This window comes from Phacochoerus africanus, chromosome 4 (assembly GCF_016906955.1).
Source record: "Phacochoerus africanus isolate WHEZ1 chromosome 4, ROS_Pafr_v1, whole genome shotgun sequence".
NCBI classification, from domain to species: Eukaryota; Metazoa; Chordata; class Mammalia; order Artiodactyla; family Suidae; genus Phacochoerus; species Phacochoerus africanus.
The window spans coordinates 67,054,129-67,157,789 of record NC_062547.1 but is presented as its reverse complement, the minus strand read 5'-3'; the positions used below and the strand labels follow the sequence as shown (position 1 = coordinate 67,157,789).

General features: G+C 41.7%; 3 protein-coding genes across 6 annotated transcripts in view; all 3 read left to right on the top strand.

Moving 5' to 3' along the window:
* Positions 1-6,369: 6,369 nt before the first annotated feature.
* LOC125125652 (zinc finger protein 791-like) lies at positions 6,370-67,294 on the top strand. 4 transcript variants are annotated; one of them, XM_047776956.1, is made up of 6 exons: positions 6,370-6,552; positions 19,436-19,567; positions 41,766-41,980; positions 64,593-64,719; positions 64,926-64,986; positions 65,326-67,294. In XM_047776956.1, the coding sequence occupies exons 4-6, from the start codon at positions 64,686-64,688 to the stop codon at positions 66,650-66,652; spliced, it is 1,422 nt and encodes a 473-aa protein (XP_047632912.1). In that variant the 5' UTR covers positions 6,370-6,552; positions 19,436-19,567; positions 41,766-41,980; positions 64,593-64,685; the 3' UTR covers positions 66,653-67,294. The 4 variants fall into 4 exon arrangements, with proteins under 4 accessions (XP_047632912.1, XP_047632913.1, XP_047632914.1 ...); XM_047776957.1 differs by lacking the exon at positions 41,766-41,980 and adding an exon at positions 22,105-22,430; XM_047776958.1 differs by lacking the exon at positions 41,766-41,980.
* A 10,972-nt stretch (positions 67,295-78,266) lies between these two features.
* Positions 78,267-89,054, top strand: LOC125125650 (zinc finger protein 709-like). The gene is made up of 4 exons (XM_047776953.1): positions 78,267-78,419; positions 86,325-86,451; positions 86,653-86,713; positions 87,268-89,054. Exons 1-4 carry the CDS (start codon positions 78,417-78,419, stop codon positions 88,616-88,618), a joined length of 1,542 nt encoding a protein of 513 aa, XP_047632909.1. The 5' UTR covers positions 78,267-78,416; the 3' UTR covers positions 88,619-89,054.
* Positions 89,055-100,027: 10,973 nt separating this feature from the next.
* The window catches only part of LOC125125651 (zinc finger protein 709-like), a 26,000-nt gene continuing 22,366 nt past the window's right edge, over positions 100,028-103,661 (top strand). Inside the window, exon 1 of the mRNA XM_047776954.1 lies at positions 100,028-100,398. Within this exon, the coding sequence (XP_047632910.1) occupies positions 100,396-100,398 (3 nt within the window). The 5' untranslated portion in view covers positions 100,028-100,395. The remainder of the gene's footprint in view (positions 100,399-103,661) is intronic.

The window sequence follows — 103,661 nt, the reverse complement described above, 5'->3', positions numbered from 1 at the left end:
AGCTGTACATTTTATGCTAGAAGGAAATTTATTCTTGATCAGTGTTCCCTGTGTGCCTAGAAAACCTTGAAACGCCAAGAGCTGTAATATCTCTAAGGCAATCATGCTATTATTTCTACTGATAGAAGAAAATAATTGTTTTGTAAAATTGGAATGCACCTGAACTCTTCCCACCCCATGTTCCCAACTGTAATGTAGTATAACTGACAAAATTGCGTTTAAAGATTAACAGATGATAATCTGATACACTTACACTGTATCATATAATTGAACTTTTCTAAGAGACTGAATCTTAGGCATTCTGACCCTACAAACAAAAATAAACTGAGCGAAGACTGGGTGTATTAAGTAACGTGGAAACTCTTATATCCCCAGGAGACTGCATTGCAAAACTCTTTTACGTTGAAAACACTTCATGCATTTTTTATAACAGCTTTATTGAGATATATTACACATATTGTGGAGGGCACCCTTTAAGTGTACATTTGAAAGATTTCAGTATATTTGTAGATATGTGCAATCATCATCACAGTCAATTTTTGAAGATTTTTGTCAATTCAAAGTAACTCCTCTGGGAGTTCCCGTTGTGGCCCAGCAGAAATGAATCTGACTAGCATCCATGAGGACACAGGTTCCATCCCAGGCCTCACTCAGCAGGTTAAGGATCCAGCATTGAGGTGAGCTGTGGCATAGGCCCATAACCTGGGAACCTCTATATGCCTCAGGTGAGGCCCTAAAAAGACCAAAAAAAAAAAAAAAAAAGTAACTCCTCTGCTCTTTAGCTATGACAGTTAATCTTCCCATCCTCCCCCTCCAATCTTTAGCCTTAGAAAACCACTAATCCACTTTCTAGTTCCCTATTCTGATCTTTTGTGTGAAAAGAATTATGTATGGAAGTTCCCTTGTGGCTCAGTGGTTTGAGGATCCAGCATTGCCGCAGCTTCGGCACAACTGTGGCACGGTTTCAGTCCCTGGCCCAGGAACTTCCATATGCCACAGGTGCAGCCAAAAAATAAATAATTATATGCTGTGTGTTTTTTTTTTTTTTTTAATGGTCTGTACCCGTGGCATATGTAAGTTCCCTGGCCAGAGATTGAATCCCAGTGGAATTTGAGACCTCTGCGGCAGCGCTGGATCCTTACCCACTCTGCTGGGCAGGAGATTGAACCTGCGTCCCAGCACTCCACAGAGGCTGCTCATCCCATTGTGCCACAGTGAGATCTCTTACATTTTTACCATTTTAAGTGTATAGTTCAGTACTATGAAATATATTGCTATTGGGAAAGCAATCTGCAGAACTATTTGCATCTTTCAAAACCAAAACTCTATACCCATGTTGACCTGAACAAATGGACTGTCAGTTGTTTCTCCAGCAAAATATGGGTTTATCCAGGATTAGCAAAGAATTGCACATCAAGGTCTGTAATCTTGGCAAGCCAATGCAAGTTCCCCTGCAGCAAGAAGAGGAGGATTCTTTTTTTTAAAAAATTTTATTCAGGTATAGTTGATTTTCAAAGTTGTGTTAATTTTTGCTGTACAGCAAAGTGATTCGGTTATACATATATATTCTTTTTCATATTCTTTTCCATGATGGTTTATCACAGGATTTTTTTTTTCTTTTTGGTTGCACCCACAGCATATGGAAGTTCCCAGGTCAGGGGTCAAATCGGAGCTACAGCTGCAGGCCTATACCAAAGCCACAGCAACAGCAACTCAGGATCTGAACCATGTCTGCGACCTATACCGCAGCTCACGGCAGCACAGGATCCTTAACCCACTGATAGAGGCCAGGGGTGGAACCCTCATTCTCCTGGCTATCCAGGTTCGTAACCCGCTGAGCTACAACAGGAACTCCCTAACACAGGATATTGAATATGCAAGACCTTGTTGGGAAAGGAGAATTCTTTTAAAGAAGGGAAAGAATGTTGGGAGGACTATAGTAATCAAAGAGTGATCTGAGGAATTGAGAGTTCAAAGTATAGTGGATTGGAGTTCCCATCTTGGCATAGTGGTTAATGAATCTGACTAGGAACCATGAGGTTGCAGGTTCAATCCCTGGCCTCGCCCAGTGGGTTAAGGATCTGGCATTGCTGTGAGCTGTGGTGTAGGTCGCAGACATGGCTTGGATCCCACGTTGCTGTTGCTCTGGCATAGGCTGGCGGCTACAGCTCCGATTCAATCCCTAGCCTGGGAACCTCCGTATGCCACAGGTGCGGCCCTAGAAAAGACAAAAAAATAAAAATAAAATAATAATAATAATAATAAAGCAAACAAACAAACAAAAAAACAAAGTACAGTGGATTTTCACTGGTGGAGTTATGACAGTTTCTCTTTGGCCAAGGTCTTGAAACCAGAGAAAAAGAGTCTTCTTCCCTTTGGGTGCAGCTATTTTTCTAGGCTGTGAGCACTCCCTCTTCTGGTCTCTCAACTCTATTTAATTGAGGTTTCTGGGTTTTTTTGGTTTTTTTTTAGAACCATTATACAAGTCGTCTTTCTCCCAATGCCCAGCCCCTGGCAAAAACCATTCTACTTCTTGTCTATAGGAATTTAACTACTGTAGGTGCCTAATACCGATGGAATCATATGATGTTTGACAGGCTGATTTCACTTAACATAATGTCCTAAGGTTCATCCATGTTGTGCCACGTGTTAGATTTTCTTCTTTTTTTATGGCTAAGTAATACAATGTATGTACCATGTTTTTGATCCAGTCAACTGTAGGTGAACTTTTGAGTTACTCTCATCTTTTGGTTACTATAAATAATGCAAATATGAACACATATATCTGTTTAGATATGTGTATGTTTGAGTCACTGCTTGCTTGCTTGCTTTTTTGGCTTGGCCTTTTACCCACCGCACCAGGCTAGGGGTCAAATCTATGTCCTGAAGCTGCAGAGACAACACTGATCCCCTTGGGCCACAATGGGAACTCCCTGAGTCACTGCTTTCGTTGTACTTCAATTGACATAAGTAGAATTGCTAAATCAACTGGTAAACTCATTTTGCAATTTTTTGAGGAATTGCCATTTTTTTATACCATCAACATGATTTGGTTTTATTTTATATTTCAGATTCTTATTCCTTTTATGATTTTAATTTTATTGAATTACAGTTGATTTACAATGTTGTTTCAACATGGTTTTATATTCCAAGCAATAGCAAACAAGGATTCCAAAGGATGTTTCCACTTTCTTGATAGTTTCCTTTGAAGTACGAAAGTCATTAAATGTCCAAATTACTTTTTTTTCAGCTTCTGTTTTTGGTGTATTATCTAACAATTCTTTCCTAAATCCAAGATCAGTATTTTTTTTAGGCTGCACCCACAGCATGTGGAAGTTCCCACACCAGGGATCAAACCTGTGCCGAAGTAGTGACTTGAGCCACAGGAGTGACAATGCCGAATCCTTAATTGCTAGGCCACCAGGGAACTCCAAAACAGACTATTTTAATTAGCATAAAATTCAAATTAACTCATGTTTAAGCCAGAATGACTTTCCCATATCTCAATATGTGAAAATTTCTTTTATTACCATTAACGGATGAATAGATAAACACAACATGTTTTATTCAATCGATGGAATATTATTCCACCAAAAAATGAAGGAAATATTTAGTCATAAATGACCCTTGAAAAAATTATTTGAGTCATTCAAAAGACCATATATTTATTATTCTTTTCATTTGGAAGACAAGGATAGGGAAATAGAAAGTAAATCAGCCCAGCAATCTCACTCCTGGGCATATATCTGGACAAAATTTTCATTGAAAAAGATACATGCATCCCTATGTTCATGCAGCACTATTCACAATCGTCAAGACATGGAAACAACCTAAATGTCCATCAACAGATGAATGGATTAACAAGATGTGGTATATATACACAATAGATTACTACTCACCCATAAAAAAATAACAAAATAATGCCATTTGCAGCAACATGGACGGAACTAGAGACTCTAATACTAAGTGAAGCAAGTCAGAATGAGAAAGACAAAAGAAAAATACCATATGATATCACTCATATCTGGAATCTAATATATGGCACAAATGAACCTATCTACAGAAAAGAAACAAACTCATGGACATGGAGAACAGACTTGTGGCTGCCAAGGGGGAGGGAAAGGGAGTGGGATGGACTGGGACTTTGGGGTTAGCAGATATGAGCTATTGCATTTGGAGTGGATAAGCAATGAGATCCTGCTGTATAGCACAGGGAACTATATCTAGTCACTTGTGATGGAACATGATGGAGGATAATGTGAGAAAAAGAATGTATATATATATATAACTGGGTCACTTTGCTGTACATCAGAAATTGACAGAACGTTATAAATCAACTATAATAGAAAACATACAAATCTTTTTTAAAAAAGAAAGTAGACCAGTGGTTTATTAAGGCCAGGGTTTAGAGGAAGAGGTCAGGAAGATTAGAGTGACAGCTAAAGGGTAGAGGGATTTTTTTTTTTTTTGTCTTTTTGCCTTTTCTAGGGCCGCACCTGTGGCATATGGAGATTCCCAGGTTAGGGGTCTAATTCCAGCTGTAGCTGCCGGCCACTGCCACAGCCACAGCCACAGCAACACAGGATCCAAGCCACATCTGCAACCTACACCACAGCCCACATCAATGCTGGATCCTTAACCCACTGAGCAAGGCCAGGGATTGAACCTGCAACCTCATGGTTCCTAGTTGGATTCATTAACCACTGAGCCAAGATGGGAATTTCAGGAATTTTATTTTGAAGTGACCAAAAACTTCAAAAATTGCATGTGGTGATGATTGCATGTATCCACAATTATACTGAGACCATGAAAATGTACATATAATGGATGCTGTCATGTGCAATACAGCTTAACAAAGCTGTTCGAATATATCAATGCGTAAAAGAGTTGCAATGTAATCTCCTGGGAGTACAACATTCCAGGTTAATTCACATCCATCACCTCACTTAGTATCCTACATATTTATGCGTGTGTGTGTGTGTGTGTGTGTGTGTGTGTGTGTCTCTCTCTCTCTCTCTCTCTATATATATATATATACACATACATATATTTATTTATTTTATTTTATTTGTCTTTTTAGGGCCGCACTTATGGCATATGGAGGTTCCCAGGCCAGGGATCGAATCACAGCTATAGCCGCCAGTCTTCACCACAGCTACAGCAATGCAGGATCCTTAACCCACTGAGCAAGACCAGGGATCAAACCTGCGTCCTCATGGATACTAGCCAGATTCGTTTCTGCTGAACCAAGAAAGGAACTCCAGTATCCTATATTTTTGTTTGTGAGATCAGAACGCTTTTGATCCACTCTCTTAGCAAATTTCAATTGAACAATACAGTATCTGTGTATCAGATTATCATCCATTAATCTTTAAATGAAATTGTATTGTCTGTTACATTTCATTAAAGCTGAGGGAGGCAGGAAGAATTTCTAGGTGCATTCCAATTTTACATTCTAATTATTGTTTTTCTTCTATCAGTATAAATCGTAATATGGTTGCCTTAGATATAGCTGTTGACATTGCAAGGCCACAGGAAATTTAGATAAACTTCCTTCCAGTGTAAAATATACACTTGAGAAGTTAATGAACACCTCACAGGAGTTTCTGTTGTAGCTCAGTGGGTTAAGCACCCATCAGTATCCATGAATATGTGGGTTCCATACCTGGCCTCACTTAGTGGGTTAAGGATCTGCCCTTGCGGTGAACTGTGGTGTAGGTCACAGATGCCACTCAGATCCTGTGTTGCGGTGGCTGTGGCGCTGGCCAGCAGCTGCAGCTCCGATTTGACCCCTAACCCTGGAATGCTGCAGATGAAGCCCTGAAAAGAAAACAAAAACAAAAAAAAAACCGCGTCAGAGTTGGGGTTTGGCACCCAGCTAAGGCTGACTGATGTAGACTTCATACCAGAGCCACTTGCTCTGAGATTAAGTACCCCGTGAGTGGGGATAGCGCAGGGTGGAAGCCTCAGCGCTGTCTAGGACCAACTTTGAAAATGGAGCCAACCTCTTTATTAGAGACGGTGAGTTCACATTTAAGTGCCTTTCTTAACAAGAAGCCCAGTTCCATGAGTGGCACAGAGCCTTACACCAAGCCCTTTACCCTTGAAGGATATCAGGCCCTCTCGGTCCAGGCAGGTCTGGCCTGGGCCATCCTCTTAATCATCTGTATCTTCTCCATCTTGAAACCCAATCAGGAATCCTAGTGCAGGAGGAGCTGCGGAAGACAGCGGAGGCAATCCCAAGTCTAGAAAAAGTTCTGCAAATCGAAAGTGCCTGGTGGGGAAAGTCCCATTCGAACTCCCACAGGTTGTCACTCAGGCACGAGAGGGCGGGATATTGGAAACTACTCAACCAGGAGGCGGCTGAGGCAGGTGGGCGGGGCGGCCGCCGCGCACGGAGTGGACGCGCCCTTTTTCCATCCCACCGCTCAGGTGCGCGTTGCTTATCCTTAATGGTCTCTGGTTGCTTGTTAGCCTCTTTTGTCCTGCCTTGACCTGCCCTGGTCGTTGGAGTAGAGGGAAGAACGCAGAACCCGAGGAAACCTCGCGATGGTGAGTATGCTGCGGCCGGGGTGCCGAGAGGCAGCGGAGGGACCGAACGGATCCCCGCGGAATCCGGCCTTTTGGGACCTGGCCTCCTAGTTAGTGCCGGAGTCTGCGGATAAGCGTGGGTCTGGGGCGCGGTGAGGACCTTGGTCCCCTCTGGCCAGCGGCGTTGGGGTTGGCCCGGCAGCCAGGACCCCAAGCATCCTGTTGCGTCACTCGCGCAAGAACTTTGGGCCCTGGAGTCTCTGGGCAGCTCTGTGCCTGCGGCCCCTCTTCTCCCCTGTATTGATGGTCTTTATCTTAAAGACAGTTGTGACTGGTTCTCTAAGGTTCAGGCATGGAATTAGCTGTAGCCTGAGGGGTCCCAGCCCATCCTTTCTGCCCAGGGGCCACCATTTTTTCCTCTAAGTTTGTCAGATGCTTGGGAAGCAGAGTCTCAAATCCAAGACCCTGGCCCCCCAAAGCAGCGCTTTGTAGGGCTGGCAATAAATCATTAAATTTCCAGATCATTCCCCGCATTCCCAGTCAGCTTCCCCACTCTGAGTCACATTATCTGTCATTCATGGTGCATTTCAAACAAACCAAATCAATATTTTAATTGTTTATCCTCTTTGCATAAGAGTTATAGATGGCTTTTTTTTTTTTTTTTTTTTGAGGGAGGTGAGTCTGTGGATATTTACCTGAATAACCACTGAGACCCTTGAATAACCACTGAGAAAGGTTGCATGAAGTCCTTTCTCCTCCTGATTTTTCTTTCTGGAAACAGACATTCTATAGGAAGTCCTTTTGTGACAGTTTTTTGGGGAAACTTTCATGGACAGTCTGCCCTTGACCACTGCCCTTCCCTGGTTAATCCTATTAAAAAGATTTATTCGCTTAACTTTCTTTTTTCAATACTGTAAAATGTATTTAATTAATAAAGCTTGGGAGACCATATAGATACATTCAGAAGACGTATGAGATGTAAATTTAAGGGGGAGTAATTCCAGTATTAAATTATGTTTGTTAAGATTTTTTTAATTTAGTTTTTATTTTATATTAGAGTATACTTGACTTAATGTGTTGTGCTAGTTTCAAGTGTACAGCAGAGTGATCAGTTATACATACACATATATCCATTCCTTACCAGATTATTTTTCCATGTAGGTTATTACAGAATATTAAGTAGATTTTCCTGTGCTTATACAGTGGCTCCTTGTTACTTATCTATTTTATATATAATAGTGTGTATGTTAATCCCATCTTCTTCATTTATGGCTCTCCCCTACCTTTGCACTTTGGTAACCATAAGTTTGTTTACAAAGCCTGTGAGTCTGTTTCTGTTTTGTAAATAATTCATTTATATATTTTTTTTCTTTTTAAGATTCTGCATATAAGTGATACATTATGTTTGTTTTTCTCTGGTTTACTTAGTATAATCTCTAGGTCCATCCATGTTGCTGCAAATGACATTATTTCAGGTTTTTTGTGTTTTTTTTAATGTCTAGTGGCCCATTGTGTATATGTACCACATCTTCTTTGTTCATTCCTTTGTCTTGGACATTTAGGTTGCTTCCACATCTTGGCTATGTTAAATAGTGCTTCATTGAACATTGGGGTGCATTATCTTTTTGAATTAAAGTTTTCTCTGGGTATATGCCCAGGACATTTGTTAAGAATTTTCGTTTCACATTTTGTCATTCCCTGAGTTAGTGTGGTAAATTTTTGCAGATGCTCCTTCACTTTTGGTTGCTTTCAAATGAAATTCCAAGATTTAGATTTGCAAAGAGTATGAAAGAACAATTAATTATGTGATAAATAACCTTGCCTGGGAAATAATAATTGACTGACATTTTTCTCTGAAAAGAATAGATACTTGGGATTTTCCGGGTAAACTGGTAAAGTGGTTTATAATTTCATTCTTTAATTTCCATATAAACACTGGGTTTGAGTGATTTTTGCTCAGTTGTTTAAGCAAGATTTGTGTATTTAAAATATCAGTGTTGGTCAAGAGTGACTATAATGGGGAGCAGAGTCTGAGGTCAGTGTCTTCAAGCTAAGACCCCTTTTGACCTGCAAAGGGAGGTACTCGAAGGCCCAGTTGGTTCTTCCTGGACAGCCTCCCCCTGCCTGCTTCTACCTGTTCACACCCACCTCAAGTTGTCTTTATACTGCAAGAAGCTGCAGAGCCCTGAAATCTGGGGGTGCAAGGGCACAGGGGTGTGGGGTGATGCGCTTTCTGGGTTGTAATCATGATTTCCTTTGGCCTAGACATTTTATTTTATTAAAAAAAATTTTTTTAAGAGTTCCTGTTGTGGTGCAGCAGTTAACAAATCCGACTAGGAACCAGGAGGTTGAGGGTTCAGTCCCTGGCCTCACCCAGTGGGTTAAGGATCTGGCGTTGCCGTGAGCTGTGGTGTAAGTTGCAGACAAGGCTCAGATCCCGAGTTGCTGTGGCTCTGGCGTAGGCCAGTGGCTACAGCTCCGATTAAACCCCTAGCCTGGGAACCTCCATATGCCGTGGGAGGGGCCCTAGAAAAGGCAAAAAGACAAAAAAAAAATTCTTTTTAGGGCTGAACATGCAGCCTAGTTCCCAGGCTAGGGGCCTAAGCTACAGCCACAGCAATGCCAGATCTGAGCCGCACCTGTGACCTACACCAAAGCTCACAGCAACACCAGAGTCTCCTGACTGTGATAATGGAAGCCTGGGAGAGGGAGAGTTCCTTGCTTACAGGATGGGGGAGGGTATGGGAAGCTCTCAGAGATTATTCCTGTGGCTGCTTGGGTGGCCCTGCCCTCATTTAGGGACTGACCCTTCACAGGGTCATTCATTTTTTTGTGGTTTGCAATTTTACATCCATTACTGTTTAAAGAATCAAATCTTGCTGTGATTTCCTATGCAGAAAAGCTAAAATTCAACTCCTAAGAAAGGAAAAGTAACTTAAGAAGACTGCCAACGTATCTTGCTCCACTCCTCTGCTCTGAACTCCAGCCATCCTCGGATACTCAGTTTAGATCAAGCCTTCATCATCCTCATAGTGTTTCTTTGTGTACAGACAACTCCATGCAGATGCCTCTTTCGCTTACAGTTTATATTGTTGTAATGATTATTTGGGATCCACCTATTTGATGTTTGACTACTGAAAGTTCATCCATACCCCTCCCTTTTGCCCTGGTGCTTCTTTCCTGGACAGGCTGGTGAGAAAGCCTAGAGGCTCCTGTTCTGTGAGCTGCTGTTTGCTGGGGAGCTTTCCCTGTGCCCTGTGCTGTGCTGCCCTGTGTGGCAGTGGTGACCCCACCATGCCTGCATTCTATGTACAGAGTAGGCAGTTTGTTAATTCCTGGTACTTTGGGAGCAGGAGTATAAGAAGGGGGCCCTCTTAACAGTGGTCCTGGGTTGATGTCTGATCAGGAACCTACCTGAGTTTAGAATGAAGGTGTGACTGAGGCCGGCTTTGCCCAGACATTGTTAGATGTGGGGGGATTGGTGACTAGAAGGATGATTCTAGTCACCAATGAATGACTAGAATGAGGTCAACCCAAAAGATAGTCACTACTTCTCTTTTGGCTATGCCTGTGGCATTCAGAAGTTCCCAAGGCAGGGATCAAACCTGAGCCCCAGCAGTGACAATGCTGGATCCTTCAACTCCAGCCACTACTTTTTTTTGGTTTTTTTTTAGGGCCACACCCACACCATATGGACATTCCCAGGCTAGGAGTCAAATCAGAACTCTAGCCGCTGGCTTACCCCGCAGCCACAGCAGTGCCACCAGATCCCAGCCTCGTCTGCAACCTACACCACAGCTCACAGCAATGCCAGATCCTTAACCCACTGAGCGAGGCCAGGGATCAAACCTGCTTCCTCGTGGTTGCTAGTTGGGTTTGTTACCAATGAGCCACAACAGAACTCCCTCCAGTCATTACTTTAAAGAGAGCAGTTATTTCAGAGAAAGTTAAAGAAAAGACAAGGAATGTCAGCTAGTAGGTGGTGAGATTGCGGAAGGCTCACCAAAACTTTTCAGTAGTTCTGGAGCTGTTGGTCCTGCATCTTTTGCAACAAAGATCCTTCCCTGCTGGGTTATGAGGTACAACACCCACAGTCTCAGTTTGGCACAGCAGGGGATTCAAAGCCAACTTAAGCTGAGATTCCTTAAGATCTCTAAAGCAATCAGTGTTCCGAGGAGGCCTTTAACCCTGCTGGCAGTGATTGCAGGCTCTGTGGAAGAGGGTCTTGAGTTGTCCATGGGCTTCTGATGCAACGCACTGCCCTTGGTCCCACATTGATATACCTTTAAAGCTGCAACTATGCCCACATACTGGGATCTCTTGACAAGAGAGGCTTCCACAGAGGTGCCTGTTATGACATTGGTCCTGGAAATAGCACCTCAGCAGCTCAGTTCAGCTACTGACACCTGCTTATGATATGAGGAGCCAAACCTTGGCCCTTGGGTTATTTCTCCCAGTGGAGAGATGGTATTTCTTTTTTCAGTCCTTTGAAAGATGCTCTGGTGCTAGAGGAGCCACCCTTCTACACCTTGGTTCCCTGGGTAGTTGCTTGGAATTAAGTGAAGGCACAGGTGTGGGAAGAACAGAGACTAAGGATGACAGTTCAGCCTGGTGCGTGATGGGCTCAGTGGAGAGTTGCTGCCTTTCATCCCTTGACTGGGACATCCTTGATGAGGAACCCAACCCAATGGTCATCACATGTAGTGAAGCATCAGGAAGTCATCAGGGTGGATTGTAACAAGTGATTCTTTTTCTTTTTCTTTTTTTTTTTTTTTTTTTTGTCTTTTTAGGGCCATACACAGCATGTGGAAGTTCCCAGGCTAGGGTTCGAATCGGAGCTCATTTGCCAACCTATACCGCAGCCACAGCAACACCAGATCCAAGCTGCATCCTCGACCTACTCCACAGCTCATAGCAATGCTGGATACTTAACCTACTGAGCAAGACCAAGGATCAAACCTGCATCTTCATGGATGCTAGTCGGGTTTGTTATCACTGAGCCACAGTGGGAACTCCTTTTTTTTTTTTTTTAAACAGACTTCAGCTTTTTTGGAGCAGTTTTAAGTTTACAGAGAAACTGACCAGCAATTATAGAGTTCCCACATAACACCTCTGCATCCACACAGTAATCACTACTTTTTAAATCTTTTGCACGACCAGTCTGTTTGTTACAATTGCTGCACCAATACCGATGCATTCAGTTGCACAGATTACATTCTGTTGACTTTTTGTGGTACAAAAGGTATGGATTTGGCAAATGTATAATAACATGTGTTCATCATTTCTGCACATGTAGTGTAATTTTACTTCCCTAAACTTTCTCAGTTCTCCACCTGTTGATTCATCTCCTCCTTAAATCCTTTAATTCCTCTAATCCCCAAGTCTTTCAGAACCAAAAGATCATTTTCCAGAACCTCACTTAACTTGGAATCATACAGGATATGGCTTTGTCACATTGCCTTCTTTCTTTGCCATATACTTTTAAGCTTCCACCGTGTGTTTTCATAGCTTGATACCTCATTTCTTTTTATCGGTAAACAGTATTTCATCCTATGGATATACCTCTGATTATTTGACTCCTAAAGGGTATCTTGCTTACCTGTAACTCATGCCAGTTATGACTAAAGCCTGTACAGATATTTGTGTATGAGTTTTGTGTGAACTTAAGCGTTGAGCTTGTTTGGACAAATAACCAGGAGTAATATTGCTGGATCTTATCATACACAGTAAAAAGATATTTTATTTTGAAAGAAAGTTCCTGTCTTCCATGTAGAGGCACCAAATTCCATTCCCCCAGCAATGAATGAGGATTATCTTCACATCTCTACCAATATTTGGTGTTCTGAGTGTTTTGCGTTTTAGGCATTAAGGCAGTGTGTAGTAAGTGCTAGCTCATTGTTTTATTTGCAGTTTCTCATTAATGTTTGATGTTGAGTCTGTTTTCATATTTCTTCTTTCCCTTCTTTATATCTTCTTTGGGAAACTGTCCAAATCTTTTCCCATTTTTAATTAGGCTATCTTCTTACTGTTGAGGTTTTTTTTGTTTGTTTTTTTTTTTCCTTTTTAAGGCCACACCTGAAGCATGTGGAATTTCCCTGTTCTCTAGGTGTTTTGAATATCAGTCATTTACCACAAAACTGTTTTGCAAAGATTTTCTCGTTTTTATTCTCTTAACATAGTCTTTCTTAGAAGAGGCATTTTTCATTTTAATAAAATAAAATTATACTTTTTTCTTTTATAAACCTTGCATTTATTGTTATATTTGAAAATTCATCACCAACCTGAATGTGACCTATATTTCCTCCTATGAGATTTTCTAGGAGTTTACTACTTTTGCATTTTACATTTAAATCTGTGATGTGTTTTGAGATTTTTTTGGGAGGGGTAAAATGTGTAAGTCCCATGTCTACATTTGTTTTGTTTGTGTCTGACTTTGTATGTGAATATCCATTATATTCAGCACTGTTTGTTTAAAAATTTTCCTTTTCATTTGAATTGCCTTTCCTTCTTTGTCCAAGTTCTGTGTGAGTCTATAGAAAAGTAATCGATTATCTTTCAGTCTTGGTATGTGTCTTATTAACTCCAAGGGCTATCTGTTGTTGGAGAATCTTTCAGATGTTTCACAGAGATAATTATGTCCTAGACAGCAAAGGTCTGGATTTACCTAGAGGATTCATGAATATGTATGTTCTTTGTCAGGAAGTAGAAGTCCCCTCTGTTACTTGTTTGTGATCATAAGTGGAAGTTAGATTTTATCAAATCCTTTTCTATTTTCATATTCCATCTATTCCTTTCTGGTATTGGTAATGTCTGTCTTCCCTTCTAATAATTTTGACTAGATGTTTTTCAATGTTATTCGTCTTGTCAAAGAACTAGCTTAAAAATGTTTTCTCGGGAGTTCCCGTCGTGGCGCAGTGGTTAACGAATCCGACTAGGAACCATGAGGTTGCGGGTTCGGTCCCTGCCCTTGCTCAGTGGGTTAAGGATCTGGCGTTGCCGTGAGCTGTGGTGTAGGTTGCAGACGCGGCTCGGATCCCATGTTGCTGTGGCTCTGGTGTAGGCCGGTGGCTACAGCTCCAATTCAACCCCTAGCCTGGGAACCTCCATATGCCTCGGGAGCGGCCCAAGAAATAGCAACAACAACAACAACAACAACAAAAAATGTTTTCTCCTTCATTTTCCCACAATTTATATTAATTTATTTTCTGATTGTCATAATTTTATTCTCCTTACTTTGTAATTACATATTTTTTAAAAAAATTGTTTCCTAAGATAGACGCTTGTATTATTGTTTACAGCTCTTTGTTTTTTCCCCAGTGTGTTTGCTTGATGGTATAAATTCTGTAGGTACTGCTTTTGCTGCATCCCGCTCTTTAGCTCAAAATTAGTTTTAATTTCTTTCCGAAACTACTTTGATCCCATGTATTATTTAGAAATGTGTGTGGAGGAGTTCCCATTGTAGCGCAGCGGGAACAAATCCAAGTAGGAACCATGAGGTTGTGGGTTCGATCCCTGGCCTCGCTCAGTGGGTTAAGGATCCAGTGTTGCCATGAGCTGTGATGTAGGTCACAGACAAGGCTTGGATCTGGTGTTGCTGTGGCTGTGGTGTAGGCTGCTGTAGCTCCAATTAGACCCCTAGCCTGGGAAATTCCATATGCCGCAGGTGCAGCCCTAAAAAGAAAAAAAAAAAAAAAAAAGAGAGAGAGAGAAAGAAAGAAAAAGAAATGTGTGTGGAATCTCTGCATATTTGGGACTTTTCCAACTCCCTTGCTTTATTGATGGCTAGGTTAATGCTTTTGAGATTTAAGAGCATTGTTTGTGTGATTTTTGTTCTTTCAGTTTTTTTCTTTTTTGGCTTTTTGCCATTTCTAGGGCCACTCCTGTGGCATATGGAATTTTCCAGGCTAGGTATATAATTGGAGCTGTAGCCGCCGGCCTACACCAGAGCCACAGCAACTTGGGATCCGAGCCACGTCTGCAACCTACACCACACCTCACAGCAACACCAGATCCTCAACCCACTGAGCAAGGCCAGGGATCAAAGCCGCAACCTCATGGTTCCTAGTCGGATTCGTTAAATACTGTACCATGACAGGAACTCCTGTTCTTTCAGATTAAGGTGTGTTTTATGTCCCTGAAAGTTTTCTGTCTCCTTGAATGTTCCAAGTAAACTTGGGAAGAATGTGTATTCTACCCTTGTTTCATGAAGTATTCCATGGATTACAATCAAATCGAATTGTTTCAGTGCTGTTCAGTTCAAATTTTTCTTGATATTTGGCCTGCTGTCATGTATAGCTTTTGATAAGGAGGTGTTGAGGAGTTCCTGTTATGGCTCAACCTGTTAAGAACCCATGCGTTAGCAACATTGATGGACCTAGAAACTATCACGCTAAGTGAAGTCAGCCATACAATGAGACACCAACATCAAATGCTTTCACCGACATGTGGAATCTGAAAACAGGATGGACTGAACTTCTTTGCAGAACAGATGCTGACTCACAGACATTGAAAAACTTATGGTCTCCGGAGGAGATAGTTGGGGGGGTGGGGGGATGTGCTTGGGCTGTGGGATGGTAATCCTGTGAAATCAGATTGTTATGATCGTTATACAACTACAGATGTGATAAATTCATTTGAGTAATTTAAAAAATAAAGATAAAAATAAAAAAGAACCCATGAGGATGCAGGTTTGATCCTTGACCTTGCTCAGTGGGTTAAGGATCCAGCGTTGCCGTGAACTGTGGTGTAGGTTGCAGATGCAGCTTGGATCCCATGTTGCTGTGGCTGTGGTGTGAGCTGGCAGCTATAGCTCCAATTGGACCCCTAGACTGGGAACCTCCATGTACAGCGGGTGCAGCCCTGAAAAGACAATAAATAAATAAATAAATACTGACATGAACAAACAAAACCTGTACAAAAAAAAATCCCTAATCACATTATCACTTTGAAACAGTAATCTTGAGAGACATTATTGCCTAGGACCCCCTCTTTCTCTTCCTCGTCCTCAGCCTCTTCCTGCAATAATTTCTCTTTCTTAGATTTCACCTTCGGTTCAATATCCACGAGCAGTGTATCCAGAGGTAAACTGTCTGGCAGAGTAAAATATGGAATGTTATTTCCTGGAATACTCAGTGTTTGCAGCTGCACAGATTCCCTGTTCTTCAGGGTCATTTTCACACCTTTAAGATATGTATTCTTATTTATTTATTTATTTATTTATTTATTTTTTGTCTTTTGTATATATATATATTTTTTTTTGGTCTTTTTGCCATTTCTTGGGCCGCTCCCACGGCATATGGAGGTTCCCAGGCTAGGGGTCGAATCGGACCTGTAGCCACCGGCCTACGCCAGAGCCACAGCAACGCGGGATCCGAGCTGCGTCTGCGACCTACACCACAGCTCACGGCAATGCCAGATCGTTAACCCACTGAGCAAGGGCAGGGACCGAACCCGCAACCTCATGGTTCCTAGTCGGATTTGTTAACCACTGCGCCACGACGGGAACTCCGTCTTTTGTATTTTTTAGGGCCACACCTGCGGCATATGGACGTTCCCAGGCTAGGGGTCAAATAGGAGCTGTAGCTGCCAGCCTACACCACAGCCACAGCAGCATAGGACCCGAGCCCCATCTGTGACCTACACCACAACTCATGGCAATGCCGAATCCTTAACCCATGGAGCGAGGCCAGGGATAGAACCCGAGTCCTTATGGATACTAGTCGGGTTCATTAACCACTGCACCACAATGGAACTCCAAGATGTGTATTCATGTTGACATCTACACCTGTGATATTTCCGTGGACTTGTGTTCCATTCTTTAATTCAGTGGTTACAGTTTCATGCCTCAATTTCATGTAAAATCTCACCAGCTTCATCCCAATGGTACAGTCACCCTCCTGGTGCAGTAGTGCTCAAAACCAGACAATGGAGGCCAGCCTGCAGATGGTATGAATGGTGGAAACCAACTGTATCTTGATTCCAACAAAATGGCTTAGTTTTTCCAAATTCTGCCTTTTATGTGATGAATCCTTCATTGTGCCTTTCTTAGTGCCTGTCTGCATTTGCTCAACATTACGTTTTTCCGAGTCTTCATATTTAAATCGAGTTTTTTGTAGCCAATATATAATTACAATTTTAAAATATGATATTACTCAGCTGTGGTGTGGATTCAATCCCTGGTCCTGGAATTTTTCACATGCCACAAAAAAAAAAATGATATTACTGTATTTGTCTTTCAGATATTGTATTGGATTGTATTGAGACCACTGATGATTAAAGTGGTGATGAATGGTGATGAATATAGTTGGATTAATATTTACCACACCTTGTACTGTTTCTGTTTGTTACCTTTGTTCTAGGAAAGTAGTTTTTTAATTTCGAAACTTTTTCTTTCTTTTTAGGGCCACACCCACGGCACATGGAAGTTCCCAGGCTGGGAGTCAAATCAGAGCTGCAGCTGCTGGCCTATGTCACAACTACAGCAATGCCAGGTCCTTAACCCACTGAGCAAGGCCAGGGCTTGACCCCCATCCTCATGGATACTGGCAGGGTTCATTACCACTGAGCCATGATGGAAACTCCCTTAATTTAAAAACTTTCAGTCCGCTCAGTTCTTGCTTCTTCTCTCTCTCTCTCTCTTTTTTTTTTTTTGTTTCTGTTTCTGAAAAGAATCCAATTTGATTCTAATCTATGTTTCTCTATACCTAAAGTGTATTTTCCCCTTCTGTCTTCTTACAGTGTATTCTCTTTACCTTTGTTTTTTTTCTTTAGATTGAATGTGATATACCTTGGTCTCCATTTTAGGAGTTTTCTTATTTAGTATTTGCTGAGCTTCATGGATCTACAGTTGTCTAGAAAAATCTCAGTGATTGTTAACATATATCTTCTTTTCTGTCTTTTTCCTTCAGTTATTTTTATTATATGTATTTTATTTTATTATTATTATTTTTTGCTTTTTAGGGCCACACCTGTGGCATGTGGAAGTTCCCAGGCTAGGAGTCTAATCAGAGCTACAGCTGCCGGCCTACACCACAGCCACAGCTACGTGAGATACGAGCTGCACCTGCAGCCTACACCATAGCGCATGGCAATGGCAGATCCTTAACCCACTGAGCGAGGCCAGGGATCAAATCTTCATCCTTATGGATGCTAGTCAGATTCATTAACTGCTGAGCCACAACGGGAACTCTGAAACAGATTTTTTTGAGTACAGGCTTTAAGAAAAGATAGTTTGGGGAATATTTGTAAAACATGTTTATTTTTCTTTCCTAGTTTCAGAGACATCAGTTTGCCCTTTGAAGCCTGTGTTCTTATGGCTCTGGGAATACTTATTTGTTTCAGACTTCTTCATTTTCTTCTTGTGAGATTAAAAGTCACAGCTTCTAAATTCATAAACTACATACTAGATTTTGTGCTGAAGCAGCTATAGTGGCTGCTTGGGAAACACTTGTTCTGGAAACTGCAGGAGACTTGATATTAGTTTGCAGAAGACCACTGATAAAAACTTCATATATTTCATAATCATGGGAAAATTCACCATCACACCATTGTGGACTTCTTTGAACTCACTTCCAAACCATAGCTCTTAACCTGTTCCTCCAGTATAGTAAGCCCAGGGTATACTGTTAAGTTTTGATGAAAAAAGAGTTTCTTGCACCGTGTGTCTAAAACTTGGCTGAAAGCAGCCCTGAGGCACATGGGCACAGTGATTTTGTGGTCCAAGTTATTCTTCCCATGTTAGAGCTCTAAGTTTCAAATAACTCTCTGGTTGCATCAAATTACGTATATAGAGAAAAGAAAAACAGAGTCTGATTAATTGTTACCAATCTTGAAGGCAATGTTTCCCCTCCAAATTTTTATATTTGGGTAGCTGCATCCAAACTCTTTTAAAGGCCTGGATGACTTTGGACAATGTTGCCACCTAGGCTTTGTGAAACGTGTGATTTCTACAGGCCTCCTGGACTCTCACATTAGGTGGTGGGACTAGGAAAAAAAAAAAAACTTCCAGGAGTTCCCTTTGTGGCTGAGTGGTTAGCAAACCCAACTAGTATCCATGAGGACTAGGGTTCGATCCCTGGCCCTGCTCAGTGGGTTAAAGATCTAGCATTGCTGTGGCTGTGGTGTAGGCTGGCAGCTATAGCTCCAATTCAGTCCCTAGCCTGGGAATCTCCTTATGCTATGGGTGCAGCCCTAAGAAGACAAAAATGAAGGAGTTCCCGTCGTGGCACAGTGGTTAACAAATCCGATTAGGAACCATGAGGTTGCGGGTTCGGTCCCTGCCCTTGTTCAGTGGGTTAACGATCCGGCGTTGCCGTGAACTGTGGTGTAGTTTGCGGACACAGCTCGGATCCTAGGCCAGTGGCTACAGCTCTGATTCAACCCCTAGCCTGGGAACCTCCATATGCCACGGGAGTGGCCCAAAGAAATAGCAAAGACAAAAAACAAACAAACAAAAAAAAAACAAAAAAACAAAAACGAAAAACAAAAAAAAACCCCAAAACTTTTAGTTCTTCACTGTGTTTTTATTCATTTATTTCTCATAGAGTCCTGAACCTCTACCTCATGGAGTCCTGTAAATGTTGCATCATAAGGAAGAAAATAAAGGAATTTTTTCATAAGAATATGTTCTTAAAACATATGTTTCATTGGTATAGCATTTCTGTCGTTTTCCAAAGTTCTGTGGGCCCTGCCAATAATAAGATATAACCTATAATGTGATCAGAACAATTTTCATTTGTTCATGATGCTCTTAAATTATTAAGGAAGTATGGAAAGTAAGTTTCTCATGATCAAGTCATAGAATAACTCTTTGTAAAGAACAGAATCACATGTAACCATCCTATAAAGGGAGCGTGAATATTAGTTCTGTAAGTCTTATGATACATCATACTTTACATGTTTCCAGTGTTTAGGACTCAGTGACCATTGAAGATGTGGTCATGAACTTCACCCTGGAGGAATGGGCTTTACTGCATCTTTCACAGAGGAAACTACAGAGATGTGCTGCAGGAAACCTTCAGGAACCTGGCCTCAATAGGTAAGAATGAGATATCAGTTAGAAAACAAGTGTTTCTTAGCTATTAATATTGTTCCAAAATATGGAATACAGGGAAGGATAGACATTGGTAAATAAGCTAGGTGTGGTCAGAGCTCAATATGGACCTAGAATCTAAAATTTTTTTATAATTTCTAATTTTTCTGGGTCTGAATTTCTTTTCTTTTTCTTTCTTTTTTTTCTTTTTTTTGTCTTTTTCTTTTTCTTTCTTTCTTTTTTTTTCTTTTACTTTTTTTTTGTCTTTTGTCTTTTGTCTTTTTAGGGCCACACCTGCAGCATATGGAAGTTCCCAGGCTAGGGGCCCAATTGGAGCTGTTGCTGCCGGCCTACACCAGAGCCACAGCAATGCCAGATCCAAGCCTTGTCTGCAACCTACACCACAGCCCATGGCAACGCTGGATCCTTAACCCACTGAGCAAGGCCAGGGATCGAACTGGCAACCTCATGGTTCCTAGTCAGATTGGTTTCTGCTGTGCCATAGTGGGAACTCCTGGATCTGCATTTCAGAAACACAACAGAAAGATCATAGCATTGAAGATCAGGACAAAAACCAGGGGAGAGAATTAAAGTGAGGCACACTTACAAGACAAAGCATTTGTCTCATGAGAATTGTGGTATATTATGAAAATGTTAAAAGAAGCAAACAAAACAAACAGCCTCATTTTCCAATTTAGTTATTCTTAGAAAATGTCTACCAACAATATTTTCTTAAATGTGATATAAATGTTCACTGTCTGCAAAATAGTTCAACTTGCAATCATTATTAAACTCTATATTTTAATACCAGTTTTTAAGAAAAGTGTGAAGTCAGTATATTAAATTTCTAACAATTCACACAGATAGAAAACCATACTATTCCTATGAATCATAATAAATACAATTCATTTATAATGATTAATAAAGAAATCATTAATAATATTTCTCACTCTCTCTTTTTTATTTTATTTTATTTTTTGTCTTTTTAGGGCTGTACCTTTGGCAAATGGAGGTTCCCAGGCTAGGGGTCTAGTCAGAGCTACAACTGCCAGCCTACACCACAGCCACAGCAACGTGGGATCCTAGCCACATCTTCGACCTACACCACAACTCACGGCAACACTGGATCTTTAACCCACTGAGTGAGGCCAGGGAGTGAACCTTCATTCTCATGGATACTAGTCGGGTTCATTAACCACTGAACCACAACAGGAACTCCCTCTTCTGATTGTTTACAGAAGTGCTATGGTAGAGAGATTCTCTGAAAGTAAAAACAATAGTTCATGTGGAGAAAAGTTCAGCATTTTTTCCAACTCTCAATCCAAACAAGAAAACTACTGGATTAAAATCATGAGGATGCAGTGCATGTGGAACAGTCTTTATGGGTCATTCATCCTTCATAAACATATGAGATGTCACATTGAACACAAACCATGAGACTATCAAAAATATAGTGAGAAGCTATATAAAGGCAAGAAATGTGGGAAAGCCCTCAGTTCTCCAACTTCTCTTCAAATACATACTGGAGATAAAAAAAGAATTCATACTGGAGAGAAATCCCGTGGAAATAAGAAATGTGGGAAGGCCTACAGATATTCCGATTCCTTATAAACATATTAAAGAATTCACACAGGAGAGAAACCCTATGAATTTGAAAAATGTGGTAAGAGATGCAGTTCACAAACAGATTTCCAAATCTGAAAAAATCCACCCTAGAGAAAAACTCTTTGAATGTAAGGAAGGTAGGAAAGCTTTCACATGGCTCCCACCTTTTTGAAAACACATGATAACACACACCTGAGATGTACCTTATAAATGTAAAGATTGTGGGGAAACATTCATTTATCCCAGTTCTCTTCAAACACATCAAGTGAGTCGCACTGGAAAGAAACTCTATGAATGTAAACAGTGTGGGAAAGCCTTTCTATATCAAGAAACCTTCTGAACACACAGAAGAAATCACATAGGAGAGAAATCCTATCAGTGAAAGCAATGTGGTAAAAGATTCAGTTCTCAAAACTGTTTCCAAATACATGAAAGAAATCACACTGGGGAAAACTCCTATGAATATAGGGAATGTGGGAAAGGTTTCATGTGGCGCACAAGCTTTCAAAAACACACAGAAACACACATTGGAGATGGACTTTATAGATGTAAGAAACGTAAGAAATGTGAGGAAGCATTTCTTGTTCTCTTCCAATACCGGAAACAAGTAACAATGGAAAGAAACTATCAATGTAAACAATGTGAAAAAGTCTTTAAATGTCCAAAAACTATTCAAATACATCAATCCACAGAGGAGAGAAACTATGAATGTAAGCAGGGTGGTAAAGACTTCAGTTATTTCGATTCCTTCTGGGTACACAGGAGAGAAACCGTATGAATGTAAAACATGTTCTAACGCATTGAGTACTCTCGGTTCTCTTCAAAGTCATGAAAGAATCCACACTGGAGAAAAACCCTATGCTGTAAGGAATGTGGCATACACATGGCAAAGAAAAAAAAACCTTTTTAAAATTATTTTTTCATTTTTTGCTCTTTAGGGTTGCATATCTTATATGTGGGGAAACCTTCACTTCCACTTATGTTCAAGTGCACGAAAGAAACTCACACTGGAAAGCCCTATGGATGTTAGGAATATGGGAAAGCCTACATTTGTCTCTCAAGCATTCAAAGACACATGAGACCACACACTGGAGGGAAACCATAAAAATGTGAAGAATGCGGGGAAAGGCTTCTCTTATCATAGTAATTTAAGAAGGCATGAAAATATACACTAAATAAAACCTCCTGTTTGTAGAGAGCTTGGGAAAGACTTCAATTGGCCCACATCCTTAGATGTGAAAACTCACATCAAAGACATAGAAATGTAAGTAACATGAGATTACTTGATGGAAAGTAATCTATGCAAATATTCCAGAAAGTCTTTGATTTGAAAGAACTGTTTTTAAAATGTTGTGTTTACTAAGGATCTTAAAGTATATTCTTGCATCTTGGAGTTCTACTGTTTTCAGAAATGAATATTAATTTGAGTTAGTTCTATAAGTTGTCTTTCACAACATAAAAGGTGGTGATTTTTCATTTAATCAAATAATGATTTTTACTTTTTTCATTTTGAAGTTTCTTGGATCCATGGTTAAATTTTATTTCTAACATACGATTAGGCTTAAATTTTTATGATATGCTATTCATTCTTCTTTAAAGTGCCATTGAAAATAGCAGTTTGGGGAGTTCCCATTGTGGATCAGCAGGTTAAGAATCTGACACAGTGTCTGTGAGGATGTGGGTTTGATCCCTGGCCTCCCTCAGTGGTTAAGGATCCAGCAACTGTCACTGCAGTGTCTTGGGTCTCTGCTTTGGTGTAGGTTTGACCCCGCCCCAGGAACTTCCATGTGCTGTGGGCATGACCAAAAAACAAAAACACAGTGGTGCAGCCAAAAAGAAAGACACAACAATTTGTTTCTCTGCCTCATTAGGCAGTAGCATCCTTGAACCATTGCTTTCATATGAGAATAAACGCCATCCTTCTGTTAGGAAATCTGTGGGTGTTTCCTGTTACATGTAGGTAACAAAATATATAATCTCTCATTATGTTTTATATCATAGTTGGTTGCATGTAGTTAAAACTATGAATTTTTTGTGAAACAATAGTTTATCACTTCAGAGCAATATTTTACCAACTCTTTTTGAAGCTTTTATTTTTTTATTTATTACTCAATGAATTTTATTACATTTATAGTTGTACAACCATCATCACAACCCAATTTTATAGCATTTCTATCCCAAACCCCCAGCACATTCCCCCACCCCCCAACCTGTCTCATTTGAAACCATAAGTTTTTCAAAGTCTGTGAGTCAGTGTCTTCTGTAAAGAAGTTCATCGTGTCCTTTTTTTAGATTCCACATGTAAGTGATTGCATATGATGTTGGTGTCTTACTGTCTAACTTCACTCAGCATAATTTCTAGGTCCATCCATGTTGCTGTAAATGCTGTTATTTCTTCCCTTTTAATGGCTGATATTCCATTGTGCATATGTACCAGATCTTCCTTATCCACTCCTCTACTGATGGACATTTAGGTTGTTTCCATGTCTTGGCTATTAAAAATAGTGCTGCAATGAACATTGGAATACATGTGTCTTTTTGAGTCATGGTTTTCTCTCAATAGATGACCAGGAATGGATTGCTGGATTAAATGGTAGTTCTATTTTTAGTTTTCTGAGGAATCTCCATATTGTTTTCCACAGTGGTTGCACCAATTTACATTCCCATCAGCAGTGTAATAGGGTTCCTTTTTCTCCACACTCTCTCCAGTACTTATTGTTTGTAGACTTTTTGATGATGGACATTCTGGGCAGTATAAGGTGGTATCCCATAGTGTCCTGTTCCACTGATCTATATTTCTGTCTTTGTGCAAATACCGTATGGTTTTGATGACTGTAGCTTTGTAGTATAGCCTGAAATCAGGGACCCTGATTCCTCCAACTCCATTTTTCATTCTCAGGATGGCTTTGGCTATTCTGGGTCTTTTGTTCTTCCAAAAAAACTTTAAGATATTTTGCTCCAGTTATGTGAAAAATGTCTTTGGTAATTTGATAGGGATTACATTGAATCTGTAGATTGTCTTGGGTAGTATAGTCATTTTGATAATATTGATTCTTCCAATTCAACAGTATGGTATGTCTTTCCATCTGTTTGTGTCATCTTTTGTTTCTTTCGTCAGTGTCTTATAGTTTTCAGAGTACAGGTCTTTTGTCTCCTTAGGTAGGTTTATTCCTAAGTATTTTATTCTTTTTGAGATGGTAAATGGGATTGTTTCCCTAATTTCTCTTTCTGATCTTTTGTTGTTAGTATATAGAAATGCAGTTGATTTCTGTGTATTACTTTTGTAATCCTGTAATATTGCCAAATTCATGGATGATCTCTTAACAGTTTTCTGGTAGTGTCTTTAGGATTTTCTAGGTATAGTATCATGTCATCTGCAAATAGTTTTAGTTTTACTAATAGTGATAGTTTTACTTCTCCCTTTCCAATTTGGATTCCTTTTATTTCTTTTTCTTCTGTGATTGCCATGGCTAGGACTTCCAAAACTATGTTGAATAGTAGTGGCGAGAGTGGACATCCTTGTCTTTTTCCTGATCTCAGCGGGAATTCTTTCAGCTTTGCACCATTGAGAATGATGTTAGCTGTGGGTTTGTCATATATGGCCTTTATTATATTGAGGTAGGTTCCTTCTATGCCCACTTTCTGAAGGGTTTTTATCAGAAGTGGGTGTTGGATTTTGTCAAAGGCTTTTTCTGCATCTACTGAGAGGATCATATGGTTTTTATTCTTCAGTTTATTAATGTGATGTATCTGATTGATTTGCGGATATTGGAGAATCCTTTCATCCCTGGGATAAATCCCACTTGATCATGATGTATAATCCTTTTAATGTATTCTTGGATGCTGTTTGCTAGTATTTTGTTGAGGATTTTTGCATTTATGTTCATCAATGAAATTGGCCTGTAGTTTTCTTTTTTGTGGTATCTTTGTCTGGTTTTGGTATCAGGGTGATCGTGGCCTCATAGAATGAGTTTGGGTGTGTTCCTTCCTCTGCAATTTTTTGGAATAATTTCAGAGGGATAGGTGTTAGGTCTTCTCTGAATGTTTGATAGAATTCGCCTGGGAAGCCATCTGGTCCTGGACTTTTGTTTGTTGGAAGTTTTTTATTTTATTATTATTTTTTAAATTTTAATTTAATTTAATTTTGTCTTTCTGCCTTTTCTAGGGCCGCTCCCATGGCATATGGAGGTTCCCAGGCTAGGGGTCTAATCAGAAATGTAGCCCCCGGCCTATTCCAGAGCCACAGCAATGCAGGATCCGAGCCACATCTGCGACCTACACCACAGCTCACGGCAATGCCAGATCCTTAACCCAATGAGCAAGGCCAGGGATCGAACCCGAAAACCTCATGGCTCCTAGTTGGATTCGTTAACCACTGAGCCACAACGGGAACTCCTGTTGGAAGTTTTTAAATGAGTTTCAATTTCAGTTCTTGTGATTGGTCCGTTCATCTTTTCTATTTCATCTTGGTTTAGTCTTGGAAGATTGTACTTTTCAAATAATTTATCCATTTTTTCTAGGTTTTCCATTTTATTGGCATATATTTGCATGTAGTAGTCTCTTATGGTCCTTTGTATTTCTGTGATGTCCGTTGTAATTTCCCTTTTTTCATTTCTAATTTTATTGATTTGAGTCCTCGATCTTTTTTTCTTGATAAGTCTGGCTAAGGGTTTCTCAATTTTGTTGATCTTTTCAAAGAACCAGCTTTTCCTTTCATTGATCTTTTCTATGGTTTTCTTCATTCTATTTCATTGATTTCTGCTCTGATCTTTATGATATCTTTCCTTCTACTAACTTTAGGTCTTGTCTGTTCTTCTCTCTCTAGTTGCTTTAGATGTAAAGTTAGCTTGTTTATTTGAGCATTTTCTTGTTTCCTGAGGTGGGCTCGTATTGCTATAAACTTTCCTCTTAGAATGGCTTTTGCTGCATCCCATAGGTTTTGGAGTGTCGTATCTTCCTTGTCATTTGCATCTAGGTATTTTTTAATTTCCTCTTTGATTTCTTCAGTGATCCATTGGTTGTTTAGTAGCATGTTGTTCAGTCTCTATGTGCTTGTGTTTTTTGCAGTTTTTTTCTTGTTATTGATTTCCAGTCATATAGCCTTGTGGTAGAAAAGACACTTGATATGATTTCAGTTTTCTTAAAGTTACTGAGGCTTGATTTGTGGCCCAGAATATGATCAGTCCTAAAGAATGTTCCATGTGCACTTGAGAAGAATGTGTATTCTGTTGCTTTTTGTGAAATGTCATATAAATATCTATTAAGTCCATCTGGTCTAATGCTTCATTCAGGGCCTGTGTTTCCTTATTGATTTTCTGTCTGGATGATCTGTCCATTGCTGTAAGTGGAGTGTTAAAGTCTCCTGCTATTATTGTGTTATTGTTAATTTCTCCTTTTAACGTTGTTAGCAGTTTCCTTATATATTGAGGTGATCCTATGTTGGGTGCATATATATTTACAATTGTTATATCTTCTTCTTGGATTGACCATTATGCAATGTCCTTCTTTGTTTCTTATAATATTCTTTATTTTAAGGTCTATTTTGTCTGACATGAATATTGCTACTCCTGCTTTCTTTTGATTCCTGTTTGCATGGAATATTTTCTTCCATTCTCTCACTTTCATGTAGGTGTCCCTAGAAGTGAATTGGGTCTCCTGAAGACAGCATATATATGGGTCTTATTTTTGTATCCATTCAGCCAGCCTATGTCTTTTGGTTGGGGCATTTAGTTCATTTACATTTAAGGTAATTATTGATGTGTGTGTTCTTATTGCCATTTTATTAACTATTTGGGGTTTGTTTTCATTGCTCTTATTTCTTCCCTTCTTCTCTTGTTCTTGCCTCTTACGGTTTGATGACTATCTTTAGTGTTGTATTTGAGTTGATTTTTCTTATTTGTATGTGTATCTATTGTAGATTTTTGGCTTGTAATTACCCTGAAGTTTTGATATAGGAGTCTCTATATATACAAGATTGTTTTAAGTCGTTGGTCTCTTAATTGCAAATGCATCCTCAGTGTCCTGAATTTGCATCCTCCTCTTATGATTTCTGATTTTGTTAACATATTTGTGCATGGATGATTTCCTTCCTTTACTGAAAATATGCCTTTACTGGTGAGCCTTGCCATTTGTAATATTTTTGTTTCTACCTGTGGCCTTTTCTTTTCTGCCTAGAGAAGTTCCTTTAGTATTTGTTGTAAAGCTGGTTTAGTGTTGCTGAATTCTCTCAGCTTTTGCTTATCTGTAAAGCTTTTGATTTCTCCTTCAGTTCTGAATGAGAGCCTTGCTGGGCAGAGCAATCTTGGTGGGAGTTTTTTTCCTTTCATCACTTTAAGTATATTGTGCCATTCCCTTCTGGCCTGTAGAGTTTCTGCTGGAAAATCTGCTGATAACCTTTTGGGGTTCCCTTGTATGTTATTTGTTTCTTCGCCCTAGCTGCTTTCAATATTTACTCTGTCTTTAATTCTGGTCAGTTTGATTAATATGTATCTTTGGTTGTTCCTCCTTTGATTTATTTTATATGGTACTTGTGCTTCCTGGATTTGAATGAGTGGTTCCTTTCCCATGTTAGGGAATTTTTTGGCTATTATCTCTTCAAATATTTTTTCTGTCTCTTTCTCTCTCTCTTCTCCTTCTGGCACCTCTATAATACGGATATTGGTGCATTTAATGTTGTCCCAGAGTTCTCTTACACTGTCTTCATTTCTTTTCAGTCTTTTTTTCTCTTTTCTGTTCTGCATCAGCGATTTCCACTAGTCTGTCCTCCACCTCACTTATTTGTTCTTCTTCCTCCTGTATTCTGCTGTTGGTTGCTTCTAGTGAATTTTTTATTTCAGTTGTTGTATTTTACATCTCTGCTTGCTTAAGTTTTAAATCTTATATTTCTTTGCTCAATGTTTGCTGTAAATGATCAATCTTTGCCTCAGTTCATTTCCAAAGTCTTGAATCATCTTTGCTATCATCCCCAGTCTAAAGTCTTTTTCCTAGAGGCTGATAATCTCCAAAGCACTTAGTTGTTTTTCTGGGGATTTTTCTTACTCCCTTATCTGAGTTATAGTTCTCTGCCTTTTCATTTTGTATAGATTTTTGGTGTGATCTCCTTTTTGCAGATAATACAGTTTGTAGCCTCTCTTGCTTCTGATGTCTTACCCCTTGTGTCTGAATTTGGGTACAGGAGATTGCTGAAGCCTTCCTGATGGGAGGGACTGGTGCCTGCCCACTGGTAGGTGGAGCTGATTCTTATTCCTCTGGTGGGTGGGGCTTTGTCTCTGGGTGAGATTAGAGGTTGTACCTGGGGGGTCTTTAGGCAGACTCTTTACTGCTGGGTGGGGCTGTGATCTCACCTGGATTATTGTTTGACCTGGGGCTTCTCAGCACTGGTGGGTGGGGCTGGATTTTCCCAAAATAGCCACCTCTAGAGGAATACATGCTGATGAATATTCCTGAGACCTTTGCCTCCAATGTCCTTCCCCTAAAACGAGCCACAGTCACCCCCTGATTTCCCAAGAGATCCTCCAAGAACTGCAGTCAGGTCTGACCCAGGTTCCTATGAGGTTTCTGCTTTGCCCTGAGATCCAGTGCACATGAAAACCTGTGTGCCCCTTTTAAGAATGGGGTCTCTGTTTCCTCCAGTCTTGTGGAGCTCCTGCACACAAGCCCCACTGGCCTTCAATGCCAGATGCTCCAGGGGCTCTTTCTACCAATGCCAGATTCCCAGGCATGGGGACCTGACGTGGGGCTCAGAACTCTCACTCCCGTAGGTGAGTCTCAGTGATATAGTTATTTTCCAGTCTGGGGGCTGCCTACCCAGTAGGTATGGATTTATTTATATCATGTAATTGCCCCTCCTACCATCTTGATGTGGCCTCCTCTTTGTCTTCTAGAGTAGGATATCTTTTTTGAAAGTTTCCTGTCCATTTGTTTGAAGGTTGTTCAGCATTTGTTTGTAATTTTGTTGTTTTCATGAGAAAAGGTGAGCTCCAATCCTTCTATTCTGCCATCTTAATCCCATCTCTTGAAGCTTTTGTGTGCTACCAAGTATTAGGGCTTTCATTTCCTCAGAGAATATTTTAAAATTTCCATTATACTTATGAATATTCAGATAAACCTTACAGTTTTCTTCATTTAATTATTATAAAATATTAGTCAGTTTTATCTTGTGCATAAAAATTAGTCTATTTTTTACTCAGCCATTTTCTTAAGTTCTAATTTTTGTCATGAAACTAATTCCTTACAAATTCTTAACTGCAAAAGGTTAAACTGGAGTTCCCATCGTGGCACATTGGTTAACGAATCCGACTAGGAACCATGAGGTTGAGGGTTCGGTCCCTGGCCTTGCTCAGTGGGTTAAGGATCTGGTGTTGCCGTGAGCTATGGTGTAGGTCACAGACGTGGCTTGGATCCTGCATTGCTGTGGCTCTGGCGTAGGCCGGTAGCTACAGCTCTGATTAGACCCGTAGCCTGGGAACCTCCATATGCCACAGGAGTGGCCCAAGAAATGGAAAAAAAAAAAGACAAAAAAAAGGGTTAAACTGATTTTTTCAGTGCCATCATGCCAGTGACCCTCAGGATCACACCTCTAGTCAAATACTGGGGTGTAAAGAATTCAATTAATACAGAGTGCCCATTGTGGCTCTGTAGGTTAATAACCTGACTTAGTGTCCATGAGGATGCAGGTTTGATCCGTGGCCTCATTCAGTGGCTTAAGTATCTGGTGTTGCCACAGACAGTGACATATGTAGCAGATGCAGCTCAGATCTGGCATTGCTATGGCTGTGTGCAGCCTCGCAGCTGTAGCTCCAATTTAACCCCTAGCCTGGGAACTTCCATATGTCTCAGGTGTGGCCCTAAAAAGAAAAAGTTAAGAAGGGAAAAAAAAGAGAGAATTCTATTAATAATGATTACTAAGCATGAAAGACTGGTGTATAGGAGTAACAGGGTGCTGAAAATGGGTTCTTACGGGATTTTCACTTGTGTTAGAGAATTTGCTGTTCAGGGTAGCAAGATGTTTTTCTTTATTGGATGATCTCAGGCAATAAACTTTATTCTCTCATTGGCGATCATAATCATTTTCTTGAGGGCAAAAACAATGTCATGAAGCTAAACTTAATTACTAAGAAGCTTCATTCAATTATATTAGTAAGAAGAGAGAACTATTGTTTATTTTTACAATTTCAAATTTTATCTTTTACCATTGTTATCGATGGAGTTATAAAATACATAAATTTACTTTTTAGCGTGCTAGGTAATGTTTTGAAAATCTCCTTTATGACCTAACTTAGGCCTATAAAATTTGGTTAATTGTGGTTCAATACAAATCTAGCACAAGAGAAAGATAGGACTACTTTGCTGGTGAACCCCTCTGAATGACTGTTCTTGATGTTAGTGTTTCAACATCTGTTCTTGTCATATGCTTTAGATCAGTGTACCCAATTTAGCACAAAGAAGGCACTGTAGGATTTGGATGTACTGGTGTGAAATAGGTTTTTATGGTGATAGTGTTTGTATTTTCGTGGGAAAAAGAAGTGGTTAACAGAGTTCCTGTTGTGGCTCAGTTAAGGCCTGATGTTATCTCTGTGAGGATGTGGGTTTGGTCCCTGGCCTCGCTCAGTGGGCTAGGGATCTGGTGTTGCCACAACCTGTGGCACAGGTCGTAATGCAGCTTGGATCTGGTACTGCTGTGGCTGTGGTTTAGACCCGAAGCTGCAGCTCCGATTGGACCCCTGGCCCAGGAACTTCCATATGCCACAGGAGTGGCCATTTAAAAAAAAAAGAGTCCCCTCCTGGCTCAGTGGTAACAAACCAGACTAGTATCTATGAGAACGCAGGTTTGATCCCTGGCCTCGCTTAGAGGGTTAAGGATCTGATTTTTCTGTGATCTAGCTTGCAAACAAGGCTCAGATCCTGTGTTGCCATGGCTGTGGTGTAGGCTGGCAGCTGCAGCTCCAATTCAACCCCTAGCCTTGGTACCTCCATGTGGCACAGGTGTGGCACTAAAAATAAAAATAAAATAAAAATAAATTTAAAAAAGAAATGGTTAAGAAATCATATACCTTTGGTTTATGTGATGGACTTTTTTTTCTTTCTTTCTTTCTTTCTTTTTTTTTTTTTTTTTTGGACCATGCTCATGGCATGTGGAAGTTCCTGGGCCAGGGATCAAACCTGTGCCACAGCAGTGAACCAAGTCACAGCAGTGACAGTGCCATATGCTTTAACTGTTAGGCCACCAGGGAACTCCAATAAGGACTTTCAAGGAAAGTAGAAGAAATGTTAGATATATAGGGAAGCTGGGGGTGTGTGTGTGTGTATTTTCTATGAAGGCAGGAGCTTCAGTGAGTGAGGGTGTCATTTTTATTTTTTCACCTGAGAATTGAGATATCTTGTTGATTTTGGCCAGATACGTGTGGTTTCTGTTTGTGTTTATGGTCACAGGGGAGGATATACGACAGGATTTGACATTTTCATCTTGCTGCTGAGTGTACAGTATGTACATTGAAAACTTCATTCCTCCCATTTAGAGAAACAGGAGTGTCATCTGCATCACTCCAGCCCATTTAGATTCTGTCTCTGCAGCACTGTGATTTCCCAATAGAAAACCAAAGATTTTCTTTGGATGTTTAGAGGCAGTCATGCAGAACTGCAGAAAGAGGGCATCATTTTGAATAATATCCTAAATGAGAATAAAGGGAGAAATGGCAAATTTTCAATTGCTTTTCATCAAGGATGGCTGGAAGTCCCCCCCCCCCTTAGGTCCACATCTGCAGCATATGGAAGTTCCCAGGCTAGGGGTTGAATCACAGCTGCAGCTGCTGGGCACAGCCACAGCCACAGCAATGTCAGATCTGATCTGTTTCTGCAACCTACATCACAGCCCTAGGCAACGCCAGATCTTTAACCCACTGAGCGAAGCCAGAGATTGAACCTGCATCCTCATGGACATTAGTCAGGTTCTTAACCTGGTGAGCCACAGTGAGAACTCACTGGCTGGAAGTCTTTTGTTTCACTGATTTACAAGGCCCTATACCCTATTTTGCTGTTCCCAATTTCATGTCCATATGCTTAGAGTTGCAGACATGGTGTGGAGAAGTGGGAAGCAACAGTAACAGCATGGAGAATTTTCTTGTTTTGTTTTTTTGTTGCACCCAAGGCATGTAGAAGTTCCATGGCCAGGGATCAAACCCACGTTATAGCAGTGACTCTCTACCTTCAGGATTCCTCTTTGACAAATCAGGAGGAATCAATGATAAGAAACTTATGGTGTTTCTTGTCCCAAATTTCTGTCCCACCAAAACAGAACAGGTTTAATCATAAAAGAACATTTTTTTCTTTCTTTTCTTTCTTTCTTTCTTTCTTCTTTCTTTCTTTCTTTCTTTCTTTCTTTCTTTCTTTCTTTCTTTCTTTCTTTCTTCCTTCCTTCCTTCCTTCCTTCCTTCCTTCCTTCCTTCCTTCCTTCCTTCCTTTCTTTTGTCTTTTTAGTTCCCAGGCTAGGGGTTGAATCAGAGCTGCAGCTGCTGGCCTACACCACAACCACAGCAATGCCAGATCCAAGCTGCATTGGCGACCTACACTACAGCTCACAGCAACACCAGATCCTTAACCCACTGAGCAAGGCCAGGGATCGAACCTGTGTCCTCATGGATGCTAGTCAGATTCGCTTCCACTGAGCCACAACGGGGACTCCAGAGAGAACATTTTCAACAAAAACACCTTTGTACCATAGCAGCAGGGCTCCAATATTAAAATATATATTAAAAAGACTGTACTTCAGGTAGAGTTTCTATGGATAACGACCACAAATGGTAAGTAATTGTAAGAAAATAGATAGGAGGGTTATATTATAAATTGATATAATCTGCATAACACATAAAAAATGGCAAAAGAGAATAGAGCTTAATATAAGTAATGTTTCCATGTATCACTGGAATTAAGCTAGTATGAATCTGAGTCTCATTTTAATAAAATAGTGTATATATATATATATTTTTTGGCTTTTTGCCATTTCTAGGGCCACTCCCTCGGCATATGGAGGTTCACAGGCTGGGGTCTAATCAGAGCTGTAGTCACCTACGCCAGAGCCACAGCAATGCGGGATCCAAGCCGCGTCTGCAACCTACACCACAGCTCATGGCAACGCCGGATCCTTAACCCACTGAGCAAGGCCAGGGATAGAACCCACAATTTCATGGTTCCTAGTTAGATTTGCTAACCACTGAGCCACGACGGGAGCTCCGTGAGTATATGGTTAAAGAGCAGCCTCTAAAATTTTTTTTAAATGTATAATACAGAAATCTTTTAAAAATGGAAGTATTACACTTGGAAATATTCAGGTAATGCAAAAGAAAGTTATAATGGAGGACTAAGAACTAAAAACAACATAAGAATTGTAGAAAACAAAAAGCAAAATGGTAAGTGTAATTGTAACTACATCAATAATACTAAATGTGAATGGATTACATGATCCAAAAAGGAGAAATAGATTATCACCCCAGACTAAACAAAGATTGGAATTCCCGCTGTGGCACAGTGGGTTAAGAATCCGACTGCAGCAACTTGAATCGCTGTGGAGGTGTGTGTTCGATCCCCAGCCTGGCACAGTGGGTTAAAGATTCCAGCTTTGGCACAGCTGTGGCATGGGTTGCAATTGTGGTTCAGATTCAATCCTTGGCCCAAGAACTTCCATATGCCTTGGTGCAGCCATATAATTAAAAAAAAAAAAAAGAATGCAGTGAGTTCTCGTTGTGGCAAAGGTAGTGGTGTAGGTCACAGATGGAGCTTGGATCCCAAGTTGCTATGGCTGTGGTGTAGGCCGGGGGCTACAGCTCCCATTCGACCACTAGCCTAGGAACTTCCATATGCCATGGGCACGGCCCTAAAAAGCTAAAATAATAATAACAATAATAATCCAACTGTAGTGGCTTGGGGTCACAGCAAAGGTTCAGGTTTAATCCCCTGCCCTGAAAGTTCCATATGCCAAGTGCCACCATTAAAAAAATAATAATTTTTAGCTCAATGTTAACCCATTAAGGATCCAGTGTTACCGTTGCAGTGAGCTGTGTGTAGCCAGCAGCTATAGCTTCGATTTGACCCTAGTCTGGGAACTTCCATATGCTGCAGGTGAGGCCCTAAAAAAACAAAAAACAAAAAAACTATGATCTAAATATATTTCACATATTGTTGCAAAAAAACACCAGATCCTTAACCCACTGAGCGGGGCCAGGGATTGAACCCGCATCCTCATAGATACTACTCAGGTGCCTTAGTGCTGAGCCACAACGGGAACTCCTGTTGCAAATATTTTAAACAAAATGTTTATCTGTTACATTAAATATGGTGAGAAATATGAAGGATATTTTATCTTCATTTTTTTCTCTAATCCTGCATCTTCAGTGTTTGCATTCTTTCTGATGAGTTTTTTTTCATGTCTCTTCCAAAGTACATGTACTAAGACAAAGTCTCAATTTTCATCTCAGAAAGTCTTTATTCCTCCTTTATTTTCGGAAGACAGTTTTGCTTGACACAAAATTCTAGGACAGTATTTTTTATTTCAAATATTAAATGTTTTTAGGGGGCTACGCCTACAGCATGTGAAAGTTCCTGGGCCAGGGATTGAGCCTGTGCCACAACTGCAACCCAAGCCACTGCAGTGACAGTGCCAGATCCTTAACCCTCCGAACCACATGGGAACTCCAAAATATTAAATCTTTTACTCCACTCTTATTTTTTTTCATTGCATTGTTTCTGAAAAGAAGTCTGATTTTCTTTTCTTTTTCTTTCTTTTTTTTTTTTTCTGTCTTTTTAGGGCCACACCAGGGCCATATGGAGGTTCCCAGACTAGGGGTCAAATCAGATCTGTAGCTGCTGGCCTAGGCTTGCAGCAGCACTGGATCCTTAACCCACTGAGCAAGGCTAGGGATAAAACCTGTGTCCTTATGGATACTAGCTGGGTTTGTTACTGCTGAGCCACAACAGGAATGCCTATAAATCTTCATTTTAAGACGAATTATCTTGGGGTTCATGAATATTGTGTTCTGTTGTTGTGTTTCCATTAGAATATGCTGAAATAGAATTTTTCAGTACAGGCCATGTTGAGAACAGATTATTTGGCTCTTTGTCACACTGAGTTGGGCAGGTACAGCCAAGGCTACTTTGCAGCAGATTCAGGCCCAGCCTTTCCTCCAGCAGCAAGAGTGAGTCTCAGACCGACCATGGGCCTGGGGAATTTGTGCCAGTTTCTGTGATGCAGTGGCCTGAGTTCTAAGTGCAGGAGATGAGTATACATGAACATTTCTAGAAGAAAATTTACATTGTCACCTCTCTGGAAAAGCTCAGGAAGTACCGCTAGCCATCTACACTGTCATCAGAATAAAAATCCTCCTGGACTCAAATGAGACACCAAGCTAGATCCAGATCATCACCCTCCTGGAGAGTTAGAAGGCTGTCCCTATGAGTGACCTCATATTGAGGATTTCCAGGGCTTACTCAGGCTCCAGAAGCAGATGACATCACAAAGTAGACAGCTTTACCCAAGATCTCAGATCAAAAACTTTGTTTCCATATATCGTTCCTTAAAACCTCTCCCCTCCCTGACCTGGAAAATTCTCTGACCAAGTTTATTATTTTAAATTAAAAAAAATTCTTTTTTCTTTTTTACAGCCACACCTGTAGCATGTGGAAGTTCCTGGGCTAGGGGTTGGATCAGAGCTGCAGTTGCCAGCCTGCACCACAGCCATGGTAAAACACAGGATCCGAGTGCCTCCTGTGACCTGCTGAGCTTGTGGCAACATGGGATCCTTAACCCACTGAGCAAGGCCAGGGATCAAACTGGCATCCTCATGCATACTTTGTTGGGTTCTTAAGCCGCTAAGCCACAACGGGAACTCCAGCACTGAAAAGTTTAAACAAAACTCTTCTCTTTCAATTATAGAAAGATTGGCTGGAGATGGCTTTTCTTAGCCTATCCTCCCTCTGTTCCTTCGCTATGGGCTCCCTTTCAATTTTGTCTTGCTTCAGCTAACTTTGGTACTGAAGTTCCCATTGTGGCTCAGTGGTTAACAAACCCAACTAGTATCCACGAGGATGGGAGTTCCATCCCTGGCCTCACTCAGTGAGTTAAGGATCTGGTGTTGCCTCGAGCTGTGGCATATAGGTCGCATATGTGGCTCGGATCCCGCGTTGCTGTGGCCATGGCATAGGCCGGCTGCTACAGCTCTGATTCGATCCCTAGTATGGGAACCTCCATATGCCACAAGTGTGGCCCTAAAAAGACAAAAAAATAAAAAAACGCTTACTGCTTTTTCAACAATTTTAGCACAGCCCCAATATCCACTCATAGCAGTCTTCCAAACCATGACCACCTTAACTAATCAGCTTGATTGCTGGTTATGTCATTATCTAAATAACACATGGGAACCTGAACTAAGTTTTGTTCCTGCCAGTGCAAGCACCTGGCAAACCCATTCTGGACACTCTACTTCCTCCTACAGTAGAGTGATTTGGTGTTGGGGAACCCACGTGGAAGCTCAAGTTCTGTCCTTCACTCAAATGGCACCTTCAAACCTTCTACAGGGAGCGGTATCACAGATGGTGGAGGAGGGAGTTCCTGTTGAGGTGCGGTGGAAATTAATCTGACTAGTATCCATGAGGATGCAGGTTCGATCCCTGGACTCTCTCAGTGGGTCAGCGATCTGGCACTGTCATGAGCTGCCCTGTAGGTTGTGGGATGCGGCTCAGATCCCACATTGCTGTGGCAGTGATAGGCTGGCAGCTGCAGCTCTGATTTGACCCCTAGCTTGGGAACTTCCATATGCCAAGGGTAGGGCCATAAAAAGACCAAAATAAAATAAAATAATTTGTAGCCTAGAATACCCAGCAAATTATCATTTAAAAGAGAAAGAGGAACCATTTCTCCAACAAACAAAAAGAATACAGCAATACTAAACCCATTCTAAAAAATACTGAAAGGACTCCTCTAGATAGGAAAGAAGTAAGAAGATATAGGATGGAGGAAATCACAATTGGAAAGTAATCACTTAAGCCAGTATACAGATCTAAAAGGAAAAAAAGCCCTCCACAGATGTTATAAATGAAGTCAAGACTGATTGTCATGATATAAGTGTTTGTCTAGTCACTGGACAGTATCCCTGGATTACAGGCCATATATATGGGACTTGGTCGGCCTGCCCAATACCACAGGCTACAAAGAGGTCAACCAGAATTCTGGAATGACCTGGGAACATAGTGATACCTAACTCTAGAGCTGCCCCAACCAGACTTAAGGTCTTCTCTACCAGGTATTTTGCAACCTGTTTTGCTCTTATAGCTTGACAGAGGTACATGGGAAATGGAGATGTACAGATGGCAATATAATTAATGACAGAGTCTACCCTGGACACTGAACTCCAGCCTGGTGGGTCACGGGTTCCACCCTCAACCTTGGCTGTGAACACTTGGCTGTGAACACCTCTAATCTGTTTACTTTTCTGTAGGAATAAGGTAAAGTTTCCATCTAAATGATCAGGGCAATGTGGACGTGGATACCTGACATCTTCCCTCACTAAGTATCCCATATATTGCCAGCCAGATTACAAACCTGGGCTCCTTCAGGCATAAAGTAGCACCACGTAGATGCACCCAAACAGACCTCATAGGCAAGCCGCTCATTTATTGAAATACTGATTCAGCAAGGACCCCTTTTCCAAGTCTGAGAACTTCTGATCCAGAAGAAGCAATTCTCTCGCTCACTGCCCATCCCCCTTTTAAGAATATATATTTCCCCGGGGCCAGAGATCCGATCCAAGCTGCTGTAGATCCCATTGTGCCACAGCAGGAACTCCTAAAAAAGCATTTCTGAATATTTCCAAAGTAATGGAACAAAGATTCACTGCTGCCTCCCAGACCTTGAAAGCATGTCAATCATGGGATAGCAGTTTTACCACTATGCTTTGAAATCTCCATCTCCTGGTGACACAGACTGCCCAATAAGGAGCACAGTGCCCTGTTGTTGGCAGACAATACTGCTTGTGTGTAAATGATTCATCAACATATGATATACTACAGAAGTATCCACTTAAAAATGGTGAAAATGGAAATTTTATGGTATGTGTATATTAGCACAATAAAAAGTAAACATTTTAGGAGATTCCCCTTGTGGTTCAGGGGGTTAAGACCCCGACATAGTGTCTGTGAGGATGCTGGTTCTATCCCTGGTCTTGCTCAGTGGGTTTAGGATCTGGCCTTGCTGCAAGCATAGGTCAGTAGCTGCAGCTCTGATTCAGCTCCTAGCCAAGGAACTTCCATATGCCGCAAAAGTAAACAGGGAGTTCCCGTAGTGGCACAGCGGAAACGAATCCAACTAGGAACCATGAGGTTGCCGGTTCAATCCCTGGCCTCGCTCAGTGGGTTAAGGATCCAGTGTTGCTGTGAGCTGTGGTGTAGGTCGCAGACGCAGCTTGGATCTGGTGTTGATGCGGCTGTGTCATAGGCCAGCAGCTGTAGCTCCAATTAGACCCCTAGCCTGGAACCCTCCATATGCTGAGGGTGTGGCCCTAAAAAGACAAAAGACAAAAAATAAAATAAGTAAATATTTTGGGGCAAAAGAGTAAAAACACAACCTATGGAATAGATGAAAAATTTTCAAATCAAGCATCTGAAAAGGAACTTGTATTAAAAATATTTAAGGACCCTGTAACATAATTATAAAAAGTCAAATTCAGGGAGTTCCTATTGTGGCTCAGCAGTTTTGGACCTAACTAGTATCCATGAAGATGTAGGTTCAATCCCTGGCCTCACTCAGTGGATTAAGGATCTGGTGTTGCAATGAGCTGTGGTGTATATCATAGACTTGGCTTGGATCCCAAGTTGCTGTAGCTGTGAGATAAGCCAGCAGCTGTAGCTCCTATTCGACCCCTAGCCTGGGAACTTCCATATGCTGCAAGTATAGCCCTAAAAAGAAAAAAGAAAGGTCAAGTAACTCAAATTAAATATGGCAAATATTCTGAATAACATTTTTCCAAATAAAATACATAGATGGTCAAGGGCATATGAAAAGATTCTTGACATGAATAGTTATCAAGGAGATGCAAATCAAAACCCCAAGGACATTCCACTGGAACGAGGATGACAGAATGTGAGATAGTAACTTTTATGGAGGATATATGGATAAATTTGAACTCTCATAAGAGTGGAACAAAGATAAAATGGCAGAGCTACTCTAGAAAAAGGCCTGAGAGTTCCTCCAATATTAAACCTAGAATTATATGACCTATCAACCCCACTTCTAGATATATGCCCAAGAAAATGAAACACATGTTGGAATTTCTGCTGCAGTACAGTGGGTTAAGAATCCCACCTGTGGAGGCAAGGGCCAATTTCCCACCCACTGCAGTGGGTTAAAGGATCCTGAGTTGCCATAGGTCACAGCTGCAGCTCAGATTCAGTCCCTGGCCTGGGAACTTCCATTTGCCATGGGTGCGGCCATTTGAAAAAAAAAGAAAGAAAAGCAGAAGAAAACACATTTTGCTAAAACTTATACATGAGCGTTATAGTAATCATAGAAACCAAAAGATAGAAACATCTAAATGTCCATGAAAGGATGAATAGATAAACAACGTGTTTTTATCCAATCAATGGAATAGTGTTCTGACATACAAAGAAGGAAATACTGATTCCTAACTTCCCTGTGAAAAAAACCATGCTGTCATTCTTTTTTTTTTTTTTTTTAGAAATTATCTTTTTTTTTGGTCTTTTTGCCATTTCTTGGGCCACTCCCGCAGCATATGGAGGTTCCCAGGCTAGAGGTCCAATCAGAGCTGTAGCCACCAACCTACACCACAGCCACAGCAACTCAAGATCTGAGCAGTGTCTGCAACCTACACCACAGCTCACGGCAATGCCGGATCCTTAACCCACTGAGCAAGGCCAGGGATCGAACCCGCAACCTCATGGTTCCTAGTCGGATTCGTTAACCACTGAGCCATGACAGGAACTCCAGATTAGCAGTTTTTACAGCTGAAAGTAGAGGAGTTTCTCTTTGAAGTGAAAAAAATTTTCAAAAATTGTGGTGATTGTATGTATCTTCAAATATACTAAAAGCATAAAAAATGTATACTTAAATGAGTGCCTTAGAGGTATGAACAATACGTTTAAATAAAGCTGTTCAAATAAATCAATGCATGAATTGTTTTGCAATGGAAAAGAGTTTTTAATTCAGATCCTGAGAGTTTAAGAATTTCTAGGTTAACTACCACCCATCACCTTACTTAGTTAAGCCTTATTTTTGTTTGTGTGGTGAAAATGCTTAAGAGCCACCTTTTTATTTTCTTTCTTTATTTTCTATGTATTTCTTCCCTTTCTCTTGCTCTCTTTTTTCCTTCTTTTTCTTTTTTAGAGCCACTTCTGCAGCATATGGAAGTTCCCAGGCTAGAGGTCGAATCAGAGCTGCAGCACAGCTACAGCAATGCAGGATCTGAGCCCAATCTGCAACCTACACCACAGCTCATGGCAATGCCGGATCCTTACCCCACTGAGCAAGGCCAGGGATCGAACCTGCATCTTCATGGATACTAGTCATATATGTCATGGCTGAGCCAAGACATGAACTCCTACATCAGCACTTTTTTTCCCACAAACTTTCATCTTACTGACTCAGAGCCCCTTGCAGTCCACTTTTGGAGGGCTCTCAACCGTATTGCTCCCCTAAATCCAGCCAGACTGAAAGGGACTAACACACTTTTCCAGTTTCCTTCTGTGCTGACCAGTCATGGCTATTCATTCTGTCTGGACTAAATGGAACTTCCATCCCTGGCTCCTTTTCCCCAGATCTACAGAGAACATAACCAGTGCACTTACAGAATTGAGCGAACTGTAACAAAACAGAGAGACATTGAACATGAATACATTTGAACTGAGAGATTGATATTTACACAATTCTGATAACAGACCACTGTGGTTTCTGCCATTCTCCATTAAAATGTTTTTTTAGGATTTCCTTTGGGGAAAAAAAATTCCACTTTCGTGCCAAATTTTAATTATATAATACAACATAAGTGTATCAGGTCATCATGTTTTATTTTATTTTATTTTTTTAATAGAAGTTCCCAGACTAGGGGTCAAAGGGGTGCTGCAGCTGAGGCCTACACCACAGCCATGGCAACAGTGGATCTGAGGCACATCAGAGACCTATACCACAGCTTGAGATCTTTAATCCACTGAGCCACAGGAGGAACTCTTTTGGGGGATTGCAGGGGAGGCCTGCCTTTAGTACTCCGAAGTTCCTGGGCAGGAATTGAACGCTAGCCACAGCAGTGACAGGGCCGGATTCTAGGCCATCAGGTAACTGCATCAGGTAAAGCCGGTTAATCTAATAATGCATTTTTATTAGTGATAGCTCAATAAAGCTGGGGGCATGGGGTGGGAAGAGTTTCTGGGTGCATTCTAATTTTTTAATAAAATTTCACAACGTTTACAATTTTTGTAATAACTTACTGTTTTTCTTCTATCAGTGGAAAGAGTAATACAATTGCCTTAGCTATATTATCGCTGTTGACATTGCAACATTTTCTAGCACACAGGGAACACTGATCTGGGATAAATTTCCTTCTAGTATACACCTGAGAAGCTAGTGAACACACCTCACAGCTTGGAGTTTGACCAAGATTTATCCTGGCACCCAGCTAGGGCTGACTGATGCAGACTTCCTGCCACAGCCAAGTGCTCTGGGATTCTTTAGCTTAAGTACCTAATGAGTGGGAATGGATGGAAGGCTCAGTGCTGTAAAGGACCAAAGTTGAAAATGGAGCCAGCATCTTTATTATAACGGTGAGTTCACATTTGAGTGTCTGCATTTCTTTTTCTTTCTTTTTTTCTTTTTTCTTTTTTGTCTTTTTAGGGCTGCACCTGTGGCACATGGAAGTTCCCATGCTCTGGGTTGAATAAGAGCTGCAGTTGCCCGCCTATACCACAGCTACAGCCACTCAGGATCTGAGCAGAGTCTGCAAACTACACCACAGCTCATGGCAATGCCAGATCCTTAACCCACTGAGCAAGGCCAGGGGTCAAACCCACATCCTAATGGATACTAGTTGGGTCCGTTACCGCTGATCACAACGGGGAACTTACTGGGGTTTTTTTGGCCGACCCATTGGCATATGAAATTTCCCTAGCCTGTGCCACAGAAGTGACCCAAGCCATAGCAGTGACAACGCAGAATTCTTAATCTGCTGAGCCACCAGGGAACTCATCAAATGTCTGCTTTCTTAAGAAGAAGCCCAGTTCAATGAATGGCCACAGAGCGTTACACCAAGCCCTTGTCCCCTGGAGTACCTAAAACCCTCTTGTTCCAGGCAGATCTGGCCTGGGCCATCCTCTTAATCTGTACTTGCTCCATCTTGAAGCTGAATAAGGAATCCCAGGGCAGGAGGGGCTGTGGAAGACAGCAGAGGCAACCCTAGGCGTGGAATAAGTTATGTTGCAAACGAAAGTGCCAGGCGGCGACAGGTCCCATCCCACTCGCAGAAAGTAATTCCGTGGAGCCAGACTTCCTCCTACAGATTGTCACTCAGACGCAAGGAGGCGGGGTATTGGGATATGTCCAACCGGGAAGCCGTTGAAGCAGGTGGGTGGGGCGACGCGCAGCATCAGCGAGGACTTCCTCTTTTTCTCCCACCGCGTACAAGGTCGCCTCCCGTGTAGAGTTCTCTGGTTCTGGTTACTCTGCGATATCTTTGTTCCCCTGTGATCTGCACTGGTCCTTGGAGTCGTTAGGAGGTATCAGACCCAGGAAACGTAATGGTGAGTGTGCTGCCCCGGACGTAGAGATGTAGCGGAGGGGCTGGTCAGAACCGGCCAAACCGGTTTTCATTTGACCCGGCCTCCTCGTCACCGCTGGAGTCAGCGGATACGCGTGGGTCTGGGGTGCGGCGCGGATCTCAGTCCGCTCCTGTTTGCGCGGCGGGGCTTGGCGGGGCAGCCGGGACCCGGAGCGTCCTGTTGCGTCACTTTGCGCAGGAACTTCGGCCCCGGAACCTCTTTGGGCAGCTCTGCGGTCGCATCCCCTCTTCTAGCCTAGATTGTGAGGTGACAACCGGCACGGTCTTCAGCTGACAGTTGTGACGCGCTCTCCAGGGTTTGGGTATGGGATTAGCTATTGTCTGACGGGTCACAGCACGTCCTTTCTGCCCTGGGGCCACCATTTTTCTTCTTGGGTTTTCCAAAAGCTTGGGAAGCGGAGTGTCAAGTCGAAGTCCCTGGCCCCCCTGAGTAGTTCTTTGTACGGCTGGCAATAAATCATCAAATTTCCAGATCGCTACCTATATTCCCAAAGTCAGTTTTCCCACTTCTATTTACATCATCTATCAACTATTCTCTTCCGTGGTGCATTTATAACAAAGCCAGTACTTTAAATGTTTATTCTGTTTGCGTAGAGTGGTGGATGGCATTGGGGAGGATGGTCTGTGGATATTTTATGGGAGAGGCAAGCGTTGAATAACTACTTCTAAGTAGGTTGTATGAAATCCTTTCTCCTCCATTATTATTATTTTTTTTTTCTGGAAACAAACATTCTATGAGAAGTCTTGTGGAGTGTTGCTAAAATTCAGCCTTTGTCCTCTGATGCCAAATAGAAACACAGAGACAGTTTCAGGTGAAGGAGAAAAAAAAAGGGCCTTATTGCTTTGCCAGGCAAAGGAGACCACAGAAGCCTAAGACCCTAAAGACTATGCCCTCTCCTGGAGAAGAGTTTTTTAGGACCATAAGGAGAAAAACGGGGTTCCAGGTAAGAATCTGGCTTGGAGCAAAAACACATTCTTCTTTCTTTCATGAATCTTAATTATCCAAGCTGGTGTCAGGGGTCCAATGCAGGTGGTGGTTATTGCGTCTTGACTTTTTCTAGAATAACACTACTTGCAAAAAGGGCATATTGATCAGAGATTAGACAAACTAGCAAAGTACCTGAAAGGCACCATGTGCTTATTATTAGCACAGTCTTTTAACTCAGGGGCAGTTGTGCCCAGAGTGTCTTATCTTTAGCTCACAGGTGATTGTGTTTAGAATTCAGTCCAGCTAGAGAGAAAGGCAAAAAACAGCTCCAAGCTATTCATTTTTAAGATGTTCATTCCTTAAACTGTAAGGAATGTAATCTTTTCTTTTAGGTGTCCAAGATACCTACATCTTTATGTGTATCCCTTGAGAGGAAACCAGGACTCTGCCCCAAGGGTGCACTGTTGTTTTTTGATTGTTCCTTCCTTGTCTTTTGCATCCCCTCCCTTCCTGGATTAGCAGCTGTTTGAACCTGCCCTTTGGAACTCTTGGGAAGGTCTTGGAGGCTCTGTCCTAAAAACTGGAATTGGGAGGCCACAAAAAGGCATTTGTGCCCAGGAGCCCCACAGGGTACTGCTTGATTTCAGGAGGTTTTTGGGACACATTTCTGAACAATCTGCCCTGTGACCAGTTCCCATCCTTGGGTTAGTGCCCTTCAAAATATTTACTCAGTTAAGTTTATTTTTTCAATAGTATGAAATGTATTAAATTAATAGTACTTGAAAAACCATATGGAATATTTCCAAAAAGTAAAAGAGGTGAATTTTAGGGGAAAAAAATATTATGGTGTTTTCATTTATTAAGACGTTTTCCCCCTTCTTTTTTGGCCGCTGTGTGGCATATGGAGTTCCCAGGCCAGGGGCCAGATCTGAGCTGTGGTTTTGACCTATGCCACAGTGGTCACAATGCCAGATCCTTTAACCTACTGTTGCCAGAAAGATATTACCTGAATTCGGGTTCTTGTTCACGGAGCCGAAGAATGAACTTGGAGAACACATAGGCAGCAAGCAAGCAAAAGTCTTTATTACAAGAAAGCAAATAGCTCCCAGCACAGACTCTGGGAGGGAGAGGAAGAGGTCCCCCCACCCCTGCTATTTCTGTGGAGGTTTTTATTTGTTAAAGACAAGGAGTACCACCGTGGGCTCCAGATTATCCGTTCTTTTTCCCATTGGCCTTCCGCAGTTTACCTGTATCAGCCTTCAGCAATAGGGACTTTAGAGTTAGGGTATGCTCCATAGGTTTTATGATCCTTTTGCTCTTCTTTCTCCTAGACTTAGAGTCGCCACTCTTTACCTTCTTTAGCAAGCAGTCAAATGTTTAGGTCAGGGGTTAACTCCCATGTTGATGTAAATCAAATGTACTTTCTTTCTTTGTTTGTTTGTTTTTTTGTCTTTTCTAGGGCCACACCCATTGCATATGGAGGTTCCCAGGCTAGGGGTCTAATCGGAGCTGTAGCCGTGGGCCTTCTCCACAGCCACAGCAACACCAGATCTGAGCCACGTCTGCGATTTACACCACAGTTCACAACAACGCCGGATCCTTAACCCACTGAGCAAGGGCAGGGATCGAACCCGGAACCTCATGTTTCCTAGTCAGATTCGTTAACCACTGAGCCACCATAGGAACTCATCAAATGTACTTTCAATAGTTAATCTTCCAATAAGCAAGGCTGGTTTGTCTTGATTAGTTTTTACAATTTTTTTTTTTGTCTTTTTGCCTTTTCTAGAGCTGTACCCACGGCACATGGAGGTTCCCAGGTTAGGGGTCCAATCGGAGCTACAGCCACCATCCTACAACAGAGCCACGGCAACATGGGATCCAAGCCGCGTCTGCAACCTACACCACAGCTCATGGCAACGCCAGATCCTTAACCCACTGAGCAAGGCCAGGGATCGAACCTGAAACCTCATGGTTCCTAGTTGGATTCATTAACCACTGAGCCATGATAGGAACTCCTAGTTTTTACAAATCTTAAACCATGAACATTAATCAGGGAATATATTGAAGCCATATTCCTACACTAACTACCTGAATTATTATTCTGCCTCACTACTGTGCTGGGCCGAGGATCAAACCTTCCTGGCACTGCAGAGACACTGCCAGTCCTGTTGGGCCATAGCAGGAGCTCCATTTTTTAAAAAATTTTGTTTCATTTTTTTTCATTCCCTATGCTGAGTTCTATGGACTCTGCTGTTGGTTAATTTCAAATGAAATTCCAGGATTTAGACTTGCAGAATAAAAGTATTCAAGTATGGAGTTCCATCGTGGCGCAGTGGTTAACGAATCCGACTAGGAACCATGAGGTTGCGGGTTCGGTCCCTGCCCTTGCTCAGTGGGTTAATGATCCGGCATTGCCGTGAGCTGTGGTGTAGGTTGCAGACGCGGCTCGGATCCTGCATTGCTGTGGCTCTGGCGTAGGCCGGTGGCTACAGCTCCGATTCGACCCCTAACCTGGGAACCTCCATATGCCGTGGGAGCGGCCCAAGAAATAGCAAAAGACAAAAAAAAAAAGTATTCAAGTATGATTATGTAGTAAATAAACTTGCCTTGGAAATAATAATTGACCTATTTTTTTCGGAAAGGAATAGATATTTGGGGTTTTCTAAGTGAATTACTGAAAGTGGCTTATGATTTTCTTCTCTCATTTCTACATAAACACTGGTTTGAGTGATTTTGCTGAATTGTTCAAACAGGGTTTGTATATTTAAAATATCAGTGGTAGGAGTTCCTATCATGGTGCAGTGGGTGAGGAATCCAACTGCAGCGGCTCAGGTGCTGCTGAGGTGCAGGTTCTATCCCTTGCCTGGCACAGCAGGTTAAAGAATCTAGAGTTGCCACAGCTGTGGCTCAGATTCAGTCCCCTGGCCTGGGACCTTCCATATGCCGCAAGTGTGGCCATAAGTGTGTATATATATATATATATATATATATATACACACACACACACACATATATCAGTGGTGCTGATCATATTTAAAGACTTGTTCCACTCTCACCGCACTGATTTTAGGACATTTCCATCACTCCCAAAATGAAACTCATGTCCATTAGCATCTTCAGGCCTAGGAAATGACTAATCTGCTTTCTGACTCTATATTTTTGCCTTTCTGGATATTTCCTATAAAGTATCTTGGTGGTCGGGAGCACCTGTAATGGGTGGCAGAGCCTGAGGTCAATGTCTTCAAGCTCAGTTCCCGTTTGACCTGTGAAAGGAGGTACTTGAAGGTCCAGTTGGCTCTTCCTGAAGAGCTCCCCGCCTTCCACTTGCTCCTACCTGCTCACACCCACCACTGAAGTTGTCCTTATACTGTGCGAAGCTGCAGACCCCTGAAATCTGGGGGTGCGAGGGCACAAGGGTGTGGGGTGACACCATTTCTGGGTTGTGATTGTGATTTCCTTTGACCCAGACATTTTATTTGTTTGTTTGTTTTATGGCCATGAGTGTGGCATGTGGAAGTTCCTTAGCCAGAGATTGAATGCCAGCCATAGCTGCAAACTGCCACAGCTGCACCAACGCCAGATCCTTTAACCCACTGCACCAGGCTGGGGATTGAACCCTTGCCTCTGTAGCAACTGAGCCACTGCAGTCAGATTCTTAACCCACTGTGCCACAGTGGGAACTCCTGTCCTAGGCATTTTAAATGTTATATTTGAGTGTGGCCTCCATGATATAGGTGCACTCACTGTAATTTGTGCACATCGAGAAGTCTGTAAGGATGAGCTGTTCTGTCCTGGAGACAGGGTCTGCGAATTTGGGAGCCCATTTGGATCAGAACCTTAACCTGAATCTGGCTTAGAGTTTGCAGACATGTGTAATGGAAGACTTGGGGGAGGGAGAGCGTCCCTGCTTACAGGGTGTGTGGAGGGGGGGGTATGGGAAGCTCTCAGAGATTATTCCCGTTGCCACTCGGGTGTCCCTTGACAGGGCTTCTAGCTCAATCCAGTTTATCTAGACTCTCAAGTCTGGAAAGATGTTTAACTCCACCCCCTCCACCCACCCCACCCCACTCCCATCCCGGGTCACACTAGGTATTAAACCAGCTGTAGCTGCCTACACCACAGCCACAGCAACACCAGTTCTGAGCTGCCTTTGTGACCTACACTGTAGCTTGCAGTAACGCCGGATCTTTAACACATTGAGCAAGGCCAGGGATCAAGCCCACATCCTCATGGACATGATGTCTGATTCCTTCTGCTAAGCCACAACCAGAACTTCTCAACTTTCTGAAAATGGACTTTTTTTCTGAATTGTAGGGACACAGTCTATTTATATGTTTTGATTCCAATATTTGTGTTTCTTTTCTTGGATTCCTTTCTTCATTCTAGATTACAGTGCCTTGATTCTAGTTACCATTAACATTTGGGCTTTTAAATTTATGTTGAAGAGTTCCTGTCATGGCTCAGTGGTTAATGAATCTGACTAGCAACCATAGGGACGCAGGTTCGATCCCTGGCCTCACTCAGTGGGTTAAGGATCCCAAATTGCTGTGAGCTGTGGTGTAGGCCATTAGCTACAGCTCCGATTCAACCCCTAGCCTGGGAACCTCCATATGCCAAGGGCGTGGCCCTAAAAAGCAAAAAATAAATAAATAAATAAAAAATAAAGTTTGATGTTGATTGACAAATGCCATTTAAGGAAAGAAAATTGGGAAGTTAATTGGAATTTTTGTTTCATTTACACAAGAGAAACCACAGACCAGAGATGGGAGTGCATTTAAGTTTTCAGGTGCTTTTACATTTGTTTACAGGTACCTGTCCCTATGAGGCAGAATATTATCTCAGGTAGTTAGTGTAGGAGCAAGGGCTCCATACATTCCTTTGATATGGCTATTGATTAACATTTGCTGCTTAAGGGCTCTAGGCAGTAACACCTCCACAGGCCTTGTTTTATTATGGGAAATGCAAATTCCCCACAGACTTTGTTTACTGTAGGAAGTGCGAATCTCTAGTCCACTCAACTGATAAAAAAGGAATGAGAGGAATGGTGACTTAATCTAAGAAAAAAAAAGGACAAAGAAACCACAAAACTTAAAAGGGATTTTTCCAACCCTAAAACCCCTGTTGGACAAGGACTGATACAGGTAATTGAGCAAGGCCAATGGGAGAAAATCACATCTTTCTGGACCCCACGTTGGTACCCCTCCCCACCTTTACGAGATAAAAATCCCTAAAGGGCAATAGGAAAGCCGGGCTCTTCTCCCACCTCCCAGCCTGTCCTGGGAGCTATTTGCTTTTCTTTAACAAAGACTTTGCTTGCTTGCTGCCTGTGTGTTCACGGAGTTCATTCTTCAACCGCTGACCGCTGTGAACAAGAACCCAGATTCCGGTACCATCTTTCCCATATCACTTTGACATCTAAAAGGCCTCTGCTATTTTTTTTTTTTTTTCTGGCTATATCTCTAGCATGTTGAAGTTCCTGGACCAGGGATCGAATCAAACCCACACCACAGCAGGGATCCAAGCTACCTCAGTAACAATGCCAAATCATAAACCTGCTGCACCACCAGGGAACTCTAGTCCTCTACTGTTCTTAAAACAAATGAATTTCTATTTTAATAGATGTGGGGGGACTGAATGGAATTTTTTTTTTTTTTTTTTGGTCTTTTTGCCTATTCTAGGTCTGCTCCCGCAGCATATGGAGGTTCCCAGGCTAGGGGTCTAATCGGAGCTGTAGCTGCCGGCCTACACCACAGCCACCCCGAGCCTCGTCTGCGACCTATACCACAGTTCATGGAAATGCCAGATCCTCAACCCACTGAGCAAGGCCAGGGATCGAACCTCCAACCTCATGGTTCCTAGTCAGATTCGTTAACCACTGCTCCACGACAGGAACTCCTTGAATTCTATTTTAATTGAAACACTTCAGTTTATGTAAATTTTTCCAATTCCTAGTCCATTCAAAGGCTTAATTTGCAAACCTCAAATGTAGTGTGATATTGTTCTTATTCCTGAAAGTATCTCCAATGTTAACTATAGTGGAGAGAAAACCTATAATATCCCTTGTGCCTTTAGTTAGAAAGGGGGTTTTCATTTTTTTGTGGTTTGCAGTCTTCTATCTGTTTAAAGAATCAAATTTTGCAGTGGTTTCCTATGTAGAAAAGCTAAAATTAAACTAAGAAGGAAAAGTAGCTTAAGATGCACTGCGCATATATTTTGCTTCATTCCTCTGCTCTGAACTCCAGCCCCCCTCAGATCACCAATTTAGATTCAGCCTTCATCCATTTAGTGTTTCTTTATACACAAACAATCCAGTGCTGAAAGCCTGAGCAATAAAACATTGTCTGCCTTATCAGTAAACAAAGGATTTCACAGTCTTGCAGGATTGTAGCCACCACTTACAGTGAGCTGATGAGCCCTGAGGGCACTCAGGAAGGAAGAAACTAGGAGTGCCAGCTTCTAGCAGCCCACAGACTGCAGCCACTCCCAGTGGTGAGTCCTGAGGAAACTCAGGGTGTTAAAAACAAAGACTAGGATCCTGGCCCCAGAGAGCTGAGGTGCGTTATTTTAATGGCTGAGTAATATTCCACTTTGTATATGTACCACATCTTCTTGATTCAATCCTCTGTCAATGGACATTTAGGTTTTTCCATGTATTGGCTATTGTAAATAGTGCTTCAATGAACATTGGAGTACATGTGTCTTTGTGAGTCTTGGTTTTCTCTGGATAGATGCCCAGGAGTGGGATTGCTGGACCTAGTTTTCTTTTGTTCCTAAACTCCTGTATATCCTAGCGTCCCCCTTCCCTCTTCTGAGCTATTTCTCAGAGCTCTCAGAAATTCTGGGAGTTCCTATCGTGGTGCAATGGTTAACGAATCCGACTAGGAACCATGAGGTTTTCAGGTTCGATCCCTGCCCTTGCTCAGTGGGTTAAGGATCCGGCGTTGCCATGAGCTGTGGTGTGGGTTGCAGACGTGGCTTGGATCTGGCGTTGCTGTGGTGTAGGCTGGTGGCTACAGCTCCAATTCGACCCCCAGCCTGGGAACCTCCATATGCCGAGGGAGCAGCCCTAGAAAAGGCAAAAAGACAAAAAAAAAAAAGAAAGAAAGAAAGAAATTCTGCCTCCAGGGCTGTATTCCTCGTTTTGTTGTCGGAATTCAGTCTCCACCGGTGCTGAATTGAAACAAAGAGACAGAGTTTTGGGTAAAGGAGAAAAAAGAGCTTTACTGCTTTGCCAGGCAAAGGAGGGTCACACCAGGCTAATGCCCCCCCCCACCCCATTAGAAGGAATTGTGAGAGTTTTATAGTAAAAAGGAGAAAAATGGGTTTTCATGTAGGGCATACATGCATTCTTCTTTCTTTTGGGGGAATCTTAGTTGGGAGTCAGGCGATCTTGGTCCGTTCGTGATGGTGGTCTTCTGTGTTATTGCCTAGAATAACAGTACTTGCAAAAAGGGCATATTGATCAGAGATTAGAAGAAACTAGGAAAGTTCCTGAAAAACATCATGTGTTAATCTTTAACCCACAGGCAGTTGTGCTCAGGGTGCCTAATCTTTAGCTTATGGGTGATTGTGTTTAGGGTGCCATCAAGTCAGGGAGAAGGAAAAAGAAGGACTCTTAAGCTTAAGTGTATAAGATGCCTATATTATTTTGTGTATCCCTTGAGAGGGAACCAAGGTTGTACTATTGTTGCTTGACTGTCCCTCCCTTCCCTGATCATAACAGTCTGAACCTGTCCCTAGGAACTCAGGGAAGGTCATGGTGGCCGAATGAGGCCCATTTCCAAGAACAAGAAATGGGGGTCACAGAAAGACCCTTGTGTCCTGGAGCCCCCAGGGCCATGTCAGCTTTCAATTTTATCCCTAATAAAATTTACAACTCCCATGTTGTCCTTTTTTAATTCTTTTTTTAAGTTGGCAGCCCATTTTTCTTAAGGTTTTTATTCTTGTAGTGGGTAGTCAGGATCCACATATTTGATGTTTGTCTAGTGAAAGTCAGTTTCACCGCCTCCCTTTCCCCTGGTGCTTCTTACCTGCTGATAAGAAAGCCTGGAGGCTTCTGCTCTCTGAGCTGCTCTTTGCTGGGGAGCTTTCCCTGCGCCCTGCGCTGTGCTGGCATGTATGGCATTGGTCGTTGCAGTCTCTGCACAAGGGTGGAAAAAGAATTTTGTGGATTTAAACCAAGGTGTAGAAAAGACAAATTTATTGAGGCAGGAAACACTGTTAACACAGCAGGCAGACTTCCTGATAATCAGGGAGAGCCAACCCCTAGGTGCATGGGCATGTCTGTTTTTATAGCCCAAAGACAAAGGAGCACAAGGAGTGGTCTTGCCATACACCTGTGGACCTGCTGATTGGTTGAGGAAGAATGGGGTCTTCCACTACACTTGCTGATTGGTTGGGGGCATATGTTGCCCCTGTAGGGGCGGGGTAAGGAGTGGGCTACATACCTCTTCTAGTAGTGGGCAGGAAGTAGTAGTCCAGGTTGATCAAGGGTAGGAAGTGAGGAGTGGGCCATATACCTTTCCTAGTAGGGGTAGGAAGGAGTAGGCCAAGTTGCTGGAGTGGGGAGGTCCTTAGGAACATTGTAACAACTACAGTGAGATAGGTGGGCCGATAAGGGTCTGGCATTTCTTATCTGGGCTTTTTGAGTTTTATCTTCTTGGAGAAGCCTTGAACTCCCACATTGGTGACCCCACCACACCTGAGTTCTATACACAGTGGACCCAGAGTTGGCAGTTTGTTAATTCCTGGTACTCTGGGAGCAGGAGTATGAGAAGGGGGCCCTCCTAACAGTGGTCCTGGCTGATGTCTGAGCAGGAACCTACTTGTGTTTAGAGTGAAGGTGTGACTGAGGCTGGTTTTTTGGGTGTGGGGGGATTGGTGACTAGAAGCATGATTATACCCAGTGAATGAGGTCAGCCCAAAAGATACTTACTACTTTATTTATTTATATATGTATTTTTGTCTTTTTAGGGCCACACCCACAGCATATGGAAGTTCCCAGTCCAGGGGTCAAATTGGAGCTGTAGCTGCTGACCTATACCACAGCCACAGCCACACCACACCCAAGCTTTGTCTGTGACCTGTGCATCATAGCTCACAGCAACACCGGATCTTTAACCCACTGAGCAAGGCCAAGGATTGAACTTGTATCCTCATGGATCCTAGTCAGATTCATTTCCACTGAGCCAGGATGGGAACTCCAATAGTCACTACTTTAAAAAGAGTAGCTATTAGAGAGAAAGTAAAAGAGAAGAGACAGGAAAAGGTAGCCAATAGGTGGTGAGATTGCAGAAGACTCACCAAAACTTTTAAGTACCTCTGGAGCTATCAGTCCTTCATCTGTTGCATCAAAGACCCTTGTCCTCTGGGTTATGAAGGACAACACCCACAGTCTCAGTTTGGCACAGCAAGAGGTTCAAACCCAACTTAAGCTGGGGTTCCTTAAAACTCTATTTAAAAAATTGGGTGTCATGTGTGTTAGGATGGCAGAGTCAAGAGAAACAGAGGCTGGAGCAGTGAGATGTAAGCAGGTTATCGACCAAAAGAGTGGCCCGGAGCACTGGGCAGAGAGAACTCAGGCTCCCCGCTATTGGAGCAAGGGCTTTTTTAGAGTTAGGATTTTGCGTGATAGGTCAGGTAGTCTCAAGGAAAAAAGGGTAGGGGGCTTGGGAAACAAGAAGGAGGATTTAGGTCATTAAGTGTGAATTTTAACCAGTCTTTTTGGTTCTGTTTATTTTGAGGTTTACCAGCTCCTTAAATTAGCTTGCTCCTGGGGCCTTCATCTGTGCTGGAGTCTGTTTCCTATTGATTTGGTCAGCTGAAATTGTGTCTGGAGCCTGGGTGGGATCTGGAGGGCATGGTTGTTTACGTCCTCCATTTGGTATTCTCCCTCCAGGTTATAGATACCACCTAACAATGTGGAGGCTTCTAACCCTTCTGGCGGTGATTGGACACCCTCTGGAAGGGGGGGGAGGTCTTACACTGTCCATAAGCTTCTGATGTAAAGGCACTGCCCTAGGTCCCATATGCCGTTAAAGCTGCAATCAGAAAAAGAAAAAGAAGGAAAAAAAAAAAGGCATTCCCATTGTGGCTCCACAGGTTAATAATCCAGCATAGTGACCCTGAGGATGCAGGTTCAACCCCTGGACTCACTCAGTGGCTTAAGGATTTGATGTTGCCGTGACTGTGACATAGGCTGGCAGCTACAGCCCTGATTCCATATTCCATGCATGTGGCCTAGCCCAAGAACTTCCACATGCCATGGGTGTGGCCCTTCAAAGAAATAAAAAATAGAGGCCTTGGAGTTCCCGTCATGGCGCAGTGGTTAACGAATCTGACTAGGAACCATGAGGTTGTGGGTTCGGTCCCTGCCCTTGCTCAGTGGGTTAACGATCCGGCATTGCCGTGAGCTGTGGTGTAGGTCGCAGACTCGGCTCGGATCCCGAGTTGCTGTGGCTCTGGCGTAGGCCGGTGGCTACAGCTCCAATTCAACCCCTAGCCTGGGAACCTCCATATGCCTCGGGAGCGGCCCAAGAAATAGCAACAACAACAACAACAACAACAACAAAAAGACAAAAGACAAAAAAAAAATAGAGGCCTCCACTGAAGTGCTTATTATGACTTTGGTCCTGGAAACAGCAGCCCAGCAGCCCAGCTCAGCTTCTGACCCCTTCTTGTGATATGATGGAACCAAACGTTGGCCCTCGAGTTATTTCTCCTGGTGGAGAGATGGCATTTCTTTCTTCAGTCCTTTGAAAGATGCTCTGGTGCTAGAGGAGCCACCCTTCTACACCTTGGTTCCCTGGGTAGTTGCTTGGAATTAAGTGAAGGCACAGATGTGGGGAGAACAGAGACTAAGGATGACAGTTCAGCCTGGTGCGTGATGGGCTCAGTGGAGAGTTGCTGCCTTTCATCCCTTGACTGGGACATCCTTGATGAGGAACCCAACCCAATGGTCATCACATGTAGTGAAACATCAGGCAGTCATCAGGGTGGGTTGTAATGAGTCAATCCTTTTTTAAAAAAAAAACAGGATTCGTTTTTTTGAGCATTTTTAAGTTTACAGAGAAACTGATCAGCAGTTACAGAGTTCCCATATAACCCTTCTGCATCCACACAGTAGTCACTATTTTTAAAATTTTGCATACTGGTCTGTTACAATTGCTGCACCAATACTGATGCATTAATGTGCACGGATTACATCAATGTAGACTTTTTGTGTTACATGACGTATGGATTTGGCAAATATATTTTTTTTTTCTTTTTTACAGCTGTACCTGCAGCATATGAAAATTCCCAGGCTACAGGTCAAATCAGAGCCTGCGCCACAGCCACAACAACGTGAGATCCAAGCCACATCGTGCAACCTATACCACTGCTCGTGACAACACCGGATCTTTAACTCACTGAGTGAGGCCAGGGATCAAAACCTTATCCTCATGGATACTAGTCGGGCTGGTAACCCACTGAGCCACAACGAAAACTCCTCTCCATATGTTTTCATAGCTTAATACCCCATTTCTTTTTTTTTGTCTTTTTTTTTTTTTTTTTTGTCTTTTTGCTATTTCTTGGGCCGCTCCCGAGGCATGTGGAGGTTCCCAGGCTAGGGGTCTAATCAGAGTTGTAGCCGCTGGCCTACACCATAGCCACTGCAACACAGGATCTGAGCAGTGTCTGCAACCTATACCACAGCTCACGGCAACGCTAGATCTTTAACCCACTGAGCAAGGCCAGGGATCGAACCCGCAACGTCATGGTTCTTAGTCGGATTCGTTAACCACTGAGCCACGACGGGAACTCCCCCCATTTCTTTCTATCAGTGTTTTGTCTCATGGCTACACCACTGATTATTGGACTTTTTTTTTGTTTTTTAAAGTTGTATTGAAGTATAGTTGATTTACAGTGTGATAATTTCTGCTGGACAACAGAGTGATTGACTTCTATGTGTACACGCATCCATTCTCTTTCAGATTCTTTTCCCACATTATTTCCCACAGTTTATTACAGAATATTGGGTAGAGTTCCCTGTGCTATACAGCGGGTCCCCTTTGGCCAGTCATTCCATATACCTCACTGTGCATGTGCCAATCCCAAACCCCAGTCCCTCCTTACCCCCTGTTTATTTGATTCTTGAATGGTATCTTGCTTACCTATAACTCATGCCTGTTATGACTAAAGCCCGTAAATATGGGTTTTGTAAGCTTAACAGCTAAACTCATTTGGACAAATAACCAGGATTGTGATCTCAGGATCTTACTTTATATAGTAAGAGTTTATTTTGTTTTAGAAGAGCACTTGTCTTCCATTATAGAGACACCCAATTCCATTCCCCTCAGCAGTGAATAAGGATTATCTTCGCGTCTTCACCAATATTTGGTGTTCTTGAGTGTTTTGCATTTTAACCATTAAGGAAGTGTGTAGTGATGTCTCTTTGGTTCATTTATAATTTCCTGCTAACATTTGATGTTGAGCCTGTTTTCATATTTCATCTTTGCCTTCTGTACGTCTTCCTTGGGAAGCTGCTTGTCCAGATATTTTGCCCATTTTTTATTGGGTTGTTTATCTTCTTACTGTTGAATTAGTTCTTTAGATATTTTGAATACCAGTCATTTTTCACATAAGTGTTTTGCAAAGATTTTCTCCTATTCTATGGCTTGTCCATTCATTCATTCTCTCAACATTCTCTCATTCTCTCAACTTTCTCAGAAGAGGCATTTTTCATTTTAATGAAGTGAAATTATATGTTTTTTGTTTTATAAACCTTGTGTTGTTGGATTTGAAATTTCATCACCAAACCTAATGTGACCTAGACTTCTATCTATATTTTCTAGGAATTTATTTTTTATTTTATTTTTTATTAAAGTATAGTTGATTTACATTGTTGTGCCAAATTCTGCCATACATTTCCAGGAATTTATTATTTTTGCATTTTATACTTAGATCTGTGATGTGTTTCAAGGGTTTTATTGCAGAAATATGCAGGTCGTGTGTCTACATCTGTCTTGTTTGTGTTTGTATTCCACCATTATTTGTTTAAAAGACTTATGTTTCATTTGAACTGCCTTTCCTTCTCTGTCTAAGTTCAGTGTGGGTGTACACAATTGATTATCTTTCAGTGTTGGTATGTGTCTTATTAACGCCAAGAGTTATCTTGTTGGAGAATCTTTCAGATGTTTCACAGAGATAATTATGTCCTAGAGAACAAATATTTGGATTTAGCTAGGGGATTCATGAATATGTGCTTTCTCAGGAAGTAGAAGTTCCCTCTTTTACTTGTTTGTGATCATAAATAGAAGTTGGATTTTATTAAATCCTTTTAAATTTCCATTTCCCCCCCTCTTCTTTTCTGATAATAGTAATTTCTGTCTTCCCTTCTAGTAATGTTAACTAGATATTTATCAGTGTTGTTACTCTTGTCAAAGAACTAGCTTAAAATCTTTTCTCCTCCAGTTTCCCACAATTACATTAGTTTCATTTCTGATTCTTATAATTTTATTCTGCTTACTTCATGATTATATCTTCTTTTTGTTGTTTCCAGGTAAGGTATTTGCGTTATTGTTTACAGATCTTTTTTCCCCTGCTGTATTTAATGATGGCATAAATTTCTTTGTAAATAAGACTTTTGCTGCATCCTACAATTTAGTTGAAAATATATTTTAATTTCTCTTAAGACTTATTTTTTATTTTTTAATTTAAAAAATTTTTTTGCTTTTCAGGGCTGCACCCAAGGCATATGGAAGTTCCCCAGGCTAGGGGTCGAATTGGGAGCTATAGCTACTAGTCTGCACCACAGCCACAGCCATGCAAGATCCAAGCCTCATCTGCAATCTACACCATAGCTCACAGCAACGCCGGATCCCTGACCCCACTGATCAAGGCCCGGGTTCCCACCTGCATCCTCAGAGATCTTAGTCGGGTTCCTTACCGCTGAGCCATGACGGGAACTCTGAGACTTCTTTGATCCCATGTATTGTTTAGAAGTGTGTTGTGGAATCTGTACTTATTAGGGGCTTTTCTAACTCTCTTGCTGCTATTCATTGCTAGATTAATGCCTCTGGGTTCTTTTTTTCTGTTTATTTGGCCACCCCTATGGCATGCACAAGTTCCCAGGCCAGGAATTGAACACTGCCACAGCAGTGACAATGTCAGATCCTTAACCCTTTGAACCACCATGTTATTCCACCTTCGACTTCTAAGAGCATGGTTTATATAATTTTAGTTCTTTCAGGTTTGTTAAGGTATGTTTTCTGTCCCAGAAAGTGCTCTCTGTCTTATTGAATGTTCCATGCAAACTTGAGAAGGTGTGTTCTGCTCTTGTTGCACGAAATAGTCATAGATTAAAATTAAATTGAAGAGTTCCCGTCGTGGCTTAGTGGTTAACAAATCCGACGAGGAACCATGAGGTTGTGGGTTTGATCCCTGGCCTTGCTCAGTGGGTTAAGGATCCGGCGTTGTCGTGAGCTGTGGTGTAGGCTGCAGTCTCGGCTCGGATCTGGCATTGCTGTGGCTGTGGCGTAGGCCGGTGGCTACAGCTCCGATTAGACCCCTAGCCTGGGAATCTCCATATGCTGTGGGTGCGGCCCCAGAAAAGACAAAAAGACAAAAATAAATAAATTAATTAATTAATTAAATTGAGTTGTTTCATAGCACTATTCAGTTCAATCTGTCCTTCTTGATTTTCTGCCTACTATAATATATATATATATATTTATATATATTCACATATAGCTTATGATAAGGGGGTGATGGTGTATGACTATAATAATGGATTCATGTATTCCACCCTGCATTCTTCTTGTTTTATGTATTTTGCCCCTTTATTGCTGTGTATGTGCACATGAAGGATTGTTATGTCTTCTTGGAGAATGTCATAATGTAATGTCCCTTTTGACCTCTGAGCTCTCTTGATCCGAAATCTACATTGTCTGAAATTCAAATACCAATGCCAGCTATCTTTTGATTAGTTTTGGCATGGTGCCTTTTTCTCCATCCTTTTACCTTCATCCACCCGTGTCTTCATGTTTATATAGTTTGTGTTTGTTTGTTTGTTTTTATTTTTTTTGTCTTTGAGGGCCACACCCAAGGCATGTGGAGGTTCCCAGGCTACGGGTCCAGTTGGAACTGTAGCCGCTAGCCTAGCCACAGCTCACAGCAACACCAGATCCTTAACCCACTGAGCGAGGACAGGGATCAAACCCATGTCCTGATGGATGCTAGTCAGGTTTGCTAACCACTGAGCCACAACAGGAACTCCTGTATAGCTTTTTTTTTTTTTTTTTCTTTTTTGGCCACCCCAGAGCATATGGAGTTCCCGAGTCAGGGATCAGATCCAAGCCATAGTTGGAACCTAAGCCATATTTGTGGCAACATGGGATCCTTAACACACTGTGCCAAGCCTGGGATTGAATCTGTGTCCCAGCACTCCCAAGACACTGCCAGTCCTGTTGCACCACAGCAGGAACTCCATATTTAAAACAAGTTTTTTGTAGACAACACATGATTGTCATTTAAAAAATATAGTATTACTGTATCAGAAAGGGAAAGTATAAAAACAATTCCTTTTAGGAGTTCCTGTCGTGGCTTAGTGGTTAACGAATCCGACTAGGAACCATGAGGTTGAGGGTTCTATCCCTGCCCTCGCTCAGTGGGTTAAGGATCCGGCGTTGCCGTGAGCTGTGGTGTAGTTTGCATACGTGGCTCGGATCCCACGTTGCTGTAGCTGTGGTGTAGTCCAGTGGCTACAGCTCCAATTCAACCCCTAGCCTGGGAACCTCCATATGCCACGGGTGCAGCCCTAGGAAAGAAAAAGACAAAAAGACCAAAAAAAAAAAAAGAAAAAACCCCAAAAACAAACAAAAAAAATCTCTTTTAAAATCTCATCAAGGGACTTCCCACAGTGGCACAGTGAGTTAATGATTTGGTGTTGCTATAGCTATGGCTTGAATTCCGTCCCTGGCCAGGAACTTCCATATGCTTCGGGGGCTGCTGAAAAGGAAAAAAAAAAAAAAAAGTCATCAAAAATAATAAAATATCTAGGAATAAACATGAACAGAGAGGTAAAAGACTTGGATGATGAGAACTATAAAACATTGATATACTAAGTTGAAATTAATCAATAGATGGAAAGCTATCCCATACTCTTGGATTGAAGGATTTAATTTTATTAAAATGGCCATATTACGAAATCATTCTTCAAATTTAATATAATCTCAATTAAATTAACCACATTTTTTCACAGAACTAGGACAAATAGTCCTAAAATTTATATGGAACTATAAAAGACGTAGCAATTCTAAGGCAAAAGAACAAAGCTAGAGTAATAGCCTTCCCAGACTTCAGACAATAATTCTAAGCTCTGGTAATGAAAACAGTGTGGCATTGGCACAGAAACAGACATATGGATCAGTAGAACAGGTCAGAGAGCCCAGAAATAAACCCACACACCTATGGACATTTAATCCTTTTTTTTTTTTTTTCTTTGTCTTTTTAGGGCCACTCTGGCAGCATATGGAGGTTCCCAGGCTAGAGGTTGAATCGGAGCTATAGCCGCTGGCCTACACCACAGCCGCAGCAATGCCAGATCTGAGCCACGTCTGCACCCTACACCACAGCTCACAGCAACACCGGATCCTTAACCCACTGAGAAAGGCTGGAGATCAAACCTGCATCCTCATAGATACTAGTCAGATTTGTTTCTGCTGAGCCACGACGGGAACTCCTGGACATTTAATCTTTGACAAAGGAGGTAAGAATATATAATGGGGAAAGACAGTCTCTTGAGCAAGTGGTTTTAGGGAAAACTGAAGAGTTGCATGTAAATCAATCAAGTTAAAACACTCCCTTACACTATACACAAAACTAAACTCAAAAAAATGCCTTCAGAACCTAAATATAAGACATGACACCATAAAACTCCTAGAAGAGAACATAAGCAAAATGGAAAGGGCGTGTAGAAAAGGGAATCCTCCTGCACTGTGGATGGGAATCCATGTTGATACAGTCAAAATGGAAAACAATATGGAGCCTCCTTAAAAAATTAAAACTAGGAATTTCCATTGTGGCTCAGCAGGTTAAAACTCGACAGTGTCCATGAGGATGCATTTTTGATCCCTGGCTCCACTCAATGGGTTAAGGATCCAGCGTGGCTATGGCTGTGGCATAGGCCTGGATATGACCCTTAGCCTGGGAGTTTCTATATGCTGCAGGTGTGGCCATGAAAAGAAAAAAACAATTTAAAAATGTTTTTAAAAAACCTGAAAATAAATCTACCATGTGATCCAACAATCCCACCTCTGTGCATATATCCAGACAAATCTATAATTCGAAATGATTTAGGCACCCAGTGTTCCTAGCAGCAATATTAACAAAATAGCCAAGACATGGAAACAACCTCAATGTCCATCAACAGATGAATTGATTTAAAAAAAAGATGTAAAAGTGAAATAATGTCATTTGCAGCAACATGGGTGGACCTACGGATTATCATACTAAGTGAAGAAAGTCAGAGAAAGACAAACACCACATCACTTATAGGGTATCTACAATATGACACAAATGAGCTTATTTACAAAATAAAAAGAGACTCACAGACAAAAAACAAACTTACACTTACCAAAGGGGAAAGGCAGTACTGGAGGGATAAATTCGGAGTTTGGGATTAGCAGATGTAAACTACTATATATAAAACAGTTTAGCACAGGGTACTAATGGGGAGTTCCTGCTGTGGTACAGGGGTTATGAACCTGCCCGCAGCAGCTTGGGTCACTGTGGAGGGGCAGGTTCAATCTCAGGCCTGGCACAGTGGGTTAAAGGATTTGGTTTAAGTCACAGCTGCTGCTTGGATTCAGTCCATGACCTGGGAACTTCCATGTGCCACAGGTGCAGCCATAATAATAATAATAATAATAACAGAAGAGAATATATATAAATGTGTTATATATTTATGTACATATGTAAAATAATCTAAATAAATACATGGAATTCTTGTTGTGACTCATTGGGTTAAGTACCTGACTAGAATCCATCAGGATGTAGGTTCGATCCCTGGCTCTGCTCAGTGGGTTAAAGGCTCCAGCATTGCCATAAGCTGTGGTATAGGTTACAGATGCAACTCGGATCCCAAGTTGCTATAGCTGTGGTGTAGGCTGGCGGCTGCAGCTCCAATTCTACCCCTAGCCTGGGAACTTCCATGTACCATGGGTGCCACCCTAAAACAAACAGAGAAACAAATCTTTTTTGTCTTTTTAGGGCCTCACCTGCAGCATATGGAGGTTCCCAGGCTAGGGGTCGAATTGCAGCTGTAGCTGCCAGCCTATGCCACAGTCACAGCAACTTGGGATCCGAGCCACGACCTCAACCTGCATCACAGCTCACAGCAACACCAGATCCCTAACCTACTGAGGGAGGCCAAGAATCAAACCCACGTCCTCATGGTTGCTGGTTGCATTTGTTAACCACTGAGCCACGACAGGAACTCTGAATCACTTTCCACCAGACATACAACATTGTAAATCAGCTGTACTTCAATAAAGATACATAAATAAATAATCTGATATTAATATATTTTTCTCTCTTTTATAATGAGACCATTGATGATTGAGATGGTGGTTGATATAGTTAGATTAATATCACCCACATTTTTTACCATTACTATTCATTGTCCTTATTTCTTCATTTGTTTTCCCTCTCCTTTTAACCTTCTCTGGATTTAATTTAGGATTTTACCTGATTCTTAGCCAACCCATTATACATTTCAAAATCACTTTTTTAGTGATTGTCCTTGAATTATCAGTATACATTTAGCAATGTGCCTCTATTATATAAGAAATATAAGAGATGTTTGCTTTTATTTAATTTTTTTCTTTTTAGGGCTGCACCTGCGGCAAATGGAAGTTCCCAGGCTAGGGTTCAAATCGGAGCTGCAGCTGCTGGCATATGCCACAGCCACAGCAACACTGGATACAAGCTGAATCTGTGACCTGTGCCACAACTTGCACAACGCCAGATCCTTAACCCACTGAACAAAGCCAGGGATCAACCCTGTATCCTTATAGATACTAATCAGGTTCTTAACCTGCTGAGCCACAGTGGGAACTCCTAATTGCACTTTCTAACAGAATTCTAGGAAAGTGGTATTCTAATTTTGAGACTTTAAATGTATCAATCCCCCTGGTTCCTACTTTGTTTGTTTTTCTGAAAAGAAGTCCAATTTGATTCTAATCTGTTTCTTTATACCTGAAATGAATTTTTTGCTCTGACATCTTAGAATATATTCCTTTCTGCCTTTGTTTATTTCTCTAGTTTGAGTATGATATACTTTGGTCTCCATTTATGTGTTTTCATGTTTATTGTACAGTGAGCTTCATGAATCTACAGTTGTTGTCTATCATCAATTTTAATAAAATCTCAGTTACTTATATCTTCTATTTCTTTCTATCGAGGTTCTTTTCCCATTTTTTGATTGAATTGGTCTGTTTTTTTTTTTTTTAATTGAGCTGCAGGAGTTGTGTTGGAGATAAATCCCTTTGGGTTGCTTCATTTGCAAAGATTTTTCTCCCATTCTATGGGTGGTCTTTTCATTTTTTTTGCAATTATTTCTTTTGTTACACAAAAGTTTCTTTCTTTTGGGGGGCCACCCCCCACCCTCCACCCCACCCCCAGCATATGGAGGTTCCCAGGCTAGGGGGGTTAGGGGTCTAATCGAAGCTGTTGCTCCCAGCCTACACCACAGCTCACAGCACTGCCAGATCCTTAATCCACTGAGCAGAGCCAGGGGTTGAACCCACAACCTCATGGTTCCTAGTCAGATTCATTTCTGCTTGCCAAGACGGGAACTCCTAATTTAATATCTTGCAGCTTTACTGATTTCATTGATGTGCTCTAGTAGTTTTCTGATAATATCTTTAGAATTTTCTCTGTGTAGTATCATGTCATTTGCAAACAGCAACAGTTTTACTTCTTTTCTAATTGGACTTATTTTATTTCGTTTTCTGCTCTGATGGCTATGGTAGGTAGGACTTCCAAAACCATGTTGAATAGTATTGCTGAGAGTGGACAGCCTTGTTTTGTTCCTGATCTTAGAGGAAATGCTTTCATCTTTTCACCACTGAGTGTAATATTAGCTGTGGATTTGTCATATATGGCTTTTATTTTTTTAATTTAATTTTTTTGGCCACACCCATTACATATAGAAGTGCCTGGGCCAGGGATCAAACTCAAGCCACAAAAGTCACAACACTGAATCCTCAACCCTTAGGCCCCTGTGGAACTCCATGTTTCTCATGATCAAGTCATAGAATAACTCTTTGTAAAGAACAGAATCATATGTAATGATCCTGTAGATGCAGTCGGTGTTTAGTTATGTAAGGCTTTTTTTTTTTTTTTTGTCTTTTTAGGACCACGCCCATGGCATATGGAGGTTCCCAGGCTAGGGATGGAATTGGAGCTGTAGCCACTGGCCTATGCCAGAGCCACAGCAACACGGGATCTGAGCCTCGTCTGCAACCTACACCACAGCTCATGGCCATGCCGGATCCTTAACCCACTGAGCAAGGCCAGGGATCGAACCCGCAACCTCATGGTTCCTAGTCGGATTCATTAACCACTGAGCCACGACAGGAACTCCTAGTTCTGTAAGTCTTAATCATACTTTAAATATATTTTCGGTGTTTAGGACTCAGTGACCATTGATGATGTGGCTGTGAACTTCACCCTGGAGGAGTGGGCTTTATTGCATCCTTCACAGAGGAAACTCTACAGAGATGTGATGCAGGAAACCTTCAGGAACCTGTCTTTAATAGGTAAGAATGAATAAATTCCCACACTTTGTCAATTAGAGAGCCAGTGTTTCTCACCTGTCACTATTGTTCCAAGATGTGGACTGTGGAAAAGGATAGACGTGGGTAAAGAAACTAGGCATGGTCAGAGTTCATCATGGGCCTAGAATATAATAGTTTTTATATAATTTCTAGTTCTTTGGGATCATTTTTCTGGGTCTGAATTTCAGGAACCAAATGGAAAGATCATGACATTGAAGATCAGTACAAAAACCCAGGGAGAAAATTAAGGTGAGTCACACTCATTATACAAAACATTTGCCTCAAGAATCATGGCGTAAAGAACAAACAAAACAAATAGCCTCATTTTCAAATTTAGTTATTCTTAGAAAATGTCTACCAAAAACATTTTCTTAAATGTGATATAAATGTTCACTGTTTGCAAAATAGTTCACTTACAGTTAGTATTAATACCTAGTATATTTTAATATAAAGGGTAAAGTTAGTATATTTAGTTTCTAACAATGCACACAAGATAGAAAACCACACTATTTCTGTAAATCATAGTAAATATAATAAATGTATAATGATTACTAAAGAAATAATTAATAGTATTCTCATTATTTTCAGAAGTGCCATGGTAAAGAGACTTCCTGAAAGTAAAGACAGTAGTTCATGTGGAAAGAACTTCAACCTTATTCCAACTCTCAATTTAAACCAAAAAACTCCTGGATTGAAATCATGTAAATGCAGTACATGTGAAAAAGTCTTTATGGATCATTCATCCCTTCATAAACATATGAGATGTCACACTGAACACAAACCACAAGAGTATCAAAAATGCAATGAGAAGGTATCTAAATGTAAAGAATGTGGGAAAGCATTCATTTATCTCAGTTCTCTTAGAACACATGAAAGCAGTCACACTGGAGAGAAACCCTATGAATGTAAACAGTGTGGAAAAGCATTTCTATATCAAAAAACCTTCCAGGCACACAGAAGAACTCACATAAGAGAAAAATCCTATGAATGCAGGCAATGTGGTAAAAAATTCAGATCTCAAAACCGTTTCCAAATACATGAAAGTAGTCACACTGGAAAAAAACACTATGAATGTAAGGAGTGTGGGAAAGCCTTCACATGGCAAACAAGCTTTCAAAAACACATGGTAACACATACTGGAGATGGACTTCATAAATGTAAGCAATGTGAGAAAGCATTCGTTTATCCCAGTTCTCTTAGAATACATGAAAGGAGTCACAATGGAGAGAAACCCTATCAGTGTAAACAATGTGGAAAAGCCTTTAAATGTGCTAAAACTATTCGAATTCATGAAAGAATTCACAGAGGAGAGAAACCCTATGGATGTAAGCAGTGTGGAAAAGCCTTCACTTATTTTAGTTCTTTACAAATACACAAAAGACAGCACATGGGAAGAAAAACATATGCCTGTAAAACATGTTCTAAAGAATTGAGTACTCCCAGTTCTCTTCGAAATCATGAAAGAATCCACACTGGAGAAAAACCCTATGAGTGTAAGGAATGTGGGAAAGCCTATGCCTGGTATAATAACTTACAATATCACATGATAACACACACTAAAGATGGACCTTATAAATGCAAAGAATGTGAGAAAGTATTCATTAATCCCAGTTCTCTTAAAATACATGAAAGGAGTCACTCTGAAGAGAATCCGTATCAGTGTAAAAAATGTGGTAAAAATTTAAGTTCTCAAAAAAGTTTCCGAATGCATGAAAGAACCCATACTGGAGAAAAGCCCTATAAATGTAAGATATGTGGGAAAACCTTCACTTCTACTTATGTTCATGTGCACGAAAGAATTCACACTGGACAGAAACCTTATCGATGTCATGAATGTGGGAAAGGCTTCATTTGTAGCTCAATCATTCGAAGACACATGAGAATGCACACTAGACAGAAACAATATAAAATGTAGAGAATGTGAGAAACCCTATTCTGATCTTATTTGTTTACAAAAGGATGACAAGATTCACTAGATAAAACTTCTTGTCAGTATACAGCCTGGGAAACACTTCAGTGGGCTCACATCTTTACATATGAAAACTCCCACAAATGAAGAAATATAAATGTAACATAACTAGTTGGAAAGCAATCCATGCCTAATATTCCAGAAAACCTTCAATATGAAAGAGCTGTTTTAAAAGTTTATAAATATGTTGTGTCTACTAAGGATATTTCTTGAAGTGTATCCTTGGATGGTGGATTTCTACTAATTTCAGAAATGAACATTAATGTGAGATAGTCCTGTAAGTTGTCTTTCAACAGTAGTACATAAAGTTCAGTAATTTTTTGTTTAATCAAGCGATGATGTAATTAGGCTTGAATTTTTATAATGTGCTCTTCATTCTCCATTAAAGGTTCATTGAAAATAGCAGTTTGGTATTTGTTGGGGTTTTCTTACTGGTCTTGGGTAGCAGTTCCTAGATATCTGTAATCTACTACATATATTGTACCTTTTTTTACTGAGAAAGAGCCTTTTGGGGGGCATGGTATTTACAGAAGCCTTTTTCTGTGACTTTCTTGTTCAACACTTGGAATAAAGTTTTATATATGGCAAGGTTGTCAATGAGTATAATTTTATGTCAGTTACAATTTTCCTGTTTGCTTTTTGTCTTTCCTTCTGACTGCTATTTGGTGAATGCTATTGGAATTAAGAAGAGAAACTTATGATAACACAGAAAATCTAAAGCTGGAGGTATCTTGCCTCTGAGTAATGTTAGGACCTAGATTTTCCAAAATCCGTCCCGTATGTGATTCAGTGTGTGGTTCAGTGTCAGAATTCACCAGTTGCATCACCTGTAAGTGATTTAAAAGCAGATACAAAGAAGGCATTCTCCAGATTTTGCAGCCACTACACTAGGAGAGTGACAAATATATAACAACATAACAGCTTCAAGGACACCGTCTTCCAGCTTATTTTCCAGATTTCAGTCAAGAGTGTCCTTCAACTGCCACCAACTCTTTGATTTCTGTTTTCATAGAAATGTAGTTTTCCCCTGATGTTATCACAGCTTCCACATCAAAGATCCATGAGAATTTGAATTTTTTCCTATAAGGCCTCGTGAGTCCACCAGGGAAGTATTTCAGAATGCTTGGGAATATTCTGATGCCACTCTTCTCTAGGTTATGTCTGTATAGTGTCTAATTTGTGTAGGAAACACTTTATGCTATTAATAGTGGTAGTGAGTGTTTACCTGATTCACCATGACATTCACAGTGGTGCAACCAAAAAGAAGACCATGGAAGTTTAACGGCTGCACCTGAGGTATATTGCAAGTTTCTGGGCTAGGGGTCAAGTCAGAGCTGCAGCTGCTGGCCTATACTACTGCCACAGCAACACTGGATTCCAGCCACATCTGCAACATACCTCGAAGCTTGTGGCAATGCAGATCCTTAACCCACTGATGTTAACTCCATCATCAGGGATACTGCGTCAGGTTCTTAACCCACTGGGTCAAACATGAACTCCCAAGATGTTTTTCTTTTCTTTTCTTTTTTTTTTTTTTTTTTTTTGTCTTTTTGCTATTTCTTTGGGCCGCTCCCGAGGCATATGGAGTTTCCCAGGCTAGGGCTCGAATCGGAGCTGTACCCCCAGCCTACGCCAGAGCCACGACAACATGGGATCCAAGCTGCGTCTGCAACCTACACCACAGCTCATGGCAATGCCGGATCGTTAACCCTCTGAGCAAGGGCAGGGACCAAACCCTCAACCTCATGGTTCCTAGTTGGATTCATTAACCACTGTGCCATGACGGGAACTCCCCGAGAAGTTTTTCTTTATTGAATACGAATTGGTAAACTTTATTCTATCATTGGTGAATATAATCATTTTCTTAAAGACAAAAAGAATGTCACGGAAGTAAACTTAACTAGTAGGAAGCTTCATTCGTTTATACTATTGTTCACTTTTCCAATTTCTAATTTTATCTTTTACCATTGTTAGCTATAGAGTTATAAAACCATAAATTCACTTCTTAGTATACCAGGTAATATTTTATTGAGGTATAGTTGATTTATGATGTGTTAATTTCTGCTGTATAGCAAATTGATGCAGTTTTGTGTGTGTGTGTTATTTACTGTTTACAAGTTACAGTACAATACAGTTTACAATTTACAATAGCCAACGTAATTCCCATCATGGCTCTGGTTAACGAATCCAACTAGGAACCATGAGGTTGCGGGTTCAATCCCTGGCCTCGCTCAGTGGGTTAAGGATCCAGCATTGCTGTGAGCTATGGTGTAGGTCGCAGATGCAGCTCAGATCCCGAATTGCTGTGGCTGTGGTGTAGGCCAGCAGCTATAGCTCTAATTTGACTCCTAGCCTGGGAACCTCCATATGCCACAGGAGGGGCCCTAAAAAAGGAAAAAAAATTACAATAGCCAAGACATGAAAACAACCTAAATGCCCCACCAACAGATGAAGATGGGGGTGCGTGTGTTTTTTTGCATTTGAGCCCAGGAGTGGAATTTCTGGATCATATGGCACTCTGTTTTTAGCTCTTTTGAGGACCCTCCATATTATTCTCCATAATGGCTACACCAGTTTATTTTCCCACCAACAGTGTAGGAGAGGTCCCTTTTCTTCACACCCTCCACACCATTTATTATTTGTAGACATTTCAGTGATGGCCATTCTGACCAGTGTGATGTGGTACCTGATTGTAGTTTTGGTTTATTTATGTAATGATTAGTGATGTTGGGCCTTGTTCATGTGCCTTTTGGCCATCTATATGTTGTCTCCGGAGAAATGTCTGTTTAGTTTGAAAGACTATACCCTTGATGCTGATATTTCAGCATCTTTACCATGCATTTTAGAGTCAGTGTATCCAATTTAGCACAAAGAAGAAGGCACTGTAGGATTTGAAAGAACCGGTTTGAAGTAATCATGTTTTTATAGTAATAGTGTTTTTTGTGGGAAAAGAGATCACTAAGAAATGGTCTTTGCCTTACATGATAGAAATAAAGGGTGTTCAAGGAAAAAATAAATAAATGTGAACTGTAAGAAGGATGGGGTATGTATGTTTTCTATGAAGGCAGAAGCCTCAATGAGTGAGGATGTCATTGTGATCTTAACCTGGGAATTGAGACATTCTGTTGATTTAGGCCACATGTTTAGATACATGTGGTTTCTTTCTGTGTTTAATATCATAGGAGGTGATACTTTTTTTTTCTTCTTGCTTTTTAGGGCCAAATGTGCAGCATATGAAAGTTCCCAATCAGAGCTACAGCTGCTGACCTACACCACAACTGCAGCAACACAGGATCCGAGCCACTTCTGCAACCTACACCTTAGCTCACAGGCAACACTGGATCCTTAACCCACTGAGCGAGGCTAGGGATCGAACCCACATCCTCTTGGATACTAGTTGGGTTGATTTCCACTGAGCCGTAATGGGAACTCCATTTTAAAATAATTGAAAGTTTGACAGTATTCGGTGTTTTTATCTTTATGCTCTATGGACTGAGTGTACAGTATATACATTGAGAACTTCATTCCACCCATTTAGAGAAACAGAAGTGTCATCTGCATCACTCCAGCCCATCTAGATTTTGTTTCTGCAAGTACACTGTGATTTCCCAGCAGCAAACCAAACAGAGCAATGGCTGTTTAGAGTCAATCATGCAGGGATAATCAAGATGAACTGCAGAAAGAGGGCATCATTTTAAGTAGTATCCTAAATGACTATGAAAGAGAAATGGGGAGTTCTCGTTGTGGGTCAGGAGAAACGAACCCGACTAGTATCCATGAAGATGCAATTTTGATCCCTGGCCTTGCTCAGTAGTTAAGAATCTGGCATTGCTGTGAGCTGTGGTGTAGGTCACAGACGTGGCTCGGATCCCACATTGCTGTGGCTGTGGTATAGGCCACCAGCTGCAGCTCTGATTCTACCTCTAGCCTGGAAATTTCCATATGCTAAAGGCACGGCCCTAAAAAAAAAAAAAAGAGAGAGAGAAATGGGGTATCTTGAGAGCACTGGAACACAAGTTCGATCCCTGGCTCAGCACAGTGTGTTAAGGATCCAGCATTGCCAAAGCTTCATCTTAGGTTGTGATTATAGCTTGGATCTGATCCCTGGCCTGGGAGCTCCATGTGCCTCAGGACTGCCAAAAATGAAAAATTTTTTTTCAACCTTTTTTTTTTTTTTTAGGGCTGCACTTGCAGCATATGGAAGTTCCGGGCTATGGGTTGAATTGGAGGTGCAGCTGCCAGCCTACACCGCAGACACAGCAATGCAGAATCCAGGCCACATCTGTGATCTATGTTGCAGGTTGCAACAACACTGGATCCTTAACCCACTGAGTGAGGCCAGGTATTGAACCTGCATCCTTGTGGATACTAGTTGGGTTCATTACTGCTGAACCACAACTGGAACTCCTCAACACTCTTTCATCACAGGAGGGCTGAAAGTCTGTTTCACTCCTACAAAGCCCCACACCCCATTTTGCTGTTCACAGTTTCATATCCATACGCTTGGAGTTGGAGCACACTGTGTGGAGAAGTGGGAAACCAAAGTAATAGCTTGGAGTTTTAAAGAGCAAAGGAGGAGTTCCTCTTGTGGCTCAATGGTTAACAAACCTAACTAGTATCCATGAGGACATGGGTTTGATCCTTGGTCTTGTTCAGTGGGTTAAGGATCTGGTGTTGCCTCGAGCTGCAGTGTAGGTCACAGACGCGACTTGGATCCAGCATGGCTGTGGCATAGGCCAGCAGCCACGGCCCCAATTCGACCTCTAGCCTGGGAACCTCCATATGCCATGGGTGCAACCCTAAAGACAAAAAAAAAAATTTCAATCTTTCCGCCTTTTTTTGGGTGGGTAGTACAGTTCACTACATATTAGAGAGGTTTTGTTCAAATGGGCACCACAAAGCAATCCTGGGGGATAATGGTATGTTTTTCAGCTTTTATCTGCAGTATTACTATACAGTTGTGGAAACTCATGAGGACGCAGTATTTTCTGTATGTATGTGCTTTGTATATATTTCTTTTTCTTTTTACGGCTGTATCCATGGCATATGGAAGTTCCCAGACTAGGGGTCGAATCGGAGCTGCAGCTGCTGGCCTACACCACAGCCACAGCAATGCAGAATCCAAGCCACATCTGCAACCTACACCACAGCTCACAGGCAACACTGGCTCCTTAACCCAATGAGTGAGGCCAGAGATCAAGCCTGCATCCTCATGGATACTAGTTGGGTTCTTTACCACTGAGCCACAAAGGGAACTCCCTGTTTTGTATATATTTCATTGTTAAAAATAACAGTCTCTTTCATATGTAGAAAAACGTTAAGGTCTCTTTAATATTGCTCTTTAAGTGTTCAGGGCTTCTTTACAGCACTGTGACATCTTTCTTTTCTTTTCTTTCTTTCTTTCATTATTATTATTTTTTTGGTTGTTGTTGTTTTAGGGGTTGCATCAGTGGCATATTGAGGTTCCCAGGCTAGGAGTCAAATCAGAGCTGTAGCTGGCAGCCTACACCACAGCCAGGGCAACAGCGCCAGATCCAAGCCACGTCTGTAACCTACTCCACAGCTCACAGCAGTGCCAGATCCTTAACCCACTGAGTGAGGCCAGGGATCGAACCTGGTCCTCATGGATGCTAGTCAGATTCCTTTCCACTGAGCCATGAGGGGAACTCCTCTTTTTTCTTTTTTTTAATGATTTTTATTTTTTCCATTATAGCTGGGGTTTTTTATTATGATTTTTATTTTTGTGTCATCTTTCTTAAGTTGAAGGAAAGACTGGGCAAGAAGCATCACTGGCCTACAGGCCTTTTTTACAACCCTGTCTTAACTGAGAAAACACCTACTAGAGCTGTAGGAATAAAGGCTGAGGGCTTCCAAAATCTGAGTTGAAACCCAGTTCCCTAGCCAGATCTTTGGACATTCTGTGGTTCCAAATCCTAAAAGTGTATCCCAAGTGCAGTCTGCCTAGGGACCTCCTTACTCATGTGCAGCAGCATGCTTGGACCATTTCTAGCTGTCAAGCCTGCTTACTTGGAAGCATCTTTAAAAATTCATGCATATCTGTAAAAAATTTCTGAGGCAACACCAGGGGACTGTGAGCTGAGGGTGTGACAGAAGCAATGGTAGAAATCCTCATCATGGGCACATTCCATTGGCCATAGAAACCACAGCCATCGCTTATTATAACATCTGCTTCCTTATTCATTCACCCAGCACTTAGAAACTCACTCTCTTTGAGCTGGGAAACAAATGGTTCTAGATGTTTTCAAAACTAGTCACTCCAGCTCCCTACTCACTTACCATAGAGGCCTTGCAGCCTCCAATTACAAAGCCAACTGCCTCTCAACTTCACATGGTGAACATAAATTACCAAGGGCATTTTTGTACCAAGAACTATTCATGGCCTGTATTGCACACAATTGAAGAAGCCATGCTGACTCATGACAGAGTTTTTTGTAAATGGAGGATATCCCAGAGCCTGAATCCACAATCCTCCCTGACCACCTTCTCATTTTCCCTTGAGTCACAAATGCAGGACCCCCTCAGGCTTGCAAAACAGAGGCCTCCTAATTGAAGAGATACAGGTGCTGAGAGGGTAAAGCCAAAATGGCACCGTTGGCATATCCCAGAAAAGTAGGAAGTGTCTTCCTCTCTTCTCTGCCATATTCATTCTCAAGAGGGGTCACCTCCTAATTTTAGGTATGTTGACCACTTGTGGACTCACTTCAGAGGACAAGAGTAGCCAGGGTATTCATGTGCTTTATAGCCAGTGTGCTGTCACCATGGACCTGACAGAGTCCACTACAGAATACTGCGTTTTTTTCCCCTAGATCCATCAGGCCACATCTGATCAAAGGTCGGACCTGAACATCAGATACAATAGTGTAACACTGGACAGACCTGCTAGCAATAGAATATTCCCTGACTATGGATCAGACTTCCTATTTTCACCAATGCTTTCCCCATCGCCAGTGATCTATCTGTCCGGTCCCCCAAACAGTGAGAATTCCTCGCTCAAGGTCACTTTCTGTGGCATCAAGAACTCTGGGAGTGTATTGCCAGGATGTCCGTAATACAAAGACACCACATGAAAAAATACTGAAAGCTTATTACCTCTCTTTCAACTTGGGTTTGGCCATAGTGCCCAGACATTTAGTGAAACTTTCTGCTCTAGGGTTTTTTTCTTGTAAGATTACTATTTTAATGCATGGAGTTGAGTAAATCAGGCTATTCCCATTAGTGTGGGAATATGCCTCATCCAATCAATTGCAGGGGTTTTGTTTTTTGTTTTTTGTTTTTGTTTTTTTTTTTGGTCTTTTGTTTTTTTAGGGCCGCACCCTCAGCATATGGAGGTTCCCAGGCTAGGGGTCTAATTGGAGCTGTAGCTGCTGGCCTATGCCAGAGCCACAGCAATGCCAGATCTGAGCTGCGTCTGAACCACAGCTCACAGCAACGCCAGATCCTTAACCCACTGAATGAGGCCAGAGATTGAACCCGCAACCTCATGGTTCCTAGTCAGATTTGTTTCCATTGTGCCACGACAGGAAGTCCATTTTTTCCCCTATTTTTTAAAAAAAAATTTGACATAGCCGCAGCATGCAGAAGTCCCTGGGGGCAGGGATCGAATCTGCACCACAGCAATGACAATGTCAGGTCCTTAACCCACTGAGTCACCAGGGAACTGCTCAAAGCTTTTTTTTTTTCCCTTTTTTCTTTTTCCTTTTTTTTTTTAGGGCTGCACCTGCAGTATATGGAAGTTCCCAGGCTAGGGTTCAAATTGGAGCTGCAGCTACCAGCCTACAGCTGGCACAGCCACAGCCACAGCCACAGCCACAGCCACAGCCACAGCCACAGCCGCATCTGTGACCTACACTGCAGCTTGCAGCAACGCTGGATCCTTAACCCACCGAGCAAGGCCAGGGATTGAACCTGTGTCCTCATGGTTACTAGTAAGATTCATTTCCACTGAGCCACGATGGGAACTGCCCTTTTTTTTTTTTTTTTTTTTTTTTAGTATCCTGTGTCCTCTTGGATACTACTTTGGTTCGTTAACCTGTGAGTCATGATAGGAATGCCCCCAAATTTTTTTTTTTTTTTTTGCTTTTTTAGGGTGAGAACTTCAGCATATGGCATATGAAGTTTCCCAGGCTAAAGGTCGAATTGAAGCTACGGCTGCCAGCCTATGCCACGACCACAGCAACGCCAGGTATGAGCCACGACTGTGACCTACACAACAGCTCACGGCAACGCTAGATCCTTAAACCACTGAGCAAGGCCAGGGATCGAACCCACAACCTCCTGGTTCCTGATCGGATTCGTTTCTGCTGCACCATGATGGGAACTCCCTGAAAGATAATATTTTTAATGATGAAAGTTTGGATGCTTTCAGAATTCCCGTTGTGGCACAGTGGTTAATGAATCCGACTAGGAACCATGAGGTTGAGGGTTCGGTCCCTGCCCTTGCTCAGTGGGTTAAGGATCTAGCGTTGCTGTGAGCTGTGGCAGACACAGCTCGGATCCCGTGTTGCTGTGGCTCTGGCGGAGGCTGGTGGCTACAGCTCCTATTGGACCCCTATCCTGGAAACCTCCACATGCCGCAGAAGCAGCCCTAGAAAAGGCAAAAAGACAAAAAAAAAAAGAAAAAAGAAAAGAAAAGAAAAGAAAGAAAGAAAGTTTGGATGCTTTCACCTGAAGATAAGGAACAAAACAAGGATATGTGCTCTTGCCACTTTTATTTGAGAAGATACTGGAGATTTTAGCCAAAATCATTATACAGTAAAAGGCTATAAAATGCTTAAAGACAAGTTGGAAGATATAAAACATTTCTACTTCCATTTGAGGTATCTTCTATTCAGAAGAATTTAAGGAATTCAATTAAAAAAAACCATTAGAACTCATATTTCAGTTCAGCAAAGTGATACTACTCAAGATCAATATACCAAAATTGTATTTCTATACACCTGCAATGAACAATCTGATAATGAAACTAAGAATGCAGTTTTAGTAAAATGAAAAGGAATGAAGTAATTGGGAGGACATTTAGCAAAACAAGTACATAATGTATATTCGGGAAACAACAAAACATGGTCAAAATAAATAAATGAATATATGAATGTGAAAACAGCCTAATTTCTTGGATTAGAATGTATAACGTTGTTTTTTGTTTGTTTGTTTTTCTTATTTTAGGGCTGCACCTGTAACATATGGAAGTTCCCAGGCTAGGGGTCAAACTGGATCTGCAGCTTCAGGCCACAGCCACAGCCACAGCAATACAAGATCTGAGCCACATCTGCAACCTCTGTGGGATCCTTAACCCACTGAACAAGGCCCGGGATCAAACCCGCATCCTCATGGGTACTAGAGAGGTTTGTAACCCACTGAGCCACAACAAGAACTCCCTAACATTGTTGAAATGGCTCTGTAGGATTTCACTGGTATGAGGTATCTAAAGTAGTTTAATTCTTAGAGACAAAAAGTAGAATGGTTCTTATCAGGGACTGGGGAATGGGAGAATGAGGACTTGTCTTACAGGTATGAAAAGAATTAATAAATAGGAAACTAATTTAAATACTCTCAGGAGACTAGAAGAAGAACTCTCGCACCATGTGAGGATAGTTGAGCCCAAGAGGAAGAAGGAAGACTTTCTTCTCTTGCTTCAATCCCTGGCCAAGGAGAAAAAGTTTCTTCATTCAGCCAATGTAAACCCATTATATCTTGAACTCTCAACTGTTCTGCGGTTAATGAGCCAGACTAGATCCATGAGGACAAGGGTTCGAAACCTGGTCTCACTGAGTGGGTTATGGATCTGGCGTTGCCATGAGCTGTGGTGTAGGTCGCAGATGTGGCTCAAATCTTGTGTTGCTGTGGCTGTGGCATAGGCCGGCAGCTGTAGCTCCAATTCAACCCCTAGCCTAGGAACCTCCATATGCTGTGGGTGCAGCCCTAAAAAGTTTACAAAAAGGTCAAAAAAAAAAGTGAAAATGAAAATTTTATGGTATGTTTATATTACCCAACTAAAAGTAACTGTTTGAGGGCAAAAGCATGAAAACACAACACACAAAATGGAAGAAAATTTTGCAAATTGTTTATCTGAAAAGGAATTTATATTAAAGACATCTAAGGATCTCATAAAAAGTGAAATAACGCAATTTAAATATCACAAAGAATCTGAATACACATTTTTCCAAATAAAATACACAAATGGTCAAAGGCATATGGAAAGCTTCTAGACATTGTTAATCACCAAGGAGATGCAAATCAAAACCACAAAGAGATTCCACTTGACAAGAACTAGGATGGCTAAAATCAGAACATGAGGTACTAAATTTATGGAGGATATATGCAGAAATTTGAACTCTCATAGGGGTAAAAAAAAGATAAAATTGTCCACAATGGAAAAATCTCTGGGAAATCCTCCAATATTAAACCTAGCATTATTATATGACTCACTAGTCCCATTCCTAGGTATATACCCAAGAAAATAAAAATAAATGTTTCACTAAAACTTACACATGAATTTTATAGTAATGTGATTCATAGTAGCCCAATAGAAACATCCAAAAGTCCATTAACAGATGAAAAATGTGTTTCAACCAATCAATAGTACATTATTCTGAAATAAAAGAAAAGAATTGCTACATAATTGTCCCTTGAAAAAATTATACTGAGTGTATGAAGTCCTTCAAAATCCCATATATAAAACTTTCCATGTGAAAGACCAAAACGGGGAAACAGTAAAGTAGTGGTTTTCTAGACTAGGGGATTGGAGGAGGAGGATGGGAAGATTAGCAGTCACAGCTAAAGGTAGAAGAGTTTATTGACCTTCCTGGGCCGGTGATTGACCTGTGCCACAGCAGCGACCCGAACCACAGAGGTGACAGTGCTGCATCCTTAAGAGGTTCCTTGCCGTAGATATCACTGTTGACATTTCAAGGTTTCCTAGGCACACAGGGAACACTGATCTAGAATAAATTTCCTTCTAGCATAAAATGTACATCTGAAAAGTCAATAAGCAAACCTCGCAGCTTGGGATTTGACCGAGATTTATCCTGGCACCCAGGTAGGGCTGTCTAATGCAGACTTCCTGCCACAGTCAAGTGCTCTGAGATTCTTTAGCTTAAGTACCTAATGAGTGGGGACGGGGAAAGGATGGGTGGAAGGCTCAGTGCTGTCAAGGACCAAAGATGAAAATGGAGCCAGTGAGTTCGCATTTAAGTGTCTGCGTTTCTTAAAAAGAGGCCCAGTTCCAGAAGTGGCCAAAGAGACTTAAACCAAGCCCTTGATCCCTGGAGGACATCAGACCCTCTTATTCCAGGCCGGTGTTATCTGTACTTGCTCCGTCTTTAAGCTGAATCAGCAACCCCAGTGTCCTAGCAGCTACAGAAGACATCAGAGGAAATCCCAGGCCTGGAAAATTTTGTGTTCCAAACTAAAAATGCCAGGAGGGGGCAGGTCCAATCCCACCTCCCGCAGGTTGTCACTCACGCGCGAGGGGGCGGGGCATTGGGATCTATCCAATCAGGAGGCGGCCGGGGCAGGTGGGTGGGGCGACGCGCCGCACCAGCGTGGACGTCTTTTCTCCTTCCCACCGCGCAGGTTGTGCGTGTCTTACTCTCCAGGGTCACTGTTTGCTTTTGAGTCTCTTCTGTCGTGCTCTGAGCTGCACTGGTCGTTGGAGTCGAGAGAAGGACGCAGAAGCGGAGGAAACTTCGCAATGGTGAGTGTGGTGTTCTGGAGAGTGGAGACCCCGCGGAGGAACTGATAGGAACCGGTCGGAACCGGCCTCCTCGTGGGCAACTCTGGAGTCTGCGGATCCGAGCCCGCCCGGCGTGCTCTCCGGTTCGCGTCGTGGAGGCGGGCCTGGCATTCAAGACCCCAGGCGTCCTGTTCTGTCGCTGTTGTGGCGTCTTCAGCCAGACTGTGCAGCCACTCTGTGCAAGTCTGCACCCGCAGCTCCATGTCTCTCCCGGGTTGTTTGTTGACCACGAGGAGGGTTATCAGGGGGACGGTGCTGTTTACTGTGGTGACAGGATAAACTATAATGCCCCCAGCCCTTTTAGTTTGAAGGTGGGGGGGTGCTTTTCTTTTTTTTAATGGATTGCAGTTTTATATACATTACTGTTTAAGGGATCAGATCTTGCAGTAGTTTCCTTTGTCGAAAAGTTTAAATTAAATTCCTGAGGGAGGAAAGTAACTCAAGACTACCTCCCCTCACATCCTCTGCCACTTCTCTGCTCTTAACTCCAGCCACCCTGAGATAGCCAGTTTTGAGTACTGCTTCATTATCCTTTTATTGTTTCTTTATATACGAACAACCCAGTGCCAATACCTATTTTTCATACAGTTTTTGTCCTTGTGATATAATGATTATTTGGGATTCACGTGTTTGATGTTTGACTGCTGAAAGTCAAACCTCTTCCCCTCCCTTTCCCCTGGTGCTTCTTAGCTGGACAGGCTGATAAGAAAGCCTGGAGGCATCTGCTCTGTGAGCTGCTGTTTGCTGGGGAGCTTTCCCTGTGCCCTGCACTGTGTTGCCCTGTGTGGCGCTGTTGACCCCACCATGCCTGGGTTCTAAGTACAGAGGACTCCGAGTTAGCAGTTTCCATAGTTCCTTGTTTTTTGGGAGCAGGAGTATGAGAAGGGGATCCTCCTAACAGTGGTGCTGGGTGGATGTCTGGGGTAGAACTTCTGTCTGTGTGTTTAGAATTCTTGAAGGTATGACTAAGGCTGGGTTTGCCTAGACATTAGTATGGGGGATGATTAGGGGAGTAGGAGAATGATTATACCCTGTGACTGAGGAGATTCCAGGTGATTGTTACTACTTAAAGTGCAATTATTTCAGAAAAAAAATGAAGAGTCAAAGAAAGACAGCCAGTAAGTGTCGAGATTCCAGGAGGCTCAACAAAGCCTTTTAAGTACCTCTGAGGCCATTGTATCTATTGTAACAGAGATCTTTACCTTCTGGATTGTGGTGGACAACACTCACAGTGTCAGTTTGGCACAGCAGAGGGATTAGTTCAAGCCCAGTTTAAGTTCGAGTTCCTTAAATTCTCTAAAGTAATTCAGTGTCGTAAAGAGGCCTCTGACCCTGTTGGCGGTGGTTGGAGGAGAAGCCTTAAGTTGTCTATAGGCTTCTGAAGCAAGGACTTTCCTAAGGTCCCAAATTAATACACCATCAAAGTTGCAATTTTCCCCATGTTCTGGGATCTCTTAAAAATAGAGGCCTCCACTGAAGTGTCTATTATGACTTTGGTCCTGGAAACAGAACCCCAGCAGCTCAGCTACTGACACCTACTTGTGAGTATGAGAACAGGGCCCTCTTTCCAGTGGTCCTGAGTTGATGTCTCAGCTAGAACCTGTGTTTAAAGTGAAGGTGTGACTGAGGCTGGGTTTGCCCACACATTGTTGGTTGTGAGGGGATCTGGGATGATTATATCCTGTGAATGAGTGGTAATGTTCACATCCTCACCCGTATTTGGTGTTCTGAGTGTTTTGAATTGTAGCTATTTCTAAGTGTGTGGTGATACCTCCTTCTTTTATTTCCCATTTCCCATTAACATTTGACAGTGAGTATGTTTTCATGTAGCCTATTTCTTTTCGGTGTATCTTCTTTGGGTTGCCAAATTTGTTCATTTATTTTGCCCCCCCCCTTTTTCTCATTTTTTGCCTGCCCCCCAGGCATAGGGAATTCCTGCCCCAGGGATCAGATCCGAGTCATACCTGAAACCTAAGCCACAGGTGTGGCAACGCCAGATCCTTAACCCACCATGCCGGGATAGGGATCAAACCTGTGACCCAGCACTCCCAAGACACCACTGATCCCGTTACGCCACAGCGGGAACTCCTATTTTTCCTATTTTTAATTAGGTTTTTTTATTTTACTGTTGAGCTTTAAGAGTTATTTGCGTATGTTGGATACCAGCCATTTATAAGTGTTTTGCATAGATTTTCTCCTTGGTGACTTGCCTTTTCATTCTCTTAACATTGTCTTTCTCAGAGCAAGTTTTTTTCATTTCAGTGACATGAAATTATACTTTTTTTTTCTGTTACAGGCCTTGCATTCGGGGTTATAGTTGAAAATTCATTGCTAAACCCAAAGTCACCTACATTTCCTTCTGTGTTATTTTTAGAAGTTTATTTTGCATTTTCACAATGAGATATGTGATGTGGTGTTTTTTGTTTTTTGGGATTTTTTTGGGCCCCTCCTGGGATATGTGGGAGTTCTCCTGGCCAGGGATCAAACCCTCGGCAGCGACCCAAGCTACTGAAGTGACAGCACCAGATCCTTAACCTGTTGCACCACAAGAGAACTCCTCTGTGATGTGTTTTGAGGTTTTTTTTTTCTGTGTGTGAAATATATAAGGTGTGTGTCTGCATTCCTTGTGTCTGTTCGTGTGCATATATGTTTTATGTGAATATCCATTATTTCCAGCAACAAATAGTTTAAAAGAGTTCGTTTTCATTGGAATTGTCTTTCTTTTTGTCCAAGTTCAGTATTGTATGTTTGGGAGGGTCTGTAGGAAAGCAGTTCATTAACCTTCAATCTCATTCTCTTATTAATCCCAGAAGTTATCTCTGTTATTGTGGATTCTTTCAGATGTTTCACAGGAATAATCATGTTATACAAATGTTCTAGTTTTAGCTATAGGATTCATGAAGATGTTTATTCTCAAGAAGTGAACTCGTTTGTTTTCATAAATGCATGTTGGATATTTTCATACCTTTTTCTTTTTTTGCCACAACCATGGCATGTAGGTGTTCCTGGGCTGATGATTGAACCCACACTGCAGTTGAGGCCTGCACCACAGCTGTGACAATGCCAGAGCCATAATCCATTGTGCCACAGGGAACTTCCTATCATACCTTTTCATTTTTATTCCTTCCTCTTTTCTTTCTGATATTAATACTTGCTTCTCTCTGTTCTTACTTACCTTGACATTGGATATTTATCAATGTTGTTAGTCTTGTCAAAGGACCAGAGTTAAAATTTTTTTTCTCAGAGTTGCCTTGTGGTGCAGCAGATTAAGGATCCAGTGTTGTTACTGCTCCATAATGTGTAATTGATAGGCTAAGAAAGGATAAAATGAAGAATCAGGTAAAATGCTCGATTAAAACCAGGGAAGATAGAAAAAAGGGGGAAGACAAATGAAAGAAAGAACAAGGGCAACACATAGAAACAGTAGAATGTGTGGTAGATATTAATCCAACTGTATTGATCACCAATTCATTCACTGATGCTCTCAATACCAATGAAAGACATATAGTAATACCAGATGTTAAAAATTATAATTTTCCTTACAAAAAACAATATTTAAAAATTTTTATTATAGTTGATTTACGGTGTTCATCAATTTCTGCTATGTAGCAAAGTGACCCAGTCATACATATATATACATCCTTTTTCTCATATTATCTTTCATCATATTCTGTCAAGAGATTGGATGTAGTTCCCTGTGTTATATACAGCAGGACCTTATTGCTTATCCATTCTAAATTTAATAGTTTGCATCTACTAATCCCAAACTCCCAGTGCATCCCACTCCCTCCACCATCCTCCATTGGCAGCCACAAGTCTGTTCTCCATGTCTGTGAGTCTGTTTCTGTTCTGTAGATGGATTCATCTGTGCCATATTTTATTTTTTATAATGATTTTTATTTTTTCCATTATAGCTGATTTACAGTGTTCTGTCAATTTTCTGTTGCACAGCAAGGTGACCCAGCCACACGTACATGTATACATTCTTTTTTCTCACATTATCATTCTCCATCACAAGTGACCAGACATAGTTCCTGGTGCTATACAGCAGGATCCCATTGCTTATCCATTCCGAAGGCAATAGTTTGCATCTATTAACCCCAAATTCCAAGTCTCTCCCCCTCCCTCCCCCTCCCTCTTGGCAACCACAAGTCTGTTCTCCATGTCCATGATTTTCTTTTCTGTGGAAAGGTGCATTTGTGCCATATATTAGATTCCAGATATAAGTGAAATCATATGGTATTTATCTTTCTCTTTCTGACTTACTTCACTCAGGATGAGGATCTCTCGTTCCCGCTATGTTGCTGCAGATGGCATTATTTCATTCTTTATTAATGGCTAAGTAGTATTCCATTGAGTATATATACCATATCTTCTTAATCTACTTATCTGTTGATAGACATTTAGCTTTTCTGGATATATGCCCAGGAGTGGGATTGGTGGATCATATGGTAATTCTATATTTAGTTTCTGAGGAACTTCCGTTCTGTTTTCTGTAGTGGCTGTACAAGTTAACATTCTCATCAGCAGTGTAGAAAGATTTCCTTTTCTCCCCACCCTCTTCAGCACTGTTTATTTGTTGGCCACTCTGACTCATGTGAGGTGATATTTCATTGTAGTTTTGATATGCATTTCTCTAATAATTAGTGATGTTGAGCATTTTTTCATGTACCTGTTGGCCATCCATATGTTTTCTTTGGAGAAATGCCTGTTTAGGTCTTGTGCCCATTTTTCCATTGGGTTGGTTGTTTTTTGTTCTTATTTTTGTTTGTTTGTTTTTGCTGTTGAGTTGTGTGAGTTGTTTGTATATTTTGGAGATTAAGCCCATGTTGATTGAATCATTTGCAACTATTTTCTCCCATTCCTTAGCTTGTCTTTTGTTTTTTATGGTCTCCTTTGCTGTGCAGAAATTCAATTTTAAATATGAAGACACAGGTAGATGAAAAGTAAAGGGATGGAGAAAAATACATCATGCCAAACCTAAACAAAAGAAAGCTGGCATTAGTGTATGAATTTTCAGATAATGCAGATTTCAGACCAAGGAAAACTAAGAGCTAAATATGGGCTTTACATAATGACAAAAAGGTCCATTTTCCAAGGAGCCATAAGGGGCAAAATACATAAAGCAAGTGCTGAAAGAATGCAAGGAGAAATACATGAATCCATTTATTGTAATCATACATCAGTATTCTCTTTATCATAAAATTTCAGTGGGCAAAGAATCAGGAAGAACAAAATTGAGCTAAACCAGCACTATTAAACAACTCAATGTAACTGTTACCTATGGAATGCTTTATGAAACAAGGACAGAATACACATTTTTCTCAGGTTCCATGGAACATTCACCATGACAGAACACATTTTAGGGTATAAAGCATACATTAACAGATCTGAACAAAAATCATACAGACTATACTCTTACAATTCAAAGACATTAATCTACATATAAGTAACAGCAAGAGAGTTGGAAAATACTCTATTACATGAAAAGTCAGCAGGACATTTCTAAATAATACATAAGATCAAGTAAGTCTGAAGAAAAAAAGTTTGAACTGAATGAAATGAAAACATAATGTTTCAAAGGATGTAGAATGCATCAAAAACAGTACCTAAAGGGAAATTTATGCCATTAAACACATACACTGGGAAAACACCAAGATGTGTAAAGAATAATGCAAGAGTCTACCTTAGGAAACGACAAAAAGAGGAAGATATAAAATGCAAAGCAAGCAGAAGAAGAGAAATAATAAAAATTAGAAAAAAATTGTTGCCTGTAGATGGAAATAAAATTTTTTTTCTTTTTTGGCCACACCTTCAGCATGTGGAAGTTCCTGGGCCAGGGGTTGAATCCGTACTGCATTTTCGACCTATGCCACAGCTGTGGCAATGCCAGATCTTAACTCATTGAGCGGAGTCAGGGATTGAATCCCCACTGCCAGAGACAACTCTGGATCCTTAACCTGCTGTGCCATGGCAGGAACTTCCTTTTTTTTCTTTTTGGTGGTACCTAAGGCATGTGAAAGTTCCAAGGCCAGGGATCAAGCCAGCAGCACAGCAGCAAATCAAGCCATTGCAGTGACAGCATCAGATCCTTAACCCACTGTACCATAAAGGAACTCTTCAATTACACTTTTTTGTGTGTGTGGTTTTAGGGCTGCACCTGCAGCATATGGAGGTTCCCAGGCTAGGGGTCTAATTGGAGCTGTTGCTGCCGGCCTTTGCCACAGCCACAGCAACACCATATCCAAGCCACATCTGCAAACTACACCACAGCTCATAGCCATGCCAGATCCTTAACCCACTGAGCAAGGCTAGGGATCGAACCCTTGTCCTCATGGATACTGGTTGGGTTCATTACTATTGAGCGATGATGAGAACTCCAAAGCTTTATGTATTTTGTAATCATGGACAAATTCACCCTCAAACTGGTGAACTTGCTTGCAGTCTCTAGCTCTTAACCTGTTTCTGAAGAAAACACAGTTTGACCTTAAAGAGCTATTCTAGCAAATTATCTCACTTTGTGTTCTAAAATTTGGCTGGGAGTTCTCTTGTGGTGCAGGGGGTTAAGGGTCTGGTATTGTCACCGTAGCGGCTTGGGTGGCTGCTCTGGAAGGAGTTTAGTCCTGGCCCAGGAACTTCCATATGCTATGGGTGCAGCCAAATAAAATAAAATAAAATTTGGCTGGGATCACTGTGAGGCACATGTGTATAGGTATTTTGTGGCCTGGTTGTTATTACTTTTCCTCAGGTCTGAACTTTAAGTTAGAGTAAGTTTTAGGTACATGCAGTTATTTAGAGAGAGAATGGAAGAACAGTCTGTGATAATTATTACACCTCTAAAAAGGAATGTTTCCCCACAAAGAATAGTGCATGTGATTACTTCTGAAGGCCTGGAGTTAGTTCCCATTGTGGCTCAGTGGTAACAAACCCAACTAGGATCTATGAGAACGCGGGTTCAATCCCTGGCCCTGTTCAGTGAGTTAAGGATCCAGCACTGCTGCAAGCTGTGGTGTAGGTCTCAGATGTGGCTCAGATCTGGCATTGCTGTGGCATAGGCCAGCACCTGCAGCTCCAGTTTGACCTCTAGCCTGGGGACTTCCCTGTGCCAAAGGAATGGCCCTAAAGAGTAAATAAGTAAATAAATAAAGGCCTGGAGGACTTTGGGACAGTGTGGTCAGCTGGACTTTGTTTTTGATTTTTGAGGTTTTTTTGTTTGTTTTGGCCTCACCTATGGCATGTGGAAGTTCCCCGGCCAGGGATCAAACCCATGCCACTGCATAGCAGTGACCCAAGCTGCTGCAGTGACAATAATGGATCCTTAACCCCCTGCACCACAAGGAAATTCCCAGCTGGGCTTTGTTAAGTTTGATTTCTCTGGGGCTCTTGGACTCTCCTGTTTGGTGACAGGACTAGGGAAAAGAGCTTCCAGTTCTTCTCAGAAGACTCATTCATTGAAAACTCATATAGACTTGACCCTCTATCTCCTGAAGTGCTGTAAATGGTGGATAAACAAGAAGAAGATAAAAAAATTTTCTCACACAAAATCAGGGTTCTTAAAATGATATTTGTTTCATTTATTGTCATTTCCCAATAATTTTGCCAGTTCCCAGTAATCTCTGGGCTCTGCCATTAATGAGGTATAAGGTGGAATGTGATCACAGAAATAATCTGTCAGTAATTTATATATGTTCATGATGGTGTTAAATTTACAAGGAAGTGTGCTGAGAGTAAGTTTCTCACGATCAAGTCATAGAATAAATGTTTGCTGACAGTAGAATCATTTGTAACCTTTCTGTAAATGGAGTAGAGTTGTCTAGTGCTGTCAGTCTCAAGTATCTTATTGTAAACATATTTGGGATGTTTTAGGACTCAGTGACCTTTGATGATGTGGTTGTGAACTTCACCCTGGAGGAGTGGGCTTTACTGGATCCTTCACAGAAGAAACTCTACAGAGATGTGATGGAGGAAACCCTCAGAAACCTGGCCTCACTAGGTAAGAATAATGACTTTCCTTCACTTCGTCAATTAGAGAACAAATGCTCCATGCTAATTTACATTGTTCTAAGATATGTAATTGGGGAAGGGAGGGTGTTGGTATATAAACTGGGCTTAGTCTCAGTTAACAATGGACATAATATGATAAATTTATTAATTTCCAATATTTTTTATTAATTTTTCTGGGTCTGCATTTTAGGAAAAACATGGGAAGATCATGATGTTGGAGATCAGTACAGAAACCAGGGGGGGAAACTAAGGTAAGTCACACGTAGAACAGATAGCATCATCTCATGTAAGAATCCTAGTATATTATGAAATATTAAAAACATGCAAACAAAACAGATAGCACCTTTTTCACATTTAGTTCTTAGAACCTTTCTACCAAAACCATTTTCTTAAATGTGACATAAATATTATGTGCTTGTAACATAGTTCATTTGCAAATAGTATTAATAAACTCTACATTTGAGGGGGGAAAAAAAAACCCAAACCCACAAGCCTATATTTGAATATCAATGCTAGGGGTGATTTTTTGTTTTTTGGGTTTTTTTCTTGGCTGCGTCCACAGCGTGTGGAAGTTCCCAGGCCAGGGATCAAACAGCGATCCAAGGCACTGCAGTGACAACACCAGATCCTTAACTCACTGCATCAGTATTACTCTATTTTAATAGCAGAAAGGGTGAAGTCATGTTGCAGAGCATTTAATATACTCAATTTCTAACAATTTAAACAAGGTGGATAATTATAATAAATAGAATAAATATAAGCTCAATAAAGAAACCATTAGAAATGTGCTTCTTATTTTTTACAGAAGTCCTCTGGTAGAGAGACTCTCTAAACATAAAGACAGTAGTCTGTGTGGAGAAAACTTCAGTCTTATTCCAAGTCTCAATCTGAAAAAGAAAACTACTGGATCAAAACCATGTGAATGCCATTCATGTGGAACAGTCTTCATGGATCACTCATCCCTTAAAAGACACATAAGATGTCACACTGAACATACACCAGGAGAGTTTCAAAACTTTGGTGACAAGCTATATGAATGTAAGCACTGTGGTAAAGCCTTTAATCATTTCACTTCCTTCCTAATGCACAAAAGAGGTCACACTGGAAGGAAACTGTATGAATGTAAAATATGTTCTAAAGCATTGAGTTCTCCCAGTTCTCTTCGATATCATCAAAGAACCCACACTAGAGAAAAACCCTATGAGTGTAAGGAATGTGGGGAAGCCTTCACATGGCTCATAACCTTTCAAAAACACATGATAACACACACTGGAGATGGACCTTATAAATGTAAGGAATGTGAGAAAATATTCATTAATCCCAGTTCTCTTAAAATGCATGAAAGGAATCACACTGGAGAGAAACCCTATCAGTGTGAAGAGTGTGGCAAAGGCTTCAGTTATGTCTCTTCCCTCCGAATCCACAAAGGAAGTCACACTGGAGAGAAATTGTATGTGTGTAAAACATGTTCTAAAGTATTGAGTAGTCTTGGTTCTCTTCGAAATCATGAAAGAATCCACACTGGAGAAAAACCCTATGAGTGTAAGGAATGTGGCAAAGCCTACACATGGTATAATAATTTGCAGTATCACATGATAACACACACTAAAGATGGACCTTATAAATGTAAAGAATGTGAGAAAGTATTCCTTAATCCCAGTTCTCTCAAAATACATGAACGGAGTCACACTGGAGAGAGACCCTATGAATGTAAGCGATGTGGTAAAAATTTTAGTTCTCAAAATGGTCTCCACACCCATGAAAGAACGCACACTGGTGAAAAACCCTTTCAATGTAAGGAATGTGGGAAAGCCTTCACGTGGCAGAAAACCTTTCAGAAACACATGATAACTCACAATGGAGATGGACCTTATAAATGTAAAGAATGTGAGAAAGTATTCATTAATCCCAGTTCTCTTAAAGTACATGAATGGAGTCACACTGGAGAGAAACCCTATCAATGTAAACAATGTGGTTTAAGTTTTAGTTCCCAAAAAGGCTTCCGGAATCATGAAAGATATCACACTGGTTGTAAAATATGTGGGAAAACCTTTACTTACATTTATCCTCAAAAACATGAAAGAACTCACACTGGGGAGAAACCATATCAATGTAAGGAATGTGGGAAAGCCTTCATATCTCTGTCAAGAATTTGAAGGCACACTGGAGAAAAACCATATACATGTGAAGAATGTGGGAAAGACTTATCATAGTAATTTAAGAAGGCATGAAAAGATTCATTAGATAAAACTTCTTGTTTGTAACCAGCTTGGGAAGTAATTCAAATTGGCCCACATCCTTAGATGCAAAAACTCCCATGGAGAAGATGTAGGAATGTAAGTAACATGAGATAACTCAATGGAAAGTAATCTATGTATAATGTTTCAGAAAGCTTTCGGTATGAGTTTGTTTTAAAAGTTTATAAATATGTTGTGTTTACTGAGGATCTTTCTTCAGGTGCATTGTTGGACATTGAATTTCTACTAATTTCAGAAATGAATATTTTGAATTATTTCTATAAGTTGTCTTTCAACAATAGTACATAAGGTTTAAAGGTAGTGATTTTTCTTTTTTTCTTTTTTTAATTACTCAAGTGAATATATCACATCTGTAGTCATATAATGATCATAACAATATGATTTCACAGGATTTCCATCCCACAGCCCAAGCACATCCCCCCACCCCCCATAAAGGTAGTGATTTTTCTTTTAATCAGATGTTTTTTCTTTACATTTTGAAGCATCTTGGATCCATGTGTGATTAAAGTGTATTTTAGTGTGCAGTTAGGCTTAAATTTTCATATGCTATTTATTCTCTGCTAAAGAGCCATTGAAAATAGCAGCTTGGTATTTTGGAGGATTTTCCTACTGGCCTTGGGCACCAGTTCCCCATTGTTCTTTTTTTTTTTTTTTTTCTTTTTGTCTTTTTGCCATTTCTAGAGCCGCACCCGCAGTATATGGAGGTTCCCAGGCTAGGGGTCCAATAGGAGCTGTAGCCACTGGCCTATACCAGAGCCACAGCAGCGCGGGATCCGAGCCATGTCTGCGGCCTACACCACAGCTCACAGCAACACCAGATCCCCAACCCACTGAGCAAGGCCAGGGATTGAACCTGAAACCTCATGGTTCCTAGTCAGATTCGTTAACCACTGCTTGCCACAATGGGAACTCCCCCATTGTTCTTAATATATTATATATATTGTACTTTTTTTTACTGAGAAAGATCCTTTTGTAGGATGGTAAGTAAAGGAGCCTTTTTCAGTTTTCCATTCTATTAAACACTTGGAATAATGTTAATGTATTGCAAAGTTGTCAAAGAGTACACTTTCATATAAGTTATGATTTTCGTGTTTGCCTTTTTTTTCTTCTGACTGGTATTGTTGAATAGAATTTGAACTAGGAAGAGACACTTGTAATAAGACAGAAAATCTAGAGTTGGGATATCTTGCTGTGAGTAATAATCGGATCTAGATTTTCCAGAATTCATCCTCTTTGTGGTTCCATGTTAGATGTCATCAGTTGCATTACTTGAGTCGTATTGAAAATCAAATGCAAAGAAGCCATTCTTCAGATTTTGGACCCACCACATTCAGAGAGAGGGAGATGCATAGAAGGTTCAAGGACATAGTCTTCTAGTTGCTTACCAGATTCTGTGCTCTTGTCATTAAGATTATCCCCAACACCACCAACACAAGTTTGATTTCCATTTTCTTACAAGTGTAGTTTTTCCCTTGATGTTCCTCATCACAAGTTCCACATCAAGGTCTGTCAGAATTTGAATTTTTCTGTAAGGCCTCTTGTGTCCACTTGGAAAGTAATTCATGTTTCATGATTGGGGGATTGTGTGATTACAGTCTTCTGTCAATTATATCTTTATAATGTCTAGTTTGTACAGGAAACACTTTATACTGTTAATAGTGTTAGTGAATATGTGTTTTCCTGTTTTACCATGAGATTCCCGATGGTGTAGCCAAAAAGAATGAAGTGGCTGCTTTGACCTATTGTTCCCTCTGAGAATAAGCTCCTTCTTTATATCAGTAACACTGTGTATTTCCTGTTTCTTGTAGCTGACTATAACACCTCAATATGTTTTCAATTCTGTTTGTGTGTGATTAAAACTGAATTTGTTAAATATGTGCAATTTCTTTTTGTAAAACAAGTTTCTATTGTTTCAGAGAAATATTTTATCAACTCTTTTCTAAGCTTTTAGATGCTTACAAATATTGTGGTTTTTCATTTTCTCAGAGAACATTAAAATACTCATTTTAGGAGTTCACATCGTGGTACAGTGGAAACGAACCCAGCCAGGAACCATGAGGTTTCGGGTTCGATCCCTGGCCTCACTCAGTGGGTTAAGGATCCGGCGTTGCCATGAGCTGTGGTGTAGGTCACAGACATGGCTCGGATCTGGCATTGCTGTGGCTCTGGTGTAGGCCAGCAGCAACAGCTCCAATTAGACCCCTAGCCTGGAAACCTCCATGTGCCATGTATGTGGCCTTAAAAAGACCAAAAAAAAAAAAAAACTCATTTTATTTTTTACATTTATTTTTGGCTTTTGGGGGGCAGTGCCTACAGCATGTGGAAGTTCATGGATCCACACAGCAGCAACTCTGAGCTACTCCAGTAACAACACTGTGTCACCTAGCCACTGTGCCACAAGAGAACTCCCAAAATGCACATTAATTATGGACATTCAGATAAACTTGGCAGTTTTCTGCATTTATTCATTATATCATTATTCAGTATTATCATGTGCATACATTTTTGTTTTTTTCCTTAGGAAAATTTTACTTTTTATTTATTTATTTTTTTTAAATACAGCTGCAACTGTGGCATATGGAATTTCCCAGGCTAGGAAGTTGAATCAGAGCTGCAGCTGGGGCCTACGTCACAGCATCAGCGACACCAGATCCAAGCTGTATCTGTGATCTGTGCCACAACTTTTGGCAATGCTGGATCCTTAATCCACTGAGCAAGGCCAGGGATTGAACCCATATCCTCACAGACAGTATGTCAGTTTCTTTAAGTTACAGTGGAAACTCCTATATTTTATTCTTTTGTAATTCTTTTTGTCATGAAACTAGTTTCTAATTCACCCTATTACCAAAAATTTAAATCAGTTTTTTCAGAGCCCTCTGGCCAGTGACCCACAGGATCTTGCCTGTGGTCAAAGAGGTGAATGTAGGAGTTCCCACTGTGGCACAATGGGTTAAGAATCTGACTGCAGAGGCATGGTTTGATCCCCAGCACAGTGCAGTGGGCTAAAGGTAAAGGATCTGGTGTTGCCACAACTGCAGTGTTAAGTCATAGCTGTGGCTCAGATCTGATCCCTATCCTAGGGGCTTCCATGCACCACAGGTGCGGCCATTAAAAAGCAGGAGTTCCTGTCATGGCTCAGCAGTAAAGAACCCGACTAGTATCCATCCCTGATCTGGCATTGCTGCGAGTTGTGGTGTACATTACAGACTTGGCTCGAATCTCTTGTGGCTGTGGCTGTGGCATAGGTTGGCAGCTGCAGCTCTGATTTGACTCCTAGTCTGGAGCTTCTATATGCCCAACTAGTATCCATCCCTGATCTGGCATTGCTGCGAGCTGTGGTGTACATTACAGACTTGGCTCGAATCCCTTGTGGCTGTGGCTGTGGCATAGGTTGGCAGCTGCAGCTCTGATTTGACTCCTAGTCTGGAGCTTCTATATGCCACAGGTGAGGCCCTAAAAAGCAAAAACAAAACAAAAGGAGTGGAGTGAATTCTAATTAGAATGACTACAGACCATAAAGAACTATAAGGTATAATAGTAACAGGGTGCTGATCTTCTTAAAGGATTTTGGCTTTGTTACAGGATATGATTGCTATTTCAGCAAGCAAGGCTGATTTTCTGTATTGAATGCCCTGAGGAGATAAACTTATCCTGCCGCTGGTGATGAAATTGTTGTTTTCTAGAAGGCCAAAGTGAGTATTGGAGCTAAACTTAATTCCTTTTTTTTTTTTTTACAGGCCACACCTGAGGTATATGGACATTCCCAGAGGTCAAATCAGAGCTGCAGCTGCAGGCCTATACTACAGGCATAGCAACACTGGATCCTTAAACCAATGAGCAGGACCAGTGATCAAATCCACATCCTCATGGATACTAGTCAGGTTCATTACTGTTGAGCCACAACTGGAACTCAAAACTTAATAATTCATTCCATTCACTCATCTTAGTAAGAAAAGTAATATAGTGGTCATTTTTATCTTTCCCCATTTTTATTTTATTTTTGACCATGCTGAAAGCATGTGGAAGTTCCCCAGCCAAGAGTCAAACCTGCCACAGCAGTGGCCCACACCATAGTATTGACAATGCCATATTCTTAACCACTAGGCCACCAAGGAACTCCTCTTACCATTTTTAGAGATAGCATTGTAAAATATTCTTTTTTCTTTATTATAGTTGATTTCCAATGTTTTGTCTATAAAATATTCTTATGTCTTGTCTATTCTTATGTCTTCTTATGTCTGTCATGATCACCAAGTACCTTTGGTGTATAACATTTTTCTCTTCAGCTGGAAAAGACTTTGCCTTTTGAAATAAGCAGGCCAGCTCCTGGTCCTCTGGAATTGCCTTTGCTTTTCCTGCTTGGGATCCAGTTGTTTCCTGCCTGTTATATAAATTTTCTGCTCAATATACTATGTAATCATTTTAATATCTCTTTTATAATTCAACTGAGGCCTATTCAGGTAATTTGTGTCAATTCGAGTGATACTATAATTGAGTATAAAAGGAGTGATAGGAAGTTTTTAATGTTTTTTTTTTCTTTCAGTGGGACCTGGGAGCCATTTGTTTCCATGATCTACAAGAAAGCCCCACAGTGGGTTTTTTGTTTTGTTTTGTTTTGTTTTTTAAAGCTGTACCTGGGGCATCTGAATGTTCCCAGGTTAAGAGTCTAATCGGAGCTAAAGCTGCTAGTCTATACCACAGACATAGCAACGCCAGATCCGAATCTCATCTGTGACCTACACAGCGGCTTGCACCAACGCTGGATCCTTAACCCAGTGAGCAAGACCAGGAATGAAACCTGTATCCTCATGGACACTATGTTGGGTTCTTAACCTGCTGAGCCACAATGGGAATTCCAACACTTCTGTTTTTCTGACAGAGTTCTGTAAATGGAGGCCCTCCCATGGCCTGAGTTGATGAGTCTCCACAGCCAACTTCCCATTTCCCTTTAGGTCATGAATGTAGGACCTATCAGTTTTCCTAAAAACAGAGACCTTGTTAAAAAGGTAATGGTGGGATTCCTGACACCATTATAGTGAGTATAGTGAGTTAAATATCTGGCCTTGTGCCTGCAGTGGCTTGGGTTGGTGCTGAGGCAAAGGTTTGATCACCAGGGATACCCAGACTGGCACAGTGGGTTAAGGATCCAGCATTGCTGCCGCTATGGTGTAAGTTGCAGCTTCGGCTTGGATTCAATCCCTGATCTGGGAAGTTTCTTTTTTTTTTTTTTTTTTTTTTAGCTTTTTAGGGCCGAACCTGAAGCATATGGAGGTTCCCAGGCTAGGGGTCGAATCGCAGCTGTAGCTGCCAGCCTAAACCACAGCCACAGCAACACAGGATCAGAGCCCTGTCTGTGACCTACACCACACGTCACAGCAATACCAGATCCTCAACCCACTGAGCGAGGCCAGGGATCGAATCCGAAACCTCATGGTTCCTAGTTGGATTCATTTCCACTGCGCCATGATGGGCACTCCTTTTTTGTTTGTTTGTTTTTGATCCAGGAAGTTTCATGTGCCGAGGGTGTGACATACAAAAAAGAAAATTGATTTAAAAAATTTATTTTAAAAAAAGGCAAGAGTTCCCAGCATGGCAGAACGGGATTGGTGGCATCTCTGCAGAGCCAGGACATGAATTTGATCCCCAGCCCAACACAGTGGGTTAAGGGATCTGTTGCCCCAGCTTTGGTGTGGATTGCTACTGCGGCTCAGATCTGATCCCTGGCCTGGAAACTCCATATGCCTCAGGGTGGCCAGAAAAGCGGTGGGGGGAGGAGTTCCCATTGTGGCTCAGCAACTACTATCCATGGGGACATGGGTTTAATCCCTGGCCTTGCTCAGTGGGTTAAGGATCCAGTGTTGTTGTGGCTGTGGCATAGCCCCACAGCTACAGCTCCAATTGGACCCCTAGCCTGGGAACCTCCATATACAGCCCTAAAAAAAAAAAAACACAAGAAAAAAGAAAAAGTGGGAAGAAAGGGCATTGGTACTTGAAGCATAGAGCAAAAATTGGTCCCTCTGTCATATCCAACTTACTGGAAGAACTGTGTTGCCCTCAGTGGGTGCCTTCTGTAGTAGGTCACTTCCTTCTGGACACATTGCCACTTGAGGTGTCACTCAGGATCACATGAGAGACCAGGGAGTTCACATAGTTTACGTAAAGGGTGCTACTGTACCACCCCTGATGGGGTCCACTGCAGAGATGCTGCATTCTGTCCCTAAATCAAGCAGGCAACCTGGGATCGGGGACTGGACCCAGGTGTTAGATGAATTAATCCAGCTTCACGCATGGTGCTGGCACTAGAGAATTCCCTGCCACCAATTGAACTCACGTGCACATCATTATAGGTCCTTTGGCCACTGCCAAGAATCCAGGTGTCACATCTACCAGTAACAGCTCCTTTCCAAGCTCACCCTTTTGGCATAAGAACACTGAGGATACCTTGCCTCACAATATCCAAGGACAAATCAGTGCCAGTCCTCTCTGCACTTATTAAACTTCAAACTGCCAAGGCTTATTTCAATGTACAGGGCAATCAACTGACTTGAATTTCTGACCATGCTGTCACCTGGGATCTGATGGTATTAACCTTGGCCCTGTGAGCCCCCACAATCCATAACCATTTGGAGTTCTCTAACCTCAGTGGTAGGCAAAATTCATAGGCCATCCCTTCTCTACCATGGCTGCCTTAGCAACTGGCTGGGGCACCTGATGTGAATAAATCCACCGTTGGTAATATACTCAATGGACAGAGTTTCCAGACCAAGGAAGGAGTCCCTACAGCTGATGGCAAACAGATTTTCTAGCGCCCCTCACCCCCTCTACAGGCTACTTGCTATGCTCCCATGGTAGATACTTACATACAGAAATTACTTATCCTATCATACACAACCTTCCTGAAACCGAAATGCCATGACTCATCAACACAGTGTAGAAACTATTGACATCAACTCAATTCTAAAAAAACCAGGCTCTTGAAAAAGTCATGCAGTGCAGTCATAGGACCCCATTCTACAACCCTTATAGGGTTTCCAAATGCCTTCCTTAAACTTTGCTTTCTTCTCCATAGTTCTTCCTGCTGTTCAGGGCATTATTCAGATTCAATCCACAGTGGTCCAGGTAAGTTACTTTGTTGTGATCATCAGGTTTACAGTTATCTTACAGGTAGAGCCTTTCTGTACTAGACATGTCTGTCAGATTGGTCACTCCTATGGGTCTTTGGTTTATTGTCATAGGCCACCACTGTTATACCCACTCCTGGGTCTTCCTCCTAATATCACCCATAGACTGTTGCCCTTCGTTTCAGTATTTCACTTTGACCACCTTTAAAACCCTCTGGGCCATCCAACACAAATGTATCCTTTTCCTGCAATTTACAGTCACATGCTCATTGTCATTGGAGCACTGGTACTGACCTGGGCACACATCATGTCATTTAACAAATACATTAGGAGTTCCCATTATGGCTCAGTGGTAATGAACCCAACTAGTATCCATGAGGATGTAGGTTCAGTCCCTGGGCTAGTGGGTTAAGGGAAACGGCGTTGCCGTGAGCTGTGGTCTAGGTTGCAGATGCAGCTCAGATCCAGTGTGGCTGTGGCTGCGGCGTAGGCCAGCAGCTGTAGTTCCACCTTGACCCCTAGCCTGCGAACTTCCATATGCCACAGTTGCAGCCCTAAAAAAGCAAAAAAAAAAAAAACTAAAAACAACCACATCATTAGAGCCAATCAAGAAATGCTGAAAACTTTTCAGAATACGTGTAGCACACAGCTAACACTTCAGGGTTTTTTCCATGAAGGACAGTTCTCTGGCAGGCATGGTAGCTGGTGACCACTTGGCTGTGCACTATTCACGTGCCAGGGAGGGAGCATTCTGTTCCCTAGGAGAGCGGTTTGCTGCATGTGGGTGGGCTGACACCCACAAGGTGCCAGCAATAACACAACCATGGAGACAGCAAACTAAATTAAACAATACCAAGGTTACTGAAATATTTGAACAGAGTTGTAGAACTGGATCTCCCCAGCACCTGGGGATGGCAGAATCCCAATGTTGTTTTGAAGCTTCATCATCTTAGTTATAATATGTTGCTGGTTTCACAGGGCTTTTCAACTAATATTCACATTCATTTAAATGACATGTAACATGGAGAAGAAACTTGTGGTTGCCGGGGTGGGGGGAGAAGGATGGACAGGGAGTTGGGTCAGTAGATGCAAACTGTTACATTTAGAATGGATAAGGGGTGAGAGTCTGCTGTATAGCACAGGGAACTATATTCAACCACTTGTGATAGAACATGATAGAAGATAATATGAGAAAAAGAAGAGATATATATGTATAATTGGGTCACTTTGCTGTATAGCAGAAATTTATAGAACATTGTAAATCAACTATAATTTAAAAAATTTTTAATCCAAAAAAAATGAGATGTGACAGCACTTAGTCTATATATTTCAGGAGTTAACTTTAATAAAGAACTGACCAGGAATTCCCAGGTGGCCTAAGGGTTAAGGATCCAGGGTTGTCACTGCTGTGGCTCAGGTCACTCCTGTGATGTGGGTTCCATCCCTGGCCCAGGAACTAAGGCATGCCATAGGTGCAGCCAAAATATAAAAAATAAGAAATAAAAGAAGTAACCTCATTTTTGATATTTGACTCTTAAGACTTTGGGTACCTGCTCACCTGTCTGGCCTACAGTGAATAACTAGGAAGGTTGAGATGCACTCCTTGTCTTTTCAGGTCAGCAGGTAGGAGGGTCAAACCTTGAAAGCAAGTAGCCTCCACTCCACACACATTAAAGAGCCAGCTCATTCTTTGCACAAGGCACCTGAACTAGTTTACCCTTGCCCTACTCTTAGAAAGTACCTTTTAATAATACCTTTTCTATTGATACACGCAACAACATAAGTGTTGACATCTGATCCCATTTTGGAAAGGGGGTTATTCCTGCCCCCCAAAGTGCAACAATAAAACAGAAGGTAACACATGGGGAATATTTTTAGGGTGACAAACGTCTTCAGGGTAGGATTTTTTTTTTTCCCTGCAGCATGCAGCAGCTTGACTTAGAATCTGTTCCCAGGCCAGGGATTGAACCCTGGGCCACAGGAATGGAAGCATGAAGACTACCAGGGAACTTCCAGAATAGGATATTTTAGAATGTGAGGAGAGAAATTCATATATAGAAATCCAAGTATGATCACGGAAGAAAAATTTTGAAATCACTGACATGGTCACCAGCAGAGGAGCAGATTAAGTGAAAATGCTATACAGTCTTATAAGGGAAAAATACAGAGCAACACAACTGAATGGACGGTTTCTGCTCTGATATGTAAAGAGCTCTGAATGATCTTTGTTGTCTTCACAAGAAAAAAAGCTGAGGGAGTTCTTATAGCTCAGCAGGTAGTGTCTGTGAGGATGCAGGTTTGATCTCTGGCCTTGCTCAATGGGTTAAGGATCAGCGTTGCCTAAAGTTTTGGTGTAGGTCGCAGATGCACCTCAGATCCCAGGTTCCTGTGGCTGTTGTGTAGGCCAGCAGCTGCAGCTCCAATTCCACCCCAAGCCTGGGAACTTCTATATGCAGCAGGTGCGGCGGGAAAAAGAAAAAAAAAAGAGAGAGAGAGAGACACCAGATTAGCAACATAAACCTTGAAGAACTAGAAAAGAACAAGTGAAACCCAAAGAACAAAATGAGTACTCTTAAAACTATAAAACATGGCCAAAAGAAATTACGAAAAGTGTAAGTAAATGGGAAAACACCCCAATTTCATGATTCAGAGGAGTTAACATTGTTGGACTGGCGCTATTCCACAAAATGTTCTGAAGATTCAATGCAATACCAATCATGATGCAATCTGTAATCTGTAAAGATATTGGCCAGCTGTTTCATAATTTTTTATGGGCTTCGACTTGCAAGGGACCAGATTTGCCAAACCATTCTTGAAATCAAAAAACAAAGTTATAGGGAGTCCCCGTCGTGGCGCAGTGGTTAACGAATCCGACTAGGAACCATGAGGTTGCAGGTTCGGTCCCTGCCCTTGCTCAGTGGGTTAAGGATCCGGCGTTGCCATGAGCTGTGGTGTAGGTTGCAGACGCAGCTTGGATCCCGCGTTGCTGTGGCTCTGGCGTAGGCCGGTGGCTACAGCTCCAATTCAACCCCTAGCCTGGGAACCTCCATATGCCGCGGGAGCGGCCCGAAGAAATAGCAAAAAAAGACAAAAATAAATAATAATAATAATAAAAACAAAGTTATAGGACTAATGTCTTGATTTCAAAAACTTTAAGCAGATGTACTCTAGGTAGTGTGGGACTGATGCAAAGACAGACATACAGATCTATGTATAGAATGAGATTTGAGAAGAAAACACATTTAAGGTCAACTGATCTTTGACAAAAGTTTCAAACATGGGGAAACAATATTCTTTTCATAAATTGGTGCTGAACCAACTGGATGGCCATATGCGAAAGAAGTTCTACCCTTATGTCACACCACATACATTAATTTACCAATAAGGATCAAAGATGCAACCAGAAGAGGATAAGCGTAAGAAAATTGTATAGAACATAAGAATTCCCCGAACTTGGTTTTGGAAAAAAAAAAAAAAAAAGTTACATATGATGTCAAGAGCAACTACACGAAAAAAACACTGGCAATTTGAACTTCATCAAATTAATTATTTTGGGGAGTTCCCGTCGTGGCGCAGTGGTTAACAAATCCGACTAGGAACCATGAGGTTGCGGGTTCGGTCCCTGCCCTTGCTCAGTGGGTTAACGATCCGGCGTTGCCGTGAGCTGGGGTGTAGGTTGCAGACGCGGCTCGGATCCCGCATTGCTGTGGCTCTGGCGTAGGCCGGTGGCTACAGCTCCGATTCAACCCCTAGCCTGGGAACCTCCATATGCCGCGGGAGCGGACCAAGAAATAGCAACAACAACAACAAAAAAAGACAAAAAAAATTAATTATTTTGGTGGCTTGTTTTTGTTTGTTTTTGGTTGGGGGGCGCTGGCCACAGCCATGGCACGTGGAAGTAGGGTTTCTGGGTGCCAACTTCCCACTAGAGCCAAGCGACCATGGATTCTCTTTTCAGTACCAAATGAGTGGGAAAGGGGCAGGGATGGATGGAAGTGTCAGTGAAGGGCCCGATAGTAAAACGGTGCCAGACCCTTTAATTACAGATGGCGTGGTCACCTGAGGTGTCTGTGTTTCTAAACAAGGGTCACAATTCAGCCAAGACCATGACCCCTAAAGGACAGGTTAAGTGTCGCCTGGTCTGGGCCATCCTCCTGTGCAGTACTTACTTGCCGTTTGACAACTCAGTCAGCATTCACTGTGCTTCCGCGTTCACAAAGAACTTGAAAACAACAAAGGTAGCCGAAGCTCTAGAGAAAGTTCCGTTAAAATGCTAATTTCCCTTGCTGGGTCAGGTCTCCGCCCACCAGCGCAGAGCCAAGAGTCCTCCTGCCCTGCTGTCACTCAAGCGTGAGGGGCGTGGTCTACCAAACTGTCCAATCAAGAGCCCTTCTGGGAAAGGTGGGTGGAGAGACGCACCGTACAAGCGCAGACGTCTGTACTCGCTCTGGGTACGGTGTTTTTAATTGTCTCGGGTGGCTCTGCCGCAGTGTCTCCCGCCCTTGGTCTGCAGTGGTCGTGGGAGTCATCGGAGGGACTGAGGGAAACCTTGAAATGGTGAGTGTGCTGCCCCGCAATGTGGAGACGAGGTGGAGGCTCTGGTCGTAACTGGCCGAGGCGGGACCCGGGTCTGCCAGCCGTCAACTCCGGAGTCTGCGGACTTGAGTCCGCGAGTGTAGCCGCTCGCACCTCATTCCCTCCGGCTTGCCGCGTGGGGGGGCGGGAGGAGTGGGGCCGGCGTTTGGGACCCGGGTGTCCAGTTCCATCACTGCGCGCGGCGACTTGGGCCCTGACCCCGGAGTCTGTCTGAGTAGTTCTGCATGCGCAGCCCCGGGTCCCCCTCAGATTATGCTGTGACCACAAGAAGGGTCATCAGGGGACAGCCGTGACTGGGTCTCTGGTATCGTGCGTGTGAGGAGCTGTGCTCTGTTGAATTCAGGCTCTCCCTTTTCCTCAGAGGGATTCGTTTCCTTCTGAGTTTTACAAGTGTTTTTTATTTTAGAGTAGGGTCTCAAATCCACAACTCTGTCCCTCCTGTCTGACTTCCTAGGACTGACAATAGATCCCTAAATTTCCAGATTTCCCCCCTCATTCCCAAAGCCCTCTTTGATTCGTAGCATCACTATCAACTCTTTATTTTCTCGTGCATTTCAAAGGGACACAATATTTTAACTGTTTATCCTTTTACCACAGAGCCATGGATAGCTCTTAAAAGCTTTTTGGTTTTTGTTTGTTTGTTTGTTGGGGGTTTTTTTTTGGTCTGTGGATATTTTACATGAGAAAAAAGTGACATTGGAACCATGGACATTGTGTGACGACCTTGTGCCTCTCCCCCCAGAATCTTTACAGGACACATACATCCTATGGGAAGTCCTTTGGGTGGGGTTTATTTGGAAACTTTCCAAGGTGTTCTCACCTGTCAGCACTGCCTCTCCCTGGTTTTGTCACTTTGAAGAGATTTATTGACCTAAGTCTCCGTGTTTTAATTAAAAAATATTTTAAGTATAGTTAGTTGATTTACAGTGTTGTGTCCCTTTCTGCCATACTGCATGACCCAGTTATACACACACACACACACATTCTTTTTCTCATATTATCTTCCATTCATTGTCTATCAGACTGGATGTATGCCTGTGCTATACAGTAGGACCTCACAGCTTATCCATTCTAAATGTAATAGTTGGCATCTCCCAACTCCAAACACCCCCTCCACCCCACTTTTTCCCCTCTCCTCCTCCATTTTTTTCAATAAAGGAAAAACGTATTTAATCAAGAGAGCTATAAGGACGGTATAAAGTAGTTCCAAACAGGCAAGAAAGAAGTGAGAGGAAATGAAAATTGAGAGAAAATAGAATGTTCTTGTATAACATTTCATTTGTCAAGAATTATTGTTTCACTCTTTCTTTCCCTGAACGTATATGCTAAGTTTCCTGGGTCTGTGCTTACTTTTGGATGTTTTCAAATGAAATTGCAGGGCTTAGGAGTGCCTATGGTGGCTTAGCAGAAACAAATCTGACTAGTACTCAGGTTCAATCCCTGGCCTCATTCAGTGGCTTAAGGATCCAGCGTTGTGTGAGCTGTGATCTAGGTCTAGGTCGCAGATGTGGCTCGGATCTGGTGTTCCTGTGGCTGTGGTGTAGGTGGGTGGCTACAGCTCCAATTCAATCCCTAGCCTGGGAACCTCCATGTGTAGTGTGTGCGGCCCTAAAAAGACAGAAAAAGAGAGAGAGAGAGAGAAAGGAAAAAAAAAATTGCAGAGCCACAATGCCGGAGTATGACTAAATGATTACAAGAGAATTTCTTGCCATGGAAATATGGTCTTTTTTTTTTTTTTTTTTTTGGTCTTTATAGGCCAAACATGTGGAGGTTCCCAGACTGTGTGTCTAATTGGAGCTATTGCTGCCGGCCTACGCCACAGCCACAGCATGCCAGATCCAAGCCACATCTTCGACCTCCACCGCAGCTTACGGCAACGTTGGATCCTCAACCCACTGAGCAAGGCTGGGATTGAACCTGCAAGCCCATGGTTCCTAGTCGGATTCTTTTCCACTGTGCCACAACGGGAACTCCTCTTGCCATGGAAATATTACTGCCATCTCTTGTTCCAGGTGGAATAGATATTTGGGGTTTTCCGCTTCAACTATTAAAGCATCTTATAATTTTCTTTACTCTTTCCCCCATAAACACTGGGTTTAAGTTAAATTTTTTTGGTCAATTTTGTTCAAAAACTGCCAGTGCGTCATTTAAAGCAAGTCCAGGGGAAGGGCAGGCCTGTGGTCAGCAATCCTCGCTGAGGCCCCCTTGAGGCTGCAAAGGGAAGTACTCTAAGACCCAGTTGGTTCTTCCTGGGAATCCTCCCCCTGCAGGTGTGCTACCTGCTCACATTGACTAGCGAAGGAGTGTGAGTGTGAAAGCTGGGAATGGTGGGTGGAGGATGGGGAGTGATCCCGCTTCTGAGGTTGTAGTTATGGTTCCTTAGGCATATGGAAGTTCCCAGGCTTGGGGTCTAATTGGAACTGCAGCTACCAGTATACACCACAGCAATGCAGGATCTGAGTGTAGTCTTCAACCTTCTTGATAAGGCCATATCCTTAACCCAGTGAGCAGGGCCAGGGATGGATTCTGCATCCTCATGGATGCTAGTCTTGTTTGTTACCACTGAGCCACAAAGGGAACTCTTTTTTTTTTTTTTTTAAACATAGAGTTTGAATTTTGCGTAGCATTTGAGTCTTTGGTGTAGGTGCAGATAGTGTAATTGGTGCACATTGAGTAAGTTTATGAAAATTAGGTGTTCTGTCTCATGGACAGAAGGTTTATAAATTAGGGAGTTTCTTTGGGTCAGAACCTTAAAGTGAATCAAGCTGAGAGTTCCCTGACTTGGGAGAATAGAAGCCTGGAGGAGGGAGAGCTTCTGTGCTCCTATGAGAGGAGAGGGTGCATGGAGCTCTCAGAGTTAATTCTTATGACTGCTCAGGTGTCCCTACCCTCCTTCATTGGGGACTGACCCACTCTAGGGGTTCCATCTCCACCCGGAGTGTTTAAACCCCAAGTCTGGAATATGTTCAACTTTCCAAAAGTGTTTTTTTGAATTATAGGGAACCAGGCTGCTTATCTGTTTTGCTTTCCTTTGGTTCTTTTATCCTAAATATTGCAGCCCTTTAACTCTAGTTTGCACTATCACATGGAATTTTAAAATGTAAATTGACTGAGAGATGTGATGTAAGGCAAGAAAATTGTCGGACCAATTTTTATTTCATTTAGGCAAGGGACCTCAAGATGTTAAATGAGCGTATTTAACATTTAAGGTCTCAAGTCTCTTT

Excerpts from the sequence above, each read along its gene's own strand:
- LOC125125650 (XM_047776953.1), top strand. Across the intron at positions 86,452-86,652 it reads CAGAAACCTGGCCTCACTAG|GAAAAACATGGGAAGATCAT; the intron begins GTAAGAATAATG and ends TCTGCATTTTAG. Across the intron at positions 86,714-87,267 it reads AACCAGGGGGGGAAACTAAG|AAGTCCTCTGGTAGAGAGAC; the intron begins GTAAGTCACACG and ends TATTTTTTACAG.
- LOC125125652 (XM_047776955.1), top strand. Across the intron at positions 64,720-64,925 it reads CAGGAACCTGTCTTTAATAG|GAACCAAATGGAAAGATCAT; the intron begins GTAAGAATGAAT and ends TCTGAATTTCAG. Across the intron at positions 64,987-65,325 it reads AACCCAGGGAGAAAATTAAG|AAGTGCCATGGTAAAGAGAC; the intron begins GTGAGTCACACT and ends CATTATTTTCAG.